We start from the raw sequence: 144,179 nt of genomic DNA on the forward strand, positions 1-144,179 counted from the left end.
AAGCTGTATGCTCTCAGGAAGCAGCAGTATCTTTGGCCTTTGGATACAGACCAAAATTTCCACCCCAATGAACACTTCAAGGAGCACCAATTCCAACGCTGGAAATTTCCCTGGAAAGGCTCCCTCGTCTCCTGTTTCGATGCTTCACCACTTTGTTTTTGTGGGTTTTAGAACAGATGAGGGCAAGGGCTGCAGGTCTAAGTCCAGCTAGCAGGGCACTGGGGCGAGGGGAGAGGAGATTCTAAAAGAAAAAGAAAATATTGGAAGCATCAAATACAAAAAGTGGACAGAAACTTAGGTTTTCTTTACAGAGAAGAAAACTGAGGCCATGCAAGGCTAAAGTGACTTTGTGACTTCTGTGGTTCCTGATTTCCACTCCGCTTTGTTTTTTAACCATGCTATACTAAATATGTGCTATTCTATCTTGTTTGTGAATTTGTATATTCATTGTTTATTTCTCAGTTATCAGCCTCCCATATATGGCTTTTTAAAATCATTTTTTATTGACATATATGTCACATAGCATAAAATCCAGCGTGTTACCATGTACACTTCACTGGGTTTCACTCTATTGTACAACTACCACCACTTTCTAATTCCAGAATGTTTCTATCACTCCCAAAAGAACCCTGCATGCCAAGTGAAATAAGCCAGTCACAAAACACAAAAACATACTGTATGATTCCCCTTATGTGAGATACTTAGAGTCGCCAAAGTCAGTGAGACAGAAAGTTGAATTGTTCTTGCCAAGAGCTGGTGGGCTGGGGGAGGGAAGAATGGGACATTACTGTTTAATAGGTACTGATTTTAAATTTTATAAGAAGAAAGAGATATGGAAATGGTTGCACAACATTATGAAGGTATTTAATACTACTGAAGTGTATACTTAAAAATGATAAAGATAGTAAATTTTATGTTATGTGTATTTTACCACAATAAAAATAAATGGTAAGTACTACAATAAAAATAATCATGGTAAATATCACAATAAAAATAACTGGGTAAAGAATCACTGGAGGTATCTTGTGAATAGCAATATATTATTGCATCGTTTGTGCTAGTAGTTTTCATTTGTTAAATGTAAAGATTTAAAATATGTCAAGTATTTTAAAAAAAAAACAAAAAACAAAGAAAGAAACCCATACCTATTAGCAATTACTCCCCATTCTCCCCTTCCCCCAACCCCTGGCAACCTCTAATCCATTTTCTGTCCATCCGGATTTGCTTATTCTGGACATTTCATATAAATGGAATAATACGATAACATGACCTTCTGTGTCTGGCTTCTTTCACTTAGCCTAATGTTTTCAAGGCTCAATTCTACTGTAGCGGGCGTCAGTACCTCATTCCTTTTTATGGCCATGTATGTAGGCTTTTAAAAGTGGATTCCAGGCTGAGAGATAAGAATGTCTCCCTCTGAAGGTTTCCTCCTGGAGATAGAACTGGGGCATATCCGAGCTGGGGAGCTCGCAGCCCTTGTCCAGGAGGCTTCATTGTGCACAGCTGGCCACGTGGATCTAATTTTTTGCCCCCGTGCACATTCCCTTTCCTCTGTTTAGCTTGAGAGGCCACATAACACGGGGCTCTGCTTTCGAACTCAGCCAGGATATTATGACCCCTTGTCAGGTGTTTAGTAGTAGGTGTTTAGTAACTCAGAGGCGTCATCATGCCGGTGGCCACTCTGTAATTAATTCATTTGCTTACACATAATAAGATATCACAGCGGAGAGATTCTGCTAGACATGCTGCTAATAGTAACTGAATACAGCCTGTGATTACCAAACCCACGCTTCTCAAGCACAGTTCACTTCGCAGCACACCCTGCTGCACATGCAGCTTGGAGTCAGAAGTAAACCAGACCCGTTTAAATACAATTTACCGCTCTGTTGCAGAGCTGGGGGCGGGCTGGGAAGGGTCACGTGTGGAGCATGCGGGCCACCATTGCTATCTTTCAGCAGGAAGTTGCTGTGCTTTCCTTGCACTATAAAATACCCCCAAATGTGGAGGTTCTATAACTGGGAAAGCAGGGGTCCGTTTGGACTCATTCTAGATTTGTTATTTTCACAGTGCAAAGGGGTAGGAAAGATAGCTTCATTTTTTAAAGCTCAAATCTCTTTTAACAGGTTATACTGGGAGTTCAGAATTTTTGGATTTTGTGTCATCTTCCTTTTCATATTTTTTACTTTCTATAAATTCCTTTGCTAGCTGAATTTCAAGGTTCATTCCTTGGAATCGATTAAATGTTCAGGAACCAGGAGGACTTTCCTCTTCCAAATTCATGGATAATTTGACGGATCTTCTTGGAGAGCCTAGGTGGATCTATTATAATTGTGAGTATTTGAATGTTTGAGACAGGAGATGAGCTGAAGGGTAGTCACTATTTGATGGCAAGACACAATTCAGGGGAAAGTTCAGCATTATTCTCCTCTAAAACATGCAGTTCTACTTGTGATTCTTATGCGAACATGGACTGAAAAAGCATATCATGTAGCATTATTTAGCTCCGAGAATTCATTGTGATGAGACCCACAAGGCATGAGTGCTGCCTGCCCTTCACTTTTTAGCATCCACTGTCCTCAGGCTGACACATCACCACACCCTTCCCATTTTCACATGCTTATAAGCCAATCCTTAAATGCACTTCCTCGGCCTCTCTTGCAACTAGGAAAGATGTGACACAGTTACATGTAGAAAGCTTTTGCTCTCTGATAAAAAGGGAAATGTGGCCACCGGGACCCCCTCTTCCTTCTGTGAAAGTGGTGTGATGCCTGGAGCAACAGCAGCTTTCTTGAGGCAGTTATTTTGTTATGATAAGGAACATCCAAGACAATTGCAGAGATGTTACCCCTAGCACATCATTGGGCTGATGAATCAACACCATTGTTGTACTTTTAGCCTTTGTGCTGTTTGAGAAATAGAAGCCCCTATTAGTTGCAGTCACTTTTAGTCAGATTTTTGCTACTTGAATGCACTGCTAACTGATAGAACTTATCAGTTGTATCAGAAAGAATTTTATCACATACCCATCCTCTGCTTTACTAACATTTGCTCTAATTCTCCTACTTAAATATCTACCATTCCCTCTTTGTCTTTCTCCTGTATATTTCAGTAGTGTCAAACATCTGTTTTTATTGTCCCCACAGGTTCTTTTCACAGAAACGTAGTAAAGGTTTAAGTTTTAAAGTTTGGGAGAAAAGATTTCTAAAATGCATTTTAAAAGAAATATATTTATGAGTAAGTTTCATTTTCAAAATCTAACGTGTATCACTCCATCTAGATTAAAACATTTCCTGGGGCAGTTGCAACCCACACATGGCAGCATCAGTTGGTGTGGGAGAAAGAAAGGGAAATTGCGAGGACAAGCTGTCAGATGATAGGCCTGTTTGTGCACAAAGATAATACTTTTAGAAACCCATAACCTTTAGCAACCTCAAATGCCAAAATCAGAGTGTGAAATAACGAAACTAGAAGAAAAAGGAGGCCTTATTATTGTTCTTGATTGCGCTGATATTTAAAATTTTAAATTTTAAAGAAATTTATAGTTTTTGAAGAAAAAAGAAATTTATGCTTTTAAAAATTTTAAAAGAATCCCTTAAGTATGTGTCTGTGGTCTCTTTAGGAGAATCTGAGTAGTTGCCATTGTTTGGTCTGTTAAGGATATGGTCTCTTGTATCATGTAGCTTCCTGTTTATTAGGATTCTTGGGGGAAATTTTCTGTCTGATCATAGAACTGTGAATATCTGTAACTGAGCAATAGGTTTATTTTTATCTCATGAATATTGTAAGTGATTTAATTGTCCATAGTCTGAGGATTTTTTTATTGGGTTATTTTTTAAGGTTATGCCAAAAGGTACAAAAGCCTCATGGCATTAGTTCCTATTAGAAAAGAATGAGTTAATTATTTCAGATTTTCATGTGACAGCCAAGAGTGACTCTGTCCAGTAATACACCCTCTGTCTTCACTTCATGATTTCTAGCATTGACTCAGGATATGCAGTGTTAACTAACATGAATTAATATAATCATATGCAATGTTAAGATGAATTTTCAAAATTTTATTGTTACTACCAACATTAAGGATTTTCATTATAAAGACAATAAAATAGAGGTTAATGAGGATTTCAATTAAGATAAACAACCCCCAAAGATATACAATTGCTTTAACCTCACAGTTGAAATCTGCTTTTCACTCAGGTCAAGGCCAAAATGGGTGTCCCTGATCAGCCTGTAGCTCTCCTCCAATCCAAATTCCTTCCAAATTGTGGCTCCAACATTTTCAATATGAAGTTCCCAAGATTGCTCTGCTGCTCTGCATCAAGCCTGCGGAAGAGGAATGATCATGGAGGATGGAGCCTGGGGAGGTTTTAGGGACCAGGCTACTCGTATTTCATTGATGTTTCATTGGCCCAGACTCAGTCACATGGCCATACTAACTGCAAGGGAAGCCGGGAAATTAAGTCTAGCTCTGTGCCCAAGAAGCAGAGGAAACAGGTTTAATGAAGACCTAGTCAATCTCTGCAACAATGATAATAACAGATAATAAAGTAAAAGAGTTTCACAACCTGAAAAGGGATGGAAAATTCAATTAGCAAAAAAGATAGGCTACCCCCCAAGGGAGACGGCAGAATTCTATCTAACCAAATAGTGTGTTAAAAAGTGAAAAGGGCTATGATAAAAATAGGATACGGGTAAAATTTGAAAGAAATACTGGGACACGTGACACACTCCTCCCCTGGTGACACAGTACGCAGAACAAACCCAACTATAAAAAGAAGCTCAGTGTGTTAACAACCTGTTGCTCAGATAGAACCTTCCTGGGAAAACTCCCGGTTTTACATACCTAAATGATCATCGGTGTTGCATTCCAAATAACTCCAGCCTGCTTGAATACCTTCCTGCTCCCCTTGACTTTGCTTCCATGAGAAGGTATAGAAAACAGACACTGAAGCCAAACAATCTCATACTATCATTTTTGTATTAAATTTTAGGCATAAGTTTTCTAATCCCTGTAATCAGTTAGCTTGTCATCTAAGAAGTTTAAAATGTTTAAGAGAATCTGACATATTAGCCTTATGATTTTATTTTGAAATGATAAATTCATAATCCATTCTGTGGCTTTCACTTGAATGTTGTAACATAAAAATATGTTCTTCAATGGTCTTTGAACGTTCAAGAGAACCTAATATAAACCTGTATAAACTAGTTTTGTTATAAGAGCTCATTGAGATATGGAAAGACTTGTCTTGCTATATTTGTAAATGTTGCCCCACCAGGCATTTGAAGTGTTTCATAAAATCAAATTTATTAAATTTGTAAAGGTGGTTGAAAATATGTTAGGAAATGTAATTACATGTGTAGAGGTGGTCAGTTGTTTGCAGAAATTTAATCTTTTTAAATTTATGAGTTAAACACTAATAAAAAAAGGAAAAGCAATTCTTCTTTTATATAAAAGTCACTATGTTTACAAATAAAATAACTAGATTAGGTTAAACTTGAAGATTTAAAACTAAATTTTAAAATGTTTAATGTTAATAAATTGAATATTAATTAAAGCAACTGTAAGTAGTGCATTTTGCTCACAAATCTCTCACACTACTTAACAGGAGTGAGGAAGGGGAAACAGAGTGCAACAGACATTTAATAAAAATCAGGAATAGCAACAGTATTTAAGCAAAATAGTTTCTTTCAAGGTGTCATATGAGGCTAGAAGGCCCAGGGTGTCTCCAGCAAAAAAACAACAACAACAACAAAAAAAAAAACCCACAATCTTTAGATATCACAATACCATAATTTGGAAATTCTAAAAAGTTACAGTAGGGCTGCTATATTATATACAAAGTCAACTATGTGAGCTTGGTTATGCCAAAAGAAGTTCATTTTGTGTCAGTCTCCCAAGGCCTCCTGAAGAGCCAGGGAATTTTGCCTCATGGATTGACTCCAGACTCTAACAGGAAGGTGTGACTGTGCGGGAAGGAACCTCTGACCTGAGGCCCTGTGCTGCCTGCCTTGTTTTGCCCACAGGAGGGAGGGGATCCTACTGAGCCTGCTGGGGAGCACTGAAGAAGGTGGGGGGCAGCAGCAGGAAGGAAGCTAAGAGGGGCTGGGAAACCAGAGCCCAAGCTGCAGTCCCAGGGGGAGGGCCTTCACTTGGAAGCACTTCCTCCCAGGGGTGGGGTGTCAAGGTGTAAGGGAGAGAGGCAGTGGGATTGACAGGCAGAATCGGGCTCATTCCTGGAACCTGTCCATCTGTCCATAGCAGGGCAGGGGGGAGCTGGGGTGGGGCCCAGCCACAGGAAAAGGTTTTGGCGGAGACTCACGGTGGGCACCAGGGCCCCGTGTGGACAGAGCAACTCTGCGAGCACATAAGAGGACAAGGGAGAGGCTCCACCAGTCAGGGACAGGTCTGGCCACTTGGTGCTGAGATATAGAGCAGAACAGACACTAAATATAGCCAGCACCCCCACCACCAAGGGACAAGAGAAGGCACACAGAGGCCTGTGGGGAGGTGGATGCTCTTGAAGAACAGATGGAATAGACACTTGGTGTCCCGATGCCTTGACGTCTGTTGTCATAATTATCGTCATCTTAGCTGTGAACCAGGTGAAGAAGGACAGGAGCAGCTTCTGCCAAGCTCAGAGGCGTGGGGGTGGGAACGCAGTGCTGTGCACGGCTGCGGGGGTGGCGTGGCTGCCGTGCGGGGTGTGGAAACGTGGGGCTGCAAACAGCATCCCGGGGCTCTACCCTGTAGGTGAAAGGAATGCCCCCCACCGCAACAAATGATGATCAAAAACGTCTCCAAACACTGCCAAATGCCCCCACCCCAGGGAACAAAAGTCATCTGTGGGTGGCAGAGCCACTGCTCTAGAATGCAAACTGCATGGAAACTGGAACTTTTTCCGTATGTATCTCCAGCACCCATGCGTGGTACTGCATGAGTATTAGTTGAGTGGATGAATGAATAAATGAATGAATGGCTAATGGATAGTAACAGCAGTGGAAACATAATGATGATGTGACAATAAAAATTCCAAAACCTTTCTTGATTTTAAAAGTCAAAATCAATTTATGTAAGAGAGGGCCAAGATAGATTTATCCCAATAAAGTTAAGGAAGAAAGAATGGCCTTAAATTATTTCTTTAGATTGGTACATTGTTTGGTTTATTTTCCCATGCTCATAATGAATATATGTTTATTCTTTTTTTTTTTTTTTTGAGACAGAGTCTCACTTTGTTGCCCAGGCTAGAGTGCTGTGGCGTCAGCCTAGTTCACAGCAACCTCAAACTCCTGGGCTCAAGCTATCTTACTGCCCCAGCCTCCCAAGTAGCTGGGACTACAGGCATGTGCTACCATGCCCAGCTAATTTTTTCTATATATATATTAGTTGGCCAATTAATTTCTTTCTATTTATAGTAGAGATGGGGTCTCGCTCTTACTCAGGCTGCTTTCGAACTCCTGACCTCGAGTAATCCGCCCCCCTCGGCCTCCCAGATAGCTAGGATTACAGGCTTGAGCCACCGCGCCTGGCCTGTTTATTCTTTTTTTTTTTTTTTTTTTTTTTTTTTGAGACAGAGTCTCGCTTTGTTGCCCAGGCTAGAGTGAGTGCCATGGCGTCAGCCTAGCTCACAGCAACCTCAAACTCCTGGGCTCAAGTGATCCTTCTGCCTCAGCCTCCCGGGTAGCTGGGACTACAGGCATGCGCCACCATGCCCGGCTAATTTTTTTATATATATATCAGTTGGCCAATTAATTTCTTTCTATTTATAGTAGAGACGGGGTCTCGCTCTTGCTCAGGCTGGTTTTGAACTCCTGACCTTGAGCAATCCGCCCGCCTCGGCCTCCCAAGAGCTAGGATTACAGGCGTGAGCCACAGCGCCCGGCCTGTTTATTCTTATAAACACATTTTAATGCATCTAAACAAAGGTGTGTTACTCCTCTGGGGTTCTTAACCTTCCAATTGGAAACTCCTCTCTGGTTTAAGCTGCAAAGCCCCATTGTATAACTTAAGTGAATGGACCCAATCAACTAGTGACAGCAACAAGAGGCAAAGGGCATGGAGTGAGGAGTAAAAAATACCTTCCCATTTCCCCCAAAATACCAGAATGCAATAGCCAAATCTCAGAGGAAAATATAGTTGAATTGGCAAGATTTCAGAGGATCTGGGAGAGGCCCGGCCAAGGAGTTGTTTTAAAGCAGTGAGCATCTGAGCGCCGTGCGTTACATGCAGAGTGAGCAGTTACATGTCGTCAGCAATGCCTTACGAAGATTCTTCAGAATTCTTTCCAAGAATAGAGGAGAGGGGAGAGACCACTGGGGTGGCTAAGCTGCTAAGGGCACAAAGGGGGCTGGCTTCCTGACCTCACAGCCACAGTGTGGGAGTGTGGAAATGACCGCAACACTGTGCTTCCGTCAAGCAGCACAGGGCGTTCATAATGCATGCACACTATTGTTTTGCAGTTCACTGAATTCAGCAATGGTAATGGAATTTATTTTCCTTTTAAAAACCACTCAGCGAGGATTACTAAGGCAGGGTCATGAAGACCTGGACAAACCAACCCTCCCAAAGCCTTGGGTAGCCTTGGACACTTGAGTCAAATCCAGTGTTATCTGAGGGTGAGGGGATTATTTTGTCTCAAGAGTCATCAGCTGTAAGGCAAGACTCCAGGACAGAATCTCCATTCTCATTTTTCTTTCCGTTAAGACCCAGAGAATAACTTTCAGCTATTAGGAAGTTACAATCTCTTCTCCTTGTTTTTTTTTTTTCTTTTTATAACATATGGCAGAAAAAGCCAGATATCCCCCATATCCATTTCTCCCTCAGTGACAGAATCCTGGGTTTTAGCTGGGAATATGGCTACCCAGCCAACACCCCTCATTTCCCAGCTTCCCCTGCTAGGTGTAGTCTAATGAGATGAGAGCAGAAGTAGTACATGGATGCTTCTGGGAACTTTCCTTAAGAGTCACGCTGTGTCTGCTCTTTGCTCTCCCCTGCCTTGCTGCCTAGTACCTAGTTGTGGCTTTCCCGGGCCTTGAGGAGGCAGGTCATCCTAGAGAGAGTGCCTTGAAAACTTTGCAAAGCTGCCACACCAGTCCTGGTCTGCCTAACTGGACCTTCACAGGAGACAGAGATAATCCCATGTTTCGTGTAAGCCTCTCTTTGGGGAGTATTCTGTGACTTCCAATCAAAACTAATCCCCAGTGATATAAAAAATAAAATTCTATTCAATTATCTTTCACTCACCCTATCAAAAATATTTTGTAACTTCTCATTCATTCTTTCTTCTCCACAATTTGTCTCATAAGTCCCGGTTGAATGAGATCACTTCCCACCTCCAGCCACCCGTGTTTGAGAATCTTCAGTGCCTTCCCATGTCCCTCAAACCAAGTGACACCTCCTTGGCCTACTATGGAAGGTCTACAATGTGCTTCCACTCTGCCTCTCCAGCTTCCTCACCCACCATTCGCTCTGCTTGGCTGGGAGGCACCTCTTCTCCTGGAATGCCAGTCCTCGCCTCTGCCTGTCAACGTCCTCCACATCCTTCATGACCCATCTCAGATGATGCCTTTCCCATGCAGATGTCCCTCCTTTCCCTCAACACGATGGGATCCCTCTGTCAATGCTACATCCTAATACTGTATGCCTCCCACCTGCAGGTCACACTCTGCAGAGCCTTTTGATTATTCTGTCCTTATTTGCTGTCCATCCTACATGGCCAGTTTCGTGAAAACAGAAACTATGCTTATTCATCTGTGTAATCTCTCCTACCCTTACTTCATTCTTGTTTAGAATAGTTGCTTAAAAGTTATTTGTGGAACTGAATGGCCAGCACTTCTTGGCACAGGAAGAAACCAAAAATGGCTCGTTGCTGGATTGTCAGACGCTGTCTTGCATATTCTTCATCTCTTATTAAATTATAGCCCCTTGGTATCAGGGACTATGTTTTGAACTTATGTTCTATTTATTCCCCACTGTATCTCCTACCCACTTTGAGTAGTTCCTAGCTCAGTGCCATACTCATTGAATTATTTAAAATACTTGTAGAAGTAATGAGTGAATGAAGTCGAGCTACTTCTTCCTTGACGTTGTTCACATTTTCTTTTCCAAAAATGTGTTTTGCTTTTCCATTGCAGGGCCTGCCACTTATTCTCATGAAAAAAGCTCTTGGCTTTTTCCTGCTCAGCTGCCCCAGTATCATTCATCAAGGATCATTCCCAACTGTTGGCAGAGTGCCCAGATGTCCACTAACCAAAGAGAAGAAATAATCTAGCCTTTCTTTAGTCTCCATATAATGAAAAGATGGTGCAGTACCAAAGGGCTTGAGGTCCCAGATTCTTAAAGATCATGATCACACCATAGAGTTTTTAGATATCTATGTGGATATGTTTAAACTAAAAACCGCCACGAGGCCAACAACTGTGATGCTATGCGGTCAATACTCCCAAGATAAAGTTTTCACAGCTAGTCAAGGTTGTTCTTGTTTGTTTTTTATGTGAATACATCCTATCTTTTTCTACATTGGAATTAAGATACATTAAGATCTGTTCATTTTCTGGCTCAGGCTTATAAATTATCCCCAGGGAACATGGAGTTGGGGATGATGTCTAGGACGACACCCCCAAAAAGAAGGTTCTATAGCCAGTAGACACTGTCTCCTAACATAGCTTTCTCCATCCACCTTCTCTGGTTTTCCTTTCTGATAGTGTCTTGTATGATTAAAACATACTCAACGAGCTAGCTTCCCTCCAAGTATATAGTCTCATTACTTACACTGCTTTGACAGGGCTTTTTACAATTCAAATTTTATAGCTGACACCAGATTTACTTCTTAATTTCATTCTTCCACACCATTCACCCAAGAGTCCTTTGCCTCATCTATTCTGTCACTGAGGAATAAGGCCTCACATGTCCCTTTAAGAACCAAAAAAAAAAGTAACAAGGTACTACTGTTGTCTAGCTCTGTGGGTCATGCCCACTCCATCGGGCCTAACTACACTCCTTGGGTATACTGCACGGCCTTGGGTATTCGAAGTGCTAATCCTCCTGCAGTTTCCAGCTCACACATATTTCCCAAAACTCACTTTCCCCTTTTTGTGACCCTCCAGGCAACATCCCTAATCCGTTCTTCCTCCTCTTCTGTGCAGACAGTCCCTAAAGGCCCCTCCCAGTAGTCATTCAGCCTGCATCTAGGCACACTGCTGCCTGCCAGCTCTCCTCATTTCCTAAGTTCTGTTCAGTTCAGCAGACCTTTACTGACAGACCATGCCATGCCAAGCCCAGAGCTAGGCTATCGGGGCAGGAAAAAGATGGAGGCAGGGTTCCTGCTCTCAAGAAACTTCCCCTTTTCTTTTTATACATCCAAAAGCATCACTCCCAGTCACTGATCCTCATGGATAGAACATTTTCTGGGAATCACCATGTTTTTCAGGGATGGGGCTAATGCCACATGGTCCTATTATTCAAGCAGACAAACAATGTTCAGGTGAATGTCTGTCCAGGGATAGAGCATACCTCTCCCACTCCCTGTTCCTTACCCTAACAATTTTGTGTCTGAAATGGCCTAATTTGGCTTTTTTTGCTACTGCAACAGAGATTTATCTTGCTGTTTTGAAACAAAATGAAACTTGGGTCTGGGCACTTGAACCACTTACAATTGGTTCCTCTTGTTTCACTCCAGCAGGATCATCCAGGTTTCCCACAGGAATATCTGGTACGTAAAAAACGTTCACTATCAGAAATAAAAAAAAGTACTGGAACAGGGTGTGCCAGCTGTCCCAAAGGAATGTAGGCAGAGAGGATGGGAATAAAGCTATGAAAACATGAATCTGTGAAAGGTTGTATTTGCTTTACTCCCTGTCCCCATGCTGCCTCTGGCTTTGCTCTTTGTCTTCGCCTGTATCTCTGCCCTGGGGAGAGGGAAGTCCACCAAGGAGTCAATGTTACTACCTCTCTAACTGGGCCATCTCTCCCTGAGGTTTCCTCTCTGCCGGTGGCTTTCACTGAAGGTATCATCTTTCTAGTCAATCTGCCATTGGTACCTACCAGGTCATATGTCCTTCCTGTCAACCTAACTTTCAGACTTCACTACACCATGAAAGTGTCTCTCTTCTCTCTGACTTTGAGTTACATTCCAACACCTCCTGTGAACTTAGCCTTGGGTGGCACCATGCCAGACTCCTTCTTCCTCACCTTCTCCCTTCAACTACAGAAGCATGTGGGTGGGGATGGGGGGGTGGGATCCAGGACAGTCTCCCCAAATGAGAACTGACAGGAAAATGTTAACATTTCTTGGGCCAGATGCCATGGCAATCACTCTACACGCAGCATCTCGTTTATCCCTCCCAGTAACCACGAGGTCACATAAGTAGTAAACGGTGGAGTCAGAACTCAAAGCCAGGCAGCCTGCCCCCAGCACTCACACTGCAATGTGTCGCATACTCTATAAGAACACTGCAAATGCAAAGGCAGCCTGCCAATGTCACATATGGACAATCTAGACCCAGAAGGAATCATTTCTCCCCCAATCTCTTTTAGATATTTCTATTTTTGTAGGAGATGTTTCCTAAGGCCACAGAGAATATGAAAAAAAAAAAAATCAACTTCTTTTTAAAGAAACTCACGAGGAACAAATGATTTCAGTCAGGCTGTTCCTCTCTCTGATCGACATCCTGCAGGAAACTTGTAACGGTGCCTGCAGTGAGCACAGGAGACTCGAGAAGGAAGGCGTGTCTGCCCTTGCCTGTAATTTGGTTTCCTGTTTTGCTTTCCAAAATTTGCATAGATTTTTTTTAGGTGCTTTTTGGGAAAGTTTTTTGTTTTGTTTTCGTTTTTGTTTTTTTTTTTCCCATGAGACAAGATTTATGCTGGTGAGTGATCAGCCACAAGAATTCCACAGGATCAGCTTGAATTACCTTGCTGTAAACTCTGTTCTGAAACCTATTCTCTGCACCTCACCCATCCACTTAGAAATGTCTATTTTTTTCCTTTGTGCTTTCACCCTGGCCCCCACATATTCCTGCGGCACTGTCGAGCTTATTTGTATATATGCCTGTCAGACTGTTAGACTGTCAGCTCTTTAGGGACAGGAACTATGTCTGACTCACCTATTTATCTCAGGGCCTGCATGGTGCCTGGCACATAGTAGCCACTCAATAGGTGCTAATAGAATAAATGAGAAAACAATGATTGTTTGAAGGGTATCAGCATTGATTGGGTGCCTACTTTGTGACAAGCACCATGCAGGTGGCTTGCACCCACATCTCATTTAATTCTTACAACCCAGTTGGGCAGTTACACTTATTCCCCATTTTTTAGTTGAGAAAACTGGGGTTCAGGAAGTACAGTCACCTTGGGTGACTCACTCTAGTCACACTTTCACTCACTCTAGTCACACAGGTAGTAAACACTGGAGCCAGGAGTCAAGCTCAAGTGCTTCTTCCCATTATCCCTCTCTGCCTTCTCCCTTAAAGTGACAGATGAAGGAAAGCAGCAGCTAGAAGGTTTGCTGGTGCTTACAGCTCCTGGCCAGTTTTTAAAAGCTGTCTCCTGTTTGGCTTGGCAAGGCTTACTTTTGGGTGACTGTGGCAGAATGAGACTATGGAGACAGTAATTACCTTGATTTTCTGCAATCTTTCCTAGAATAGGCAAGGGAAAAAAGGATGTGAGGGGTCAGCCAGGCCAGGATTCCAGTCCCAGTTGTGTCACTTACCAGCTGTGTGACCCTGGCAAGGTGTTCACCAGCTCTGAACGCATTACAGACGGGCAATCGCACCTGCTGTGATGGAGCGTGAAGAGGACATCAGAAATTTTGAGGAGATCGCCTGGCACACAGGGAGTGCTTCATAAAAGGCAGGTGTTTTTAATGTGAGGATGCCTGTCAGGTGCTAATGCTCCTGGTCAGCAGCCCCAGCTGGCCTCCTCTGGCCCTAGCAGGCACAAGGTGTCAGGCACAGCTCTGTCCCTTCATACTGGGGTTCCCTCTGCCTGGGAGAACAAACCCTTATCTACCTGGGTGACAAAATCCTCCACAGAACACCCTCCCTGAGCTCCTTTAACCCCGCTGCATGGTTTGCTTGTTGTTTATTTGGTGGTTGGTTGATTGGTTTTATGAGAAGGATCCTGAACTCTTGGCACAAGCCAGGGGTCCACAAACTAGAACGTGCAGGCCACATTCATCCTTCTCCCTGGTTTTATATGGCCTATGAAATAAGAATGGTTTTCACATTTTTGAATATTATTCAAAGAATAATATTTCAGGACACACGAAAGTTATGTGAAATTCAAACTTCAGTGTCCATAAATAAAGTTTTATTGGAACACAACCATGCTCATTCATTGACACATGCTTTCCTGTCACAATGGCTTAGCTGAGTAGTTGCAACAGAGACCGGATAACCCACAAAGTTGAAAATAGTTCCTATCTGGCCCTTTGCAGAAAAGGTTTGCCAACCCCTGGTTTAAGCAAATAAGAGCAGAAGCTTCCTCACTCAGAAATACCCAACCAAACCCTTACCCTCCCTCCTTCTTCGCCCTGTCCCCAAATGTTGTCTTAGGTCAGAACTCCTTTGGATTAACAAACTGCGAACATTCCCTGGGAAGTCTGCAAGTGCACACCATTATTCACACTTTCACTTTATTTGACCTCAGCCCAGCATGGAAGAGGGAGGAAGGGGAAGGTGGAAGTAAGCGAAGAGGGGGAAAGAAATGGTGAAAGACAGAGGGAGGCAGTTTAAAGGACAAGCAGTGTCATAAGTTTGTTGCAAACAAGCACATCCCTAAAAAGCCAGGAAAAGGAAACATTTAACCGAAATGTATAAATGCTCCTGTTTTCTCTGCAACTGACACAAGCATATCATCTCTTCCTAAAAAAAAAAAAAAAAAAAAACCAAAAAAAAAACCAAACTTTTGACAGTTTTGACAAGATGGAGCAGGAGGCAGTAACATCAGTTAGGGAAGATGATTAATCAAGAAACTATGATTGAAAAAGTTTAATATTTATTCAGCTTAGGAACTAACCATTTGCCAGAGATAAACTCAAAACTCTTGGGAAAATTTGACTCTCCTAGCAAACAAATCTAAGGAATTAGCATTATCTAAAAGGAGTTATTGAAACCCTTAAAAAAAGAAAGAAGCAGCAATTTTTTTTAATATTAAAATCTTAATGTTGAAAGATGGTAATGATCAACCAGGAAAGTCCTGGGTGAAAAAAGACAAAGACATTATTTTAAAATAAAAATGCCTGCACCTTTGCTTGATTAACATAAGTCTTGTTTTATTGATAGAAAGAGCAGCCCCAGTGATGGTAATACCAGAGACAATCTGGTAAAACCTTGGTGCCTCAGGATCTCACAGAGAGATTTTTAGGTTCAGGAATAAAGATTGTTAAAATACCAGAATAAGCCTAGCAAAGCATTTCTCCATTTTAAGACAAAGACCAGAGATGAAGACCACAGGAGCACAAGTGTCTGCCAAAGTTAAGTCCCATCGGGCTTTCATACAGAAGAGAGATTTAATCTAAACAGGACTCACAGAGGGATGTGAAAAGCTGAAAAAATCTCATTTCCCAAAAGAAAAATCAGAAAAGCAAATAGCAGAGCAGTACAAGCAAAAAGAGGAGTGAAACACTTGCAACGTTTTCTAAACTCTGGTTCATTTAGCATTTGCTGTGCTCTGGGCTCTCCCAATTCAGGGGTTCCACATTTCACGTTTGGGGGAGTCATTCATGAGTTTATGCACAATCTGTGAAGGACGCCCCAATGGTTCATTGCCAATGGCCAATTATTCATTGTCACAAATTAGATAGCAAAAAGGGTAAGGGGAAAAAATTAAAGGGAATCATTTTAACCAGTACAACTCAAAACTGTTGAGGTCACAAAAAACATAGCAAGTCTGAGAAACTGCCATAGCCAAGAGGAGCCTAGGAAACATGGTGACCAAATGTAATGCAGCGTCCCATATGGACTCCTGGAACAGAAAAAGGATATTAGCTCAAAACTAAAGAGAGCTGAATAAAGCATAAACCTTGGTAAATAATAATGTATCGATATTGATTCATTAATTGTGACAAATCTACCATACTAATATAAGATGCTAATAAAGAGGGATCCAGAAGGGAGTTGGTAATGTGAGAACTCTGTACTAGCTTCATAGCTTTTCCATAAATTTAAAACTATTCCAAAGGGGGGGCAGGCGGAAATGGGGAGATTTTGGTCAAAGTTGCAGTTATGTATAATGAATAAGTCTAGAGATCTAACGTACAGCATGAGGATGATAGCTAATAATATTGTATTGTATACTGGAAATTTGCTAAGAGAGTGGGTAGATTTCAGGTGTTCTGCACCACCACTACCAAAAAAACAAATGCAAAAAATGTGAGGAGATGGATATGTTAATTTGTTTGACTATGGGGATCATTTCACTCTGTGTATGTATATCAAAATATCATGTACACTTTAAATATACGCAATAAAAAATTAAGAATTTTTTTAATTAAAAATTTTTTGAAAGAATCATTCATTCAGTGAACATTTAGTGAGTGCCTACGTGTCTGTCAGGAGCGTGCCAGGAGTCTTACTTGAAACCTAGAGTTTCAGTGAGTTTGCATGCCAAGCCAGCCAATGGTCACTCTACAAAAAGGATTAAGGAAGCAAACTATCCCCTTGACCTTGCAATGGCCTAAGTCACTGTTTTCCAAAGTGAAACTCACTGTGAGATTTAATAGGAGTTAATTTTTTTAAAAGAAAGAAGAAAAAAAAGGAGGATGGTCTTTGGTTTAAAACATTTTATTAGGCCGAGTGCGGTGCCTCACGCTTGTAATCCTAGCACTCTGGGAGGCCAAGGCGGAAGGATTGCTCAAGGTCAGGAGTTTGAAACCAGCCTGAACAAGAGTGAGACCCCGTCTCTACTAAAAATAGAATTAAATTAATTGGCCAACTAAAAATATATGGAAAAAATCAGCCAGCCATGGTGGCACATGCCTGTAGACCCAGCTACTCGGGAGGCTGAGGCAGAAGGATTGTTTGAGCTCAGGAGTTTGAGGTTGCTGTGAGATAGGCTGACACTACAATACTCTAGCCTGGGCAACAGAGCAAGACTCTGTCTCAAAAAACAAATTAAACACACTTTTTTTTTTTTTTTTTTGAGACAGAGTCTCACTTTGTTGTTCAGGCTAGAGTGCTGTGGCAACAGCCTAGCTCACAGCAACCTCAAACTCAAACTCTTAGACTCAAGCAATCTTTCTGCCTCAGCCACTCTAGTAGCTGGGACTACAGGCATGCACACCATGCCCAGCTAATTTTTTCTATGTATTTTTAGCTGTCCAGTTGATTTCTTTCTATTTTTAGTTGAGATGGGATCTCATTCTTGCTCAAGCTGGTCTCGAACTTCTGATCTTGAGCGATCCGCCCACCTTGACCTCCCAGAGTGCTAGGATTACAGGTGTGAGCCACCACACCCAGCCTAAACACATGTCTTTACTACTGGACCTCTCAAAGGCTTTATTCTGCATTTGCATTAAATACATTGCAACTACCCAAAAGGGAACTGCGGAATGTGGTATTTCCCAAGCTTATCTGATTGTAAAACTTTCATTGCAGAACACCTCTTGGTACTAGCTTCTCCCAAAGATGCTTTGGAAACCACTAATTTATGCAATATAAAACCAAGACTAGGATAGCTGAAAATGCTAAAGGAAGGGCATGATACAGTGAAGTTAAAAGAAACACAATGAAAACAATCTAATTAATCATTACTGATTTTTAAGTGGTTGCTTCGGGGGTCAGAAAAGCAAGAAATATTGCCAAGCTGATTGCTGAAAAATTCTGATTTGATGCCCACGGCCTTAACCAAGAGCCTAATGAACTGTGTATCTGGTTAATGTAGCTGAATGAGGAAACTATTAACATTAGGCTCAGCTGAAGTCTTCCCTTGCTAAACAAAAGGCAATTATATCTCAGCCTTTTGAAAAGTTACACAAATTCGGGGGTGGACAATGAATATTTAGTTGAGATTAGTTAATGCAGACATGAATAAATCCTCCTTAGCCTGAGAAACAAAGGCAATTCAGCTTGCAAATAACTGCAGACACCCAAATGCATCCTGGACAGCTAGAATATTTAGAACTCATATGTGAGAAATTGTACATTTTATTCCTTTAGACAGGCAACTTTCTCAAATCTAAATTGCATTTTAATTTAATCAGTTTGGGCAGTTGTATCTCTTCAACTGAGATTAAAATAATAACAGGCTCAGACCAGGCGGGATTTTCCTGCAAATTTGTTTTAAAATACAACAGATGATAAGGGATAACACTTGAATCTTGACAACACAGCTATGGGATACATTAGTAACATTTCTATTATCCCCTGACTGATTTTAGCACAATCCTGGGAGAACTGGAAAAATCTTGCTTGGGATGTATTTAAAGCAACAGAAAAATAATTGTTGAGTAGAGAGAGATCTGAGACAGCAATACAGAATAAGGAATCAGAATTTAGCAGAAAGAGCACAAGCTTTTTGGAGAGTGGCAGATGTGAGTTTGAACCCTAGATCTATCCCTTCAAAGCTGAGTAACCTCAGGCAAGTCACTTTTGGAAACTCAGCTTTCTCATCAGTAAAATAGGGATAATATTGTCTGCTTTGCAAGATTGTTGTAAGTATTCATAATAGAGAAAATGTTTGCAAAATGTGTCTTGAACAGTACTAGGCGTATACTAACAAAGTACTAGTATTGACATAGGACTAATATGTCTTCATAAATGCTTATCACAATAAGAAAATCATCAATTTTAAATAGCAAAGAGTCTAGTAAGGAGACAAGCAAATACTAGGATATCAACACAAAACAACTGAAAGCCAAGTTTAGAGAAAACAGGAAGGAAAAGAATTTAGGCCCTCTAAAAGTGAATGCTATACAGAAAGGTCAACTTTATTTGCATTAGCAGAGTTTTTTGAAAGAATGGCAAGAGTGATAAACTTGTAACCTTTTGTCATAATTAAACTCAGTTACGGTGGTTCTGCTTAAGTCAGGCTTGTAAGATGGGTTACCCTGTAATCTTCAGATCAAAGCCTTATAAAACTAGTATATTTCTACACTCAAACAAGAAAACTATTGGATCTTCGAAAAATGATACAATGAAAGTGAACCAAGGAAATGTTTCCCAAAGCACATTCTGGATGTTATTCCGGAAAAAGATTATGGAATCATATAATTTAGAAGCTGTCGGGTTAAACAAAGTTAAATCAGTTTCTAGGCTTTTCTCTAAATAACATACATATTTGATAAAATTCAAAGCATAGAGAAGAACATAACATGAAAAGTAAGACTTCTCACTTCAGCTTCTATCCTCCAGTTCTTCAGACAATCAAAAATTGTTACTAGTTTCTCTCTATCCTTCCAGAGCCATTGCACACAAATGAGAGGACCTCTGACATAGGACTAATATCACTCCATAAATGCTTATTATAATAAGAAAGTACCATTTTGTGAAAAATGGAATTAAAAAATAAAAATAAAAAACATAAACTTTATTTCTCAACATAAGCTCCACTAAGATCAAGATACTTCTGTAAATGATGATACCAGTCATTTAGTCCATCCCTAAAGAACTGGTGGTCTTGGGAATTTAACCATGTCAACGTAGTATTTTTAACATTATTAACTGAAGAAAAATGGGTACCCTTTAAAGATTTTTTTTAAGATTAGGGAATAAAAAGAAGTCAGAAAGAGCTAAATTTGGACAGGAAGGTGGATGCCTAATGATTTCCCATCAAAACTCTCACAAAATTGCCCTTGTTTGATGAGAAACATAAGCAGGAACATTGTCATAGTGGGGAAGGACTCTCTGGTGAAGCTTTCCCAGGCACCTTTCTGCTAAAGCTTTGGCTGACTTTCTCAAAAACTCTCATAATAAGCAGATGTTATTGCTTTGTCCCTCCAGAAAGTCAACAAGCAAAGTGCTTTGAGCATTCCCAAAAAACTATTGCCATGTCCTTTGGTTATGACTGGTCTGTTTTTGTGTTGACTAGAAAATTTACACCACTTGGTAGCCATTGCTTTGATTGTGCTTTGTCTTCAGGATCATGCTGATAAAGCTGTGTTCCATCTCCTGTTACAATCTTTGAAGAAATGCTTCAGAATCTTGATCCTAGTTATTTAAAATTTACCTTGAAAGCTCCACCCTCATCTACAGCTGATCTGGACACAACGGCTTTGGCACCCATCAAGTGGAAATCTTGTTCGATTTTACTTTTCAAGTAAGAATTGTGTAAACTGAACCAATTGAGATGTCTGTGGTGCTGGCTTTTGTCTCTGCTATTAGTTGTCAGCCCTTTTCAATTAGGGAACTAACAAGATAAATTTTTCCTTCATACATTAATGTGGATGGTCTGACACTGCAGGCTTCATCTTCAACATCATCTCATCTCTTCTCAAAGTGAGTTATCCATTAGTAAACTGCTGATTTCTTTGGAGGCACTGTCCCCATAAACTTTTTGTATAACATCAATGATTTCACCATTCCTCACCCAAGCTCTACCATATATTTGATGTTTGTTCTTGCTTCAATGTTAGCAGAACTCATGTTGCAGTAACATGGGCCCTTTTCAAACTGATGTCTTATCCTTCCTAGTGCCTCAAACTGGGTCCTATTCAAATGTGTTATAACAAGTTACTAAAAGTTCATTTTGATAAAAAAAATTTAAATCCATGCATAGTTTTTTCATAATACACATTTTAATAAACTTTTTGAAGACCCCTCATATGACCATTTTGGTTAATCAAGATATAGATCAATATAGGTAAATATCTTACAAAATGGTAGCATACTATGCACACTTCTGTATCCTTCTTTGTTCACTTAATATTAATATATCTTGGGGAGGTACTGGTTCATTTAGATCAGTGGTTCTCAACCAGAAATGATTAGAGACATGTTTTTATCATCACAACTGAAAGTGTGGTGGCACAGGTGCTACTGGCAACTAGTGGGTGGAGTCCTACAGTACACAGGACAGCCTCCCACAGCAAAGAATTATCAAGCCTCAGGTGGCAATTGTGCTGCTGGTTGAGAAACCCTAATCTTGATTTAGTTCTTTTTTTTAATAGCCACATACTGCCCCACTATATTGATGAACCATAATTATATAACCAGTGTAATGTTGTTGGTTATTTCAAGGTTATTTCAAGTCTTTTACCAGAAAATAAAAAAGCTGAAATGAATATCCTCATGCAAAAGCAGAATCATATCAAAAAGATAACATTCTGAAAGTGGAATGGAGGGGGGTGTCAAATTGTGTGTGCATTTTCTTTCCTTTTTTTTGAGAAAGAGTCTAGCTCTGTTACCCCAAGTAGAGTGCAGTGGCATCATCATAGCTCACTGCAACTTCTAATTCCTGGGATCAAGAGATTCTCTTGCCTCAGCCTCCTGAGTGGCTGGCATGTGTTACTACATCCAGTTAATTTTTGTATTTTTAGTAGAGACAGGGTCTCACTCTTGCTCAGGCTGGTCGCAAACTCCTGAGCTCAAGTGATCTTCCCTCCTTGGCCTTCCAGAGTGCTAGGATTATAGACGTGAGCCATTGTGCCCAGCCCTGTGTGTGTATTTTTATCTATCTTTTATAAATATTCCCAGTTGTCCTCCAAAGACCATATAGCAATTTACACTGCCTTCAGCAATGCATGCAAATTTCTCTTTCCTCATATTCCCAAACAGTGTAGCAACATACCTTTTGATATTTGCCAATATAATTGGTTAAAATGGTGCTGATTAAATTTGTGTTTACTTAATTACAAGTGAAGTTGAACTTTTTTCATACATTTAAAAGCCATTCATTATTTTTATAAACTGTCTGATGTTTTATTGAATGGAGGACTTCTCAGAGCCTTAAATATGTTCATGTACATTATGACTCTCCAAGAGAGAGCATTCATCATTTCCCATTTTTTAAATCTTTATAAGCTTATTTTTTCATAGATTATTTTGAGTAAATATGGTTCTGTAAAACACTTGTTGAGAATCACTGCATGTATTTCATCAGAATGAAATTGACTTGTGGAAGTATTTTGTAAAATGTCCATGAATGTGTAACAGTGACTAACTGTGTTTCCCTGAAAATAAGACAGGGTCTTATATTTATTTTTCCTCAAGAAGACACCCTAGGGCTTATTTTCAAGGCATGTGTTATTTTTTTTTTAAGTTTGGTACAACAATCTGCATTTATTCAAATATAGTTAAGTCGTCTTCTTCTGGAACATCAGCATAACTCTCCAAACCCCAAATTCCATCCTGAATTTCTTGTGACTCTATTTCCTTTAGAACCATTGCCCCCAATCTCTCATGTCGAGCAATAGAGCTCTCATGGGGTAGATGAGAAGGGCTGCTCATCTTCTTTACCACTCCATCACGAAATGCATGGGTTGTGCAGACACACTGCGTAGCCACGCCCATCACTAGGTCTTATTTTCGGGGTAGGGCTTACATTGCGCAAATGCTAAAAAATCCTGCTAGGGCTTATTTTATGGGTAGGTCTTATTTTCGGGGAAACACAGTATCAATTATTTGGTGTCATTTATAGCACATAGAGAAACTGCTAACCCATGGTTGGAGGCAAGAGCAATCAAACTGGAATTTTATGGACCCCTATCACTCCTTTACCAAATGTGTTAATCAGGATTCTTTTCCTTACAGGTGAACGAAGTGAATGAAACAGAACCAACTCAAAGTAAGTTAGGTTTTAACAAAATGAAGAACTTATTTGCTCACACAAACTTTGGGAAGATCTGCAATACAGCTGTGCCTCAGGTATAACTGGCGCCAAGAACACAAACTGTGAGTTTTCTCTCTTGACTCTTCGGTTTTATTCTGCCAGTGGAGCCACCAGCTAGCTGCTCCTGTGTCTGGTGTTTCACTGTTCCACCACCAGAGAGAGACTAAACACTTGCTGTCATGCCCCAGGTTCGGAACTACCAGGGAAAAGCTGGAATTTTGCCTTCCCCTGAGCCAAACAGCGGTACCAAGACCAATAGCCATGAGGACACCAGGTACCCAACAGCATGGCATGACAGGAGTAGAGGAAGGAGCTTTGCCCTGAAAAAGGACAAAGGGAAGTCTCTTTCACCAACACATTATACGACATTCTTTGCCTCTGTGTTAACAAGAGACCAAGAAACACCCTGGAAAATGTAATCATCATGAACCAAATGTCACCTGGAAAATAAATTAAAAAGAATTTAGCATTCGGTGTCCTCATGCAGCTTCTGCAGACTTGTCAATGTTTAGACACTGGGGAAATCTCTTCACTGACTGGATTTGGACAGGTGAAGAAATAAATATCAAAAGGATTGCCAGCTGTGGTCTTGGGACAGAATGTAAATTCACAAACTTTGTAAGATGTTCACATTCAAATGGCTACAATGGTACCTAACAGGAAAATTAGACTGCTCAGTACCATAGTTTAAGCATTTACAAATTATATTGGTTTTCTATTTGCTGCTGTAACAAATTACCACAAGTTTAGCTGCTTAAATAATATAAATGTATAATCTTACAGTTCTGGAGGTTCAAAATGGGTCTCCCTGGGCTTAAATCAAGGTATTGGCAGGGCTGCATTCTCTTCTGGAGCCTTGAGAAAGGGATCAATTTCCTTGCCTTTTCCAGCCCCTAGAGGCTTCCCACATTCCTTGGCTCCTGGTCCCCTCCCCATCTTCAAAACCAGCAACAGTAGGTGGACTCCTTCATGGACTCCTTCTCACATCATGTCACTCTGATCTCACTGCCATTGTCATATCTCTTTCTCTGACTCTGACTTCTCTTCTGCCTTCTTCTTCCACTTTTTTTTTTTTGAGACAGAGTCTCACTCTGTTGCCCAGGCTAGCATGTCATGGCATCAGCCTAGCTCACAGCAACCTCAAACTCCTGGGCTCAAGCAATACTTTTGCCTCAGCCTCCTGAGTAGCTGGGACTACAGGCATACGCCGCCATGCCCGGCTAATTTTTTCTGTGTATTTTTAGCTGGCCAATTAATTTCTTTTTATTTATTGTAGAGACAGGGTCTTGCTCTTGCTCAGGCTGGCTTTGAACTCCTGACCTTGAGCGATCCACCCACCTCAGCCTCCCAGAGTACTAGAATTACAGATGTGAGCCACTGCACCCAGCCTCTTCTTCCACTTTTAAGGACCCTTGTCATTTCATTGGGCCCACATGGATAATCCAGGATAGTCTCCCTATTTTGAAGTTAGCTGATTAGGACCCTTAATTCCATCTCCAATATTAATCCTCCTTTACCATGTATGTACCGTGTTCACTAGTTCCAGGGCTCAAGACATGGACATATTCGGGGGAGGCATTATTCTACCTACCACACAAATTAATAAGTTAGAATCCAGGCACAATATCATGTACCCATAGTCACAGCTATTCAGGAGGTTGAGGTGGAAGGATCACTTGAGCCCAGAGGTTAGAGTCCAGCCTGGGCAACATAGCAAGAAACCATCACTAAAAAAATAAAAATAAATAAATAAATAAAGCCAGCATCACTATTTTCTCCTGAACCATAAAAAGTACAACTGGCATTTGAAACACTGATGATCAATGCTATTAAATACTCCAAATGTATAAGGTAAATGTCTATAAATATTCAAAATGTTCAGGGGACACAGTTTACATGAACACAGAGAGGTAAGTCTTTCTGTAAACTAACTCTTAAGAGGCAAGAAGTTTAATTTTTTTTAAAAAAAAGCAGTTTAACTTTTCAAACTAGTTATTTATTTTTTAATAACTCAGGAAAATTTTCACACTACTTAATTTCTATTATATCCTTCCATCAACCTCACCAATCATGTACAATATAACCATAGCATCCCACAGGGACCAGACCTTACATTTTGAAATATAAAATACTCATAAAACCCAAGGGCAGAAATTTTTATAAATCATATTAAAATTAGCAAAGCATTATCATTTTCTTAGTTGACCTGGGAAACTTCTTCATAATACTGCTGAGATTATTCCATCCTTCCCTGAATGCAAAGCTTATGCTTAAAGCTGTCCAAATTTGTAAAGATAATGTGGATAGATTTTCCTGCAGAGACATCATGAAATGAGAAAAATAAATTAGTTCATCCATGACCCCTTTGAAAACCTAAACTGTATGGGGAGAGGTGTACCCTCATACACTGTTAGTGGGAGTATAAATTGGTACAATATTTTTGGAAAGCAACTTGGCACATCTATAAAAATATTTTAGGTACACATCTTGCAACTGTACAATTATACTGCTAGAAATATGTTTTATAGAAAAACACAAACATGAGAATATATGTACTATAATATTTATTGCAGCATTATTGATAATAACATAATAAGAAAAAAGAGAATCATTCATAAATAAATTGTTAATTATGTGTATGAATTTCTTGAAATATTATTTTCAATTAGGTAGAGTTATGATGAACAAATTATAATGTAATGTATAAAGAATTACAGTGGAAATGCAGTAGATTAAAAGAGTGTAGAGCCAATTTCATTTTTTATTTATTTATTTTTATTTCAAACTATTAAGGGGGTACAAATGTTTTTGGTTACATGCATCGCTTTTGTAATGCTTGAGTCAGAGCTATAAGTGTGTTTGTGACCCAGAAGGTGTTCCTTGTACCTGTTAGGTAAGTTTTTGCCCCTCCCTAGACCCAATGTTAAAATGCACAAAGGATTTAATAGAACTTTCTCCAAAGAAGATATACAAACAGCCAATAAACACATGAAAAAATACTCAAAATCATTAGTCATTAGAGAAATTCATTTCAAAACCCCAACGAGCTGTGAAATGATTTTCACAGCTACTAGGGTGGCTAAAATAAGAAAGACAGATAATAACAAGTGTTCATCAGCATGTGGAGAAATTGGAGGCCTCATTCATTGATGGTGGGAATATAAAATGGTGCAGCCATTCCTAACGGGTCTGGGATTTCAAGTTTCTCTTGTGGGCAACAAAAATGTTTTAAAATTAGGTAGTAATGATGGTTGCAGAACTCTGAATACACTAAAACCCACTGAATTGTACACTTTAAAATGGAGAACTTTATGGTTTATGAATTATATCTTAATAAAGGCACAAAAAATGTTCAGAGAATCACACATTGTGGATCTACTAAAAGGTCATTAAGTGAAACCAAGCCCTTCAGTAATAGCCCACAATGTAGACTCTACATATACTGAGTGCTTATTAGGGACCATACTTTTCCTAAGTATTTTATATGTATTAACTCATTTGATCCTATGATAACCCTACAAAGTAAATACTCTTATCCCCACGTATAAAGAAACTATGACTTGCCCATGTTCATATAATAGTAAATGGCAGAATTGGGATCTGTACTCAGGCCTTCTAACTCCAGAGATCCTATCTCTTTACTACTTGCTTTTCATTCTCTTAACCACTACACTATACCATACCGTTTCTTTGAATATATGGAGTCCATTACTAAAACACAACTATCTGGAAATCCTATTAAAATACTACTAGGTATTTTAAGCAAAAAACTATGGTGCAAAAGGAACTTGATATTTCACTCTAAATAGCTGTATATTTTGGCAGAACTAAACAGTATTACCAAGAAGAGTCAGCCTACAGTTAAAGCCTGTCAGAACATGAAAGATTATAAAACAGAGCAAGTCATCATAAACGAAAAACCTTTCCTACCCAAGTCCAATAGACATTTGTTAGTCTGTTGTATGACCTTTAACATTTTTATCAATAAGAAAAACAATGCAATCAGAAAAGACCAGTTACTACACATCCCATAAACATTTCCTTGTGCAGGATAAACAAAGTGATTTGACATCAAGATGAAATATAAATATCTCCAATATCCACTCTATTTGTAATTGCCATTAAAATTCCTATGTCATTAAAAAATTACCGTTTTCTTTTCTTACAATTCCATTAAGCTAATCTGGTGGGAGAAATTGAAGTATGTATGAGAGGTTGAAAAGTATTTCAAAAGCATTTTTTTTGTCTTCACAAAATAGAAGGCAACAAATATCTGTAAAACAGGATGCAAAAGGATAAGGTGGTAACAATTTCCTCTTTATAATAAATGTTACATTTCTTTGCTCTTTTCTTTTATAATTAAATTATAGGGTCCTGCTTGACTGACATTAAAAAACCCAGTGTTTTGTGCCTTATTGGCTGCACAAAGTACCATCTTTTCAGAAAATGATGGTGATATTCACTCTAAAATTTTCCTATACACAAGGACATGTTGCCATCTCTCTCCCCCTGTGGCAAGCATAATAAGGCAGAGCAATGAGTAAAAACTGCATCAGAGGAGCTAGGCTAATTGGCTTGGAGGTGTGCCTGAATTAGAACTCCAATTGCAAACAACAGTCATCACAATCTTAGTCCTGAATGAGGAGTGCATCTGTGAGCTTCTTTCAAAGATGCAGAAAATAAGAAAAGGTAGCAACTAACTAGTCATTGATCTCCTTTCATATGTCCCAAGTCTCCCTTGTCCCAGCCATAGGCCTCATTTCTACCACACTGCCTTTCTAATGCCTTCCTATGTCCATTCTACACTCTACCAACCTCTGAGTCTTGGAGACACTGCCCATTTTCCTGGAGACACCTTCCTCTTTCTACTGTCCCTCACCTCCCTCCCCATCACCACCCCCAACATACACATTGTAGGCTTTTTCCTCTTTAATTCTCCACTGGATCCACTCAATTCCAAGATATTTCTATCAAGTGTCTTCCATTCATTCATTTGATCATTTTATTCAACTAACATCCACTCATTTCAACAAAAATATCTGCCAAACACTGCCAAAACAATCTTCAAATGGCTATTTATTTCCTCCAAGCAATTTTGCAATTATGATAGTGATTATATATATTTATTATATATATGATAATTCTCTTCTTCATTCTCTGTCCTGTTAAAAAGATGGGGACTTGCCTGATCTTTGTACCCTTAGGCACTCAGAATTCAGGCATACAATTAGTACTTACTAAATTAAATTCTTATCAATCTACTGAGAGACTAAGGCTACCAAGAACAACTATTCTAGCTGCAATCTATGGTCAGAGAAAGTGAATGTACTTTGTCTCACATTTCTAAGACACACTAATCCAGCTGACCTTTGACCCATCCACCTCACCAAAACAGACATGGAATATTTATCTTTAAGAAGTAACCACATATCTCATTCAACTTGGGCCAAAAGTAGAAACCCTCAAGCTCCAAATCCTAAGACATTGCCTAAGAGACTGTTCATTAACTGAGTTGAAATTAAATCTCAGAATCCAGCAGACAAGGAGACAGGATTTGAGTTCCAATTCTGCTACAAATCAGCTGTGACAAGCCACAGTTCTTGGAGGTTTAATGTCCTCTTTTGTAAGATGGAAATGCTGGGACCTGCCTTTAGAAATTTCTTGTGAGGATGAAAAAAGACAGTAAAGGAAAGTGGTTTGAAAGCTACAAAGGCTTGCAACAAATATTGAGGAGACTTTCCTCCCCTTCTCTGATTCACTTATTGCCTTTCAAAACCCCAACAGAGCCTTCCTAAACCTAATTCCACATTGGTGACTCAGACCTTTAATCTTTGCCTTTTGGCATTAGAATTTTAAATCAAACTTCACAAAAGAAAATCATCACCGATGTTCTCTGCAATCAGTCATACTCAACCCCCTGCAATCTGTCTTCTGTTTTCAGAAATCTAATGAAGCTATATCCTGAAAGGTCATGTACGAACTCAATTTGCCAAGGCCAAGGACTTTTTTTCCTTTCCAATCTATTGGTTGTGTGATGCTACTGATCATTTTTCTTTCTCCATTTCCATGATATAACAAGGGTGTGATTTTTCTCCCATCCCAGACCCACCTCCTCAATACTCTGCCTATACGCTTTTTCTCCTTCCACTTCCTAATCGTGGTGTTCGCTCTCTAACTGTGCTACTCTGACTTCCATTTTCCTCTTTCACTTCTCACTCCCCACCAACATGGTCTCACCAACTCTCATGACTTCGGTGACCAATTTCCAAGAAGATGATACTTGTTTGTAGCTTTAGTCCCAATCTGTCCCCAGTCCTGCTGGACGCTGTCACATGCACAGCCTACCATCAGCTTGACCATGTCATGTCTAGCATGAAACTTATTTCTCCACCTAACTGGCTCTTCTTTCTCATTTCTCTCTCCCTTGTCTCCCATATATGTAATAGTTACTCAATTCTGGCAGTTCTCTTTTGCAATATCTTGTGCAAGTCCTAGTTATTTCATGGAGAACAATGACAATAGTTGTGCACCTATCTTGCATCCCTCATGGGCTTTCCTTATTGACAAAGAGGAGATTGCAAGTTCTGATTTGTTGTTTAATTATGCAATAGAATTTAGCTTTATGGAAAATTTTTCTAAGCAACAAATTTCTGCTAAGCATTTTTTATACATTGTCTTAAGAGGAATGTTTGAGTTTATTATTCTCATTTGGTAATAAAAAGATATTGTAGAAGATTATACATATATATGTGTGTGTGTATGTGTGTTTCTCAGATCAACTCACTGGGGATGATATGGTTTCCTACAAAAAATATTAATGGTGTGGTTTTTCCAACTTTGCAAACTTCTGCCCAGTACAAATTGGCCCCTCCTCAAAGTGAGGCTCCAGATGGCCAGGTCTTGAAGATGGAGTCGACTTTACATCTAAGTGTCTAGAGATCTGGTACCTTCCTTGACAATTGATGCCCTAATGCCTACCCTACCCTGCCCACCCCAGTACCCCTTCCAAGTGAACACACCAACCCAAGTGAAACCTTTCTTCCTTTTTTGCCATGTACATGCTGCTCATTTTCTCTGCTGCACTGCTGGAACACCTGTCAGTTGTCACCATTGCCACCAATTCCCTGCCTTCTGCACTAGTGAGAAGGTATATGCCTGTAGCTCCAGTCAGGGGCTAGAACCTAGGGTACCCCCCAAAAGTACCTAATGTTTTGATATGGTTATTTTGAATCTGTCTTTTGATTCTATTCATATTTTAACATTTGCCTCTCTTTTATAACCTTAGAGTATAAATCATATGACTTTCAGCCTCTTTTTATTACTAAATAATGCATCCAACAGATGGTATAACCCTATGACTGTGCCTCTCTCATCCCTGAAAACCCACATTGGCCTCAGAATGCCACACCATTCTTTATGGGAAGTCCAAGCCAAATCCTACAACCTTCCCTCAAGTGGGGTGAGGCTTGTCACAGCCATGTTATTTGGTCCTGTACACCTCATTTCACTCCCCTTAAAGGGAGAAGCTCAGTCCCCCAAATCAACTCCAAGACTGCTCCCTTCTCTCCTTCCAGCTGCTTCCTCGCTTCCCCTAGAGGATCTTCCCAAGTGCAAGGAACAAATTCAGCCCTGCTACATTTACCCTCTCCCCTTTTAGAGTCTCTCATTATAGTTGCACTTTGCCTAAACTCACATAACAAAATCTTGGCCAAAAATGTCATCACACTCGATTCATCTGTTCTCAGGAGTTCTCTCCAGCAAACTGACTCTTGAATTAACTGAAGATGGCTATCTCTCTATAATGTATGATCTTAGATTATTGGTCCATCGCAGTCAACACCCCTGTGCTAGCTTTTCATTTAAAATTGCAGGCACAACTGCTAAAGACCAACAACAGCATTGAGACATAATTGATCACCCAGCAACAAAGGGGGTTCATAGGAAGAGGACATGAACAATCAGGAAGAAGAAAAGCCTATGGATAGACTTGCTCCCCACTTCAAGAACCATCTAAATCAGAACATAACAGACAATCACAAGACTGCAAAATAGAGCACTGACAGGACAGGTCTTTTTTCCATACTATAATAATTCACAAAGATGTTTATGTCCAGTTGCCATTTGAAACATTTTCTTATTTTGGGGAGCTTTGGAAGCTATGGCCTAGTTTTTAGTTTACCTTTTCTACCTGACCTGTAGCCTCCACAACTTAAAAGGCAAAGCAATTGTATTTTATCCCAGGCAGAAGTGGTTTTTCAGGGCCACTCCTGAGTAAGAATCAGGAGCAAGGGAAAGACACCTCATCCCCTCAATTCTCTTCCTCATCCCTCCCGACACAGCTTCCTAGACCCTACTCACTGGCCTGGCATCCTCCTACCAGCTCTTCATCCTCACACATATGCAAATGGGTTTTGCACTAAGCTAAAACTAAAATGTCTTGGAAAGAGAGACACATAAAGTCTTATCAGTCATTTACATGTTGATAAAAGTTAATTGATTGTATCTCTTCTCCACTTTCCACAAAGAAAGTTTTGAGAAAGGAGAGAAATGGGTCATAGACATTGAGGAGGACGTAAAGGTCATGGAAAAGTCTAGAGTTCAGCTGCCTACATCGCAATTTAGCCCATGGAATAGACATTGATATATAACAGCTGGATCTTCTATCTTGAATTCTAGACTAGTATTTGTTTGCTGGTAATTTTACTTGATAAGTCTAGAGTAAGTGAATTATATCAATTCATCACTAGATGCAATTCCTGTGAGGCTTTCTTATTCCTGAGAACAAGTGAGGAAGCACTTTTTGTTTATTGAACAGAATGATGGAATCACATTTTGGCAAAATTATGGGAGTAAACAGATGGGAAATGGGAGAAAAGCCACATGGGTAAGAAAAATCATGAGTTTTCACAACATTAACTAAAATATAAAGGAAAATTCTCCTGGGAACCCCATGGGTCACTTGATTCAAGAGCAGTGATTTATTTTCCATTCAGCAAGGGCTCTAAACTTTGAGGGTAGAGGGAGTCTTATGACATATGGCTCTCAGCACCAGCTGTGGCAGGGGGAAAGGGCTGTTGATAGAATAATCCTGACTCAGATAATGAGATCCTTAGCTGGCTGCATCTAATAGCTTCACAGGACATTTTAGGATGGAAGTCAGCCAACAAACACATCTTCATTTGCCCTTTCGAGTTGCAAGAAACAGTAGACAGTTATTTATTTCTCTAAAAAAAAAGTTGTTTTTAAAAAATTTAACAGAGCCATTTCACTTGATAGTCCAGCCTATATCTCAAAACTAGGTATAAGGCTTTAAAATAACTACCTGTCTCGCTGGCTTATTCCATTCTATCCTTGTCCATGTTGTGTCACGCTGGGCATTACGTCATGACCAGTGAGGGTGGAGGGAACAGTTGATAACTGAGCAGTTTGGCAGGTGAGTACAGGAGGGAAATGGCCAAAAAGGAGCTCTAGATCCATGTGGAGAAGGGTTTGGTTTGCCAGACTGGGCACAGGCAGGAGCAAGCCACCAATGTTTTCTGTTAATAATTAGGAGTAAGTCATGATCAGACCTGTGTTTCAAAATATCACTGGTGACAATATGGAGGATAGATCAGAAGAGAAAGACAATGGACTTTGCCCTATCACTTGGAAGCTTCTAGAAATATGCTGAAGGGAGAAATGCTGTGAGCCTAAACTAAGACAGAGGCTCTGGGGATAGAGAGAAGAAAACAGATTCAACACTTTAGTCCTCAGGTCCTGTTCATTCTCCCTCTGGAGTTTCTTTACCAATTTAGTCAAATGTCTCAATAGTGTTCTTCATGGCATTTCATTTTCCTCCAGTCCAGGATCACATATTGCATTTGTTTGTTCTGTCTCCCTAGTCTCCTTTAATCTGGAACAGGTCATCAGCCTTTTCACTATCTTTCATGACACTGACATTTTTGAGAAGTACAGGTCAGTTGTTTTATTGACTGTGCCTTCATTTTGGTTTATTTGATGTTTTCTCATGATTAGATTCAGGTTATGCATTTCCAGTGGGAACACCACACATGCACGGCTATGTCCTTCTTAGGGTCACATCTGGAGGCCACATGATGTCTGCCTGCTCCTCATTAGTTACATTAATTCTGATTATCCGGTCAGAATGTTGTCTGGTTTCTGTATAGTAACTATTTTCTCCCTTGTTACCGATAAGCAATCTGTGGGGAAATACTTTAAGACCATATAAATATTCTGCTCTTCAACACTTTCCTCCCTAGACTTGGCATTCTGTGACGACTCTTGTCTGCATCAATCTTACCATGATGGCTGCAAAATCGCAATTTTCCAAATCTACCATAACACCCACCAGAACCTCTATTTTTAACTAGACACTTTACTACCTGAAATAAGGGACTACCTATCCCAGTCAAGTTGTGGTTTTATGACTAAATTCTAACTAAAGTGTTCTGTGGGATTTGCAAGAACTCTCCTTAAATGTGCAGGGGTGGGGGCAGGGTGAAGGGCAGGTGCTCATCTCTCTCCCTCCTGGGAAGAAAGTAGCATAAGGAGAGAAAAGAGCTAAGGATTAGGGCCTTGAGGGACACTGGAAGTTGCTAGCTAACCAAAAAGTGTAGCCTGTATAGAAGTCTGTGAAAAAGCAAACATCAGAATTGACTGGTGCCTCCAGAATCAAGGAAAGGAAGAAGATTAAGGGGAATGGAATGAACAGTCCAAATATAAGAAGGATGTCAAATTAAATAAAGACTGAAAAGCCTCCATAGAATTCGGCCATAGGAGGTCTTTGGTAGCCTACCAAGAGCAATTTTATTAAAATGGAGGGGAAACCTGGACTGCAGCAATTTAAGGACCAAACAGAAGGTAAAATATAAGCTTGGACGACTCTTCCACAAAGTCTGCTAGAAAAGAAAAGGAATAGAATCAGGCTATAACTAATACTCAGACTGTATATTGAAAACAGAGACAAATTGTCTTGTACCATCTTAAATCTCCAACAATTAATGCATGCTTGACATAGTAAGCAATGAATAGGTCAGGTGTGGTGGCTTACACCTATAATCCTAGCACTTTGGGAGGCTGAGGCTGGAGGATCACTTGACGTCAGGAGTTCAAGACCAGCCTGAACAACATAGTGAGACCTACCTCTACCTCCTTCCTTAGAGACTTCACATTCTTAAGTAACTAAATAAATGAATAGAGTAGAATACATGGCTAAGGGCCTTTTTTTTCAGATAAAAGATACAGTTTTTCAAGTTTATTATTAATATATTACAGCATACAGCTCTATGAGTTTTGACAAACAAATGCAGTCAGGTAGCAACCACAAAAAATTATAGAATATTGCCATCATCCCCCAAGATACCCTCAGGTTCCCTTCTCCTACTGCTAGTCCCTGGTAGCCACTGATCTGATTTCTGTTCCCATAGCTTTGACTTTTTCAGAATGTCATGTGAATAACATTCAAACAGGAGGCTATTTGTTTGACAGTCAGACCAGGGCCTTTTGTGTCTAGTTAATTTCATTTAGCATAATGCTTCTGATTCATCCAAGTTGTTGCATGTAGTAGCTTATTCCTTTTGATTGGTAAGTGGTATTCCATTGTATGGCTCTATCACAATTTGTTTATCTGTTTCTCAGTTGATGAACATTTGGGTTGCTTCCAGTTTGAGGCAATGATAAATAAAGTGCTGTGAACATTTGTGCACATGTCTTGGGGGTGGGCATGTATCATCTTCTCTTTTGGTAAGTCCTTGGGAGAAGGATTACTGGGTATAAGTTTAACTCCATAAGAAAACTGCCAAACTTTTCCCATGTGGTTATATCATTTTGCATGCCAACAATGTATGAGAGTTCCTGTTGCGTTGCATTTTCCACAGAGTTTGATATTATCAGTTTTTAAAGTTTAGCTATTCTAATATGTGTACAGTGATATCTCACTGCAGTTTTCATTTCCATTCCCCACTGCATTTGCATTCTGCTAATTGTGCTGAGCATCTCTTCATGGGTTTATTTATCATTTATACCACTTCACTGGTGAAGTGTTTATTCAAACCTCTTGCTCATTTTAAATATTGTGTTGTTTATTTTCTTATTATTGAGTTGTCAAAGTCTTTACATATTCTGGGTTCAAATCCTTTATTGGATATGTGTTTTTCAAATATTTTCTCCAAGTCTTTGGCTTGTCCTTCCATTTTCTTAGCAATGTCTTTTGAAGAACAGAAGCTTAACTTTTTGATGAAGTCCAATTTATCAATTTTTTCTTTTATGTTTCATACTTTTGTGTCCCATCGCAGAAATCTAAGATTTGCCTAATTCAAGGTCCTATGTTTTCTTCTAAAAGGTTTATTATAGTTTTAGATTTTATGTTTAGGTCTGTGATCCAGTTTGAGTTAGGTTTTGTATATGGAGAGGACAAGAAAATTTGAACATATTTATCATTAGAGAGAAAGAACTATTGAAGATATGTGATATAACAAGGTTGTGAAAGAGTCAAAAGGAGATTGGAATGGGAGTTCATGATGATACAAATGAATCCCTTCCCCACTAAAACAAAAAGGAAAGAAAGGTAAGTAGAGGAATGGGAAGTTAAATGGTGTCATACATCTTGGCTTCCACATTCTTTGGAACAGGGAGACAAGATCATCTGATAAAAGAGGGGAGACAAGGCTGGGAAATAGGCTGGAGAAGTAACTTAGATCTGATAGCTACTATGGAGAAAGGGGAGAAGAGGTAACCAGTAACAAATAAAAGGGAAGATAAATGAAGTTAAAAGCCAGGTGAGTCTGGAAACCTTGAAATTGCAATTGCTCTAGTTGCATAGTTAGACAATTTCCCTTAGTTGCATTGCTGAGCATCATCAGTATAGGAGTGATGAAGGGCAACACAAAGGACTTGGCAGAAGACAAGGGAGTGAATTCACTGAGAGATTGATGAGATGTTATAGTCCTGGTTAGACAGAAAAGGAAATGAGTCCAAGAGGGACTGATAGGATGAGATAAGAAAAAGTGGTAGAAACTGGAGGTGTAGGTGAGGTTGAAGAGCAAACTCCAAATCCAATGATTATTCTGTGCTTTTTACTCATGGGATCAAATTACACATTCTGTACATCAGTTAGGATGCATTTGGTTTACAAGTCTAAAAATGTGGTCTACCCAAATAGAGGTTTGTTTTGGTTTTGGTTTTTCTCCATTTTGGTTTTCTTCTAAAACAAGAAGCTTGGAATTAGGAAGCTCTGGGAATGTTTAAATAAGTGGCACAACCGTAACAGGATTCCAGGGCAATGTGTCTACTATTGTCTTTGCCCTCAAAATTACAAAATGGCCACCAGAACTGTAAGCATCACATCTTTTTCATGACCATATTCAAAGGTAAGAAGGAACAAAGGGTTTATTCTCATGTGTCTCTCTGAACATGGAGAAAAATCTTCCCAGAAGTCCTTTCCCTACTAGATTTCTCTCCATTTCCATTGGCCAGGACTAAGTCACATATCCATACCACACTGCATGGAATGCTAAAAAAGCAAGGATTGGGTTTACCATTTCTATAACAGGTGATGGCTTTCCCAGTAAGGACAAAGAGCTGTTAAGTAGGCAACTAGCAGTCTGTCATATCGTGCTCCTGGAAAAGTACCTTAGTATGTGAAAAAAACCCACAGCCACAAAAGGAATCCCAGACGCAGCTCCTAGCCTTCAGGAGAGGCTACACCTTAGTCACCTCACATGGATATGACTTCGATCATCTTTCAATGGTTTCCAGGAAAAAACTTTCATAAAGATAAATGAGAAAATTCACTTCTCTCAAGGAGCTTACAGTCTAGAAAAGAAACAGAAATTCATAATTATCATATACAGCATATTATAGGAGCTAAAGCAGTGAAGAAAGCTACTAATTTCAGATGGATATAGTAATTGGAGAATATAGGGTTTGAGTTGAATCTTCAAAGACAATTGGAATTTCACTCAGGTAAAGGACATTCTAGACTAAGAAAACAAAAAACCAGAACAAGCTTAGATTTAGAGGTTATAAAGTACAGGTTGAGTCTTGAAAAATTTCATTTTTAATGTGGTGGAAGGATAGGGTTTTAGAGGCAAGAGTGTGAGGCAATAGAGCTGCAGAGGAGGGCTGGAGCCTCATCACAGAGGGCCGAATAAAATGGTAGTAGGAGGGATGCTTTTTTGTAGGCAATGAGGAGTTCTTGTGGGCTCTTAAGAGTCAACCGACTAATATAAATCAATTTTAAAAGGATCTGACTAGAGGTCATACGTAGAGGGAAGAGATTAGAGATAAAGATTAGTTAGATTTTGCCATGGTCATGGCTAAAGAGGATGAGTGTAATTATGGTCAATGACAATAGGAAGTACTCAGGAACTATTTCAGAAGGTGACGAAGGAAAAGTATCCTGCAAATACTAAAAAAGGAGTCCTGTCTTTGCAAAATACTACCCCTACACTAGCTGTTGAGGCCTAAGTTATGGAATGATCACTGCTGCTGGTGGTGTGAATTTTTTCCCTTAATGTCAATCAGAGCAGACTTCTGCCAACCACAGTAGCAGCGAGAGCAATCCAGGAAGATCAGAAAGCATTATTCTTTAGAATACTCATGTAATAAAAAAATTGCTACCATTTAAAAATATCTACTATGTTTTTTTCCTGGTTAGGAATAATTTTCCCATTTGTCATGTCAGGTGTGGAAAACAAAGCCCATTGACATGAAGTAACTTGCCCAGGGTCACTCAGGCCTTCCTGAGTGCATGGCCTTCAGGCTGATGGAAAGTGCAATGAAAATGCACAAAACCCTCCTTTGGACCCTTACTACAACAGTTGCCTCTTCAGGATAACTACATTTTTACAAACTTTTCCCTTGACTTTAGAAGTATCTTCTTTTCATCTAATCTCATGTTTTCCTTATTAAATATAGATCCAAATACATTGTGAATATTCCTGAACAAAAATAATTTCAGCACTAGACCTCCCATGTACTTGACCTCCTTGATGGTAGTTCACAGTCACGTATTAAACGATGCCCTTGAATGGTCTTCATGCGCTGAACTTGGATCCTCTGTGTTTTAGCTAACAAATGAATATTTGAGGTCAGTCAGGAAAGCTACCTGGTAAGCAATACATTGGTTTAAAATATATTGCCATTATTCTCTGCCTAGCAGTGTTTGGACAATTATTTGAATAGTTTATTGCATTTTTTCCTTATTTAATTAAAAGAATAAAACATAAAATAGGTCTTATAATGGGAATTAGAATCCCGGTTATAAGCTTAATGCAACTGTGATAATCAGAAAGAAGGGACTCTTCCTAAGATGCGTTTTAGACATAAAACTGGTTAATTTTTTGTTCAGTTGTGATAGAAAATCTAAAATTGAGAATATGAGTTAAATGCTAGAACCATATTGTCAAAGATTATACCTAAGAATTTTTATATGTATATATAATTATTAATATTTATATTCTGGAATAAAATACTCCCTTATAACATAATTGTATTGCTCAATTTTCACACATTTGATTTAAATTCACATTTTCACAAACTTGTATAGGAAAAGGGGACCGTTCACCTCTCTTTATATTCAAAATTCTCCAATCCTGGGATCTTGCTGAAATAACTTCTGTTATTCCCTCCTAACACCCCCTTGAACATTATACTGTTAGCAGACATCTAATGCTGCCATTCCTCTTCTGTTTACCCCTGACTTTTCCTCTCTGTGCTGAACTACAGCTTTCCCCTTCAATGCTTTTCATTGTAGTTGTACTCTCTTTCCTTTCCCCTAAAATGTTGGCCAAACATCTAGATTATTTTTCTTCCTAAAGTGATCCTAATTGCCTTTAAGCAAAAGGGACTATAATCAACATAAGGAACTAAGAATTAGAAATAAAAGTACCTCCTTTGTTGGCAAGTGCCCTTTGTTTCTTAGTAATTTTATTACATATGGGTTATTTCTTGTTCATACTCCCTAGACCATAATAACTATTCCTCTGCTTGGCACAGCCATGAGTATCCTGTTATAAGCACCAAATGTAACTTTAACAAACAAAATGTAGTGAATAGTGCACATAGAAGACCTAAATTCCAATCTAATGTCTGCCTTTTGTGTAATAATAAACATAGTGAAATCTTGCTCATTTTAGACATAGTAGGGGGGAAAAATTAAATTTGTGAAACATCTGAATTAGAAACTTTTAAAAGCAGTATCGTTGCATTATTTTTGGATACATATAGTAACTTGAACTGCTAAGGAGAGGTTTCTAAGTAGAAACCCTGGTTGCCTACTTTAATAATTGACTAACAGTTTGGGTAGTCAGTAGGATCTATTTACATATAAAAGCAAATCCACTTATCTCCTTAAAAAACCATTTCTTCTTTTAAGTAGGCTAACATCCTAACCCCCACAACCACACAATCACAGTCTCACTTAGGGTACTAATTTGCTCTCTTTAGAGAGCAATGAAAGTTATTCCTTCCAAGAATGGTTTCCTTAGGGATTTACATTTTAAATCATTTTAATCTCGATAATTAGAGTTACATGCTTGGAAAATTTAGAAAGGGTTCGAAAGGGATACACTGAATTAAAATAGTGTGTGATTTCAACCATGAGGGACAGGGTCAAGTGTTGTCTTAGGCTGTGGTAACCCTCAATCTATCACTCTTAATTTATCATAAATAATTAGTCATTTTGTTATATCATAATGTGTACAGCCAGTGGAGTTAAAAAAACAAATTGGGATTAAACTGAAAGTTTATAGTGAAAATTTGCAGGTTTTGAAACACTAGGAATACAGCACTTAACTGATACTTTATATCCATCTCCTAAATGTTAAGGATAAAATAAAGGGAGAGCAAGTGTCACACAAATCCACAAAATTTACAGTAAGACAACTTTAATTTTTACCCAGTGCACATAACACTGTGACCCTGGACAAGTCTGATAACCTCTCTGAGCCTGTTTTCTAAGTACAAAATGATATTACCAACCTCAGGATATTATTTTGATTATTAAGTCCAATCATGCACGAGAAAATGTTTTATAAACTGTTTAGTACCAGTCAAATGCTAGAATGAAAACCAGAGAAACATTTAGTTTGCTTTTGTTATTTTAAAAATAGAACTGTTCTTGTCTTGACTTAGAAGAAATATTTTCTATAACACTTGGCATCTTTTGAAAAACTACTAATGAACTTTCTACCTGTGGCTGACTTGTAATTATCTCATACTTCTATAGCATGAAAACCTTTTAGGCAAATTCTCAAATCACCCCTACATTCATGAAGACTTTTTGGTCAAGAAAGCATCCCTGCATCAATGAAATGTAGAATTTAAAGTGACTTTTCACTGAAACATCAAAAATAAATCTTAGCTGTGTTGTTAAAAATAAAATCTGCATTATGTTTTGGTTTAACAAGAACTAGTTTTACAAAGATAATTGAGTAATAGAGTCCTGAGAAATGACAGGAAAGAACTGAAAGGAAGAATTGCCTTTAATATTTTTTGCATTTCTACATGAATGAAAACAAAGATAGCAACTATCAACTAAACTATTAATAGATAATCTAACTCCAGATGGTGATAGGTAATATCATCGAAAAACAATTTGCTTGTTGTTAGCAGGACTTTAAGCGCTGAATGAAGAATAACAAAGAAGAGGAAAAGTAAATATGTAATAACACATCACCTATCCCAGCTCAGATATTTAAAAATTTCACTCTGGTCAAAATGCCAATCACTGCATTCCTGCTTTAAAATCTTCTCAAAGAGCCTGCCTGCTTACAGACTGGAAGGGCATTCCTTAAATAGTAAGGGCCCTGCCCTGCTCTCTGGCCAGCTAATTTGACCAGGGACAGACACTTGGCTCAAACTGAGTCAATCATATCATCAGAGACACAGAGGCTGAAGTGGATGGGGTTGGCATTGAAGATGCAAGGTCATGAGAAGTTGTTGCCAAAATCAGCAGCATGGCAGCCCAAAGCCATGTGCAAGCGAGTGTTATGAGGGAAAAGAAACTTCAAAAACTTGCAGAGATGCAGAATAACTAGTCTGCAGAAAGGAAAATAGAACAGATGTGAAACAAGGACAAAGAAAGATTGGGAAACCAAGCAAAGAGGGAGAAAAAAGAGAGAGAAGCTGTGTGATCATACATAGTTTCTTCAGTTGGGTTCTGTACGATACCTTAAATCCCCTTTCCTTGTGCTGGCTCCAGTATGTTTTGATTCTTCAGAACCAAAGGATACTTAAGTAAGACATTCACAGATCAGACGAAAGCCACAAGTGAAAAAGGAAACAAGAAAGTCTTCTGAACAATCCAATTGCATTACCAAAATACTATACACTAAATAAAGCTCACGTGGCACTAAAAATCTTTCATTAATTTTTATAAAAGCTGTATTGAGATATAATTTACATACTATAAAATTCACCCTTCTTTCATTGCCTGTTTACTTTTAATTTTTTAATTCCATCAAGCTTCTAGATCTAGTGTCCAAGCCTATGAGTAGCTTTATTAAAAAAGAGACAATGGCCAGTAGAAGCAAGCACACTACAGCAATAAAAAGTGACAGTTGACAGCCTAGCAGCAAAGGAGGAAACAGAAAAACTATAAATAGGAGCACAATAATTCCAAAGGGTTGGGGGAAGCAATCTGGGGCCATTTAGAGTGTTTTCATTAGGCTCTTTTGGTTCCGAGGAACGGCTCAAGTTACATCTAATATTAGGGGAAGGAGTTATAAGGAATGAAGAAAACAGGGATCTCAGCCCCACAGGGCCTCGTGGGAACTCAGGAAAGGCCAAATCACCAAGCCTCTGGAAGAACAGGAGATTCGTGAGCCAAACCTCATGAAAACTGGAACCAGGACGTCATCAGGAATCCAAGGTTACCCCAGGACTTCAGCGTCAAGAGTTCACCTCAGTGATGAGTTATTTTTGTGATTCAGCCTCCCCTCCCTCTGTGCTTGTCAGTGTCTTTCCGTTTTTCTGTCTGCCCCTAACTGGCTTCCTGGTCTTTTCTTTGGAATTTGCAAACTGGCAGCTCATGACCTATTTCAGCCTGCAAACTCATTTTGTTTGGCCAGCATGGCGCCCTCACATTGTTTAGAATTCCACAGTCTGTGGGCGTGGCATGAACTTGGCAGCCCGGGGAAACGTTACCAGGCCCTGTTACTTTGGCCACGCCCTCTTCTCGTATTTGCATTGCCTGCCTGACTGCAGAAGGCATCTGAGTGTGACCCCTGCCCTCTCTTCTCTACCGCACAGCTTGTGCTTATGATGATATCTGGTTTCTTGTAAGTTTTGCTCTTTCTACCCCATTGGCTCTCTCTGTACTGTATATTCTTTTAGCTCCCACTGCTAACCAGCAATTCCCAAAACAAATTCTCCAAAGGGAGAATCTGGACCATGTCACCCATTCCTGGCTGAACCATACCCACTTGTTCATGCCATAGAAAGCAGCCAGCCTATAGTATAACTGCTTTCGGTCACGTGTTCACGCTTTGTCCAATCAGCTGTAGCTGAGCACCAGTAAAGGCTCACGTGGTACAGAGCGCCGCTGTCTAGGGCTGGGAGTGTGAGGGCTGGGGGAGAAAGTGGCCTCTGTCATTGCCCAGTGAAGTGGGTTAGAATGACCCAACTCTACAACCCTTAAAAAGTCTGAGCAAATCAGACTCCATCTAGGCTCCCTAAACAATTAACCTCTATGATGCTAACTTTGACTCTTTAAGGAAAAAATTGTGTTAAGTTTCCTCTGTATAAGGAAGAAGTGATGTGTATGGTATACTTTGAAATAATTTCCATTGAAAATTGTAGAAGTAAAAACAATAAAAAGTATTCAGTATGAATTCAGATATTTGGGAAGCCTTGGGTTTTTTTTTTTTTTTAATCTCATTTTTTTAAAAACTAGGTATTAGTTCTAGAAAGTTAAGAACATACATAAGCCCTGAACATGTTCTACTCTTGACTCTGCCATTTATCAGTTAGGGAATGCTTTAGTAATACGGTGCCTCAATTTCCTCATCTTATAAAATGAGGATAATAACAGTACTTATCTCACAGGGTTGTCAGGTTAAATGAGAAAATCCAAATAAAACATTTAGAATGGGTACTTGGTTCACAGTAAATGTTAAAAATTGTTAACTGTTAGTATTAATATTATTGCTGCTGTTTATTATTATTATTCTATAAATAAGGGAGCTATGCACTAATACATGAGTAGAATTTTTATAATCATTGATAATGATTTGAGGTTTTCCTATTTGTACTTACATAATCTCTTTACTTTGACACTGTGTTCTGACTCTGTCATACCGATTTTTGTGTGTTGCATTTCCAAATAAAACAAATCACTTCAATTGGATTGTTTTACTGTATAACAACAGTGTTTTGCTTGGGGGGATCTGCGTTTATTTTAACCCTAGTGCTGATCTGTCTAGCCAATGGCTTATCTTGGTGCCTAGACTGAAAGGCAACCTTCAGAGCAGGCTCCAATGCAGACCGTTGTCAACATGAAGGTAAACACCTTTGAAAAACAACAAAGGCTATAGCCAATGCCAAAGGACTTATCTAAAGACAGTCTCTTTGGAGTCTCTGGCCAGTTCTAGGATGACTTCCTGCTTGAAAACAAGACAGGAAAGTGCTGAATGAGTGCATGCCAAAAGGGCTGGGGCCTGAAAAGAGTAGGACTCAGAGAAACCATTAGAATCAACTAGGGAGCTTTAGAAAACATACCGAGCTGGTCCCACCTTAGATCAATTAAATTCTAAAGCACAAGGGTGGGGCATGGGAAGGGAGAAGGCAGGCTGTCTATATTTTTAGAAGCTTTCCGAATGCTTATAATTTGCAGCCAGGGTTGAGAACCCCACTGTTCTAGGGCTTTATCTAACTTGCTTCTGCAACTGAGAAAGAAGGATACCAGGCAAGAACTGAGAAAAGGAGAGAAGAGATTACCCGAGAACCTGCTCATCATAGCAGCCTCATCGAGAGTTTACCAAGCCTTGCCCTCTGTTCAGAACTCTGCAGAAACCAAGCAGGAGGTGAAAATATTCTGATTATGATTAACATTGCCTGCCTTTACAGAGCTTTCAAGACAGTTGAGTCAAAATTAGCACACAAGAAATGGTGGCAGAATCATGAAGCATTATGTTGTGGCTATGATTAAAAGAACATGCTCTGAGAGTTTAGCCAAGGGAAAGGTAAAGGCCAACATGGAGTGGTGGAAATTCCTGAAGATGAGACTGATATGGACACAAAGGGAGCATGAGGAACGGCATTACAAACACAGTGAACAGAAAGGGGAAGAAAGTCAAAGAAAAGGCAAGGTATGGGCACAGTGGCACGACTTCTCCAACTAGGTTGGGAGATGTTTGTTGGACAATAGTAGGAAATACACTTGGATAATCTCAATACAGTGGGAGCAAATTATAGAAAGCATGTATAATAGGCTGAGTAATTTATCATGTTTAATGGAATCATTAAGCATCATGTTTAATGGAATAGGAAGCCATTGTGGGGTCATAAGTAGATACAACCAGTGTTTTTGAGTAATCTAACAGAATATTAGAAGAAACTAGACTGGGTAATAGATTTTTGCAATAATCCCAATGTGAACAATAAATGAAGTCCTATGTGGTCACAGTAGAAATATAAGGAAAAAGGGTAAATTTTAGAAATATGTTTAAATAACTTTAGAAAGTTAAGAACATAAGCCCTGAACATGTTCTACTCTTGACTCTGCCATTTATCAGTTAGGGAATTTAAATTCTTTTTTAAATTAAATTCTTTTTAAAGGTTTTAATTCTTTTTATGTGTTATTATTTTAATTTTGAGTTTTTTTCAGGTTATACAATATATGCACATTGTAAAATTTGAGAAATCACAAGTAAGTAAAAGGAAGTAAAAAAAATCATTCATAATCTCCCTAAACACAAATAACTACTACTTTGACATATTTCTTTCCAGTTTTTATTTAGTTGTGATCTCACTGTATAAGCAATTTTGTATCCTGCCATTAATATAATGGTGTGAGCATTTTCCCATGTCATTAATAGCTTTAAACTTTGTTTTTGTAGCTGTGTGAACTTCTTTGGTATGGATGTACTGTAATTTACTTATAGGACAGCAGCTGTCTTAGTCTGTGTTGAGCTGATATCACAGAATACCACAAACTGGGTAGTTTATATACAATAGAAGTCGATTCGACTCATGGTTCTGGGGGCTGGAAGTCCAAAGTTGAAGGGGTCACATCTGATGAGGGCCTTCTTGCTATATCATTACATGGTAGAAGGCATCATATGGGCAAGACACAGAGAGAGAGAGTAAAAGAGAGGGCTGAACTCATTTTTATAACAAATCCTTTCCCAAGATAATATTAATCCATTCATGAAGGCAGAGTTCTTATGCCCTAATCACCTCTTAAAGGTCCCACTTCTCAACACTGTTGGGTTGGTAATTAAATTTCCAAAACATGAACTTTGGGGGACACATTCAAACCATAGCAACAGCTTTCAAATTGCTTTGGATATTTCTCTTGCTAAAAACAGTACTGTGTAGAAGAATATCTCAGTGCATTAATCTTTGTCCATTCTGATGGTTATATCTACAGGGTAGATTCCTAGATATGCCATTACTGTATAAAGATTTTTTAATGTAATATTTACTAAATTTTTATTTTATTTATTTATTTCATTTTGTTTATTCAACATACTTTTATTTCTAAAAACAAGCAATTTTTTAGAAAATTGTGTTTTTATTGCATACCACATGCTATGATTTATATTTTTTCTTTTTTTCTTTCAGATATTAAGGGGGTACAAATGGTTTTAGTTACATGTATAACTTTTGTAATGCTTGAATCATGGCTATATGTGTGCCCATCACACAAATAGTGTTCATTGTACCTGTTAGGTAAATTTTTGCCCTTCCCTTCCTTCCCCCCACTTGATTTCCACTGAGTTTTACTTTCCTCTGTGCACATTCATGCTCATCAGTTAGTTCTAATATAATAGCAAGGACATATGATGTTTGTTGTTCTATTCTTGAGACATTTCACTTAGGACAATGGTCTCCAGTTCCATCCAAATTGTTGCAAAGGCATTAAGTCATTCTTTTTATGGCTGTGTATTACTCCATGGTATACACATACAACATTTTGTTACTCCACTAACAAATTGATGGGCACTTGTGTTGATTCCACATCTTTGCAGTTGTGAACTGTGCTGAAATAAACATTTGAGTACAGGTCTTTTTTGATAAAAATGACTTCTCTTCCATCAAGTAAATACTCAGTAGTGGGACTGTTGAAATCAAATGATAGGTCAACTTTTAGTTCTTTGAGGAATCTTCATACTGGTTTCCATAGAGGTTGTACTAATTTACAGTCCCACCAACAGTGTACAAGCATTCCTTTCTCTCTGCATCCATGCCAGTATGTATTGTTTTTAGATTTTTTTAATAAAAGCCATTTGAACAGGGGTAAGGTGATATTTAATTGTGCTTTTAATTTGCATTTCCCTGATGAATAATGATGGTTGAGCATTTTTTCATATGTTTATTGCCCATTAGTCTATCTTCTTTTGAAAAGTTTTTGTTCATGTTTTTTGCCCACTTTTTAACAGGGTTGTTTGGGTTTTTTTCTTTTTTTCTATTATCCCTTATACTTTATTTTTTTATTTTAATTTTAATTTTTTTTTTATTTCAGCATATTACGGGGGTACAAATGTTAAGGTTATATATATTGCCCATGCCCCCCTATCCCCTCAAGTCAGAGCTTCAAGCATGTTTACTAAATTTTTTAATAAATTAAATTGCTATTGAACCAATCTGCACTCCTGCCAACAGACTATAACAATGTTGGTTTCACTCTATTTATCTTTGTGAATTTCCTGAAGTAAAAAATGAAATTTAATTTGTATTTTTAAATTATTTGTGAGGTTAAACTTTTTATGTGTTTATTAGCTGCTTGTATTTCCTCATTTATGAATGGTCTGTTTATTTTCTTTTCCAATCATAGTAAGAAGAAGCAAATTTTAAGACTTAGTAATATACTGAGGATGAAAAAGAGAGAAGATTGAAATTGTCACATTCTTGGCAAACATAAATAAGGAAAAGCAGAAAAAGAACCCATAAGTAAAATGAAAAATTAAATAGCAATCTAGAAAAAAACTGCAACACATATGGCAGAAAAGAGGCTAATTTCCATAAAACATAAACAGCTTGTACCAATCAATAAGGGTCAACAACTTAATAGAAAAATGGGCAAAGGACATGAACAAATAGTTCTAGAAATGAAAATATAAGTGAATTTTAAAAACAAAAGATACTCAACTTCACCCACAATAAAATGTGCAAATTCAAATGAAAATGAGATAACATTTCCACCTAACAGATTTGCAAAGAACAAAATGTTTAATAATACACTTTCCTAAATAAAATATTGGAAAATAGGCACTCATACTTTTTTTTCCTTTTTGAGACAGATTGTTGCACCATCATCCCGGTGAAAGCTCCCTGCAACCTCAAACTCCTGGACTAGGTAATCCTCCTCTTGCCTCAGCCTCCTGAGTAGCTGGGTACTACAGGTGACCCACCACACTCAGATAATTTTTTGTATTTTTAGTAGAGACAGGGTTTCACTCTTGCTCAGGCTGGTCTCACACTCGTAAGCTCAAGTGATCGTCCCACCTCAGCCTCCCAGATTGCTAGAATTCAGGTGTGAGCCACCATGCCTGGCCAACTCATACACTGTTATTCAGACTGTTTGTCTTATCAATGGGATTTATGTCATCACTCTGGAAGATAACTAGACAATAAGGCATCAACATGGTAAATGGACATATCCTTTGACCTAGCTATTCCAACTCTAGAAATTTATGCCACAGATAATTCACAGTGTGTGTGAAATAATATATAACCTAGATAATCCTTGCAAATGTGTTTGTAGGAACATAATATTGGCAACAACCTAAGGCATACTAATAGGAAATTATTTAGGTATATATATGGTGTATCTGTACAGTTGAGTATTACACAGCCATCAAAAAGAACAGGGTGCCTTTGTAGGTACTGATAAAGTATTTCTCCAAGATATATTCTTGAGTGAAAAAGCAAGGTGCAAAGGCTAGCACTGTGTAAGAGGGGTAGGTAGGGCTGGGGAAGACAGATATAAATTTGATTGTATGTGTACAAATTTGCTTTCCATTGATATATATAAAACTGATAATAATAGTTGCCTGGGGGAGGGGAGCTAAAGGGTAGAAATTGAATAATAGGGTAAAAAAGAGTCTTTTCATTCTACCCTTTTGTTTTTTTCAAATTTTGCACCATATATCTTTTTTTCTATTTTAAATAAGGTGTCTTAAAAGAAATCATAATGGGAAAATGTTAAGAGAATGATGATGGCTTTTCTACGTTATGTGAAATCAAGGTTTGAAAGGACAGCCACTTGCATTCTCTCCAAATTATGATTCAGATACAGCTGTGTCAGTCAGTGTTCTCCCCTGATGGTAGGGGCTGTGAATATTGTCTTGCTCATTGAAGCACCAGCACCTAGCCCATATGGGAGCTACTTACTCGATATGTCTTAAATATTGCATTTGGATTCTAATCTAAAGAATAGAAAAATGGAGAAGCCATAGATAGAGACAGACAGATCAACTTGAAAGGAGGACTCAGAGACAAGAACATTTAGGAGTGAAAAGAGGGTTCCCTGTAAAAATGTTAAAAGAGAGTCAGATTTCACAAGGACCAGTGCAGAGCCTTGGAACCAGTCTGCCCTTTTCACATTATCACTGTACACACAACAAAAGACTTAAGAGGATTGTGGAGAGAGATGAAACTGGGAGATGGGGGAAGGGGCCAAGTTTTGATGGGCCTTAGAAGCCATGGAAGGGAGAGAGAAGAATGAGAGAAGCTAGAAACTGAAAGGACAAACATATTGTTCAGACTCCTTTGGCTTCAAGAGACAGAGATCTAAATCAAAGAAGAAATTTATTGGCCTGTGTAACTGGAAAGTCCAGAGACTCAACAATATCATCAGGATATTCTTTCTCTTTCTCCACACCCCTCCACACCCATTTTTCTGTGTTAGCTTCATCCTCTTGCAGACTTTTTCCACATGCTGGCTTCTGGCAACTCCAGCTTTGCAATGAACAAATAAGTGGCCCCAGCAATTCCTAATATAGTAGTTCCAGTAAAAATCTTAGCACTAACTCATATTGAACAACTTGGGTCACATGTTCATCCCTGAAGTCATCACTGTGTGAAGGCCTAGTAGGCCTGGCAAGGGTCCTGTGATTACCCGTCCAGGTCATCACTTTAATATTATGAACCAAAAGTGAGGAAGGGATGGGTCCCCAAAGAAATCAGGATGTTGTTTCCAAACACAAAGATGCTGAACAGATAAAAACAGTAATAACAGTCCACTATTGGCAAAAACAAAAAGATAAAATGACAATTGTTTCCTTCTTTAAGAATAAAAATTGGAAAGAACATTTGGAGGGAGAAAAAGTTAAGATGCCAGAGAAGATTGAGGAGACTGTGGGAGCAAACTCTGGAAGAAATGGGAATGGGTGGTGTTCACATGGAAGTGCCTGTAGTAGAGAATAATTATGGTCCCTTAGAGCTAAGAATGATTGTGGAGGTCCTCAACCCACCTTTCCTATTTGAGCATCCCCCCTCAAAAAAAATTAGGATTCCCTACAGGACCATTCAGATTCTACCATTCTATCCATTCAGGAATGGATAGTTCATGATTTGGGAGAGTATTTAATTTTACTGTCATACAGAGCTGATTCTTTAAAACATCTGCTTTTCATTGAACTGAAATCTAGTTCTCAGTTTACCCTCTGGATTAACAAACCATAAGGGTATTCTTTCTTTCATAAGACAGTCCTTAAAATGTTGGAAGTCACTTCATTTCAATACTAATCTTTTCTGTCTTAATCAAGCACAAGCAGTTCTTTTGACCGCTTATCAGGTGACATGATTTCCAGATTTTTCTACAGCTTAGTTGCCTTTCTCTGGATTCATGCTGGTTTGCACGCATCTTTCTTTAAAATTTACTTAAACATAAACCTCCAAATGAGGCCTGAACACTGCTGAGTTTGGTGGGACCATTGACTCCCTTTATCTGAACACTATACTTATGTTGCTAATGCAACCTACGATTTCACTGGCTTTTTTTTTTTTTTTTTTTTTTTTTTTGCAACACTGTATCACAACTCACTCATTTTGAGCTTGTGACCAGCAAAATCCCCAGGTCTTTTTCTCCTGAATGGCTGCCAAGTCAGGCCTTTTGTAATTATGCAAGTGATATTTTTTGAGCCAAAAAAAATGGAACTTCCTAATTTGTGTGTGTGTAAGAGAGAGAGACAGAAATAGAGGGAAAGAGAGAGAGATGGGCCTTAACCTGTGGTTTCAGGTCAGTCACTGCCAACCTTTGCACTCTCTTTTGCTTTGTGCCAGCAGTTTTGGATGAACAAACACTTTCGTGCCTATAAGCCGTTCCACCCCTCTTCCATGGCCAATTAAAGGGTAGCAGCCAACAGCTCTGGAGGGTTGGACAGCTCTGGAATTAGTCACATCTGGCCTGTGCTTTTGAGAAGAGTTCGTTACCATGTGGTGAAACTGATAAGCCTTTTACACAGATCCTTAGATTCCCCAGGTCCTTATAGGAACGGAAGCCCTCTACATTCTAGCTTTGTCATCTGGGGGTGCTGATTTCCTTATGACGCCCACCCCGCCCCACCACCACTTGGTTTATAGAAAACCCTTTTCATGAGGCTATAACTTGCTTCCAGTATTTGGAAGGATCTCCCTAATGTAAGATTTGCACGACTACTTGCTGTCTTAAAATGCTAAAACCTAGAGGCCTTCTCCTACTGTATGTCCTAGGCCTCTTAGACTAGATCCTTTGCATGTAGACACACTCCAAAATGAACTAAAATTTACCTTGTCTCTTGGACTTGATGATTTCCACTGTTGATCTCTCCCTAACAGAGGCCAGCTCCTTTGCTTCCATGAGTCTCCATTGCTTTCTCAGCCCCAACACTGCTGGGAGGTCCTAAGTCCCTCAAGGCTCTGGGAAAGTGCCAATTGTGATAATTAAAGAGAATGTGCGTGCAACTGGGACAGTGAGGGTGTGGCAGAAAGTGGGTCTTCCCTGACCCAAAGAAAGGGAGGTGCACTGTGCAAGGAAGGGGGTTGTAGGTACCACTAACCCTTTCGTCCCTCCTCCCATAACACATGCATTCAATGGCAAAGGCAGCTGCTCTTTAAAACGAACTGAGTTCTTGGACTCTCACTGTGGTGTGGGACGCTTACCTCAAACACTTGAAGTGCCTACCTATTTGCTAGGATTTATCTCTCAGTTTTCTCACAAATCTCCACAATAGCTCACTGTCAGACTCTGTCAATAGCAATAAAGAAATGATATATTTGCGCTCCTGGCTCTCATATTCTGAGCCCCTGGAGAAGAGGTACTGCCTTGAAGAGCAATGGTGAAGCAGAGCCACCAATGACGCTCTCGTCACCTTTCTAAACTTGTTTTGTGTAATGCCCTTATGGTATTATTTTCAAGAGCAGAACCATGTGTTTTTCCAAGAGGAAATTTCTAACACCCTCTTTCTGAAAAATAAGACACTGGAATTGAGGAACCATCCACTCAGGATTTCCAAGGTGATGACCACAATGAAGTCACGGGTGACATCACCAATAGGAAGGAGCTTGTCAGAAACCAATGCAGTACGGAGCATATAAGACACTATTCCTAAATCTAATAGGACATTTTTATAAGAATTCCTAGATACTCAAACCCTCTTCATTATCAATTCAAAATAGTAGGCCAGATCATGAAAATAATTTTTCTTTATATTTATTAGCTAAGCTAAGATTAAAAACTGAAAAACCAAACCTAGATGTGTGGGACTTTTTAAAATAGCAAAATAGAAAGTACCTGGAAGACAATCCAGATAAAATAATTTAAAAGAAGTAACGCTGTTGCATCTGCAGAGGGACCGTTCATCAGAATGTTTAGACCAGGTCCGGGGATGTCAATCCATTGGCTCCTATGCTGATTGTTTTGGGACAAAACCAAATTTCAGAAGGAAAAAATATATAGCACTCAAAGAAACCCTGCCAATTCTGAATTTGAAAATAATGGGAAATGTGTTCAGAAGTTCTTTCATCAAAGGAAGTCAAAATACAGTTTTGTATTTAATGCAGACTGTTCAAAGGGTTTAAGATAAGTATCACTGATTTCAGAATAAAAAATATTGGGACCAATAAGGTGTAAGGTTTTGGAAGAGAGGAGAACGGAATGAATTCCAGGACTCATGGGAAGGAAATAAGACTGACTCTTCCTCTTAAATACAAGGAAACATGGAGAGACTTGGAGAGGAGGCAGAGAGAGATGGCATGGGGCTAGAGCAGGTGACTACCTTTCCCTTTACTAGATGTCCTCAGGAAAGCAGGACGTGGAGAGGGACACTAAACTGTAAGCTCTGTTAGGTCTGGGACTAGATCCATTTTGTTCCCTACTGTAATACCCACTGCCCAGAACAGTGTATGACATATTGTTGATTTTCAGTTAGCATTTGTTAAATAAAATGAATGAGACAGTGTGGACATTAGGGACTTATAAAGTAGAAAACGCTAGGAATAGTTATTTCAGGAACTGTGCTCTGGAATCAACAAAAAACGAATAATGGAGTTGCTAATCTGAGGTTGCTGGTATGTGTTTAAAGAGAATTGAATCAGAATTTTTACAAAGTTCAGAAGCAAGGGCAGAAAAAGCAGACAGATGGGAATTGGCATGACCAGCAGAGTAGGATGGAGTAAGAGAGTCTCATGTGCATGTGAGGGCGGTGAAGGCCAGGCTGGAAATGGGGTCAAGGGTGGAGACAGACTGAGAGCAGTGATCGACTGGCAAGGTCATGAGATGACAGGCAGTTCTGCAGGCTTTAGGCAAAGAGCCTGAAACACCAGTATAGCATATAGCTTTGTAGTATACAGGTTTGTAACAGGCTAAGTATTCAACTTATTCATTTTTACTCTAAATTCTGTAAGCGTTCAGACATGGACTATGTCTGATTTGTTTTTCTCTTATAACCCGGATTGTTAATTAAATAAATAAAGAGAAGAGAGAAGGAAGGAAATGAGTTAAAGACACCCTTGACATGTGTTATATCCATTAAAATTATGAGCTGTTCAGATTTTTTTTGTGTATAAATGTATATAAATATGCGGATGTATAAAACATACACACAAATACCTATCTCATCCATAAAGGCATTTTCTGCACTGTTTGGGTTGATAACAGTGATTAGAAAATCTGTCAGCTGAGTTGTTCAATCTTCCGGGCTTGAGGACTCAGGGGGCATGCCTGAGGTGTGGAGCTGCTGAGAACCAAATTCCAGCGTACAAAGTTAAAACATCTTGTCCAGAGGTTACTGAATGGAAAGGGCCTAGAGATGATGCAGTCTGACCAGAATCAGAGACCACAGGGCTGGCCAGATCAAACAGAGGGTCAAATAGCAAACACCATAGAGGTAGGCCCAGAGTTACTGCGAGTTTCCCTTTTTGGAAGACCTGAAAGTTAAACCCTCTGCCAAGACCCTTCAAGCTTTTAAGTTCTGTCTTCTGTATCAAACATGTTTCCCCTTCCAGGATTTTCTGTTTAAAAAAGGATTCTTGGAATTAGTTTTCCTCTGGCCTCTTGTGGAAATGTCTTTTTTTTTAAGACTAGTCAAGTGCAGTGGTGAGAAGGGGGGAAAATAGTAGAACAAGGAGTTCAATCTGAAACTGACTGTGAATAAATAATCAAGTGAGATAACTCACTACCTTTGACCAACCTGGAAATGTCTTGTTATGAAGTTTCTGTTTGTTTGTTTTAAATTTCCTTGATGCAAACACATAGACTCATATTTCGATTTCTTAGATTGGAAATTCTTCACTTGTGAAAAATTAATGCAAAGTTACGTTAAAAGCCTAATTAAGAGAAAACAGTAACTCATTGTTAGATGGGGGTGAAGTGGGAGTAAGGTTTGGAGGAAGAAGAGAATGAAAAGAACTTCCACTCCCTTCCAGATGTCCTAAGTGTCCAAAATGTAATATTTCAAGGGAATTCATTGTTCATTTTAAAGGAAAACAAAAATTCCACATTTGTTTTCCTGTTGGGTCTGTAAATCAGTAAAATATTAAGGTGGAAACAAAAGAAATATTTCTCTGAGATTAATCATCTACTTTAGTCATCCAAATCCTTGAATATGATTGTTTTGCAGATTTATACTTCTGAAAATAGATTGTCTCAAGTATTGTTTCTACAGCCCAAAAGGCTTGCTATGAAATTATTCCTCTTCTATCTTCATGAAACACAGAGAAGATAATTTAAAAGAGCTCATATGATATACAGAACTAGCATTATACAAAATCTAGATTGGGTATCCTCTTCTTCGTGGTAAAAAGGAAATTATAGTAGCAACTTTAGTGTGTGAGAATATTTATTTGAACAAAGCCATCTCAAAATCACAGCTCTGTAGTAATTACTCAGTTTTCCCCTTATGTCCTTGGGATATAGTGTACAAAGTTTTGCTTTTATCACAGGATATTAAACCCCTAGAAACAATTTGAAATTGAATACAGATCTCTGGCCATGAGATTTCAGATATTTTTCTCCCTTGCTGAGTTATCCAATCATTTAAAAATCTTATTCTCTTTGATCATTGACAGGAATGTTGGTTTGGCACAGTCATTTTAGCTCAACTTGTGATGTTTTTGAAAACTTCCAAGTATGAATTTCAACAAGTTAACAAATGGTTCGAAATTCTCCCCTCTATTTCTAAATATCAGTTGATGCAGTCAGAGTATTACATGTCATCTCTTGCCTATCTTCTTATATCACATGAACTTTTAATTAACCATTTTGGGTTCCAACCACATCTGCTAGGAAATAACTATTTAAATATGTCTTCCCCTAATATATTTCTGATGGGATTCCCCTGGCAAAGGTAGGTAGGATTTTTAAAATTGGAAGCATACTAAAAACAAAATTGTTTGGGGTAATTGCTGGTGAGTTTCTCGACTAAAATATATGCAGCTACAGTGACAATTCCATCAAATAGAATGGATGGCAGAAAAGAAGGGTGAAAGATGGTCCTCCTACAAAAACAGGCTGTCCAGCACTAGCAGGGGTTATTTTATACTTCATTGCCTTTCCCTGCTGTTTTCTTCTTGCTTAAATGCCTTGTATCTTCTTCCCATTTTCGTGCTGAGATTCCACCAAAAATATTAAACACAATTTGAAAGGAAAAGGAAAACATAAATATGAAACTTCCAAAAATGATATTATAGTGAGGAATAAAGTTTTATTTCTTCTTTAAAAACTTTCTATGACACACTATCTTCAAATAAAAGCCACAGAATCCTATATCCACTCATCTTAAAATAACACTATTGGTAATGGTTAATATTTATAGGCATACCTTGTTTGATTGCACTTCACTTTATTGTGCTTCACAGATACTGCTCTCTCTCTCTCTCTCTCTCTCTCTCTCTCTCTTTTTGCAAGTTGAAGATTTGTGGCAACCTTGCATCTAGCAAGTCTATTGGTAACATTTTTCCAACAGCTTGTGTTCACTTTGTGCCTCTATGTCACATTTTGGCAATTCTCACAATGTTTCAAACCTTTTCATTATTATTATATCTGTTATGCTGATCTGTGATTAGTGGTCTTTGATGTTACTATTGTAATTGTAGACAGTGAACTTAATCAATAAATGTTATATTTATTGACTGGCCATTGCCTCCGTTCTCTCTCTCTCTCTCTCTCTGTCTCTCCCTCTCTCTCTCCAGTCCTCCCTAGTCCCTGAGACACAACAATAGTGAAATTAGGTCAGTTAATAACCCTACAGTGGCCTCTAAATGTTCAAGTGAAAGGAAGGGTTGTGTGTTTATCACTTTAAATCAAAAGCTAGAAATGATTAAGCTTAGTGAGGAAGGCATGTAGAAAGCTGAGATAGGCTGAAAATTAGGCCTCTTGTACCAAACAGTCAGCTAAATTGTGAATGGAAAAGAAAAGTGCTTGAAGGAAATTAAAAGTGCTACTCCAAGTGAACACATGAATGATAAGAAAACAAACCAGCTTTATTGCTGATATGGAGAAAGTTTTAGAGATCTGGATAGAACATCAAACTAGCCAGAACATTCCCTTAAGCCAAAGCCTAATCCAGAACAAGATCCTAATTTTGTTTAATTCTATGAAAGCTGAGAGAGGTGAGAAAGCTGTAGAAGAAAACTTTGAAGCTAGCAGAAGTTAGTTAATGAAGTTTAAGGAAGAAGCCATCTCCATAACATAAAAGCACAAGATGAAGCAGCAAGTGTTGATGGAGAGGCTGCAGCAAGTTGCCAGAAGATCTAAAGCTAAAATCATTAATGAAGGTGGCTACACTGAACAACGGATTTCCGGTGTAGACAAAACAGTCTTCTACTGGAAGAACATGCCAGTTAGGACTCTCCTAGCTAGAGAAGTCAGACCCTTGTTAGGGGCTAATGTAACTTTAAGTTGAAGCCAATGCTCATTTACCATTCTGAAAATCCTAGGGCCCTTAAAAATTACAATGAATTTACTCTGTCTGTGCTCTAGAAATGGAGCAACAAAATCTGGATGACTGCACATTTGTTTACAGCATGGTTTACTAAATATTTTAAGCCCACTGTTGAGACCTACTGCTTAGGAAAAATTATTTCTTCCAAAATATTGCTGCTCATTCACAATGCACCTGGGCACCCAAAAGCTCTGATGGTGATGTACAGGGAAATGAATGCTGGTTTCATGCCTGCGAACACACATCCATTCTGCAGCCCATAGATCAGGGAGTAATTTTGACTTTCAAGTCTTATTATTTGAGAAATACATTTCATAAAGCCATAGCTGCCATACAGTAATTCCTCTGATGGATCTGGGCAAAGTACATTGAAAATCTTCTGGAAAGGATTCTCCATGCCATTAAGAACATTTGTGATTCATGGGAGGAGGTCAAAATACCAACATTAACAGGAGTTTGGAAGAAGTTGATTCCAAAACTCATGGATGACTTTGAGGGGTTCAGCACATCAGTGGAGGAAGTAACTGTAGATGTTGTAGAAATAACAAGAGAACATTTTAAGAGAATAAGAAGTGGAGCCTGGCCAGGCGCAGTGGCTCACGCCTGTAATCCTAGCACTCTGGGAGGCTGAGGCGGGCAGATTGCGAGAGGTCAGGAGTTCAAAACCAGCCTGAGCAAGAGTGAGACCCCATCTCTACTATAAAAACAGAAAGAAATTAATTGGCCAACTAATATATATAGAAAAAATTAGCCGGACATGGTGGTGCATGCCTGTAGTCCCAGCTACTCGGGAGGTTGAGGCAGGAGGATTGCTTGAGCCCAGGAGTTTGAGGTTGCTGTGAGCTAGGCTGATGCCACGGCACTCACTCTAATCTGGGCAACAAAGCGAGACTCTGTCTCAAAAAAAGAAAAAAAAAAAAGAAGTGGAGCCTGAAGATATGACTGAACTGCTGTGATCTCATGATAAAAACTGACCAGATGAGAAGTTCCTTCTTATGGATGAGCATAGAAAGTGATTTCTTGAGATGGAAACTACTCCCAGTGAAGATGCTGTGAACATTGTTGAAATGACAACAAAGGACTTCAAACATTCCATAATAAAGCAGTAGCTTAGTTAATAAAGCAGCAGCAGAGTTTGAGAGGATTGACTCCAATTTTACTGTTGATATCAAACAGCATTGCACGCTACAGAGAAATCTTTTGAAAAAGGTGATCAATGTGGTAAACTTTTTTGTATCTTAATTTAAGAAATTGCCTTAGGTGCCCTAACCTTCAGCAACCACCACCCTGATCAGTCACACCCATCAACATCAAAGCAAGAGCCTCCATCAGCAAAAAGATTACAACTTGCTGAAGGCTCATATGATCATTAGCCTTTTTTAGCAATAAAATATTTTTAAATTAAGATACATACATTGTTTTTAGACACAATGCTATTGTACACTTAATATACTACAGTATAGTGTAAATATAACTTTTACGTGCAGTGGGAAACCAAAAAATTCATGCCATTCACTTTACTGCCATACACATTTTATTGTAGTGGTCTGGAACTGAGCCCACAACATCTCCCAGGTGTGCCTGTACTGAGCTATTACTAAGTGCCAGGAACTGTGCTAAATTCTTTGTGTTTATTATTTCACCTAATCTTCACTGAAACTCTATGAAGAAAGTCTTTTTTATTACTGTCATTATAAGGATGAGGAAACAGGCCTAAAGGACCTTGATGTATGGGCATTCATCTCCCTGAATTAATAATTTTGAAACTTTTACTGGAAGGGCTCTGAGAATCCAAATGCACCTGTTATTTTTTTTTTTACCCACGTGTCCCCTTCTTGACCTCTCACCCTGTCCTTGTGTGAATAAATATACTGATTTCCAAGTTGGTTCAATTCCCTTCCCAGCAGGGTCCTAGAAATTTCTCCTCATACAGTTCTCTCATTTTTCTCATCTATGAGGTTTCAGAGCTTCAGTTCTAGCTGTGTGACCCTGGGAACATTACTCAACTTCTGTGACCTGCAATTCCAGGACCAGTGTGTACCACTGTCAAGGTTGTGTCCTGCATACTGAGGGAGTACCACGGACCTAGACCACACTGTGCCCAGTACCCTATAGATGTACATCACAGTGGTCCTGCTCAATGTGCACAACTATAAAATGGGGATAAGAATACCTACCCCATTGGGTTGTTCTCAGGACTAAATGAGTAAATGTAGATACAGCATTTAGACTTGGAACATAGTAAATCATCAATAAATGTTACCTACTGCTCCTAGATGAAAGGAAGCTCGTTAGAGTGGGGTAATTCCAAGTAGGAGTTTTAAAATGGAATCATTTGTGTCCCTGCTTGAGAAGTTCTCTTAATTGTTAGGACCATATAAGGAGCCTATGGGGGAGAGGACTTTCCCAAATCGAGAACCTAGGTCCTGTGATGGAAAAGTCCTTCAGGTGGCTGAGGGTTGATCTCTGACCATCCACCTATCCCTCCTATCCCTACCCTTTATACCACCCCCACCTTGCACAGGGGGGAACCAGCACTGTACTACTCACTAAGGCAGCCAAGGTGCTCCTCCTTGTGGGAAGGTTAGACTCCCTGAGGACTATCTAAACAATCTTTGTGGTAGTATTTCCCAAAGTGCAGGCTAGAGCCAGCATTACCAGAATCATTTGGAGTACTTGTTTAAAAAGATTCCTGGGTTTCATCTCAGACTAACAGAATCATTATCTGTGGGATTATTGTCTTGGAATCTAGTTTTTAACAAGCTCTCCAGGTAATTCATATCATAGGTTGAGGACCACAGTTTAAGAGTTTCAGCCATTATGATAATATCCTAACTTCAAGGAGTTTTCTTCCACTAGATCTCCCACTGGGCCCTGCCCGGAGTGCTGGGGAGAAAGGAAAATATTTCTTTCCTCTACAGGGGACCCATGCAATTACCTGCAACCTGATTTATTTCTCCTCCCCACCCATTCTCTGAACATCCCCTCCTAAACTTTTCTTGATGGATCCTCAGGCCACTGTTCCCAATTGCTTACTTCAGTCTTCCTCGATTACCTTCCCTATTTGGCTGACTGGCAGGCAAGCCCATTCTGTGCTGGTAACCTGCACCAGAAACCCCCAGAGTCTCCTATCACTAGAGCTGCTTAGAATCACTCCCTGTTGGACAGGATGAGTTTGGCCCACTAGGTCCCCAGTGACAGGTTGCACTGGGAGCAGAATGTCAGTGGGTGATGAGCAATGACTTAGAGTGACCATATGTTTGTCCTGGACAGTCACAGCTTATGCCTGTTGTGGGGATTAATTATTAATAGTACCCCCTTTCACTCTCAAACAGTCCTGGGTAGGACACGGTCATACTGGTAAGGTGCCTCCTGTCAAGGCCAATTGTTGTGATGTTTCAGTTCCTGGATTGTGCCTAGAACACCCCTTTCCTTCCCTCCAGCCCCCAATCCCCTGCCATGGCTCCTTCTTACCTTCAGAATCCCTTAATAAATTCACTTTTATGTAATACTTTGGGTCTACAGTAAAGGATTTATAAGAAAGAACCATCAAACTCATTGCTATATTTACTCTCTCTCTCTGACAATATCTGGAAAAATATTTTTTCTTTGGTGTTAGCACCTGGTATAGTTGAGTTTCCCTTGTTTATTATCCACATTTGTTCTTGTCTTCTGGATACCTAATTGTGGAACTGACAGTATTTCCCTTGGCTGTGAGAATGCTTACAGCCATATATGTGGTCTGCTTCCGGCTTGTGTGTAAGATTTGACAGGATGTACTTTGTATACTTACTCACTCCTGGCTTAAATCCTCTGTTCCCATTTCTTCACTAACTTCAGATTAAATTTTTCTGGTGCAGTATTATATATATTTGTAACCTATCTTTTATCATTTTTGAAATGAGGCAGGCATGGGGAAAAATGTGCATGAACAAACAAACTGGTACTGTTTGCTAGTTATATAATTGAAAGGGATTGTATTTAAATGTATTCAAAGAATAATTTTCTCACTTATAAAATATAATGTTAACCAAAGAATAGCACTTTAAGTAATGCTGGCTTTAGCATTCTTCAACTACATTATTATCTAGAGAGTGAAAAGATTCCAAACAAAAACAAACAAGAGATTAGATTCATTTTCAAGCTGAAACATTTTTAGCTATTACCCAGAACCTTGATACCAAACAATGTAATGAAGAACACTCACTACCAGAATTGCACAGCCTACTTTGATAGCATTCACAGGGGTTTACCCTCAGAGTGAAATCCTGTGCTGTTGGAGATGAAGAGAGGGCAAGGAAGGCTGGGAAATCAGATTTGGGAATGCACAGTCTAGATGACAATGATGACCCACGAGGAGGAGTGTTTGCCAGACACATGTGGCCTGTAACAGTCTCCAGGTGACTATTCTTTCTGCTGCCCTTCACAATGTTGTGAAGGGTCTGGGGCCACACCCTGTGGTTTGCAGCCAACAGAAAGCCGAATAAAGAAACTCACCCATAATCAAATTACTGAGGATACATTTTACAACTAGTTTATTTTGGAGGACACACTAAATTTACAGGACTCAAAGATAGGTATTCTGGCAAGGCACGGTGGCTCACACCTGTAAACCTAGCACTCTGGGAAGCCGAGGCTGGAGAATCGCTTGAGGCCAGGAGTTCAAGATCAGCCAGAGCAAGAGCAAGACTCCATCTCTACAAAAAATAGAAAAAATTAGCCAGGCCTGGTGGTGCCCACCTGTAGTCCCAGCTACCCAGAAGGCTGAGGCAGGAGGATCACTTGAGCCCAGGAGTTTTAGGTTACAGTGAGCTATGATGATGCCACTGCACTCTAGCCAAGTGAAATCCTATGTCATTAAAAAAAGAGAGAGAGAAATTCTATAGATGGTTCACTGAGTTATTTTATTGATAAATTGGTCATCTAGTTAAATCTGCTACAAAAAAATTCTAATCCCAAAATTAGTGAGCTCTTGCTCTGTGTGGTGATTCCTGTTCTTTTCCAGCATGAATGTATATATTATTTTATTTTTTCTAGCATGGAAGTATTTTTTAAAATCCAAAAACTTTCAGAGAATAAGGTAACAAATCTGTGTAGCCCCTGTAAGAATAAATGCCATTTTTTCTCATGTTTGCATTACTTTTTAAAACAAAAGAAATGAGACATTATAAACAGAATGGAAGTCCATGTTGTACCTTCCCATAACCCCATACCTATCCTCCCCTAGGGTAACTGTTATTCTGAAAATTTCACCTATTTGGTTCACATTTTCATACTTTTAGTATGTAAGTATAAATGCATAAATAGTATATTCTATTGTTTTTTTGTTTTCAAACATAGTTTTTACTAAACAAAATATTTACATAAATGATTTTGTACTTAATGTATGATTTTACAGCCTTGAAAAAAAACCTCAACTTTGTTTTCAAGATCTACCGATGTTGATGCATGGAAATTTAGTTCATTCATTTATTTTTATTTTACCATACACAGCCATCAGAAAAAAATTCATTCATTCATTTTAACTACGAGATAAATGAGTATTTTTATACATATCTCTTTTGATATATGTAGAGAGTTTCCCTAAGGTATATACCGGGGTGGGGATCCTGTGGCTTGAAGGCCACCTGTGGTTTTCGAGATCCTTAAGTGTGGCCTTTGATTGAATCCAAATTTTATAGAACAAATCCTTTTTATTTTTATTAATATGTTTTTGTTTATATTTTATCTTTTTATTTTATTTAAGTGAACATATTTAAAATACCAAAGAATAAAATGAAGTTTCAACAAAATAATCCTCCCAGACTGACTGGCACAATTAAAACATTAGTAAGCCATAAGGACTAAATTAATGATTGCTACACTCATGATTTAGTTCTAACTTCCCCCACCTGACTGGCGCCACTACCACAGAAGGCTGGTTAGCTAGAATTTATGGGGGTAGAATAGGCCAGACTGTTATCACCTTTTGAAAACAGTGTACTGTGTTTCTGTTTGAAGTGGAATTTGTGAATAGCAGCACAGCTCAAATGTGCTGATTTAATTGTCTGATTAACAGCTCATCATGTCAAAGAAGACCAAGATAATGCTGAAGGAAGAAAACAGATTTTTTAAAATGAGGATTGGGAATTGCAATATTATCTTGTTTCTGCTAAAGGTAAGATGATTTTCTTGCTTTGTGATACTGCAATAGGAATATTAAAGAAATTCAGTGCTCATCAGCATTATAACACTCATAAGGATCACAAATATTTTAAATTAGAGGGAGAGGAACAAAGATGAAAAGCAAAAACAAAGGTAGTTCTTTCAAGCAGCAAGAAGACCTGGAAATAATGCCACTGAAGCAACTTATAAAGTGGCTTGTATACTTGGGGAAAAAGGGAAGCTGAATCATTCAGTGATGTAGAAAGAATTTATTGTGGAAGTTGTAAGATGCTTAGACCCCGATAACGTTTCAAAGCACAAACAACTGCTTCTTTCAAGGAGAACATAATGATCAGCAGCAAGATTTAGCCTTTAACTCAACAGAACAACTTCATGCAATACTTCAAGAGGAAAATATATATTATTCATTTGTATGAATCAACTGATACTACTGACTCAGTGAAGTATTAACAGATCCAGATGCTCTCATTTCTTTTTATCATATCCCGCATCAGCAAAATCTCTTTGCTAAAGCTACTATTTTAAGTGACACTTTGCATCAAGCTATAGGTATTGTTAACTACATGTGTGCAAATGCAACACGACATCAACAGTTTCATAACATGCTAAAGTTGAAGGATGAGGTATTCAGCGTGGATTTGCAGTATCATTCTAAAGTGCATTGGCTATTGCAGGGACAGGTGTTAGCCAAAATTTTTTCTCTGTGAGAACAGATGGTTCAATTTTATGAAAAACAGAATCAGCAATATGAATTATTGAAAGAAGCTTTCTACAGGAATGCAGCATTTCTGTGTGATATCATGTCAAATCAAAATGACTTGACTATTTCTTTGCAAGGTAAAACTAAATCTGTATATGATACGTGGCAAAAAAAATCCAAGCATTTCCAAAACAGCTATCTTTTTCAAAATACTTCTTCAAAAGGAAATTTCGGATGAACATTTTCCCCAGTTAGCAAAGATCATTGATGAGCAGGATCATGAATGTGAATCATTTGAATAATATGCAGCTGTTGTAGACCTAATAATTGGAGAATACAATGAAAGGTTCACTGACTTTGAGAATCATGACATCACACTCAAATGAGCATTTTAGTCTCACCTAGTTGATGTCACCAAAGCACCTAAAGAACTACAGATGGAATTGATTGAGTTCTCAGAAGATGACATTTTAAAGTCATGGTTTGATGCTAAGAAAGATCCAATTGAAATACGGACAAATGCAGTAGAATACCCAGGCCTTCAGCAACATGCCCAAAGAATGCTTTCTTGCTTTTCAACCACTTATTGCTGCAGATCTACATTCTCCTACCTAACCCAAATCAAGATGCTCTTAAGGTCACACACGATTGATACCTATCTAGAGGATCAACTGAAACTGTGGACCTCCATGCTATAACCAAATATTCCAACGCTTTACAACAGAGAGCAGACATAAAAAGTCATTAAAAGGTTAGTTTACTTTAAAATTAACAAATAGTTTTCATTTTATGAAATGATTAAGTACACAGTAGTTAGATTTTTACAAAATAATGTACATTTTTAAGTATATCTAATTGAAGTTTCTTGAATGTAGCCTCATTTGATTACAGCTAAATTAATACGGCCTTCAAACATGAAAAGGTTCCTCACCCTTGTATTAGAGTGATTTTCCCTCTGTTTCCCTGCCAAGTTTATAAGCTACTTGAGGGCAGGGATGATGCTTTACCACATTTGTGTTTCCCAGAACCTAGGTAAGGCATGTCCCATGCATTGCTAAGCTTCTTTGCTTGCTTTCTTCTTTTCTCCCTTATGTGTCAGGCATTACACTCCTTGTCTTCAGCGTTTAGTGGGAAACACCTACAAATAATGATAATGCGGAGTTTTATACAGAAAAGTATAGAGGTAAGCACAAGGTTGCTGTGGAGTCCGGTAAGGTGGGCTTGACTTAGCCTGTCAGCACTGGTGAAAGACGATAAATGAGCCATGCCACAGGAGAGGGGAGGAGGAGTTCTAGACAGAGTAGCACCCACAAAGTGAGGTAGCGCCTACAAAGAGAAAGAAAGGTGTGTGTGTGAAAGAAAGAGAGAGAAGAAAGGAAAGGAGGGAGGATTTATAGAACTGCAAGCTTAGTGTGCCTAAAGGAATTTTCACTAGGACTGTGACACCAATGGAGGGGCTGGGATAGGGGTGAGAGAAGAGTATGAGCTCTAGAGTCAGACTGCCTGGATGGTCCAAATCCCAGCCCTGCTGCTTTCTGGCTATGTAACACTGAGCAAATTACTTAACCTATTGAGCCTCAGATCCTAATTTACTAATGGGGTAATAACAGTCCCCCTACCTTTGGGGACTCTTATGATAATTAAATGGCTTAATACTTTTAAAGCACTCAGAATAGTAGCTATCATGCAGTGTGCATTCAGCAAAGAATAGCTATTATTGTAACCTCATTATTCTCTTTCACTTCCACTTTTACACAATTTCGCTTTATGGCATATTACCACTATAATACACAGGACTTGGTGGTTAATTATGAATTGGAAATGACAGAAATGAGATTGACTGGGAAGAATCCTAGATTTCTGGCTTAGGTCTGGGTAAATAAAAGAAACAAACTTTGAGAAAAAGATAACAAATTCCATCTTGGACACCTTGAATTTGAGGTGCCTGTGGGGATTTGAGTAGAGATGTTCGATAGGTATTTGCTTCTTAATAGATATATGTTGGCCCTGTGAAGAGTTGGCAATCCTTCTAATACTTAGGAAGAGAAGAAAACCAGAAAAGGGATCTCAGGAAAATATGACAACTGTACACAGTGTAAGACCGTTCTCATTCTACACAACTTCTTTATTCAAACCCCCTTCCAAGCCAATGCCCCATCTGTGCTGAAATATTGTTTAACATGTTGATATATTTTTAAGAAGAATTATATTATGTATGGATACTGTTCCATAAATCCATTTAACTTACTATTCTTGTACTATCTGTAGGCTTAAAGTATCCCATATTTAAAATTGGTGGCAGCTTTCAAGTAGCATTTAAAGGTATATATAACAGCTTTAAAACTTCCCATAAATGAAAATAAACATACCCACAATTACTTCCTTTAAGATTCCTGGTCAAAGATACTTAGACCTGAACTGCCTGGCTTGTTCTAATTTTCTAATTTGTAAACATTTACTGGGTTACCAAAGATACCAAGCACAGTTTGAAATACCATGGCTCCGTGGTTTCTAATTTAAATTAGACAGACACACTAAAACAAGGATCGAGAGGGTGATATATTTAGTTAAGTAGCAGATGGCGAATGGACATTCTGTCCAGCATCTATCATATGCGTTTCTCAGTATTCTGCAGAAAAGTGATCTAAATTTTGAAGACAAAAACTAGGAGGAAATGAACCAGGCCCGGACTGAATTTGTTTATTCAACTAAGAATCTGTACCAACTCTTGTGTAGGTTAAAAAATTCAAAGGGTGTATGATTGGCTTAAAAGATATGAGTGGATGGGGGAAAAAAAGAAGCTGTATTAAAGTAATCCAGAATGTATAGAGATCAATAAGGACTGAACTAGAAATTCTGAATATGTAAATGACTTGATTAAACATAAAAAATAAAACGAAATAAAAGAGGTGAGTGGAAGATACTCTCTAAACTCTCACGCAGGGTGTTATTATGGTAAGCGCTGCTCCTAGCAGCCTGTGCGAAGACTGAGGACTATTAAAACGAAAAGAGGGCAGCAGCGGACGTACAGGGTGTTCCACTCTGCGGGACAGAACATTTCCTCGCCAGGGCGGGCGAGCGCCGCAACATCCCGGCAGTTCTCTCGCTAGGATCGCCGATCACGCAGGTGAACGGTAAGAACTCAAAGGAAAGAACGCCGTGCAAACGCCAAGGGCCAGGGTCCTCAGGTCGGCATCTCCCTCCACCTCGGGCGCAGCTCCGCCCACCCCCACCTGTGCTCGGAGGAGACGCTCTGGGGGCCCCGGAGAGGCGGGCAGAGGCACCTGCCCCACAGCCCAGCCCGCTGGGGGCGAAGTCCTGCGGCCCGGAGGGGCAGCAGACTGCCCTGCGCTTGGGACAGACGTCTGGGCCGCGCTCGGGGCCACCCGGGGGCGGCGCGGGGCGAACGTGCGCAGGAGAACGACCGCGTCCCAGAGCCGCCCGCGGCGGGCCGGTGGGCGTGACGCCATGACGCAGGGCGCGCGGGCGGGGCGGGGCGGCCGGGGCGGGAGGAAGGGGTGGGAGGAGGAGGCGGAGAAAGCGGGGGCTGAGGGAGGGGGAGCATGGCAAATGCGGCGCTGGTTCCTGGAGCCGCCGTCGGGCCACAACTGCGGAGGAGGAGTTCGGGAAAGCGGCCGTCGGGACCCCTCCCCTCCGCTCCCCCCGCCCCAGCTGAGAGGCGCTTGGGCGGGTCTGGCGGACCCTCCCCGTACTTCTCCGGCTTCTGCCGCCGCTGGGAGATGGGCCTGCTCGCCCGCCGCCCTGCGCCGCCGCAGCTCTGAGGAGTTAAAGGTACGAGCGGGCACCCGAGGAGGCTGCGCCCGGGAGTGGAGGGCAGGGCGGCTCCCGTTTATGACCCGAGGAGCTCTGGCCCGGCCGCTGCCCTCGCGCCCCTCGCCGGGACGGAAATGGATTCGGAAGTCTCTCAGGAAAGACGCCCCCTCCCGTGCCTAGCTCGGGGCCAGGGCTGGGTCGACTCTGGGGGTCGGGCCTCGGGCCTCGGGCTGGTTCCGGGTCCCCCAGCCGGCCCAGGCGCGGGCGCCTCCTGGGCCGCGCAGGCCGAGGCGGAGCGTGGGATCCGCCCCGAGCCCTGTCCTGGCGCGGGTGTCGGCGGACCCGGCGGCCGGCCCAGCAGTGTTGTGACGGGCCGAGGCGGCACTCCCCTCGAGCTCTCCCTGGCCCCTGAAGCGGGGGAGTCCTGAAGGCGGCTGCCGCGGGGAGGCGGTGGGGGCGGAGCGCATTCCTGATGGGTGAAATCGGCCCTAACGGGACCGATTTCCGGGCCTCAGGGCAATTCGGGGCTGGGGACGTTGCCCCCCAACCCCTGCTGCCTGGGGCGCTGGGGAAGGCTTCATCCAGGACAACCACCACCCTCTTCAAAAGCAGAAATTACACACACATAAAATGATGTAGAGTTGGAGTAAAGTGTGTTAATGGGGGTCTTCCGGGATTGTCTTCCCTATACTAAACCTCTGGGTGTTCACAGCCTCCACCAGCAAGTAATGCCACTATTTTTCATTTCCAGTTTTTCCAATCATCTCGGTTCCACTCTGCCGTTACTGTTTTTTCCCATTTCCATTAATGGGAAGAAGAAAAAGAAGTTTAGGGTTCATTAACCCCGAGACAAGGGCAGTAAATAAAAGAGGGAAGAGAGTGGTTAAGGCTATATATGGGAGAGAGAAAGGTTTAATTTTTTCCCATTGGCCCTTAGAGGTAGAAATAAAGGAACGATGCTTTACTTAATATTTACTATTCAAAATGTTGCAGAATGTTCTGTTAGGTTGACGTTGGAAAGGACAGCGTTTAAGTGCCGCTACAATTTTGAAACGTACGTGTTGGCTGGAAATGCTAGTTTTAAATGTTAGTAAACAGTGGAGGCATAAAACAATCCATTCCCTTGATCGGTGTCTTAGAATGTTTGTGATTTTTGTTTTTTTTGTAAGAACATGGATGTCTTTTTTATTTTTTGTTTTGTTTCTTTTCTTAGTTTAACCTAGATTTCATTGACGCTTTTGGTCTTGTATGAAGTCTGGCGGTAATGCCTAAGTTTTATTTTCAGTTTTGCCATTAACCATTTTAATGCGCATCTTCCCACTTCAGTTTATAATTCAAGCCATTACCATATTTGCATGTTTCTGTTTCTTTAACACTGAACTGTCTGAATTGAGTAGAAATGTAAATACTTCTCTATTTTAAAAATGGTGATCTTATTTTCAAATGTTCTTTCCTTGCTACATGCGTTCCATGGTAAGGATTTAGAATTAAGTTTTGGGACTTAAACCAAATTGTGCCAAAAAAAAAACCAAACCCACTTTTAAAATATGTTAATGTTCTGCTTCTTAATGTTCTCTTTTTTTATTCTATACAATTTAACTGAAGTAAATTTCATGTGTCCGTGGGAAATGTTTTAATGTCATTGCAAGGTGTCTTTCTGAGGAAAAAATTACATTTGGTAGCTAAGTTAGTGTACTTTTTTTTTAATATGTCAGACTTCCAAGAGGATTCCAGTATATTAATTTTTAAAACGGCAACATTATTTTAGGAGTGGAAACACAACCTAGTTCTTACTATCCAAATAGTAGCTACTTGAAATATTGTTGTCTTATTTGGGGATGCCTCAATTAATCATTAGAGTTAATATAAAGAACTGTCTATTTAACGTCATGTAGGGTGTTGGAATTTATTTTTTAAATACTGGTGGTAATTTGTTGAATTTTTGATGTCTTTTTATTTGACTAAATAAAACCATATTATGTTTTACCTAACATATGAGAAGCACTAAGATTAGTATCAGCTTTTTTTTTTTTTTTTTGAGACACAGTCTCACTCTGTTTCCCAGGCTAAAGGCCATGGCATCAGCCTGGTTCACAGCAACCGCAGTCTCCTGGGCTCAAGTGATCCTCCTGCCTCAGCCTCCCAAGTCGCTGGGACTACAGGCATGTGCCACCATGCCCGGCTAATTTTTTGTATATATATTTTTAGTTGGTCAATTAATTTATTTCTATTTTTAGTAGAGACGGGGTCTCGCTCAGGCTGGTTTCGAACTGGAGCAATCCGCCCACCTCGGCCTCCCAGAATTCTAGGATTACAGGGGTGAGTCACCACTCCCGGCCAGTATCTGCTTTTAAGATACTTCACCATCTTGGTGGAAAGTAAATACACTTCCCAAATTTGAACATAAGTGAAGTCATAAAGCAGTATTTTTGAAGTTATGAATGTAAGACACTTGGGGTCACCACTCCTTTAATGGGATTGTATTAAGCATATTATTTAGTATTGAGACTGTTAGATGGAATTAAATATGGGTAAAGGCAAGCTTTTTTTTTAACCATTTGAAAGAACCTGTTGTATATTATGGCAGGTCCTGATTTTATCTTAAACATCTATTTAGATTTATCACAGTAATTCTTCAGTTTCTAATTTCTCCCCCGCCCCACTTTTTTTTTTTTTTTTTTTTTAATCTGGAGGGCACTGAGGATTGAGAAATGTAGTTTTTTGAAATTTCCAAGAATGGAAAAAGAGCAAAATATTTGTGATAACACGTAAAAGCCCCTAGTCAAGTGCTGGACACAGAGTAAGCTGGAGATAAGTTTTGTTACATTTGCATCTGAGTTGCTCACTTATATCTTCTCTTTTCAGGTTATAGGAAATCTTAGAGAATTGTTTCTTGTTTTTCTAATGCTACTAACAAGTGATGATAGTATAAAACATAGTAGTTTTATACTAAGCATATGTTCTTTTATATTTTTGTATTGTTTAGGCCAAGATTAGGCCACCTTGGGCTGAAGGCCAAAGTCAAGTCGAATTTCTAAATTTATATTTGGTTGCATATTGCACTGTATTTGGCAACCTAACATATCATAGGAAAGTAGTAGTTTAGTGATTGTCTGAAAGGACCCGTGATCATAGATGGAGTACTTTGGCTTCAAGGCTCAGGTTTGACTCTTATTTAGCAACGTGTTAATCTGATTACTTATAGAGAATAGTTAAGTTTCTTTACTTAGGACATTATTTTCGCCAAATAGGAGTAATTATTATTTTTCTTTGGTCTTTTTTTCTTTTTTAAAGTCATAATATGTCAGTTCTTTGTTAACTGACAGAAAATATATAACATTGAAACAACACATGTGCATAATCATACCTGTATAGCTAAAGACTGAAGGAAAATATTTCTTTGCTAAACACATCTGTATTTCAGATGGTGGTAGATGTCAACCAGAAAAAGCTATGAAGTCATTTTGGGTGTTTCAAACTTGGGTACTTCATTTGCTTCTCAAAGCTATCGTCTGTCAGTGATACTTTCTGTATTAAAGTAGAAGGAATTACCACCTTTTGATAAAGTAGGTTTTGCTTGTATTGCTCTGTCTTTCGCTGTCAAGAACACCTAAAGAATTATTTTGACTGGTAACATTGTTTTGAAAGCTATGTCATTAGTTTTAAAACCATTATATAGTCTAGTCCTATCAATGTTATCTAGTATTTTATTTTAAGAATCATTTACTAGAGAATTGCTACTTGTTAATTTGTACTAGAAGTCCTGTTTGGGAAGGTTTTGTTATGTGAAAGTCTCAATAAGACAGAACTGATAAGGAGTTGTTTTAGTCCTCAAATAAGTTGGTGCATTGAATTATTGATATGAAACAAAACCCAGCTCAAAAATCACCCTAGTTTAAGCCCAGAAGAAACTTCAAAACTCACTCTTTGGTCCAAAAAACAGAGTTGGCCCCATAAATTTATGTACACTTAACATTTTTAACCTCTGTTCTACTCCAGAGACCCCTGAGCATAAAAATAGCCTTGTTATAATGTGAATAGCAGGCAAGTTGCCATTTGTAGAGACTCTGGTGTAAATGAGCCATGAGGAGGGAGCCAAACTAGTTAAAAGGGAGGAGCATGAAACCAGAAGAAGCTATTGGAAATGCGATAGTATTAGGCTTCCAGATAAATACTATATAGCATATTAACATAAATATTGTATCACAAAAATACTGTCATTAGTATGAATCTATTAATTTATATTTTGCAAATTGTAAGTATTGACATTTGCCCCTCAAAATGGTAACATTTTCTACATTAAATCATTCTTGTGCATGATCACAAATGAGATAATATATGTGAGATGTACAGTAGAAATGTAGGAGATAATGCAAACTCAGTGATGGCAGGGACCGTTTTCTTTGTTCATTCTTAAGGTCTCAGCACTTAGCATAAAGCCTGACAATTATAGGTGTTGAATAAGTATTTGCTAACTGACTAAAAATATCTACAATGTAAGGTATTTATTTTATAACTTTTTCTCCAGCAGTGCTGCCTAGTAGAAATATAATGTGAGCCACAAACATGATTTGAGATTTTCTAATGCCAAATTTAAAAAGTAAAAGGAAACAGATGAAATTAATTTTCATAATATATTTTATTTAACCCAACATATCATTTATATAACCCCAAATGTTATCATTTCAGTATGTATTAATAGTGATTTTACATTGTCTTTTATTCATACTGAACAGTGTAGCTCTAGGGGCATTTTGTGTGACTTATTCCTTTCCATAGAAATTCTTTGTCTTTTGATCTTTTTGGTAGTCTTTTTCTGACTGATTGACATGTCTTTTGAGGCCAAATACAGAACTGCATATGCCATTGAATTGGAATTATTGAGTTAAATTGAAAGTCAGGGCACCTGTCTTGTCTGCTCTCAGTTTTACATCTCCCCCAAGATGACTTTGTGCGCCACTCTCTTCCCAGTCTATAAAATGAGAGAGAATGTGCTATCATCTGTTTCATTTGATTAATATAAATTAATTGTGCCTTTGAAATACTCTGAACTACTCAGACAATACTTACAAGAGAGAGCTTTTGATTATTAGTAACTTGTCATAGCAAGGCTCGGTATAAAAACAAAAGGAAGAAGTTCCCATGAGACTTACTTATTGAGTGTGCTGTTACCTACCACTTTGGAATCAGTTACAATAAATAAATCAATACAAGATGCTCTTGTAGCATATATAATCAGGAAAGGTGACTAGGTTGGTTCGAGCACATTTTAAACCTCTAATCTAATTATTGCCTGAACTAATTGTCCTTCAGTTTTTGTTTATATGAAATAAGTGGGACTTGAATAAATGGACATCCTCAAATCAAAATCATGAAGTGGGTCCTTTGGAAAGAGGGGATGGGGACTGGTAAGTAGTGTGATTGGGAAGTGGGAAAATAAAATAACCATTTAGAAAAGCCTGTCTTCTCAGGGTTATGTGATATATATATAGCACAATGATTGTAATTCTTTTATCCAAACCGAGGGTGGCAGTGGTTACCTCATAAGCAGTTGAGAGACTTCTAGTTATATACATAGCCATATCAAGAAGATGTCTCCTTACAGCTATACCCTTTAATTTTAAAACAATTTTTTAAACCATGGACAAACATTAAATATCCTTTGGCTTTTTGCATAAACATAGCACACTTTACTGATGTCCTTAGCAAAAATTTCTGGAACCATGGTTTAGTAGGTTGAATGGTAGCTCCCAAAAAGGTAAGTTCACATCCTAATCCCCAGGAACCTGTGAATGTTACCTTATTTGGAGAAAGGGTCTTTGCACATGTAATTAAATTGAGGACCTTGAGATGTGATCATCCTGGATTAAACAAGTAGCCTCAAAATCCAGTGACAAGTGTTCTTATATGGGAAAAGCAGAGAGAAATTACAGAGGAGACTCAGACACACAGAAAAGGAGGAAGCAGTGTGGCCACGAAGGCAGAGATTGGAGTGATGTAGCCACAAGCCAAGGAATGCTTATAGCCACCAGAAGCTGGAGGAGGCAAAGAAGAGATTTTCCCCTAGAGCCCCAGAAGGGAACATGGCCCTGCTGGATTTTGGACTTCTAGCCTCTAGAACTGTGAGAGAATAAATTTCTGTTGTCTTAAGCCACCCAGTTTGTGATGATTCTTTATAACAGCCACAGGAAATTAATATACAGTCAATAGTCTTCAGTAAACCAAAGATCTGTGCTTATCTTTGTTTTATACCATGTGTTGTAACCATCAGAGATTAAACAATCCTTTCTTTAGAATTCATATGCTTTCTTAAAAATATCAGAGGAAGTATATTAATAGTTTCTAGTCTCAGTAGGCTTAAGAAATAGATTATATCTTGTAAGAGACATTTTGTTATTTTTATTTGTGTCATTCCTTTCCTCTCTCTCCTAACTTGCATGTTCTTTGTTCTTTACATGGTTTTTAAGATATAGTTGACATTTGGGATGGGGGGTGAATAACACACTAATAGGGATAAACTAACAGGTTTTGCCTTCTTAAGGTATAAATTCCTAAGTGGTCCTCCTTCCATCTTTTCTATCTCCTTTACTGGATTCTTCTCTTCTCTCCTACATCTTAACATTGGAATGTCACAGGGCTCAATCCCTACTTTTCTGTATTTACTTCCTTGGTGATTTCATCTATGCTCATGATTTTACACATCATCCATACAACAAGTCAACAACCCAAATTTACATCTGTAGGCCAAACGTTTTTTCCTGAACTCCAGGCTTGTAAAACCAGGTGTTTGGATATATATTTCCACCTTGAGAAGGTATCTCAAATTTAAAGTCTGAAAATGATCTCCTGGTCTTGGCTCCTTCCTAAAACTTGTTCTTTTCAAGGCTTTCTGCATTTCAGTTGATAGCAGTTTCAGCCTTCTGGTTAAACAGGCCAAAATCCTCTTGTAATCCATCAGGAAATCTTAATAGTTTTACCTTCAAACCATGTGTCAAAACATATCCTCATCACCATCACTGGTGAGTCATCGTCCGTCTTTCTCTTAGATTACTGCCAGTCTTTAAACTGTTCTCCCTACTAACATCCTTGACCCCTACTTTTCTATTCTTAACACCAGAATGATCCTTTTAAACTATTCAGATTCTAAACTTTCTTTCACATCCTAAGCCCCCAAAGTTTCCCTCTCACTTAGAATAAAAGCGAAAGTCCTTACAGAGGCCTGTATCCCCATACAACTTGGCCTCATTACATTCTGACCTATCACATATTCTTTGCCTTACTCGTTTCCTTTTGGCCACATTCTGGCCACCTGGCTATTCCTTGTACATATCAGGCACATTTCCTCCCTTAGGGCCTTTGCAATGACTGTTCTCTGTGCTGTGGATGCTCTCTCCCCTGATTTCCACATGGCTAACTCCTCCTCCAACTCCTTCGAGTCTCTGCTTACATGTTAACCTTTTCGATGAGACACTGATCACCCTGTTTGAAATTGTCCACCACACATACACAGATCTCTTTTACTCTGCTTAACTTTCCCCCCACCTTCTAGCAAATAGTCACATCAAAATATTTAGGTAAAGTATTTAGAAAATTGTAAACTTCTATATAAAAGCAAGCAGCAATTTTTAGTGGTGCTTATTTTGTAATTACTGACCTAAAATGCTATGTGGAGATAAGATAGGAGTTTGGCCTTGAAAGAGGAATAGGACTTTAGCAGAGAAATGGAAAAGAGTGTGGTAGGCAAAGACAAAGGCATAAGAAAAGTCAGGGAGATGAAACTATGTATGTTTTGTTAAGATAGTTAACAAATAGGTCAAATGGCTAGAGTGTCAGGTTTTTATGTAGAGCAGTAAGAGCCTAAGGTTAGACTGTGGAGGGCTTTGAATGCCATGTGAAGCTTGAGTTTTATTTTTTATCTGTGGAAAACCAAGGGATATCTGTAAGTAGACTTTAACAAAGAGGCTAATGTCATAATTTAGACAGCAAGTGATTAACGAAGGCCTACTCTAGAAGGTAAGAAAGTAAAAAGAGCACTGAGATTTTGGCTCTGCCATATTAGCTATGTAGATATATCTAAACTGGTGCTATGCAATAGAACTTTCTGTAGTGAAGGAAATGTTCTAGACCTGTGCTGTCCAATATGGTAGCCAATAGCCACATATGGCTGTAGAGCAGTTGAAATGTGACTAGTGCAACTGAGGAACTGAAATTTAAATTTAATTTTAATTAATTTAAATTTAAATAGCCTCATGTGGCTAGTGGTGATATATTAGATCTAGTAGCCATAGAGTTTAGTTTTCTCACTTATAATATGTAGAAGTTAGAATATTTGTATCGCCAGAAGGATAGGTTCCACAGCCACATGAAGTTGGTGAAGCCTTCTGAGAAGAGCACATAGGTACTTGAGCAGATGTACCTGTGCCTGACTCGTATTTGTGAAATAGGTCCAGAGTTTGTGGCCTTTTCACTCTTTGTATCTCCATGACTTATTTAAAAGACCCACTCTGTCTCCTGATGGCTGCTTTTTCAAATTAGTCTTTGGATTGATGCCTCCCAGGAGTCAATTGTTAAATATCTCATTTAATAATATGTTTTAGAATTATAGTTAAACTGATTTCATTACTTTTGAATTCGTGATGAGAAAATCATAGCAATGATAAATTTTATGATTATTACCTGCTATGTAATTCCTACCTGGATTCTTCTGTTTTCTTTAGAAAGTATTCCCCTACTTGTTTTCTTTCTTTATAAAGTTAATAATATTTCCTTCGTGTTTGAGTTTTTATCTCATTTTGGGCCTACGTGTTTAGAGAGAGGCTAATATGAATGCTGTATATCCAAAGGAAAACAGACATATTTTGTATATTGTGCCTCGTTTCCCAAGAGATATTGTTCCTTTAGAATTACTTTATAATTTGAAGAAAATTTTAAAATAGGTGCTAGGACCTCTACCATATACCTCTTTTAGTTTGTATTCCACCTCCTTATGTACATATATGTCATAAAATTACATACCTACAATGATTTAGGTCACCAGAGGTCTTCTCTCCCTCTTGCCCATTGTTTTCTTTAGGGTACAGGTCCCCAGTCTTTTTGGCACCAGGGACTGGTTTCATGGAAGATAATTTTTCCACAGACAAACTCACCATAATGCAAAATCTAATGCTGCCACTGATCTGACAGGAGGCAGAGCTCAGGCAGTGATGCAAGCAATGGGGAGCACTTGTAAAACAGATAAAGCTTTGCTCGCCAGTGCTCACCTCTTTCCTAACAGGCCACGGCCTGGTACCAGTCCGTGGTCTGGAGGTTGGGGACCACAGCTTTAGGAGAAAGAGGCAAATGAGCTTCCAGAATTGGAGAAACTTCCAGAAAAAGTGTTTAGGGTAAAATTAGCCCAAACGCTTAATACTTCTCATTGTCCAAATAGTAGAATTATATTAATCCTGAAACTTGGTAAAATTTATTTTGCCACACTAATATTCATTCCACTGAATTTACTAAAACAGAAGAGTATACTAATACTTGAGAGAATTTGGAGACATTGTAAAAAGAACAAAAATAAAAATTATTTGTCCCAGAAAATCTTAATTATCTAATTTTAATTCTGGAGTGTTCTGTGTACTAAAACTGTCTATATATTTGTCTATTATTATCATAGTCTTTTAGAACTAAGGGACTTTAGAAATTATCTGGTCTTAATCACCTTAGTTTTCAAATATGGAAATTGAAATTCAAAAAAAGTAGACAAATTTGGTTAAGCTGTCATACTAGGTTAGTATTGCTAGGTTAGCATTTACCTTTTGTTCATCGGCACCAATGTGTATTTTAACCAGTTGAAGAAGAATTTTGACAGCTAAATACCTTTTTAAAAACCTATTTAGGCCGGGCGCGGTGGCTCACGCCTGTAATCCTAGCACTTTGGGAGGCCGAGACAGGCAGATTGCTCAAGGTCAGGAGTTCGAAACCAGCCTGAGCGAGACCCCGTCTCTACCAAAAATAGAAAGAAATTAATTGGTCAACTAAAAATATATATATACAAAAAATTAGCCGGGCATGGTGGCGCATGCCTGTAGTCCCAGCTACTTGGGAGGCTGAGGCAGTAGGATTGCTGAGCCCAGGAGTGTGAGGTTGCTGTGAGCTAGGCTGACGCCACGGCACTCACTCTAGCCTGGGCAACAAAGTGAGACTCTGTCTCAAAAAAAAAAAACCTATTTAAAAACTTACATGTCTCTGGGCATTTGATCATACCTGGCATTTTGCATTCTGCTTTCCCTACCATTTCCCTATTGGTATATTGTTTGTCTTTCTTATCAAAGAGGTCCTGGAATGAGCTAGCCAAAATGTTTTTAATCTTTTTATTGGGAAAATGGAATGAATAATGCTTTTTCCTTTCTGCAGCAGCTTACTTTTTGTAATGGACTGAGTAATGAGTATTATTTGTAATGAATCTTATTAAAACTACAAAGCACCATTCTGTTTTACCTTCTAATTGAGAATAGGCTTAAATAGGTAAATGTGGCAGGTGCATGTTTGTGAAGCTGTTTAAGAAATAGCTCTTTGGGGAGACTTTGTGGCATATGGGAATAGTTTATTCTGAACTTTTAGTTTTGTTTCTAGGAGATCATAGAAACTATCTTAGGATAGAACCTGAGGTAATATATTTGGGTCTTGGTAAGCATTTATTTTCCAAAGAACTTGCTGAAAACTAATATTTGCCTACACTAATTGATCTGTGAATTATCCCCACCTCCCTTATTTATAAGTAGTTGAGTTGAAAATATTTATTCCATTTTTAATATTAGAAAGACCACTTGAGTTAGGTTTGTACTAGCTATATAAACATGAGAACGTTATTTATATTTACCTTTGAGAAATTCATATACTTTAAAATGTATTCCAAACTCCCAGTGGCTAACCTGATTATATTAGAAAAGTCATTTCAGAGCCAAACATTTATTTCCAATCTAATGTGTAATAATCCTTCTGGCAGTTTTATTCAGTAAATGCTTTATATACATTTGTGCTGCCTTCTCAGATATTTATAGTACTTATAGCTAATGTTGTTAAGTGATTAATATGTGTGCCACACTTTATGCTGAATTCTTTATATGTTATTTAATCTTTAATCTGTGGGCTATAGTACTGTAGCACTATTATTCCCATTTTATCATTGAAGAAAATGAGTCTCAAAGGCTGAACATGAACTCGAGATATGGTGATTCCAAAGTGCATGCTTTACTTGCTCAATAACATATATCCTATCATTACCCTATATTTGTATAGCATTTTAAAAACTTTTTAAGATATTCTAAATTATATTACCTCATCTTATCTCCCAATCTGTCTTGCCCACTTTATTTTTAATAATTGTGTCTATAACAGTCCCAAAATCTCACAATAAAAATTTGTTTCTCACACAACAATGTAGAGGACTCAGGTATCCAGATTCCTTCTGTTTTTTGACTCTTCTGTCCTCTTAAGTTCTGCTTGGAGTCAACCACAGGAATTAGTACATTTGGCTATCCATTGAGTGAAGAGAGAGAGCTTGATGGATGTTTGAAGGGATGATTTAGGGGCCAGTCCTTGAAAGGACGTGCATTATTATACTCAAATTTCATTGGTTGGCCAAGACTAATCATATAACCACACCTAGCTACAAGTAGAATGGAAAATTTAGTCCTCCTTTGTGCTCAGGAGGAAAATAGGCAAGCATGTAACATTATCTCTACCACAATAGTGTGTTCTCTGTTTTATAGATAATACAGAGAGGTCATTATTGAACTAAAGCCATAAAACCACTTGGCAGAGATCATAGAACCCAAGTTTCCTTAGGTATGCATATAATATGCTCGTGTTTCTGAGGAGACATTGAATAATTGAAAGGCATTTAGATTGTATTTCTAGCACCATTGCTGTTTTTCACATTGGATGTTAAATGTTTTACCTTTTTGTATCTGTTACATTTTAAATAGAGATTAATTGACTTTCCTTTTAAGAAATAATCAACTTAAAAACGTTTTCCAGTGGTAATTGCCATTTTAAGTGAAGGTGACATAAATGGCATTATAATATATATGCATATTTATAATTAGCTGCCCTTTGAATATACAATATTGATTAACCTTTGTTTGATTTTTGTTTTCAATACGTGTGATGGATTACTCTAGGAAGGCCATCTATCTATGTAATATTTATTCTTACATCATGAATCAGAGATATTTGTTTAGGGATGAAAGTTGTTTGTTTAACCTTTCCCAAAATTTAACTCTTGTGGAAAGAGTTGCAGCCTCAAATCTTAATGGAATAAAAGTATTTTCTAACTGAGCTCATAATTGGTACACATGAATATTGCACTAATAATGTATAATAATTAGTGAAAGCAGAAAAGATTTACAGAAACTGATGTTAACTTTTACTGGCAAGTTAAATCTGACATATCAGCAAATAACAGTTAACCTTTTGTTATACTTTAGACTCCTTGGAGAATCTGTTGAAAACTATGGATGTATCTTACTACTAGAATATACACATATTCACAATCTAGTATATAATTTGAGATTTCATGAATTTCTTTGAAGCTGGTGTATGCACTAGTGGTTATTTTTAAGCATTTTAAATTTTTTTCTAAAAACATGATGTGCCTATTATATTTTTAACAGGCTGTATGTTAAAGAGATGTTTAATAAGTTAGAGTTTTTATAGATAGTCTGTCTTCTTTAATATTATTTGGGCAGCAAGAATTATGCCTAGAGAATACATTGCTGGCTGGTATCTGAATTTGGCAGCTATATTAGGGGAACATATTTATTAGAGGAAAATATGGCATTTGCAAATTTGAGGTTGGCAAGTTAAACAAGTCTTGTAAGTAAGCATATAGATTATGACTGACATAACTTAAAAATAACTTTAAACATTTAAATGACCTTTTTGAGTAATAGCAAACCTCATTATAATGAACTTTAGTGATTTATCTCTGTTAAGAAAAAACCATATGAAAATCCAAACAGTTTAATGCCTCAAACTTCTTAATGATATGGTTCAGATTTACAAAAACTCTACTTACTTTGGGTCAAAATTAACTTGTACAGAAATATATCATTTCTAATACATTACTTCTAGTTGTAGGATAATCAAAGCATGGCTTATGATAATTATTTTATTTTTTGGTAATTAGCTGCTACATTAAATGGTACATAGCCATATTTAAATTTGATGAGGTGTTGATTGCAACACTACATATAGGAGACACTAAGGAAAGACAGATACTTCCTTTCCTCAGTATCTTAGAAACCTTTATTTAACATGAGAGGCAGAGCAAAGCCAAAATAGTGAGTCAAGTTTTGAGGATTTCTCCCACTGTTTAGCTACAAATACTGGTTCCTGAAGTTATGCACAGCGAACTAAATGAGTATTCTGTATATTGGATTCTTTGGTTAGATAACTAGTGATTCTTTTTGTGCAACTTAAATTGTCTACCAGAGTGCTAGGGTGTTAAGAAAACCATTGTCACTGTGAAAAATAGAGGTGCTGTCAAAAGTATGTATTGTCTATTGGGAAGAAACCTTTAAAATGAATTTTGATAAATATTTTGTTAGATTATGGGACTACCATATATGCCCAAATATAAGTCAAGTTTTTTTCTTTAAAAATTTAGATCCTTGCAAAGTTGTTCATGTTACTGTTTGGGAAAGTGAAGATCTGAAATATCTCTTGAGTTCTTAGTTTAGAGGCACTAACATGAAAGTTCCACTGAACAGGGACCTTGTCTATTTTGTTCATTGTTGTATATCTAGCACTTAGAAGAGTATCTGGCACATGATAGTCACGCATGTGTTAAAGGAATAAATGAATTAATACTTACACAGGTTACTTGGAGCAAAAAGGCAAAAAGTTTAACAAATATAATTATTCCTAGAAGACCTTACAGTTGCAGGTGTTGGATAATTTAATAAAACCTTTTAAAGATCATTTTTAAAAAGCAGTCAAGTAAACGGTTATATGGGATCATAGATGCATACTTAAACTTAGGCTAAGATTTCTTGTGACAACATCCTATGCAAATTTAAGAATACTGTATCTCAGAGCCTAGATGAAGACACCCTTTGGAAAACTGCCAAATGTTTACAAAAAGAATTTTTTTATACATATTTCCCTACGAGGCAAAGCCCTTGTAGCACAGGGCTACTAGAACTCAAGCAGAGAGACAGTCTTATTGGCTTGAGGTGTCAGGATGGAGTTTGGGATGATTAGAGTGGCTGGAAATTGAGTGGATAAATTCCAGAGAAGAGGGAGTTTTAGCAGGATAGCCTGAAAATCTGTGGATAAACTCCCATCACATACCTAGTTGTCCCCTGAAATGTGCATGGGAGATTCTGATGCATTCAATGGAAAGTAATAGCTGGAAGACAGAAAAAGATGAATAGAGATTTTAGTTGCTGCCCTCTGCAAGGAAGACAGAATTTGGTATATATTCCCACTAAGGTAGAGGGACTTGGTAAACATTTATAATTTCCACAGAAATACTCTAAAAGAGCATAAAACCAAGCCTTCACCACTTCCAGCTGATTAGACAGTGATTTAACTGCCAGGTACAATAAAAATCATCACTCTTCAGGAAAAGATAAGAGATTCTAGAGCCTCCACAACATATCTTCTGCAGTCTCCAGTTTATATAAGAAATTACTAGACATGTGAAAATGCAGGAAAATGTGGCTCGATGTCAAGACCTTCCCCCCAAATAGGTAGCAGATTCTAAAATTAGCAGAGTTAGCAGCCAGACTTAATATTTTTAAGGACTTAAGGAGGAAAATATGATCATAATGATTGAACAGATGGATAATCTCAGCAGAGAAATGGGAACTGTAAAAAAGAGCAATTATTCCTGGGATTTCAGTGCTGGAAAAAAAAAATAAAAAAATAAAAAAAAAAAAAAGAGCAATTAGATATTCTCAAACTGAAAAGTATAATATCTAAAATGAAAATTTCACTAGATTTAACAGTAGATTGGAGATGACAGAAGAAAAAGTTGGTGAATTGAATATGGATCAATAAAAATTTGCCAGTCTAAAAATGGAAAAAAAAGATTATGAAAAATGGACAGAACCTTGGTGGCCACTGAGACAAAATTAAACTGTCATACAAATAATTAGAATTTCAGAAGCAGAGATGAGAGAAATACAGTAGGGTAAAAAAAATTTTAAGGAAATAATTTTCCCCAAATTCCTTTATTCAGTTTAAATCAACTTCAAACCTAAGAAGTTCAGTGAACTCTTAGCAGCAGAATAAATAACAAGGAAAACCATATCTAGGCACATCATAGTCAAACTGCTGAACATAAAAGATAGGAAAAAATGAGGTTGTGTGGGGTGGCTACACCTCTGGGTGTAGCTGTCTGAGTACTCTGGGAGGCTGAGTCAGGAGGATCACTTGAACTGAGGAGTTGTGACCAGCCTGAGCAAGAGCAAGACCCCATCTCTACTAAAAATAGAATAGTGGCCTGCACCTGTAGTCCCAGCTACTCGGGAGGCTGAAGCAGGAGGATTGCTTGAGCCTAGGAGTTCAAGGCTGCAGTGAGCTATGATTGCACCACTGCACTCCAGCCTGAGCAACACAGCAAGACCCTGTCTCTAAAAAGAAAAAAAAATGAAGGTGAAATAAGGACATTTTTTTCAGATAAACATTAAGAGAATTCATTGCTAGGAGACCTGCATACCAAGAAATGTTAAAGGGAGTTCTTGAGGCTGAAGGGAAATGACACCAAATGAAACTCGGATCCACAAGAAGGAATGAAGAGTACTAGAAAGTAAATAGATCGACAAATAGATTTCATCCTCCATAAACACTTTGTAATGGAAAACTTTAAAGTCCTGAAAGGATAAAGCTATCCTTTGGTAGTTGTGATTAAATTAAAATTTTATTCCTCTGTGCTTCAAAACATCACAAAATAAAAGGGCAAGTGTTTGGACAAGGTGAACAGTTTTTAAAATTAAAGGGAACATTACTATTCCAGTATAATAATGTGCAAAACCTATGAACAAATAACTAATGTTTAAATTGTTTAGTAATCAAAGAAATGGAAATTGAAGTACATAGCTATTAAAATAAAGGATACTGGTGAAAATTCAGGGAATGAAGCACCTTTCTGGCTTGTGGAAGTACAAATTGGAACAAAACAGTTTGGTAGTCCTTTTCAAGAGAAGTCCATACCACCTAGATATAGGAGATTCTTATACCAAGAGGTGGCTTATCATATTACTGGGGAATCTTGGGAAAAGATCATTATTCAGTGATTGGTGTTGAGATAACTAGCTAGCTATTTAGAAAATACATTTTGATCTCTACTTATTCCTAACATTAAACTGAATTGGTTCAAAGATTTAAGCAAAAATAAATAAATAAACTATAGAATTATCAGGAAAAAACATGAGAGACTTTAAAAAATATAATCTTGGAGTGGGCAAGTATTTTCTAAGGCAGGTGTAGAAACCAAAAGTCAAAAGAGAAAGATATGTGAATTTGAGCACATAAACACGTTTTGAAATTTTCTACATTGGAAATTGCCATATAATCAAATGCAATTTTTTAAAACATGTGTTTGACACATGATAGCAAGGTTCCTTCATATAGAACTAGGTCTTATACATCAATAAGGAAAAGTCCTGTAGCAGGATAAGGAACATGGGGTTAGCTCACAAAAAGTGAAATGTAAATGAATTGTAATGAAAAAATACTATTAATATTAATAAAAATATATTAATAAGAATTAATATTAATAAAAATGTCTTTCCCATCAAAACAAATATTATTCTTGGTTTCCTAATCTCACAGATACATAACCATTAAAATTAAAAAATTTTCTTTTTTTTAATTTTAATTTTTTTTTTTTTTTTGAGACAGTCTCTCTTTGTCGCCCTGGCTAGAGTGCAGTGGCCTCATCACAGCTCACTGCAACCTCAGACTCCTGTGCTCAGGCGGTCTCCTTCCTCAGCCTCGCAGTGTGCTAGGATTATAGACTTTAGCCACCGTGCCCTAAAATTTTTTCTCTATTCCTCATCTTCCATCCTCTCAACATAAGCATGTGCTGAAGAACTTAATAGGATATTACGCTTTTGTAATGTAGAACACATCATTTAGAGAATCTTTTCTTTGCCTTCTTTCATGACTCTTTGACTTGAGTATAGGATAGCTTCAGGCTTCAGTAGTGACCAAATTTGTGATTAGTAGAAATTGCTGAGAATTCTCGGCACCTATTCCCTCTTCACTTACATAAAAAAAGACTTAGTAGTCCTCTTTCTGTTCTTTTCAACAGTGCTAGTAAATATTGTTGCATGCTACTTTTATTACATGTGTATTTTAGAGGTGCTAAATACATCTGGATGTCAAACATTTAAAAAAAGTGAAAATTAGAAACTGTAGGTACTCTTATATTTAGTATTTAGACCATCAGCACAAAATTATTGGATTTTCTCCATATCTTAACCTTTTTGAGAAGTGACAGAAGAAACTTAATTTTAGCTGAATAACAGACACAAAAACAGATATTTGACCATATAATGAGATTTCCTCTCAGGAAGTAAATTTTTTTTGTCTGCAAACTTTTTGCTCAGCCTTCTCTATTTCCAGAGTACCCTCTAAGAGTCATAAGTCATTTAGGCACATAGGTGGCTTGTTAGGTGCTACTAAAGTATTTATGGTTATGAAATGTTTACTGGTGCAGTATTTCAAATGTATAATTCTTGATGTTGTAGAGTATCGAGATAGTTAACATATTTTATGAATCCTGTAGCACTTGTGGGGTAAAAGTTTCTTTTCACAGTTTAAAAATCTGGATGTAGTAAGTCTGTATGGCTTAATAAGGATCATAGAGCAGCAGCAACCCGAAAGCATCATTTATTTGGCCAGTATTTATTAGGCAGTTTTTACAAAGTATAAAAAATAGCATGGTGCTAAATTAAATGTATTTTATAATGAATCAGTACAAGGTTACCAGTATTTTTACTCAATCTTTGATCCACAAAGTTTTGACATCTTTGTTTTGGGCCACTCCTGTTTCTTAATAACCCACACATAAAATAGTAGGAGTCAAGAAATTTTGACTTTAAAGAGGTATAAACACAATGGACTGGAAAAGGTTAGGTAAGCAGGTTCAGGTCTTTGTCCTTCTCAATACCAATTTTAGGTGCTCCTCTTCAATTGAAGTACATAAAAAGGTCAGGAGTGGGGCTTCTTTTTGTGTGTGTGTGTGTGTGTCCACATAATATCTTTTTTTTATTTCAGCATATTATGGGGGTACAGATTTTAAGGTTTCAATAAGTGCCCATTTCCCCCCCCTCCCCCCACAAGTCTGAGTCTCCATCATGACCATCCAGGAGTGGGGCTTCTTTGCCAGTAATAAAACTAATACTCCAGCTAGATTCTTTAGGGGAGTGAAAGTATATAGCAGCAATTGGCATGGAGTTTTGGGTTACTTGCTGGAATGGTGCTAGACTGAGAAAGAGAGGGAAAATGAAGGACATTTCTCATGGCTTAAGTAATAGGTTAACTGGAGTTTCTTATGACATTGCTGTTAGAGAAGTGTCTCTTTTATGATTTTTAGATAGCTAGTTGAAAATTCTACTTGTATTTTACTATTCTCTTCTATTTTAGTAACCAGACTTTTCTAGCATCTTTGGTTTTGAATCCATACTTTTATTTTAGGGGGAAGGGATTCCACTAAATAAATAGTGATAACATCATGGAGGCTATATTAGTCAAGGTTCTCCAGAGAAACAAACCAATGGAATATATATAGATAGAAAGAGATTTATTATGATTGATTCAGGTGATTGCAGAGGCAGAGAAGTCCCATGATCTGCCATATGCAAGCTAGAGACCCAAGAAAGTTGGTGCAGTTTTAGTCCAAACCTAAAGGCCTGAGACCCAGAGGAGCCATTGGTATAAGTCCCAGTCTGAGTTCAAAGGCCTGAGAATCAGGAGCTCTGGGGCAGGAGTAGATGGATGTCCCAGCTCAAGCATGGAACAAGTTTACCCTTCCTGTGTCTTTTTATTCTATTCAGGCCCTCAGCAGATCAGACAATGCCCACCTGCATTGGTGAGGGTGATCTTCTTTACTCAGTCTACCTATTTAGGTGCTGATGATCTCCTTTAGAAACACTCACACACACACCCAGAAATATTTTACTGGCTGACCTGGGTATCCTTTCGTCCAGTCAAGTTGACACATAGACCTAACCATCACAGAGGCCAACCTAAGTTGCTTTTTTCTCTTCACTGCTTTTCTTCATGCATTCTTATCAATGACTTATTGCTTGACAAATCCTTGTGATAGTAAATTTATATATAGCTGGGACTATGGGCATGTACCACCATGCCCAGGTAATTTAAAAAAATTTTTTTTGTAGAGACAGGGTCTTGCTATGTTGCCCAGGCTGGTCTCAAACTCATGGCCTCAAGTGATCCTCCCACCTCGGCCTCTAAAAGTGCTGGGATTATATGCATCAACCACTGTGCCTGGCCCGATTTTTTTGTGTCTCTTACGTCCATACCATGGGTTGTGTTAAGGGGTACCTTGCCGGTACCTACAGTAATGAAAAACAAGGAGCCTTGTTTTGGGGCCAAGCCTATATAGGATTTTATTTTTAAGTGAATGTTTTAACAAACTCTCTTTAGTATTAAAATATCAGTGGTTCTTAGCCAGAGTGTACAACCAAATTACTAAGGGAAATTTTCAAAATATACAAGTTCTGGACCCCTTCTCCAGAAATTTTGAATTGGGTAGCTCCAGGGTAGTATACAGTATTTTGTTTGTGGGATTCAATTACTTATTTTTTTTAACTATAATAGATATTCATGATATAGTTTTAAACTTTGCAGAGGCAGAAAGTGAATGCTAAATACTGTACCCCTCAAGATAACCATTGTTAATGGTTTCTTAACATATTTTCCCAGAAATTATGTATGTATTATATAAACCTGTGTGATTGTGGTTTTTCCTCCCCTATAAATGGGCTTATACCATATGTACTATTAATATTTTGCAGTGATCATTGTTCATTCAGCATTCTATTGGAGGATCTTTCTGTATCATTAAACTTAGAGATTGGTTCATTTGAGTGAACTGTTGGAGACTTAAATTATTTCCAGGCTTTGTGTTGGGGTTTTGTGTTGTTTTTGTTTTGTTTTCTTGCTTCTATCAAGTAGGCTGCAGTGAATTTTCTTGCACAATACATCTTGTACATATGTATCTTTATATCTTCTGCAGAAGGATCTTTTACATGTAGGATTGCTGATCAAAGAATATTTCCATTTTAAAGTTTAATAGATAATGCCAAATTAGTTCCCCCAAATTATGTTGATTAGCACTTGTCCCAACAATATGTGTGATGCTTCTTTCACTCACCAACGCTTTACAACCTTTGTTGATCTAATATGCACAAAGATGGTATCTAATGTTTGAATATTTGTAGTATTTTTTTACCATATAGTAAAATTTATCATATTCAAATTTTTTCTTCTTCTTTGAGGCCTATTTATTTGCAATGTTTTGGGAAGGATTCCTAGGTAGGATGACTATGTATTCCAGTTTGCTTCTGTTATCTCAGTTTAAGTATTAGTACTTCCTTCAGTCACTCTTATGTAGTGTTTGTCTGGGTAATAAATTACATAGTTATTGAATTTCTAAAACTGTGTATTTGGAAAAACTCCCCAGGTGATACTGATCAAGTACCACTGGTTTAATATTTTAAATGATAAATTCTTAATACAAGATCCAAGATGGATTCCTAATTCTTTTCTGTGATACATATATTGAACCTTGGAGTACAGAAAGTATTTTGACATGCAAGACAAAGTAAAAATACATAAAGAAGAAAATATGCAGGTAGACCTAATGTTATACTCTATATTTTCCTCAGACTTCAAGAGGAATGCTGCAAATAATAGGAAAATATAAACTGATAGGCATGAATAAAGTTTGTCTGAGTGAAATGTTTTTCTAGAAAACATTTGTTAATTGTGTCAGTCATCCAAAAATGCACATTAATCATTAGGCTGTGGGTCAGTGATTTATTGCAAAGTGAACATACCTTTGTAACTACTACACATACTACACATTAAGAAAGTTTTCTTTGTGGCTTCCCACAAAAGGTAGCCACAATCCTTCCTTCTAACATTATAGATTAGTTCTGCATGTTTTGAACTTATATATAAATTAAATTATAGCACATATTCTTCTGTATGAGATTCTTTCTTGTTTTGTATTTAGCAGTATTTTTTCATTTTCATTGCTTTATAATATACCAGATTGTGAATATGCCACAAGGTTTTATCCCTTCTACTGTTGATGAAAATGTGTGTTGTTTCCAGTATTTTGATTATTATAACTAATGCTGCTGTGAACATTGTTATGTATGTCTTTTGCTATATGTGTACATTCATTTCTCTTGTACACTTATTTCTAGGAGTAAAATTGCTGGATAAGAGGATATCTGTTTGGTCCAATTTGGTAGATATTGTTAAAATAGTTTTCCAAAGGAGTTGTGCTATTTTATCCTCCCACCAGTACTATGAGAGTTTCTATTCCTCAGTGTTCTTGCTAATACTTAGAAATGTCAGTCTTAATTTTAGGCATTCTACTGGATGTGTAGTGGTCTCTCAATGTGGCTTTAATATGTTTTTTTCCTGATAACTGATGATGTTGAAAACTTTTTCATATCCTTTTGTGAAATGCCTGTTAAGTCCCCTGCCTGTGTTTTTATTTTGTCTACTTATTGATTTGTAAGTGTTCTTTACATATTCTGGATAGTGTTCCTTTATTAGTTATATATGGCAAATGTCTTCTCCCATGCCCTCAATACTGTCTTTTGATTTTATTATAGTCCAATTTATCAGTCCTTTTAGTACTTTTCTGTGTTCTGTTTAAGAACTCTTTTCATTGCAATATTCTCTTGTGTTGTCTCCTAGAAGAAGCTTTATGGTTTTACTTTTTGTATTTAGATCAATGAACCATCTGTGATTGATTTTTTTAATTCTTTTTTTGAGACAGGGTTTCACTTTGTTGCCCAAAACTAGAGTGCAGTGGCATCATCATAGCTCACTGCAACCTTAAACTCCTGGGTTCAAACAATCCCTCTGCCTCAGCCTCCTGAGTAGCTGGGAGCATGTACCACCATGCCTGGTTAATTTCTTTATTTCTTGTGTAGAGATGCGATCTTGCTGTGTTGTTCTCGTCTTGAACTCCTTGGCCTCAAGTGATGCTTCTGCATTAACCTCCCAAAGTGCTAGGATTATAGGCATGAGCTACTACATCTACCCTGGAGTCAGTTTTTATGCATGGATGAGCCATAGGTTAAGTTCCTTTTCTTTTCTCAGATGGGTAACCAGTAGATATAGTACTGCTTTTTTTAAGGCCATTCTTAGCACTCAGCAATGTTACCTTTGTTATAAATAAAATATCTCATGTATATGGGACTTTTTTCTGGACTATGTTCTATTCTATTGGTCTTTGTATCCATCCTTGTAACATACCACACTGTCTTAATTACTCCAACTTTATAGTAAGTCCGTATATCTGGCAGTCTAAGAACTCTCTCCTTCTTTCTTCTGCAAGATTGTGTAAGCTAGTCTTAGCCCTTTGTATTTAAATGTGTATTTTATTGTCAGTTAAAAACAAGAACATCAATGCTGTATGTGAAAACCAAAAAAAAAAAATTAAATTAAAAACAGGAACAAAATCTCCTAAAGGCAGTGAGGAGTCATTGAAGTCAGAGCAATAATGATCAGAAGGTTTATCTAAGATTTTAAAAATGATTAGGTCAGCTCAAATCTAGAGAATGTTACTAAGATTAAAGAATGTCCTCATTGCTATTTCAACATTAGTTTTATATTCTCTTGTAGAATATAAAATTGGCCTTATTTTTTAAGAAAATACTAATGGTTAAAGAACATAATTATTTGAAATTTCATAGTAAGTTTGTAAGTTTATAAAAATATGCAAACTAAAAATACAATTAAATTAATTTGTTTTTTTTTTTTTTTCAGAACATCTATGATAGCAGTCTTTAAGTTGAACTTTTCAAGAATTCAACTGAAAGAACCATGTAGGATTTCCTTACATCATGACTTAATCTGAATGCAAGAACAAGAAATAAGTTTTATCTCTAAATATAATGAAGGGCTGTGTATAAACACTGACCCTGACCTAATTTTCATGAACATTTTAGACATGAGTTTACATCGGCAAATGGGTTCAGATCGAGATCTTCAGTCTTCTGCTTCATCTGTGAGCTTGCCTTCAGTCAAAAAGGCACCCAAAAAAAGAAGAATTTCAATAGGCTCTCTGTTTCGGAGGAAAAAGGATAACAAACGTAAATCAAGAGAGCTAAATGGTGGGGTGGATGGAATTGCAAGTATTGAAAGTATACATTCTGAAATGTGTACTGATAAGAACTCTATTTTCTCTACAAATACCTCTTCTGACAATGGATTAACTTCTATCAGCAAGCAAATTGGAGACTTCATAGAGTGCCCTTTGTGCCTTTTGCGGCATTCTAAAGACAGATTTCCTGATATAATGACTTGTCATCACAGATCTTGTGTGGATTGCTTACGACAATATCTAAGGATAGAAATCTCTGAAAGTAGAGTTAATATCAGTTGCCCAGAATGTACTGAACGATTTAATCCTCATGATATTCGCTTGATATTAAGTGATGATGTCTTGATGGAAAAATACGAAGAATTTATGCTTAGACGGTGGCTTGTTGCAGATCCTGATTGTAGGTGGTGCCCAGCTCCAGATTGTGGGTAAGAAAATATTGTTTGATTTCTTGGGGTAATTTTTTTTCTCTGTGGGTAAAATAAGAATGTGCTGTTAGTCAAAAGAAAAATCTTAACATGCCAGAGAATGTATTCAATAGACAAACATGTTGAGTGCATATCCTGTGTCAGGCATTACATTGTCTCTGTATTACATATTCACTTAAGAGCATTTTTGGAAGAAAAGGGTAAGGTGCTAGAATACAGGATCTAGTTGTCATACAAAATTAGCTTTCCCCACCCATATGGAGAATTTTTATTTTGGAATAAAAGGTGAAATGATCTGGGTTGTTTGTGGTGAGGGAGTTATTTGTGGTCATAAACTTAAATGACCCTTTTAAAAGGTACCTTAACATGTATGTAATGTGCTCATATTGATATACATAAATATTTGCTAGTCTCAAGATCTAGGGACTATGTAATATTTCATTTGCCTCAAATTTTTGAATTATAAATACCATTTTCTCAACATTTAAAATAAAATAATTTTGTTTACATATTTGATTATTATTAATAGCAGCCCCATTTGTAGAACATTTATTATGTACAGTTGTCAGAACTAAGGAAAAAACAGTCATAACCTCTTTAAGATTAGGAAAAGCCACAAACAATGTGATTTAGTAAACCAGATATTATAAATAAGAGTGGAAAAACCCAGAATTTCCAAGATTCTCTTGGTATAATCTCAGAAGCAAGGCTGAGATGTGAGATTAATCTGTGAAATTACAATTTCAGGACTCAGATTACCTGAATTCAATCTACTATTAAAAGCTTGTTGGGTAGTGAATTATCAGATTACATCTAACCTGTATTCCATAATTTAAATGAGAAAAGTAATGTTTCCAGACTGTGCAAATCCCACTTTTCCCAGTTACCACTAGCACTTAATCATCCACCAAAGATTTCTGCATAGTATATAGCATTAAAAAGTTACCTAATTAGTATTTTATGGATTCATTAGTTGTCTTTGGACTCAGTGATACTATTCAGTATCAGATTTGAATTATACTGCAGGTAATTTGTACTATAGCATAAATAAACAACAAAATGATATGTAAAGTTACTATCTAAACTGAACCCAAGGTTAGCTGTGCTTCCAGGTGTAATGGCAGAAGCAAACTTTGGGACTCAGATGCATGAAAGGCTAAATTCTCAAGAAAAATATGGGAAGAAAATAAGGTTAACAAATAATAATTTTAAATAACTTGAGCAGGAAACAGTATTCTGCCAGAAAAACAGCTTAGATATGATTGTATCACTTGATCCCATGGACCCCTGCATAGCATTTTCACTGGTGTAAGTCATACTCTTGAAATTAGAGTAGATTTCAAGTTGGATAGCAAATTTAAGGTTTAAAATTTTGTAAGTAATTATAGCAAATACTCTAATAGGAAGAGTTCAAATACTGAAGAATATGCCTATGTTATGGTTTATCTGGAGAAAGAGTATGGTTTTCTACCTGTCTTGCATAAACCCCAGGGTGCAAAAGGTGCTTTATGAATTCCTCTAAATGTTTAATAGCTTTTTAAACAAATCTGAAATGATGGAACAAAGAAAAAGGAGGATTAAGTTTCAGAATTTGCAGCCGAGAGAGATTAACACAATAAATCCAGGGGCGCATAAACTTTCTGGCTGCTAAAGAGCTGTATATTGTCTTGTGCTGGGTTTATTAATCACATCAGCATAATGGATAGTCACCACTATCCACCTAATAGAAAACCAGACTTCTCTTCTGGCTGAAACAGATTATAATTTGTAAAGATTGATTTTAGGGGAAGTATCTCAAACCAACTGGAAAAGGATTGATTGTTCAACATAAATTGTGAAAATTAATTATTTGAGGGGGAAAATTAGATTGTCACCACACATAATAAATTAAAATCATAACAGATTACAGAGGTAAGTTATGTAAATAAAAGGGGAAAAGTTAGACTGAAAGAATGAATGATGAGCTCTGTGGTCCCCAACCACCAGGCCACAGAGCTCTGTTACACCCCCCAATCCCCCAACCGTGGAAAAATTGTCTTCCGTAAAACCATTCAGTTGGGGACCAGTCGGTTGGGGACCACTGGCATTAGCTCACTTGCTGCCACTTTATCTATTAAAATTGTGGGCAACATAGCAAGACCCACCCCATCGCTGCAAAAAATTTTTTAAAAATTAATTAGGTATGGTAGCGTGAACCTGTCATCCTAGCTACTCAGGAGGCTGAAATGGGAGGATCACTTGAGCCAAGGAGTTTGAGGCTACAGTGAGCCATGATCGTGATACTGCACTCCAGCCTGGATTATAGAGCAAGACCCTGTCTGTAACACACACACACACATACACACACACACATTTACTCTACAACTGAGAAATTCAATTCTTAGTTGTAGAGAAGCTCTTGTGTGCCAGGAGGAGATATGTTTAGGAATGTTCATAATAACAAATAAGTAAACACAAATGTTCCTTAACAATAGAATAGATAAATACATTTAGTTTATTAGTTACCTCTTGAGAGCTAGAGGAGAGAATGTGAACTTCAAGCAAGAGGCAACCAAGGAACTGCTAACGCCACTAATAAATAAGATAACAATAGGTTCTGATTTCCAGTTCATGCTTATTGTACTTGTGTGATTTTTAATAGCATTACCTTTCTCATGTTCCAGTTTAGGTTGTGGATTAATATGATCACCCTACTGATAATATTCTTGTGTGGTAGATAAAGGAGTATTCATTTTATTATTCTGTATAAACACTTACATGCGATAGTTCTTAGTAAAATTAAAAATTTTTAGAAACTCACACTTTGGGATATTCTGGCATATTTTCTTCTCATTAAGACTTCATTATTAAAAAGTAAAATGACTCAGTATTCTAAATATTTTGAGAAGATAAACATTAACTCAAGTATAAAATATAAAATAATAGCAACACCTACTTTAACAGAGTTGTTAGGAAAATAACCACTTGACTATTACATAAATTGGATGAGGAATCATTCTTGATTAATTTGGCTCTACATTAATTTTTGGTGGTGTTGGTTGTCATTAGTCTTACCCACAAAGGACAGAAAACATGTTACAGGGATTGATTATGTTTATGTATTTTCATTTATATTTTGTTTATGCTGGCTTTCTAGGTTGTTAAGAGCATATTTAATATACTTAGTGATGTTACAGGTTTTATGGTTGTGTTACATAGAAAACATCACCCAATAACATAAAATTTGTATATTTGCTTTGAAAATATAGAATACTATATGAGACTTCACTAAGTTAGTTTTACTTATCAAGAACATGTACAGACATGATTTTGAATCCCTTGAGTTAGATCTTTAATGTTATTACTTGTAAAATTCCTAATACACAGTAAGCTTCTCATAGCTGTTATTTATTATTCCTTATCTTTAGAAATAAGTCATTCAGATATTTAATGCACCTATGTGCCAGGTACTAGAGATTATTAAATGAACAAAAGACGAAAATCTCTGCCTTCTTGGAGCTTATTAAAACCTTTGGAACCCACAGAGGGATATTTTTTTATTAAAACTTTATGTATTATTTAAATCTGGCACAAGCAATATTAGTAAATATCTGAATATTTGGCAGTCATTCTTAGAAATGTTTAGCCATAGTACTAGGGCCACAGGGATATATTTAATAACCCCTTTCATTGTACAATACACTGGAAAGATTTTTTTCCCATAAATGTTAGGTGTGTAATTAAGAATTCTTCCTCTTGCATTTGATATTTATCAATATGGCCATTTTCTGTATCTGACATTAATTTTACTTAAACATGTAGTATAACACACCTTGAGAAATACTGTCCTTACCTCAGAGTAGAAAAGAGAATTACCTGACCTGGTTTCTATTTGAGATCTCTTGGGGTTTCTGACCTAATATTCTTTCTACTCTTCTGAGGGCTAGGGTAGATTAAGCCTGTTTAAAGCAAAATGTTTCTAAAAACCTCTCTTGAGAAGTGGCCCAAAGGACCAAATCTGACTGCTGTGATTTATCCAGAGTGAGGCTACCTAGCCTGCTTTTAAGACATGCCAGTCATCATAGGTTGAGAGAAAAATCTGGCCATGGCTTGGGAGAAAAATTTGGGTGAGAGACCCCAGTGTAAAAGGAGGAGAAGCATAGACGCTATCTTGGGTAAAAAATATCTGATTACCTTCTGCCTTTGAAGCCTAGTTTGTGCATTGTCTAGGCAAATAGTAAAATGTTGGCGTTTTAGTTTCTATCATCATGTGTTTCACTTGGCTGAGGCCACCCTATTACCAGCATGCATTATTCCTGTTATCTTGTGAGTGCTTCTGACTTGGCTGGGGAGCTTTGAATATACAGGAGCACTTATTATACTAGAATGTAATTAATGACTTAATGTCTGTGACCCCTTGAAGAGCAAAAAAAAAAAAAAAAAAAAAAAAAAAAAGGTGGTTTTTTGTGTGTGTGTCTGTGTGTGGTAACCACTGGTTAACCACCATGCTCAATTAAAAATTGTTGAATGAACCAATCTGACTATATGCCAGTAACTTAAGTCGTATACCTTGGGGTAATGTGATCAGCTGTAATCAAGTTCATGTAGCTTCACGCTGGTTTACTATGACATTTAAATGGCTGTCAATAATAACTTATTCTGGTGGAGAATACTATTCTTAATGGATAAAAAATAAATGGGGCCATAGTCTTGGGGACTAAAGAACATATATTTTTAGAATTCTAATTTCTATAGGACTCTCATTCCTATTTGACAAAGAAGGGTTTTAGCTATACTCTGACCATCTTTATTCTTCTCATTTTTTAATCAAAATCTTTATTGGGACTGTCTTATTTTTCTTAGAATCATATTTCATTTTAGGTGTGTTTTTCCCCACCTTATTTGTTAATTCATTACGAATTTGTTCTAGGTGGAATATACCACCCTGGTTGGTATCCCTTACTTCCTCAGATGTTTTTGATAGTGTGATTTGTAAAACACTGGTACTTTGAAACTCTCCCAGGAAATAAATGTCATGGTCAAATAAATATAGGAAATACTGCTGACTGTATATACTGAACATGTTAAAAATTCTTTTGGCAACCCTATAGTAAAAAATGAGCAATAAGCCACTTTAATTTTGCTTAGCATTTTTCTAACTTGACCACTGAGTCCGTTCTTAGTATGGATCACTTCTTATTAATAGCAATCCAGTGAACAGAAGATACTTTTAGAAAGCCTGCCCTATTTCAATTCCTATTCCCCCTTTCATCCTGTCCTTCCACTCGTGCTAAATAGAAAGGTTTAAGCATTTCAAGTATAGTACCTAGAGACTTTCTGCTGAAGTATAGAGAAGGAAGGTAGGGCTTGAATTAAATATTGGACAGTTGAAGGAAATGGAGCTATTTGCTATACCAAGACTTGAGTGTCTTTAAACCAGAGATATTTAGTTAGTTAACCACTATTATTCAGTTATTTCTGAGTTATTTCTGTGATCTTCTGCTGAGCCCGTTCTTTGTCTAAATAACACCTATTGCACTAAAGCAGAGAGATTCCTGAAATTTTCTGTAAAGCAAGTGTTTTAATTTAGTTTTACCATTTACTTCAATTATAATTTCAGACCTGTTTTCCAGTAGAAAATAAATTTGGCTCCCACATAATAAAAATCTTTTTTAAGAGACCTAACATTCTGTTTTCAATTCCTTGATATGTTACAGATTGTATCTAATACACTTGTTCTTAAAATTAAATACCTATTGAACATGAAAGGCTTTACATAGTAAGCACTCAAGAATTGTTGGCAGAAGAAAATACTAGATTAACTTCTAGTTAATCAAGTTAATCAAAATGTACCTGAAAATATTTGTCAGTATTATTAAAGATAATCCTGTTTTTCTTTAGAATTTGCAGATTCAGTAGACTTGAATGTTTAGTCCTGAGGGTAGGATATCTTAGTTTTTTCATTAAAAAAATAGTGAGAAGTAGCATAAAATAAGTTTGATATACTTTATCTCTAACATTTGAGTGCATATAATGTGCCATGAACTAAACTCTCTTTCTCCACCTCTTTAACCTTACCTCTCCTTTCTCCTCTTCCTCTCTCCCTCTCTTTCTCCTACCCCAGACACTACAAACATTGTCTTATTTAAATCTCACAACTCTTTTTATTATTATATCCTAATTTGGGGAATGCATTTTGACCAAATGCCAAGTGGTCAAATGTTAAATCAATATTCCTCCAAGACCAGAGTCACATATCACCATCATGTTATGATAAACTTTTGGGATAGAAGAATAGATGGAAATTTTTACTTTAAAAAATAATTTAAAAAAATTAGCAATCAAATAGTAAATGTTTGACATGATAGTAATTTCCCTATAATATCCCTACTCTTGTTCATAGCAGAATATATAATTCAGGGTAAAGTTTTGTAGTAATATAGTTTATAGGAGGAACAGTATTTACCATACAGTATTTGGATAAATCTCAAAAATCTTGTTCTCTATAAGCATTTTCAATAAGCTTAAGTCTCTAGACTCAATATCATAAGGAATTATTATCTTAAAGCAATTTACAAAGTTGTTTTGAACTTTCATTATTGAGAAGAAAATGTGTTTTAGGGCTCCAGTTTTCTCTCAGTTTTCTTGCCGTATACCTTTCTGTTTTTATGGATATTGTGCCAGATTTGGGAACTTGTCGTGAAATTTTTAAAGGGCATGTTTAAAGCACATTCTGCTTTTATGCTTTTAATTCTTATTCTCAAGATTTAAGGAGTTCCCCAATAGGACTTTTGTTTTGTTTTAAGACTCATAGTCTAAATCATTAATTAAAAATTAGGTCAATTCTTAGAAGTTTTATTTAGTGATAATACTGGTATACTGAACAATCTCTACAAAGGTTAGAATTATCTAATTTCTATTACTCTACCTCATATTTTTAGAAATATTTATTTGCTCATTAAGGATATGTTCTTCCTAAATTTATCTAGTTAAGGCACTCTCAGTGTTCATATTAACTCTAAATCTGTTTCCCTAGGTAATTATTTGAAAGTTAAACTTGTACTTGAATTTTGCTTTTACAGTCATCACTGAAGATTATAGCATTTTATTCTTGCAACATAATGTACATTAATACTTCAGCTATCTGGTATAATTTCACTATATAAAAAATATCTACTCTAAGTTATGTCTGGAATGCCAGTGTTTATCCTAAAATGAGTATTTAAATGTTAATATTCAATCCAAATGACAAACATCATTTATATTATTGATGTAGAAATGATAGTAACTTGTGTGATCACATGGTCATTAGTAGTGAACAAGTGCAGGGGTACTAGAAATGTCATCGAAGCAGTCATTTGCTAATTTGGCCTTCTAAAACACCAAGGCCAAAACTGATGATGATTTTGACTGAATACTGAGGCTAAGCCAAACTTCAGTGAATTCGTATTTTATGTATGGAAAACTTGGTTTGTAGGGAGATTGTGTAACTTACATAAAATTACACAAATAAATAAATAATTTGGACCAGCTAGCCTGAAATGAACCTCTTCTGCCTTAGTAAATTATGATCAACTTCAGAAAATAGTTGGTTTTGCATTGTCCCCTGCATACACAAATTTCCCCATTCTGCTCCCCTTCTCTTCCCCTCCTCCCTCCCTTCAGTAAAAGGTAGGTTAAAGAAGAGGTTTAGAAGAGAATGCCATTTTCTTTTCACTGAAATTACTGTTTTAAATGACTTTATTTTAGATCATAGATACTTTAGATAATAACTTTGATAGAAAATAAAAGTATAGGATCTTTTTTTCTGGGACTGCAGTGAGTAAGCTCTCTTGGAAATCTTAATGCTCAGGAAAATGAAGCTATACCAAATTACCCAATGTTGATATAAATTGCCTTTAATTCAGTCCTGTTTGAATGTATCTATGATAGAGAATGGTAATTTGATTCAATCCTGTTTGAACATATCTATGATAGAGAATGGTAATTTGATTCAATCCTGTTTGAACATATCTATGATAGAGAATGGTAATTTGATTCAATCCTGTTTGAACATATCTATGATAGAGAATGGTACTTAGAGACTTGGTCTGTCAGAAATAAAATGGAATTTGAGATGTAAAGTTTAAGTTTGAAGGGTGAGGTACTAAGGGAGCAACAGGTAATGAAGGAACTCCCTGACTCTTAAAATCTTGCATAATTTTATAGATTATCTTGAAATTTAATACAATCTCAGTTACAGTTATTTAACTTTTATTGCCAGTAACCAGAAAAGCCCTGAAAACTCGCCTAAATTTCTAGGCAAAAGGAAATGTTTGGTATTTACAAAAGCTTCTTATACACAGGTAAGATTTGTGTGTTGCTGTTTTCAAAGAGAACTAGCGGCCCAGCGCAGTGGCTCACGTCTGTAATCCTAGCACTCTGAGAGGCCAAGGCAGGCTGCTCATTTGAGCTCACGAGTTCCAGATCAGCCTGAGCAAGAGCGAGACCCCCCCTCTACTAAAAAAAAAAAATAGAAAGAAATTAGCTGGACAACTAAAAATATATATATAAAAAATTAGCCGAGCATGGTGGCGCATGCCTGTAGTCCCAGCTACTCGGGAGGCTGAGGCAGTAGGATCACTTGAGCCCAGGAGTTTGAGGTTGCTGTGAGCTAGGCTGATGCCACAGCACTCCAGCCTGGGCAACAGAGTAAGATTCTAAAAAAAGAGAATTAGAACCTCCTAGAAACTTTTTAATTGAAAGTTTTATTGAGATAATTATAGATTTACATCCAGATATGTGAAATAATTCAGAGAGGTCCTGTGTACCCCTCACACTGTTTGCCTCGGTGGTACCATTTTATAAAGCTATAGAACAGTATCACAACCAGGATATTGACAGAGATACGATCTACCAATCTTAATTAAATTTTACCAGTCTTACTCGTACTTATTTGTGTGTATGTGGTGTGTGTGTGTATTTAGTTGTATAGCATTGTATCATGTGTAGGTTTGTTTATCCACTGCCACAGTCAAGGTACTGAACAGTTCCATCACAACAAAAATCCCTCATGTTACTCTTTTATTACTTCATCTACTTCCCTCTTACTCTCTTACCATCCTAATCCCAGTTCCTAACCCCTGGCAACTACTAATCTGTTTTTCCTTTCTAAAATGTCATTTCAAAATGCTATATAAGTGGAATCATATAGTATGTAACTTTTTGAGATTGATTTCTTTTTTCACTTAGTGTAATTCCTCAGAGCTTATTATGTGTATCAATAATTTTTTCTTTTGTTGATTTTGTATATGCATCATCGTTTGTTGAACCATTTACCTTTGGAAGGACATCTGGGCTTGTTCCAGTTTTTAGCTATTGTGAATAAAGCTGCTGTGAACATTCATGTACAGGTTTTTGTGTGAACATAAACTTTCATTTCTCTAGGATAAATGCCAAAGAGTGTCTATAAGTCAAAAATTGTTAAAGTGTCAGAAATATTAGCTCAGAGAATAGATAATAATAGGTTATTAGGGATAGTCACAAGTCTTCTATTCTCAGTCTTTCTTTTATCTGAAGAAAAACAAAAACAAAACACCTAACTTCTTGATTGAGAAATTCCACTTGGTGTACTTTGGTAGGAGATTGGTACCCAAGGCCACTTTTGCCATGCGTCTTAGAAATAAAAATGTGAGAATTTATTCATGAACACAAGATTATCACATAATTTATAAATTGGTATAGTGTGCCATTAACTGATAGGTGTAGCTTATCCATAATCATTACATTTGTAAATAAGTAATCTTGTTCTTTTAACCTTTCTTTTTTAAAAAATGACAAGTAATTGTAGAAAATCAGAAATGTATAAATACATAAGAAGAAAATTAAAACCCCAATACCACGAAAACCACTGGTAAGGTTTTTGGTGTATTCTAGTCTTTTCTGTGTGTATATAATACTGTACTAATTTAATATAGTTTTTATAAAATTGGGATTAGCCTAAATACAATTTGTTATCCTGCTTGAAAGTTGAAAGGCAAAAGGTAAAAATTGAACTTTTCAAATATTTTAAAGCCATTTATGTCTTCATTTGTAAACTATTAATTTTCCCCCCATTTTTATATTGGTGAGATAAGGCTTATGACTATTAATGCATAAATAGAAAATGTTTTTCAGGAATAAGATTTTAGTTGGACCATTTTTTTACCAAATGAACATCTCTTGCTTTATGTCACATTTTAAATTGTTTTTCTTGTTTTCAAGATATGCTGTGATAGCATTTGGATGTGCCAGCTGTCCAAAATTAACTTGCGGGCGAGAAGGCTGTGGAACAGAGTTTTGCTACCACTGTAAACAGATCTGGCACCCCAACCAGACCTGTGATGCTGCTCGACAAGAGAGAGCCCAGAGTTTACGTTTGAGAACTATACGTTCTTCATCCATTAGTTACAGTCAAGAGTCTGGAGCAGCAGGTATTTATGTCTGATTTTTTTCTAATAAAATAATTAGACGCATATAGAACTCGTTACTTTAATATAAAAAAGTATTCAATTCCTATTTTACTTTCATCTTTCAAAATGATTTATTTTTTAAGTGCATTTCTGTCCCAGAAGCACTCATTCTGTCTTGTGAAGGGAAGTGGTTCTGAGATTGGAAAGATTTTTTTGTCCAACAAAAAGAAAATAAGGAATATCGTGATGATTTGTATAACGATAGCCAAAGATAGTCCAAACTGTTAACTCTATAGTATCTTATGCAAAACTTGGCAAATATTTCTAATAAAATATTAGTTTTAAGTATATTATCTTTAGATTATTTCTAATTGTATAAATATCACAAAATTACAGATTTAAAACAGTATTTATTCTTGGAATCCTCTTCATTTAAATATTTTGTGAAATACATTTTTTACTTAAATTATCTAATCTCAGGAACCAAGGACATAAAAATTATACCTTAGTGGGGAAGACACTAAGAACTTTAAGGTCTTTGGCCAGGAATTTAAAAATTTCCTAGAGATCTCTACATGTACAATGTATGTACCTCATAAATCTCAAAACTGTTTGAAAAATCTGAACATCTTAATGTTCTTTGAATAAAAATTCAAAAAATTAATATTTCTTGTTGACAGGATTTTCATTGTTCATTGGAATTTCAGTCTTTTTTTGAAAAAATGTTTTTCTTGCTGATTGTGACAGAGAAAAACTTGAAAAATACAGAAATTTATTAAGAAAACAGTTTACATTCCTACCAGCAGTGTACTGAGATAGTCATCATGTACTTTATGCTACTAGGAAAAAAGTCTTATTAAACTTTAACACAGAATACTCAACATTTAATACTTTATGTAATATACATGGACTTTCATACTGGTTTACTGACTGACTTGTTTCTGTTTCCTTTCGTGAAGATTGGAGTAGAACTCAATGGTATTAGTAGTAATTTGTAGGTATGGGTCCAGAAGCAATTTAGAGAGGACCTACACTGTCCCCTGAAGAGTCAGCAGTAGCCATTGGGTAGGAAATTATTTCCCTCTCCTATAACTGGAGGGGTGGGTATTTGTTGGTTGCAGAACACACAGTCATACAGAGTAAGAGAAAATGGACTCTCAAATCAGACTCCCGGATTCAAATCCCATATTCTTCACTTATTCTTTGTGTAAGCCTGAGCAAGTTAGTTGCCTCCTCATTAAAATGAAGATACTAACAATTTTTTTGTCTATATGGTTGAAACATTTTCTGGCTCTTAGTAAGTGCTCTGGCTACATGAGGTAGAGAAACTTAGAGAAACCACCATCACCATATATCTGGACCACCAGTAAATAAAAAATGACTGAGAGATGGCTTTTGTTATTTTTTAAAATAAACATAATGATTTAGTTATCAAAATGAATATTGGTATTCCTTAAAGTAGTCATCATGGGATATTTTATGTTTATTTCAGCCCTGTTATGCTGGAATGCCTTATTGGCATAACTTTTAGATTATGTCAATTTAATGTCAGTTTGATTTGACAATTGGAATTCTGAGAATGACCAAGAATTCTTTTAGAGCTAAGTCTAACAGCTAGAGTATTATAACAGGTGAAATCATTGCTTTGGGGTGGATCCAAAGTAAGAGGTCACTCACTATATGATCATGGGAGTGATTTTTTTATATAGAATAGCTTTGAAGATAACTCTGAACAAAACATTGCCAAGTGATTTGAGCCAAACAGTAGCTTTGTCGGAATAAATAATCCCAAGGTGATTATTTTTAAAATAAACTTCAGTTGGAATTTGTTGCATGTTTGTTTAAAAATCTTATCTCATAGTTCTAAAAATTTAAAGTCCATGCACCTACAATGATTCAAAAATCAAAGCTCTCAGAACAAATGTCTCTGTGATAGTTTCTTTTGATGTAATCTATAAAGAATTAAAAATTTGAATTTGGCTTCTCACAGACCTGTGAGAAGAGAAAAAGGAGAGGGAGCTACCATCCAAAATAGTTTTATTAATCAATGTTATTCCAGATATCTTGGTATTCTTCATTTCCCATTATTATGATACATTGAAAAATTGGTTGCACTTTTAATAATAATTGGTTGGTAAAATAATAATATTGATTGGTTGGTTATTTCTTTCTAATCAGTCACTGAAGATAAATGTATGCTTAATTATAAAGGTACATTAAATAATTTATGTCATAATGTTTATGTTTGTCTTAAAGTGGTAACTGTTGCATCCATGTGAGACTCTTATAGCTGCTAGGGGGGTATATGTTCTTGAAGTTGCATTTTAAATGAACCACATTTTTTTATTACTATATTTTTTCCCTTTTATAAAAATATAATATTTAATTGGCTCCCTACCTCCACCCCTATGTCCTCCTACTACCACCCTAAGACATAACCATTGTTAACATTTGAGAACATAGTGTTTTGTAACTTGTTGTTTTTTCTTAGTATGGCAGTGATCCATATTTTAACAGTAAACAGAAATATAGTAATCAAAAAAGACAGAAACTTTGGCAAACTCTTTAAATAGAAGTCTTTTTACTATCAAGGAACTGTGGCTTAACCCTTTGCACTCGCTTGCTTTTTTCTCGATTCCTTTATTCTACTTGGGATTTAATTTTTTAAATACCTCACATTTTACAAAACATCGCAGTAGAATAAAAAACTGGAGTTTCTTTTCATACAAACTTATTTATTTGGATTTTTTTATATTTCAAATTATTGATACATTCAAAAAGTAATTTTAATCTCTATAATTTTTCATGGTGTGATATTTTTTGAAACATTCACCCACACGAAGACCTGGTTTACATTCACATTTCACAAATATAAATCGTCTCTCTTCTTCCTCCTTTGATTTTTCTGTTAGAACAAACAACACAATTTGTGTTTTTTGTTAGGGTGAGGTGTGATTATATGGAGCTTTCCATCTAAACATTGTTCTAAGTTAATGGATAATAATCTATCCCTGGAAGTTAGTGTACCATCTCTGCATTTACATTTTACTTGTCCTTTCATGCTAATGAAAACAAGAAAAGATACTGGAAAAATAGACAACCCCCCCCCCCCCGCGGTGAAACTACGTGACGAGCGTGGCTCGACATACGAGCTGCTACCGATGCTAAGCGTGTCGAGTCACACTTGACATCTGAGTGCAAAGGGTTAATTGACACCTGGGGAATGGGGGATTAGTTGACCATATAATTGGCAAAACAATTTCATTTAGGATTTTTGCATTATGAGAATATTTAGCAAGAAATTATCATCATATAATGTGCACAGTAAATTTTTTTTCTAATTTGTTGGTTTGAGGAAAGAGATAAAGCAAACAAAACAGCCTTTCATTAGCTAATAAGTATACAGAGAATGGGTAATGTGGGTACCGATACATAAAGAGACCTATCAAAAATATATCCCTCATGGTGTTCTCTGACGTGATAGTAGCATATTAAAAGGCTGTTTTTTTGTTTTTAGAACCCTAACAGTAAATGGGGATGTTACCTTTCAGTTTGTTCCATATATTGCATGGATCAGAGCCAAAGTTTGCATGTATTGTATTTACTCCCACCTCTAATTGAGATATCTACTACTTGAAAACACTCTAGAATGAGGAAGTTTATCAATTAACATGCTACTTAAGCAGATAGGATTAGCATTTCTTTAATTTGATGTACTAGATATTGTATCAGGTATAAAAGCCAGCTTTTTTTCATTCATACCCCGGTGTTTAAAATTTTTAATGCAGACTTTTAAGGTTTTGGATCATTTAAATCATGATTTATGGGTATTTTTAATTTTTATATTCTAGTAACTGTCATTTGTCTTGATCTGGTTGCATAGAGTTATCTGTTTACTCAAAATTCCTCAAATTGTTAAAATACTAATTGTGAGCATTGACCAGTTCTTAAGTTAAAAAAACAGCTTTGGCTCTAGAAGAAGTGCTAAGGAAACCTGATAAAACTGGTAAAACACAGGTAAAATTTGACTATAAAACTTGTAGAATGGAGAATAGAATATAGCTGAATGCTTATAATGTAATAAATTGAAACAAATACTTAAATTCAGTCTTTAGCACTATAAATATCAAACTGTCTATGTGTAATTAGAAATATAGCTGGCTAATAGTAACAGTTCAAAATAATTGTAGAGTGAATAAATAAATTAAAAGGACAAAGACAACTAATTAAAAACAGTCATGAGCATAACTAACAGTGGTTGCTTTTATTCTGAAACTGTTTTCCATGTTTTATAGTGTTTATAACTATGTGACTCTTCCTTAATCTCTTACCTCCTCCCTTTTATTCCGGGTACAGATTCTTTGCAAGCTCCATATATCTATTGTATGAAGTAAAATATTGGGAAAATGTTGCTTTTCTAAAGATATCTGTATTGTTATTTTTACAATGCATATAGTTGATACTATTAGTTTATAGTGCTTTGGATATAGTGCTTCAGATTAATATCACATTGTCACTCTCTGTTAGTATTTATTTAATAAAGGGATAGTATATAGAATATCCACACTTCAGTAAAGTGGAGATGGTTAGAAAAGTTCTAGAACAGAAAGTGCCACTCAAAGAAGACGACTTTATGGGATCAGAACAAAGACAAACGTCATGTAGTTCACAATTTGTCTAGAGCTATCCTTAATTTTTCTTTCTCTTTTTATTCTTTTGTTATTTTTTTGTTATTGTTTAACTGCTATGTTTGAAAAATGTTTATATCTTGAAATTTTAATGTCAAATATATTCCCCTTTTTTTATTTTTTTATTTTTATTTATTTATTTTGAGACAGAGTGTCACTTTGTTGCCCAGGTTAGAGTGAGTGCCCTGGCTTCAGCCTAGCTCACAGCAACCTCAAACTCCTGGGCTCAAGCATTCCTACTGCCTCAGCCTCCCAAGTAGCTGGGACTACAGGCATGCGCCACCATGCCTGGCTATTCTCTTTCTCAGAAGGGAAAAAATGCTTTATATACTAAAAACAGAAAGTTAAAGATAACAGTTAGCGAACTGTATACATTGTAAGATTTTTTGGCAGTACTGCAATTGATAATCTACTAGAAATTATTTTTAGACTAGGTTTATATACTTATGAGGTCTCTCTATGTTCCTAATAGCTGATGATATAAAGCCATGTCCACGATGCGCTGCTTATATAATAAAGATGAATGATGGAAGCTGCAATCACATGACATGTGCTGTTTGTGGCTGTGAGTTTTGTTGGTTATGTATGAAAGAAATTTCTGATTTACATTATCTAAGGTAAGTTTATAGAAGGAATTATTTATATGTAAATAAAATTTTATAAGACAAAATAACTCTTTTTGGAGAAAGTGTTATCCTAAGCATTTTCAAACTTGAGATTTATAAAATACTAAAAGTGATTGCTTTTATTCTTGTTGCATATTTTTTTTCTTTTTTCTTGAGACAGGGTCTCACTATGTCACCCAGGCTAGAGTGCAGTGGCATCGTCGTAGCTCACAGTACCTCAAACTCCTGGGCTGATGTGGTCCTGCCTCAGCCTCCTGAGTAGCTGGGACTACAGGCATGTGCCACCACACCTGGCTAATTTTTAAGTTTTTTGTAGAGATAGTCTTGCTGTGTTGCTCAGACTGATCTCAAGCTGCTGGCCTCAAGTGATCCTCCTACCTTGGCCTCCCAAAGTACTAGGATTATAGGCATGAGCCACTGTGCCCAGCCTTGGTACATAAATGTAAAAGGAATCAGATTACTATGCTAGTCATTTGGAATTAATATCTTGTCAAAAATATGAAATGGAGATTTCCTTTTTTGTTTGTTTGTTTGTTTCTGGTTAAACTAGAATGCTAGCATTTAATAATTATGCTAGGTCATAAATATTTCCATTTAATTTTCTCATATATAAATTTCTTCATTCAGGCCACAAAATGAGTTTATGATATAATCAGATAATGCCTAACATAGGGATAAAATAAGCATGTTTTGCATTAATTTTTCTCTTCAGAAACTAACTTAAGGTCTTGATGGTATTGGAGGACTAGGGATAAATTTTTAATGTGAATCACAATTATCAGTATCTTAATATAATTTAATAGTGGACCTTAATTTTTCAGCTTTTAATGAACTCAGAATTCAAAGAAGGGAGGAAAAAACCTAAGTACGGGAGGGTTTTTTAAATAGTAATTGCTTTAGTGTATTGTAGCAATTCGTTGTGGTGATGCTTTACAGCTGTTACTTTATATTATAATTTTTCGTATTAGTCCATCAGGATGTACTTTTTGGGGGAAGAAACCCTGGAGCAGAAAGAAGAAAATATTGTGGCAGCTGGGAACACTTGTTGGTGCTCCTGTAGGAATTGCTTTGATAGCTGGCATTGCTATTCCTGCAATGATTATTGGCATTCCTGTGTATGTGGGCCGTAAGGTAAAATGCATAATTCCTTGTTAGTTCATTATCTTATTCTAAATCTTTAAGTATATTTCTTTAGTATTAATTTTTTGCTTTTTTCTATTTGTTTATTTGTTTTTAGACAAAGGGTATTTTTAGTTTCTTCAATATAAAAGTTACTGTTTTTTCACAAGATAATAAATTTTCAGTGTTTAGTGAGCTTATATATATATATGCATAAAAAGCAAACTTGCTTTAAAATTATCTGATTCTGAAAACTTTAGTACATTTGCAATATAAAACCAAGTTTGAGGGTATATGCATGATATTTTTCTTGCAGATACATCCTTGTGAAGTCAGGTCTGTGAGATCTTTTCAGTAAACGTAGCTAAATAACACATGCCCTCAGGCAAAGAATAATTATGTAATTCTTGAATTAATTCCACTTCAGTTTAAGGGTTTTTTTTCTCTTGGACTACTGCTACTAATAAATATGCTGTTTTGTAGATTATAACAATCTTGTGAAAGTCCAATCACCAGTATTTATTAACGACCACCACTGGTCTGTGATTTATGAATTATAAGCGAGTAATTCTCTTTTAAAGGGTTAATGGGATAATTTATGAAATCCTAAGAAGTTTGCTGCTGTCTAAATTAATAAAATCTCAGAATTCATAAGTAACTTTAGAATTTATCTTATCCCAACCTTATACCCAAAGCAGAACAAAAATTGGAATTTTTAAAAAGGAAACTAATGGTCATCAACCCATGCTGTGTGATAGGTGTTTTATATACTTTGATTCATTTTAACCTTGCAGCCTGGGTATTTTTGACTCTAATTTACGTGTTAGAATATTGAGGTTTAGGTAAGCATGTATGTAATTTATCTTCAGTTACACTGGAAGAAGTAGAGTTGAAATTTGAACCCAGATGCATGAATTCTTTATATAAGTTTCCTGTTAAGTTCATTGGCCATTTGGGAACCTCAGTGATGGGGAATGGACCAGCTGAGGAGGCAGCTTATTCTGTTGTCAAATGGCCATTAATTGTTAGAAAAGTTTTATGCTCAGTCAGAATCTGTTTCCTTTTAAATTGTTTCCTTTAATTCTATTTCTCTGACTTTTGGGACCAAACTCAGGATAAGGTTTATCTTCTTCTATATCACAACCAAATTTTTTTATTCAACATATAATCATAAAAATGCTATATACTATTTTTTAAAAATTAGTTTTGGTACTAATGACATACATAGATATTTATAAACCAAATATTTATTTCAGAAGATATTGAGTGAGTACATCTAAACTTTAAAACATCTGAAATAGATTCATCAGCAGTGAGCTTGAATAAAGAAAAAAAAATCTCAAATAGAATAGCTGATTATAATAATTTTCATGTAGTTATCCAAAGCAAAGCTTTGCTGAACACAAAACTTGTTTATTCACATACTTAGAAAGGAAAGAGAGTGTGTTGTACTGCCCATACCTACAAATAATTTAGAGAGGAGAGATTATTTACCTCATTGTTCAAGTCGTAGGTGCAGTTACAAGTTTCTTTTTTTGAAACGTACGCAAAGGGTTGCAAGCTGATGAATTAGTTTTCCATTGAAACAATGTTCCGTGGTATCTTCCAGCCAGCCCAGGAAAACCTACTAATAGTTAATAGAGTGCCCAAACACTGAGCCTTCATTTACAATAAAAAATAGAAAATGTGGCAAAAAACAGTAAACAGGAAAAATTAAATTGAACTAGAAATAGTGGGTGGGATGATGTGATCGCTGTAATTGAACATTGGTGCTTAAGGTTAAAACATTTTCTGGATGACACCTTTCTCTTGGCAGCATGCCTTTGTCAGTCTGCTCCATTAGTTTGTAGCTTTGGCTTTTCTCTGCTTCAGTGCTGAGTTTCCTAGGAATGGGAGTGGGGAGGAGCAGGGAGGAGCTGCAGTACTGAAGGGAAACAAAAGGTACCTTGGGTAAGGTCTGCTGCTATCTCTGCTTGTACGGACTGTGTAGGGAAGTGAGGAGGCTTATTCTTTGGGAACACAGTCAATGCTGGGAAACAGGATTCTGACTGTGAAGTAGACATGTTCCTGTCCCATGCATGCTTCGCCCATCTCTGACCCCAGCTTCTCCACTGCTTTATATGTCCCATAAGACTCATTGTACTTTACAACCTTCAAAATAACCACATAATAATAGGTTATTTTATTGTCTCATCTGTAATATTGTTTATATGTCAAATATTTTAGAGACTGCTTATACACATTTGAGGGTGTTTTGAATCTGTCTTAAAACAGAGGGGGGGAATATGTTTTATTAGCATGTGCAAACCATGAGAATAAAGATACAAGTTATTTCCCACAAGCCACTTTTTGTGGTGATATATTAAATTCTATTTATTAACACCTATACTGTACAAAGACTCTAAGTAGATCCATTTCCTGTCCTCTGGCAGTCATTATTTATTCTCTTTTTTTCTTTCTCTACCCGTTACTTTGAGATATAAATGGGAGTCCAGAATTTTTAGTCATTTGTTAATATTTGTCTTCATAGAAAGAGATCTGAGAAAAAATTATTCTATTTAATGATATTTGTTTATTAGAAGATGAATTTTTTTTAAAAAGTTTATGGAAACCTCCCCTAGGAGCCAATTTTTACCATTTAGGGAATCTTATTTAGAAATAAACCTGTGGAATGTTAAGCTTCTTAGAAGTATCCTGTTAGTGAAATAGCCAACTGATAACTGTGTTGAAAATAATAGTCCTAATTTCTCCTTTGCTCAATATATGATTATATTACTGTTGAATAAAATTATAAAGACTCCTTTTACTCAAAAATTTTAAAATTAAACACAAAGTAAAATCTGTTAAATCATTGTCTTTTTATGAAAGCAAAGTATTAATAAGGAGCTAATTATTTATAAAAATGTGGTTTAAGAACAATAGTAGGGTTACCTTGAATTAGGACACTCAACTATGAAACTGTATGAGAATCACTTTAAACTTCTAGCAAATGTATGTCTGTTTCATCTAAATATGTAATATATTTTCCCTTTAATCCCCCACCCCCATTTTTATTTTTAATTCAAGATTCATAATCGATATGAAGGCAAGGATGTTTCGAAGCACAAACGGAATTTGGCCATAGCAGGTGGTGTGACATTGTCTGTAATTGTATCTCCAGTAGTAGCTGCAGTGACTGTAGGTAAGAAAATCCTGAAAAATACTGATTACCTCGAATTTTATGGAGTTAAAGTTTTGTGGAAGGAACATTGTGGAAGTGTTATATTTTTGTTAACTATAAGAGAGTTACATTTTTATTTAAGGACAATTTAAGTTGAGCCTATAGAAAATCTCTCATTGGTTAAAAGTGTTATAGACTCAAGAGCCTAGCCTTAGAGTAGCTAATAAATTGTTAATGGTTGTTACCCTTTTGCCCCAAATACAGCACTTAAAAACAAAGTTTATATCTCTTTATCTCTTTTTTTTTTTCCTTCTGTGTGTCACCTAAAAGTCTGGGAGCATTGAATTTGCTTGTGTTCCTTGACAGCTGGATAAATCCACTTTTGGCAAGTGTTCCAGCCAAATTTTTAGAACCCTAGCACTTTTCTCCTATACACCTTCTCTTGAAAAGACTTTCTAAAACTCACATTTCTGTGATGTTTTTTGTTTGTTTTTATAATGACTAATTTAATTCCTCTTTAGGTATTGGTGTTCCTATTATGTTAGCTTATGTCTATGGCGTTGTTCCAATTTCTCTCTGTCGAAGTGGAGGTTGTGGAGTCTCAGCAGGCAATGGAAAAGGAGTCAGGATTGAATTTGATGATGAAAATGATATAAATGTTGGTGGAACTAACACAGCTGTAGGTAAGTCCATTAAGCAAAGGAAGAAAATGTGTTTGTTAATAGTTTAAGTCGGGGGAGACCATAGATAACATGCAAGTCAGAATTTCCATTGCCCTCCTTTTTACTAGGCCTCATAATATTCATCCAGAAGTACATCAGTAAAATGAACTGGCAAGGGAAGGTATATGGATGAAAGAAGGTTGAATAATTCTAGGTAACCTAACCTCTAATGGAAATATAATGTCCTAGAAATCCTAAACTTTTCATCTTAAATTTTGCCTAAAACATAAATCACTAAGAAAGAAAAGGACATAAAGAGAAATACAGCTCATAAAAGAACTACAAATGACCAGTAAATAACTTGAAAATATCTTCAACTTGGTGTTATTTAAAGAAATGTGAATTAGAACAATAGCTAGCAGAGATTAAGGAAAAGGCCTTTATAGACTTCCAGTAGGAGTATAAGTTAAACCTTTTTTAAAAAAAGTGCATGTTCGGCTGGGCGTGGTGGCTCACGCCTGTAATCCTAGCACTCTGGGAGGCTGAGGTGGGTGGGATCATTTGAGCTCAGGAGTTCGAGACCAGCCTGAGCAAGAGCGAGACCCCATCTCTACTATAAATAGAAAGAAATTAGCCAAACAACTAAAAATATATAGAAAAAATTAGCTGGGCATGGTGGCACATGCCTGTAGTCCCAGCTACTTGGGAGGCTGAGACAGGAGGATCGCCTGAGCCCAGGAGTTTGAGGTTGCTGTGAGCCAGGCTGATACCACGACACTCTAGCCCAGGCAACAGAGTTGAGACTCTGTCTCAAAAAGAAAAAAAAAAAGTGCATGTTCTATATTCTGGCAGTCTTGTTATAGAAATTTGCCTTAAGGAGGTAATCAGGCAGATGTATAAAGATAATGTCTACTTCTCTACCTTCTATTATTTCTTGAACTCACCTCAATCAAATTTTTGTCCCTACCATTCCAAAATTTTATCTCTACCATTCACTAGAGCAGTTATCAGTTATCTACCATTCACTAGAGCAGGTAACAGCTTCCATGTTACCAAAGATAGTGGTCAATTCTTGGTCCTCATCTTAATATAACAGTAACCTGACATGGTAGACCGTGCCCTCCTTCTTGCAACATTTCTTTACTTGTCTTCTGGGGATCCACATCTTACCATATCTCCTGGCCACTCCTTCTGTTTCTTTGCTGACTTATTTTCCTCTACTAACCTCTAAATATTTATCTCCTGGGCTCACTTCTCAGACAACTTTTCTTATTTATCTATACTTTCTCCTTTCTCATCTATTAATATTAAATAATATATAGATTGGCCTTTCTGTAAATTTATATCTAGGCTAGAACTGTCCCCTGAACTTCAAACTTGTATATGTAATTCTCCTCTTTAATCTGCACTTGAGTGTCTGACAAAGTTTTCAAGTCTAACTTGTCTATAACCAAACTCTGCTCTAAAACTTGTTCTTCCCTCAGTCATACTCACCTCAGTAGGTAGATTCTTTTCTGTTCTTCCTGTTGCTTGAGTGAAAAATCTTCACTTGCAGTGACTCCCTATGTTCCCATCATACCCTACATCTGATCTATCAGCAATTTCTGCTGCTTCCTTCAATATTTACCATAATCTAACCTCTTCTTATAATTAGTGTGAGCTACTGTCCTCTTTCCTGGATTGTTATAATAGCCTCTTAACTGATCTGTCAGCTTCTCAGCTTCCACTCACTATTCCACAGTGCAGCCATAGTCATACCTCTAAAACATGTCTAATCGTGTCCTTGTAATACTCACAACTTCCCCAGTGGCTTCTAACTGTATTGGGGGAAAAGAATCCAAAGTCCTTATCATGGCCCAAAAGGCCCCACATGATCTACTCCAACAATGTCTCTGAGTTTATCTCTTGTCACCCTCCTATTTTATGCTATCCTTCCTTGATTTTTGAGGATGCCAAACATGCTCCTACTTCTAAACTTACAATTCTCTCCACCTGGAGTACTCTTCCCCGGATCATTTCATATAGCACACTCCTTCACTTTCTTTGAGTCTCTACAAGTGTTACCTTGTCAAAGAGGCCTTCCCTGATCACATCATATAAAATGGTACACAGATATGCATATACATGCACTTTTTATCACTCTCATTGCCCTGTACTCTGCTTTATTTTTTTCCCTCATAGCATTTATCAACATATGATTAGGTATATAAGCAGGAACTCACATATTGGCACAAATAAATGAATCCTTCAATACAACATGTGTACAGAGTACTGTAAGATTTGAATATCAAATTGATGTTAGCAGATTTTGTAATAGCTACAGACAGAATTGTTATGTAGCAATCAACTTTTGGCCCATTCTTATTGACCTAGAGAATAATAAGCCCTTTAAATGACACGTTTGTTGAAAACTATTGCATAATTTTCCTCCAAAGTCAGCTAAAATTTTCAACAATCAAATTCTTTATAGAATTCCTAAATCTTCTGGATTTTAAAAAAATATTAATGACCATTTAAGATTGAAGGTTAGTCCCTGATCCAACTGTACTCTCTGAAATATTTCCCTTTACTCTTACCCCATAGTTATATGTCCTTGACTCCAGATATCTTTTCCATTCCTGTTTTATACTTTATGTAATAAAATGTCTTATCTGAAATCATAGAGGAATTTAAGAAGGGCAAATTGATAATCATACTTACTTTGAAATGTTTGCATTTAGATACAACATCAGTAGCAGAAGCAAGACATAACCCTAGCATAGGGGAGGGAAGTGTTGGTGGTCTGACTGGCAGTTTGAGTGCAAGTGGAAGCCACATGGATCGAATAGGAGCCATTCGAGACAACCTGAGTGAAACAGCTAGCACCATGGCACTAGCTGGAGCTAGTATAACAGGGAGTCTTTCGGGAAGTGCTATGGTAAATTGTTTTAACAGGTAAGAAATAGCAGCATGTTTGGGTTTGTATTTTTCTGCTTTCTGTTAACTATAAATTATTAATTAGAAAGTTATTAGGAAAATTATGAAAACAGCATGATGATTATATATAACCCTACTATATCAGAGTTGAAAATAGTAATGTTCAAAACAACTTCTACCAATTTGTTCAGTGCACTTGTCATATTTTATGTTATAAATCATGCTGGAGCTGCTTCAATGGACACTGAAGTTAAGGTAGTACTTAAGCCTAGACCTTACCTTTGGGAGTAACAAGAGCTAGATGTTAGGAGATGGGACTCTGGCTGAGGCATGGGGAATAAGTGGAGTCAGGACATCCAGGAATGCATGCACTGTGGGTCCTTTTATGTATTAATGGTTACTTCATTTTCACCAAGTCTTTTACCAATAGCCATACAAATAAGTAGGAAAAATTAATGTGTTTTTATCTTCTCTTGTTTCCTCTTTGATTCACTGTTCTTTACTTCTGTTTATTAGCTTTGATTTCTTTTAAATGTAGGAGACAACACATGAATTAAAAGACAATTTAGTAATATTTATCTTATTTTTAGGTAGTTTATAGAAACTCTTTAAGTTATAGTGGTATATATATTATTATCTCTTATTTAAAAAGTTAGATGTTATTTATACAGCCATCTTTAATATAGTTGCCCAGGATTTTTGGATTTACTGATCTGTCATATTTAATGGTCGATAATGTACTCTGACTTTGTGTTTTGCACTGAAACATTACAAAGTACCACATCCTGAGTGAGAATAATGGAGCATATTTAAGTTAAAATCCTTTTTATATTTTTTGTGTTATTCTGTTACTACCTTACTTGGCAGACAGTTGATTTTTCCCATTCCCTTTGGATGACTGGTACTGTTCATTGTGCTGTAACAGAATTTGAATAATCAAATAAGAAGAAATAAGCAAAAAAATAATGGTTTCTAAAATAGCTTTTTATTACTAGGGTTCTTAACTGAATTATTCAAAGATACATATTATGGCAGTGCTGATATTATGTATAATTTTTGTTTTTATCTGTACCTCCCTCTTTTAAGATTGGAAGTACAAGCAGATGTACAGAAAGAACGGTACAGTCTGAGTGGAGAATCTGGCACAGTCAGCTTGGGAACAGTTAGTGATAATGCCAGCACCAAAGCAATGGCAGGATCCATTCTGAATTCCTACATACCATTGGACAAGTAAGGAAAAAATTGTTATAAAATCAGAAGTATTTTTAAAATTAATTTTAAAGGAATTATCTCTATCATTAGGCAAAATTATCATGAAAAATGGTTACCAACTATTAAGTCCTTAAGGAAAAGAAAATGGGGAGATGTCCAGAATAGGCAAATCCATACAGACAGAAAGTAGATTAATGGTTGCCAGGAGGTGGGGTGGGGACTGGGTGGGAGGGAAGAATAGGAACTTAGGAACTGTCTGCTAATGGGTATAGGTTTCTTTTAGGGATGATGAAAATGTTCTGAAATTAAGTGGTGGTGGTTGCACATCTCTGAATATACTAAAAATCACTGAATTGTGCACTTTAAGTGAATTTTATGGTATATAAATTGTATCTAAATAAAGGCATTTTTGGTTTTTTTTAAAAAGAAGGTAGCATAATGCCTAGAATAGCATAAGCAATAAATGCATCTACTACTGTTAAAAAAATTGAAGCATTATAAAAGCAGTTCTATTTCAAGTGGTTTTTTTAAGTAGACTGTGTCCTGCATTAATGTGTTCTGACAGCTTTTATATAGTGTTTGAATTTTTTACATAGAAACCCTTCCTGCTTTGCTGTCATCTGAATAAAATTAAAAAGGAAATCAGAAATTATATTTGTTACTTTTATGTTTCAGAGAAGGCAACAGTATGGAGGTGCAAGTAGATATTGAATCAAAGCCATCCAAATTCAGGCACAACAGTGGAAGCAGTAGTGTGGACGATGGCAGTGCCACCCGAAGTCATGCTGGTGGTTCATCCGGTGGCTTGCCTGAAGGTAAATCCAGTGCCACCAAGTGGTCCAAAGAAGCAACAGCAGGAAAAAAATCCAAAAGTGGTAAATTGAGGAAAAAGGGTAACATGAAGATAAATGAGACCAGAGAGGACATGGATGCACAGTTGTTAGAACAACAAAGCACGAACTCAAGTGAATTTGAGGCTCCGTCCCTCAGTGACAGTATGCCATCTGTAGCAGATTCCCACTCTAGTCATTTTTCTGAATTTAGTTGTTCTGACCTAGAAAGCATGAAAACTTCTTGTAGCCATGGTTCCAGTGATTATCATGCCCGCTTTGCTACCGTTAACATTCTTCCTGAGGTAGAAAATGACCGTCTGGAAAATTCCCCACATCAGTGTAGCATATCTGTGCTTACCAAAACTGCTTCATGTTCAGAAGTTCCACAGTTGAATCATATTGCTGAAGAACATGGTAACAATGGAATAAAACCTAATGTTGATTTATATTTTGGTGATGCATTAAAAGAAACAAATAACAACCACTCACATCAGACAATGGAATTAAAAGTTGCAATTCAGACTGAAATTTAGGCCCATTAATGCTGCAAAATAATTACCACTGAACAACCTTGTTTGGAGTTGATTGAACTACATGCGACTACTTTGAGTTTCAAGTTACCAGCAAAGCCGGGTTTCATAATCATAATGCAGATACATTTTCTGTGTTCAGCAAAGCATTGTGTTCCATGTGGATCTTAATTACCAAACTATGAAATGAAGGCTTTAAAAGTGCATTATTGTAAAGATAATAAATCTTAAGAGCAAAGCATGTTTTGTGTATTTGCCACAAAACATTTCTTGAAGCACATACTTATGTGTATTTAGATAAAAATTTGGCTTAATTTATAATCAATATAAAGTACTAATGCAGTTCTATAGCATTCTTAAGAAGAAAACTTGAGGCTTAGGAATAAGTGGTTAGTGATATTTTATTGAGACCACTAAGGGTTAGTGTTTAAAAGAACTTTGCAGGTTACTCTCAGTATATGATACTCTTTGTAACATTTCTATTTATATCTGGGCATAAATTTCATTTTTTTTCTGCATATGCAATGTGGATATATAAAGCTTAATGCAGCCCATTTGCTACCATTTGGATACTTAGACACTTTGAGCAAGATTGTGGCAGTTTTTGCACAACTTTGAAATAGAAATACCTGGTACTCTATATATCTTGTATATTGTTGATACCATCTTAGAAGAAAAATGTAAAGGTAGGTAATTAAGTACATTGACAGCAGTAATATAATAAGATATATAAAACTGCAAAGTAAAATCCCATTAGGTTATAAGTATTACAAAAAAGTCACCTTTCCCAAAGAGGAAATTTGCACCCTGTTGATTCTTGGTGCCTTTGGGATAGACTGGGTTTTAAGGGCCTGGTTGTTTGAGGATTTTGCTGTATTGTTTTCCACAATGCTTCTCTGGTCACCTTGGATTATATAGAAAAATACAGCAAATAGATAAGCATGAATGTGATTAATAATAATGCTGAAAAAGTATTAGCCTACCAAAGACACACTCAGGCTTTAGTGAATAACTTTATGTAACCTCAATTTTTAACACATGCATATATTCTCCAACCATGAAATCGAAGCATGGTGCAGAGTTTGTACCAAGTATAAAAGATTCGCTTATGGTTGGCTATTTTTTCTTTTTCTTTTGTTTATGGAAGTTGTTCAGCTGACATAAGCAGAAGTTGGCCAACATCCTGCCTATACTGTTAACTTCCTGTATAATTCACTTAAATAAAGTAGGTTAACCTCAATGATAGCAGTTAAAATGTCCTATCTTATGTGTTTCCTTTAAGTATTACCAGTATGGTGCTACGGAGCATTTTCTTTTGATAAAAAGAAAAATGCCATGGGCTGCAGTCTTCTTCCATCACGTTTGCTCACCAGGTCCATTAATATGCTTAAAACACTAGTGCCAGTTATTTTATTTGATAATGCTTATTATGGTATTTGTATATTTGTTTGCATTCCAATTTTGTTCAATAATGAGTGTGTAAACTGCATACGTGAAATAAATGTAAATACTAATGTATTGCTACCTTTTGGTATTGTGCACAGGTGTTTTTTTAAGAGCAGGAATAGTCATTTGCCATGTGGTAGTCATAAATATTGCAGGCCATTGTGATGATTTTGTCTTCTGGTCTCAGCCCAAAGGGAAACATTTGCTGAACTTTTCAACAGTGTTAAACACTATCCTTTCTTCATATCTAATTCCTGCCTTTCTTTATTCATCAACATAATTTCATTTTTTAAAGTAAATTGGTTGAGTTTAATGAGTAAAAAGATCTATCATTAAATTGTGAAAAGAGATCATTATTATAAGTATTCACCTTAGAAAAGTAAGGAGATCTCAAAAGACTAAAAGATTCTACTCTGGCAACATTACATTATGAAACTTGAGCTATTTATATTCAACATAACAGGAATCAAATGTTTTCTATTCTTGTAGCTTCTATAAAATGCATAGATGGCTTTTGTTTTCCTGGTGCACAGATAATACTTCATGAAAATGATTTGTATGAATATGTTGACTGTCTTCTTGACATTTCTGTAAAAGGCTAAAGATGAAATGGAAAGCTAAATGATTTTAGGAATAATACAACAAAAGTGGTGTCATTTCGGAGGCCAGTGCATTCAGTTCACCCTGTCCTTTTCTGCTTGTACCCCACAACCAGTACCACTACTTTCATTTTCACCTAGACTTTTCAGCTGGCTTCAAATGTTCCTTGTCTCCCAGATCCTTCAAAGATGGATTAATTTAGGACTGAGCCAGATTCCCTTGGAGCTCAACTCTGGGCTAGCTTAGAACAAGAGAATACCAGGGTATTCAGGACAAACCTTAACTCACTGAAGTCTTTTTAAAATCCTTTGTACTTTGTTTCTTTAAGCCCTATAAGAAAAATCACCTGTTAGTGAGAAAAGAATACTATTATAATAGTATAACCTACTGTTGATTATGTAGACTACCAGTTTAACAGGTAGATTCTCTTAGATGTATAAATTCCCAGCTTCAGAGCACTGAATTAGTTAGCTTTTTATGCTAAATGCACATAATCCATCACTTGTAACTTATTTTTGCTAGAAATTGGGTTAATTTGTAAATAAGACAGACTTCCCATAGCATATTGTCTCTAGACTTGGATTACCAAAAGATATATGTTGAAAACCATCAGAGCTATTAATTCCCACATGATATGAGTGAGATAACTAAACTCCTGCTTCATAGATCATTTTGCCTTTCCATTTAGAGTCATCAAGATTCTCAAGGCTATATTTTATATGATTTCATTTTGTATAGATTTGTTGTTAAATTTATTTCTCTTATTAAATTGTAAGATATCATTACTAAAAGCCAGTGTTTATATACTGGTTGATTTTTGAATGCCCAAAATAGTATTCTAAATTTGGGGAGAGTTATGTTATTTAGGTAGTTATCATTTAATAGATAAATAGTGAAAAGGAGTTTGTAGTTTTTAAATTTAGATCAAATTGAATCACTATATTCATATGCTAGTCAGAATTTTTGTTATTTCTACCAATTTATTTATTCATTCAACAATGTAACGAAGGTAGATGCTGGAAAGATAGCATAGTACCAAATAAATATACTGGCTTCAAAGAAAGAGCTTATAGTTGGGAGAAAGACAAAAATATCACATAGCTTAAAATAATATAACCAGATGTAAAATAACAGATGATGGTTTTGTTATGAAAAATTAGAGGCAGGGGCAATAGAGTGACTGGGATTATTGGGAAGTAGTACTGTTTTATACAAGGCAAACAGGAAAGGTCTCTACTAAGGACATTTGCACAAGATCTAAAGGAAATGAAGAAGGAACCATGTAGGCATACCTGGTGAACGAGCAGTTCAGAAACACATCTTCTCCAAGGTGAGTTAATGGACAATTTTGACATCAATCTTGGAATTTGAGTTTGATATCTAGCAGGGCAAGTCTGCCACCTTGTTTTTCTTGGAGAATATCTTGATTGTTTTTGGCACTTTACATTTCCATAAACAGAATAACCTTTGAGTTCTACCAATTTTGATTGGTATTACATTGAATCTATAATTATCCTTATAGAAGCCTTTTATATCTTTTGTTGAATTTTATCCCAGGTACTTGATATTTTTTATACTATTATAGTAGTATCTTTTTAAAATGTCATTTTCTGTTTATTACTGATAGTATATAGAAATACCATTGATTTTGTATAATTTATATCTGGAGACTCTTACTCTTTTAATTCCAATAGTTTAGTTCTTTGTGATATCTGTGTACACATCATCATTTTTGAGTATTTTTATTTAATAAACACATTTAAAGTGCTTTGAAGTATCACTTTGTAAGCACTTTTTAAATATTAACTTATTTACTCAGAAAAAACCTACGAAGGGCGGGGTATACTTATTATCTGTGCTTTACAAATGAGGTGACTGAGGCCGGAAGCAGTGGCTCGTGTCTATAATCCTAGCACTATGGGAGGCTGAGGAGGGAGGATTGCTTGAGGTCAGGAGTTCAAGACCAGCCTGAGCAAGAGTGAGACCCTGTCTCTACAGAAAAATAGAAAAATTAGCCAGGCATGGTGACATACACCTGCTCTGGCTTACCCAGGAGGCCGAGGCAGGAGGATCACTTGAGCCCAGGAGTTTGAGGTTTGCATCTGTCATACAATTGTGATTTATTACTTTAATATGTTAATGTGGTAAATTAGATTTTTCTAATATTAACCTGGGATAAACTTCAGTATCAGGGTAAAATTGGAATCATGTCTTCCTTGAATGTTTGGTAGAAACTGCTGTTAAGGCTGTTTGAGCATGAATTGTTTATTTTTTAATATCATGGAGAGCTAGGTTTTCAGGATTAGGAAGCAGCTCATTTTCATCTGTATAATATGAGCAGTATGAAAAGGAAGTCTCTTTCCTCTGCAAGAGTTAACTAATTCTAAAGCCGGGTGTGGTGGCTCATGCCTATAATCCTAGCACTCTGGGAGACCAAGGTGGGCAGATTGCTAAAGGTCAGGAGTTTGAAACCAGCCTGAGCGAGACCCCGTCTCTACTGAAAAATAGAAATTAATTGACCAACTAAAAATATATATACAAAAAATTAGCTGGGCATGGTGGCACATGCCTGTAGTCCCAGCTACTCAGGAGGCTGAGGCAGTAGGATCGCTTGAGCCCAGGAGATTGAGGTTGCTGTGAACTAGGCTAATGCCATGGCACTCACTCTAGCCTAGGCAACAAAGTGAGACTCTTGTCTCAAAAAAAAAAAGTAACTAATTCTAGAATATGTGGGCTGGCTGGTGAAAATATAGTCCTACTTTTACTTTCTTTTTTTTCTTTCCAGCCTTTTGCCTGAAGACCATTGGAGCACCTGTTTCTGCTACCTATTGTCCTGTGTGAAGGGGGTAAAACTTAGATATTACACAACACCGTGTGTACCAGGTACCTCTAAATTCTTAATTCTGTATTTAAGATACTAGGAAAACAAACTTTTTTTTTTTTCCTTTGGAGACCAAGTGTTCCTCTGTTGCCCAGATTGGAGTGCAGTGGTGTTATCATAGCTCGCTGTAACTTCAAACTCCTGGGCTCAACCAATCCTCCTGCCTCAATCCCACGAGTAGCTGCAATTACAGGTGTGCATCATCATGCCTGGCTAATTTTTTAATTTTTTGTAGACATGGGGTCTTGCTGTGTTCAGGCTTGTCTCAAACTCCTGGCTTCAAATGATCCTCTCCCCACCTTGGCCTCCCAGAGTGCTGAGATTACAGGTGTGAGCCACGACACCTGGCCAGAAAACACATCTTAAAAAGAAACTCTAGGCTCTTGAGGGCAGGAACCTTGTCTTTCCTTTTATTTTTCTTATATTTACAGTATTTACTTTATATATGAAAAGAAAATTAAGGATAAGCTTGCTATGATGCATGGGACAGAAGAATAACAGCCAAAGGAATGAGGATGTTATGGACTTACCTGTGAGTTGACCGGTTACTTCATCATATTGTACAGTAAAATAAGTTACTTGAAGCAATACAGTGGGTGAAAGGCAGTCACTTTTAACAAGGTTTTATACCAAATATGTTTATAAGTATTCTAGAATGTGTGACAGCCACTTAAACATAATTGTTCAGGATTAACAAAAGGCATTTTAATTTTGCTTTTGGGGACTTTTTGTTTAAAGAAAATGTAATACCTTCAGCTAAAGAAATCATGGTTGCTTTAAAGGTAACATGAACAGATGTTTTAGAGACAATTACTATCGGAAGTTTAAGTAAAATGTGCACGAAAGGATTTGTTTCCCTATCCTTTTTTCCTTTCCTTCCCTTTTTGCTTTGTTTCCCCCTTCTCTGCCCCTTCCCACATTACCTTCTCCCATAATCAGCACAAATGACCAAATGTGTATGATGCCACAGTTTTCAGCATGTCCGTACAGTCATACACAATGCATATATGCATTGATTATTTTCTTGATTTTCTCAGTAATATCTTCAGAAAAATCTTTCCAAGTCATCTATATAGCTCCAACTCATTCTTTTTAATAAGTATATAAAAATTCTATGGCATAGATGTACTGCAGTTATTCAAACATTCTCATATTGATGAGCATTCACTTTGTTGTGTTTTTTCCTCACTATAGAACACTAAAAAGCAGCATGTGGTGGCATGCCTGTAGTCCCAGCTACTTGGGAGGCTGAGGCAGCAGTAGGATTGCTTGAGCCTAGGAGTTTGAAACTACCTTGGGTGATATAGTGAGACTTTGTCTCAAAAAAACAAAACAAAACAAAACAAAACACTGCAAGAAACATTCTAATACATGGAAAGATTGGTTACCAGATTACCTTCCAAAAAAGGCTGTCAAAATTTATAATCCACTAACAATACCTGAGTTCCCTTCTCCCTGCATTCCACCAATAATAGATATTAGAGCTTTATAATTTTGGCAACATTATTTTGTATAAAGAGTGTCACCTGATTTTGCATTTTCCTAACTAGTAAATTTGTACATTTTTTCATGTTTTGTCTTTGGTTGTTGTTGTTGTTGGTCTGGGGCAGGGTTGGGGGCCTTGAGGGTGGTATTTGAATTTACTGTTTTCTAGATTGGCTATTATATCTTTTGCCTGTTTTCTTTCGGGTTGTTTTCTTCTCATCAGTTTGAAAGAGATTTTTGTATACTGTAACTGTTAACAGTCTGACTCTTGTCATATTTTTCTCCAAATCTATCACTTGACTGTTGACTTTAATAGCTTTGTGTGTGTGCATGCATACATATTTTATTCTTAAACTTTTTATTTTGGAATATTTTTAGATTTATAGAAAAGTTGCAAAGATAGTTGAGAGTTCACATACACTCTTCACCCATACATTATTTTTTTGAATTATGAAAGCTATATTGTCAGTGTGTTAATTATATTTCAGACCTTCTGGTCATGATTAAGTTCTCCCTTCATCCTAAATTGTACTTGTCTCTTGTGAGACTTTTTGGTAGTTTCTTGTGAGATTTTTAATTTTTTACATTTGCTTTAATTTGTCTTGAATTTATCTTAGCATTTAGTGTAATATGGAGGTCCAGTTTTATTTTCTTCTAAATGGAAAGCCATTTGTGATGACAGTATTTGTTAAATAATCTGTCCTTTTCCCATTGATTTGCATACTACATTTATACTGGAATCCATTTGCAGATTTCTACGAAAAAACCTGCTTTTGATTTTGATTGAGATACCATTAAACCTTTATATCAATTTGGGAAAACTGGCTTCTTAATAGTATTGACTCTTCCATCCATGAACACAGCATATCCTTTTATTTAGTTTGTAAATTTCTTGCAACAATAATTTGTAGTTTTCAGTGTACAGATCTTCTAAAAATCTCAATTTGTGATTTTTCGTTTCTAGTATATAGAAATGATTTAAATTTTTTTTCTTTTCACATTAAACAGGTAGTATGTTAACAATGTAACAAGGTTTGAGGGAGGCACATCTCACACATGCATGTGAATACCCAACCATCATACTTATGAACTATAAAAGGATCTAGAATTGGTTTTTGTATATTTATCTTGAATCCTACAACCTTGTAAGTAACATTAATTCTAGCTGGTTCTTTTTTGTAGATTCTATAGGGTTTTTTCTATACAGATAATTATGTCTGCAAACAAAAAGACAGTTTTACTTCTTCTTTTCCAAACTGTATGTCTTTTATAACTTTTTTTCCTCCTTATTGCACTGGCTTCAACCTCCAGTACAATGTTAAAAAGGAATGGTAATAGTGGACATCTTTACCTCATTTCCAATCATGAGGTGGAAGTATTTAATCTTTCACTCTTCCTTAACTTTTATTCCTCTGGGCAAGTTCTTGACAAGCTCAAATGTGTAGTCTTTCAGGACTGATTGGAAGACCCCAGAGTTTGCATCTGAATTGTTCACCATCTTGGGTGGTTTATTCTTTTTCTTCTCTCATTCATTTTTTTAAAATTGGGATATAGTTCACATACCATAAAATTCACACTTTTAAAATAAACATACAATTCAGTGTTTTTAGTGTATTCACAAGGTTGCACAGCCTTCACTACTAATTCTAGAACATTTTCATCATTCCAAAAAGAAACCTTAAATCTATTCCCAGTCAGTTTCCATTCTCCCTCTCAGTCCCTGGCAACCACTAATTTACTTTCTATCTCTATGGATTTGTCCATTCTGGCCGTTTTATATAAATGGAATCATAAAATGTGGCATTCTGTGTCTAGCTTTTTTCACTTATCAGTGCTTTCGAGGTTCATCCATGGAGCAGCATGTATTGCTACCTCATTCTTTCTTATGGCTGAATAATATTCTGTTGTTGGGATGTACCACATTTTTGTTTATCCATTCATCAGTCAGTTGATGGACTTTTGGACCATTTCCACTTTTTGGCTATTATCAATAATCCTGATATGAACATTGATTCATGTACAAGTTTTTGCATGAACATTTTCAGTTTTCTTTGGTATAATACTAGGAGTTTTGGAATTGTTGAATCCAATGGAAACTCTGTATAACTTTTTGAGAAACTGCCAAAATGTTTTCCAGAGCAGTTGTATACCATTTTACATTCCAATTAACAACATATGTGGTTTCCAATTTCTCCACATCCTCACCAATACTTATTGCCCATCTGTTTTATTTATAGCCATCCTAATGAAATCTTTGCCCTTGTACAGATATGAATTGCAATCAAAATGGTGTTTATTGAAGTAGTCCTCCTCCCAACCCATTGCTTAATTATAGCAAATAATTGGTTGTATCTTATAGGTGGGAAACTGACATAAAAGAGGTCAGGTAGTAAGATAAAATTTTCAGCTAATTTTGGATTTGACTTGGGTCACTATTAAAACCCTAAGGAAAAATAGAAAATCAGTTAAAGGTGCTTTGTAAGTCTCCTGTCTGGTTTCTCTTTGCTCCACAGTGAAGCATACCTAGAATGGTAAAGTTTTAAAGTTTGAGTTTAAAGTTTCTAGTGCATGTGATATTGGAAATTCTGTAGTAAAGTAATTCAGCCATACTGAGCTCTTCCTTTTCATTGATCCAAGTCCATTTCAAAACTCAGCTTAGATTTACCTCTTCCTGAAAATGTTTTTGATTAACTTTAGTTGGCCCTTTTAATACCTTTGACACTTGAACATTTTGTTGATGCTATTTTTTCCTATTAGAGTCTCTTGCCAATTTTTTCCAAATGAAGTGTAAAGCAGGCTACCTTTTTTATTTACAGTCCACAATACTTTATTCAGAGGGTCATAAATAGTACAATTGAGATATTAATTAGTGCACACTCAGCTTCTATGCCAGTAGGTCATAAATTCCAACTTTCTAAGAATCACAGGAGATATTTTTATATTCCCAGCCCCCCGGACTGTAAGATTTTCGAGTGACCCTATACAAACATTCCAAGAATGACTGAGAAATATTTAGTGTCATTGAAAGCTTCTCAGTAATAGGAACTCTCTAATCTAAACTCTGGAAACAAGAGCACTAATAGGACAGTGTCCTCTAGATTCATTAATTCAACATTTACTAAGCACCAACCAGCCTATGCCAGACTCTGAATGTACAACTGTTTGTGTGTGTTGGCTCACCTTCAAAACAGTGACAGGTGGAAAAGAAAGATGCTTACTATTACAAATAGATTCTCTGTGCAGTTCAACTTGTGGAGTAAGTTCTTGGCTGCTGTAACATGACTAATTTCCAGAAGATGGCACCAGAGGTCCAAGGCCAGCTAATTCTCTGGCTATTTCTATTGGGAGGGAAAGGGTCATAATGTGCATTTATTATCCAGTAAATAGCTGTTAAAGTGTCCACAGTATTTGAAAGGAGCTTTCTTACCCTTTTCTGACAACATAGGTGAGATCATTACACTTACTGGAAGAAAGCAGTTATACACATGGAAAGAAAGATAAGATACTTACTAAGAACCACCAGGCATTTTTCACAAACCACAAATTACAACAACTCTGAATGCTAGAAAGATATCCCCATTTTGCAGATGAGGAAACTAAAGACTGTCATGTCAGGTCATAAAGCTCCTAAGTAGAGCTGAGATTTGATTCCAGGTTTATCTGATGCCAAAGTCTTTGCTCTTAAGCAGTTTCCCAGAGAAAAAGGCAAATACTCTTGTCTCTTGCTTGTTTTTCATTGATTGTTCTGCCATAAGTTCGCCTTCAACCACCTTTTGTTTGAATTTTGGCCTAAGGCATCAAAACCTATAAACTTGACCAAATTCACTGTATTCTGGAGACAGAGATTTCTCCTTATAGACATCCCTTGGTAGAGAAATCAGAGAGGCAGGATTCTGTGACTTGCACATCAGTCTTTAGGTGCCTTTTGGTCTGAGTGGTGCCTATAGGCCAATAGGAAAAAGTAGAACAAATTCTAAGTGAACTTTGCTCTATCCTGTTTCTAGATAGCAAAATCCATAATGTATCAGGAAAACAACCATAAGAAAATATATTTGAAATCACTTTAATGTCACGTTCTGCTATAACTCATGCTTAATCTCTGCACTCAACATATTAGGTTATTAAGTATGAAATGTCCAATTTCCTTAAGTACTAAGTTTAACAGTTGATAATCTCTGACATTTCATTTTATTTATTTTTATTATGAAGGTACATCCTCACTCAGTCTTTCGAATGCAGATTTTGGCATGTGATTATCTTTCACATTTTTTTAGAGCACTTTTGTGAAACTGTGGATAAGTCAAAAATTTGTGTTATTTTCAAATATGAAAATGACTAGATTCAAGTTCTGTACCCAGGGAACTTTCATAGTGTCTATGAGCCAAAAAAGGTAATGATAGGTTCTTATATTGTACACAGCTTAGAAAGTATTTTCATGTTCTTTTACAATAAACATGTTAGTCCAGATGATATTTACTAATCATTTAAAAATATGCAAATTTAAGCCCAAAGTGATTGTGATTTGATCAGGTGTTTTACACTTAGTAAAAAACTCACATAGTTTTCAGAGCCTTTAGTTTCTTTCTTTTCCTTTTCTGTTTTAATATTGTCTTTCACCATTTTGTCTAGAAACTTTGAGTTAACCTTGCCTGTGATAAACCACACTCTGTATAGAATTATGCTTGAGACTTTTCTACTTTCAGATGTATGATTTACAGCAGATCAACTAGCTATAAGTGGTAACAGTCCACTGAAATACTTTATGTAATATATGTACCCCAAAATGTAAAATTACTAAGATTTCTCTTTTATTCAACCAATATTTATAGCATTTGTTGGACTAAGCATTTTGCTGAGCAATATGGGAAACAGAATTGAACCAGACATTTTTTGTCAGACAAATAAACTCAAGAACACCAAAACTATGTGGTAAGATACCCTTTGCAAAAGCAGTTGATCTTGGGTGAGGGGTGCTATGTTTGTATAATAAATAGTTTGTCTGGATGAAATATTAGATGTGAGGTTTAGGACAAAGCCTAGGTTTCTTAGGCCAGTGTGTGAATGCTTGTACCTTTCACCGAGCTATGGGATAAGTGAAGCCTGAGTTTGAGAGAACAAAGAGTTCTATTTAGGGCATACTATATTTGAAATATCTGTGAGACATCCGTGTTGAGATGAACCATTTGAACTTGGTTTTACAGGTTGAAGTTCAGGAAAGATTTAAGGGCTGAAGATAGGACAGATGTGGAAACAGATTATGAGAGGTTAAGTCCTTGGACATAGTTATAAACAACCCAGAATCTCTGGAAGAAAGCATAAGCTTGTTCATGCTGTATATCCAATGCAGACTGGCAGGACTCTGCTTCAAAGCAATATTCAAAGCACCTGGCTGATGGAGGTGCCATTATCCTATAACTGCACCGTCTGGAACATGAGGTCTTCTCAGTCACTGTAGCAAGGGAAAAGACCATGGAGGGTTCTGTGCCAGGTCTTGCATACTCTGGCTCAGAAGTGACACATCATTCCTACCTAAACTCTATTGGCAGAATTGGGCATGTGGCCCCAATCACAAAGCTAACAAGTAAAAGTAAGAAGGGGAATAAAATCAGGTTATTAGTGAAGAACGGTAATGCCTGACTCACAGAAGAACTACTTGTATACTTAAAACTCTGCCATTTTATATGTGGCATGCAACTAGAACTTTCTGTTCTAGCTATCACACAAACCCCATGTTCCACTAATATTGAGATTAAATGTTGTTTCCTGAACATGCCAAGTTATCCACACCTTCATTCAACCTGTACCTTAAAAATATGCACCTTGATGCATTTGCATCGTTTCTCCTGCCTGGCATGTCCTTTTCTCTTGTCCATATGACAAACGCAAGCTGTGGCATTACTTCCCTCTTGAAACCTTTCCTAACCCTCTCACAGGCAGGCCTGGGCACTCTTGCTTTTGTGTTGTCACTGTAGATTCTTCTATTAGTGTACAATTTACATATCCATTCACTAATCTGTTTTTTTTTTTTTTTATAGACAGGGTCCTATCACCCAGGCTGGAGTGCAGTGATGTGATCATAGCTCGCTGCAGCCTCAAACTCCTGGGCTCCAGGGATCCTCCTGCCTTAGCCTCCCAAGTAGCTGGGAGAGTCACACCTGGCTAATTTTTTTTGTAGAGATGGGGTCTTACTGCATTGCCCAGGCTGGTCTTGAATTCCTGGCCTCAAGTGATCCCCCCCACCTCAGCCTCCCAAAACACTGGGATTACAGGTGTGAACCACTGTACCTGGCCAGTAATCTGTAACTCTTAAAGGCCAGGTACCTTCCATTCATATATTTAATATTTTCCATCACATAGCACAGAGTAGATGAGCTCAAAAGGCAGATTGCACAGATTTGGACCTTGGATGGACCACTTGCAACATCTGTAGTCAATGTTAATTTACACACCTTCTCTGTGCTGTTTTTTTCTGATCTATAACAGTTATTACTAGGATTAAGTTAGACAATGTGCAATGAATTATACAGAGTGTCTAGTACTAAGCTCAAAAAAGATCACCTACAGTTATTAAAGTCACTATATCAGGATTGTGCAAGGTGCTGAGTATGTAACTGTCAACAAAAGAAAAAGTTTCCTTTCTGTGTCTCTAAAGTTACTCTCAATCTCAAGTTGCTATGTATAGGAAAACAGTGGTCCTGTGTCTATAAATAAACTTTGTAGAATTCTAACACAAGCCATCATTTACTTTTATAAAAATTTAATAACATCAAAAAGGAGAAACCTGTTTATATGAAAACTAGAGTTAAGTACCCATTATAGATTTTCACTTATGAAGGAAGGAAAGAACAGTTTAGAAGAGAAATAGCAGTTTGAAAGGTACCCTTTACCCATGATGATTTTGAAAATATTCTGTAATTGTAAGATGAGATAAAATAATAAACATGAAAATAATAAAAGTGTTGTTAGTCTTTCATCCTCACTTCTTAAATGAACGAGAAAATGCTCCAGAAGAAGGGCACTGACAATAGACTGCACAAATAAATAACAGTATACTGACAGAGATTCAAATACCTTTACTTTGACTCAGTTAACAAAGGAGCTTTAAATATAAGAGTTATTCACTTTCCCTTTTACAGTGAAAGAATAAATATAGTCACGACAGCAGAAAACAGAGGAGGGAGACATTTAAATCTTTGGGGAAAATATAGGAATGACAATTCAAATATAAACGCAGGCTTACTTTGCTTTTATATAATGGTTGGTTGTTTTTACTTATATAAGCAACATATAAGGGAAAATGGCCTTTAGAAATCTAGTAAAAAGTGGTAGAAATTTTTGGCAATTTTTGTTCTTAATTAGGCATACTAGAAAAGTTCATCTTATAGCTCTAAATTAATAAACACAATTTAATCATTTCATGTCACAGACTTCAGTGTTATATTTCATTTTAATTGACTCACAGGTACTAGTATAAAATGGGATTTATGTATATCAGCAGGATATAAGGTGATATAATAATCACTGTTAATGACTCACTTTTAAAAAAGAACTACAAAGAAATTCAGTCAAATTTAAGAGGACACCTTCATAGCTCAAAGAAATGCAATTTAACTCAAATTTTCAACAGGTGAGTTATTAAAAGAAAATGTATACTATAAATTAAAATGTATTTTTAACACGTCCAAATATACTTATTAAATATAAAGATGTTGGCTCTGACACATAAGAAAATATTTACAACTAATAAAAAGCAGATTATAGAATATACATGTTCTGTGTATAAAAATAAGTAAAATGTTTTATAGTCCAGACTAAGGGATCTTTTCTCAGCCAGACTTTATCCATGCAACTCTAATACAATACCATTTCATTAGCATTACTGGAACACAGACATGCATGGAAGAAAAATCTTGATTTAAAGCTCATACTGCCTTTTTAGGGCTTGTATGTCTTCTAAAGTAAAATGGTTGTTGGATGTGTCTGAAAGGTCATCAAATAGCTGTTCAATTTTCTCCTTTTGGCCCTTGCTAATTAGTGTCAACATCATCTGAAAGAAGGGAAAACATATTAGTATAAATAACATTAAGTTACAGAAACCCTTAATAAAATCAGTCTCTATTAATAAAATACTTTTCCACTCACCTTAAACCTTTCTGCTTTACTCAGATATAAAAGATGCTGATATACCAATGAAGGATCTTTAGCAATAAGATCATTTTTCAGAGACTGAATGAGGAGGAGGAATATATCCCCTTCAAGTTTGTTACTCAACAACATTGGCAAATCTTCTGGTGCAGTGATGGCTAAAAGGTGTGCACAGGCTTCTTTATCTTTCCTAGTATTGATAGCATTTATAACCTGACCAAATTCATAGGCATTATTAGGCTTGGAGATCTGAAGTTTTTCAGAGTATTCTGGTGGCCCGTTGCTTTTGTCTCCCTTCTCAGAAGCAAGGCAGGCAGCAGAGACCTCCTCTGAGGGTCTTTCAGGCTCCTCTTCATTGCTTTCATTCACCTTCGTGAGGTAAAAAAAAAAATATATATATATATATATACTGAGACACTGAACAGCAGTCACCACACACATCCTAAGTTACATTTTTCAAAATGAGGGAATTAAAAACCTCAAATAGTTGTATTTTAGTCAAGTTCTAAGTGAAAAATCTGTAAGTTGTAATAAATTGTAAAACCTATAATTTTTTAGGAAGAGAAGTTTTAAAGTATAAGAATCCAATTCATGGCTGGGCGTGGTGGCTCACACCTGTAATCCTAGCACTCTGGGAGGCCGAAGTGGGAGGATCGCTCAAGGTCAGGAGTTCAGAACCAGCCTGAGCAAGAGTGAGACCCCATCTCTACTAAAAATAGAAAGAAATTAATTGGCCAGCTAAAAATATATAGAAAAAATTAGCCGGGCATGGTGGCGCATGCCTGTAGTCCCAGCTACTTGGGAGGCTGAGGCAGGATTGCTTGAGCCCAGGAGTTTGAGGTTGCTGTGAGCTAGGCTGACACCACAGCACTCTAGCGCAGGCAACAGAGTGAGAGACTGTCTTAAAAAAAAAAAAAAGAATCCAATTCATGAAAGTATCCTGTGAAGTTTTAAAAAACTATTTGACATTGAAACTATGACAATAAAATTTTGTTTTTAGAATTTTCCATGAATAAAACTTTTACATGAAATAAAAACCTACAAGAATTTCATCTTTCCTTAGCCAAGAAGTGAGCTTACACTTTTCAATTCTCTTAAAACAGCTTTTTCTTACTTTAAAGTAAAAAACTGCCTAGATTGACATATTAGCCTCTTACTCTTAGTGTAAATGTTAAGATTATAAATGGGATGATATTAGCATTCATAAATGTACAGGAATTATGACCTGACATTCTTCACTAAAGCAAAGCAAAACATCTGAGTTATCTGAAATTACAAAGGCAGGTTTGATCCTGAGGTAGACTGAGATCTCCGATGAGGCAGTCTTATTTCAGAGTGCTAAATAGGTCTGACTGAATTTGGAAAATCCCATGAGGTGTGGCTTGCAGGGCCCCTGAAACTCAATCAGTCCTGTCAGGACCCTCCAGGTCTACTCTGAAACGAAGCTCAATGGCCACAGGCTCCCAGTGCTCTCTGCAGTGGGAACCGTACAGTCACAGGCCAGAGGGAGGGTGGGCAAAGAAAGGAAGAGCTTCAGTAATGCAGGGACTCCGAGTACCATCCACAGACTCACATTGGGAAATACAATGACTAATTACCACTGCAAAGGAAAAATTTTGTCTTTATAACTGGATAAAATTTTTTCATTAACCTGAATACAAACAAAATTTTAAATTTTTTAAAAGTTTTTTAAAGCATAGTAAATATAAGCTTAGAATCCAGTCTAAGATCCCCAAAAGAATACTTTCAAAGATAATCAAATAAAAATACCTCTTGAATCTCAATTTTCTTTCTCTCCTTTTGTTTATTGAATGATGATGTATTATCCTTAATATTAAGGAATCTGGTTATCTCTTCCAGTTCCATCTTTGCTTCAGCAATATTTGGGTCTAGTAGGAGAACTTTATTGAGATCAGTTAAACTTTTCTGATAATTCTGTTAAGAAGACAGAGAAAATAATTTTCATAAATAAAAGAAGAGGCCTAGATTAGCCTGAGAGTGATGAAGCGAGTTGTGTAGAGTGTGTGCAGGGGGTCCCCATTAGTACCACTCTTATGAAATGTGCCTAAGGGGTGAGTATGCTAATATATTATAACCCAAAACACAGTGAACATCCACGATAGAAAAAAGAGCACAGAATCCAGAATTAGAAAACTCAAGTTCAATTCTGTATCACCAGAAATTCCCAGTCCTTAAAACATGGTAGGTAGGCACTTGGTTTGCTGAATGAATAAATGAACCTCTTTATATTTGCACCTACTAGCAGTGAAACAAACAAGCTTCTACTTAACCTTTCTGGGCTTCAGGCTTGTTATGTCTAAAATGAGGATTAAAACTCTATGCAAATTTTCACAAGGCTATTCCAAGGAATTAAAGGAATAAATAATATATGGTTTAAATGTATAAAAAAACTATGCAAATGGTAATTATATTACTTTTGTTCCATAAAATCCTTCAGAGTTGTTTACTCTTCAAAATAGGCTAGAGTCAATATAATCTTCTATAAGAGTCAGACAGTACACTGGAGGAATTGAGGGAGGAAAATGGAATCTAAGATTAACAAAACAAGGCCACTGAATATGGCAACAGAGGCAGATACTATACAAAATCAGTTTACTGTGACAAGCCATGTTCTAGAAACTACAGACTACACCTATATTTTTATTAAACCAAAGCGGCAAAGATGTGTAACCTCCTTAAGTATTTATGTCACCTCAATAACAGCATGTACTGGAGGCTGAGCCACAGATAAGCCTAGCTAGTGGTCAGGTGACATCTGAGGGACTAACTGTAACGCCATACACATCCCTTCCTCCTCCCCTTCCAGCATCACCAGAGCAAGATGGCATGTTTAAAGAGATAACCTTAAATCTGCTCTAATTTATAAAAAAGGTAAATTATTTACAAATTATGGTACATTATGTACTGTTAGTAACAAATCTCCACATACCACTGTCTCACAACAGCAGTTGGAAACTACTAGGGGGAAAGATGACACTGCATTTATATCCTAAGTGTTTTAAGCAGGGGACCTATGGGAAAGGCAAGGGAGTGGGGCAGGAGGGCAAGTTGAGGGAGCAATAATAGCTAACTCTTACATGCTAAGCATTTTACAGGTATTACTTTTACAACAGCCCTATAAATATTAACTTTTATTGTTCCCATTTTAAAAATGAAGAAACTGAGGCCTAAAGAAATTATCTCTGGGATGATCCCAGCAGCAATGATGGTAATACATACACCTCAAGGGGAAGGTCTGAAAATAGAAATCTGTGGGCTACGGCCTTGGAAGTGGAGTCTAACATAACAGGAGTCCATATGATCACTTTTATGTATTCAAGAAAGTCTGTTTAAAAAGCAACTTGCTTGGTTGGAGGAGTCATAAGAAAACAGGAAATACACTTTGATAAATAAGTGTTAACAAAGGCACACAAGGGTAAAGAGAGGACAGGACAGCAGGAAGGATGGGCACAGCAAGGAGGCGGTGAGAGAGAAGGGGCCAAGTTCATCACTTCACAAATGGTCACTGAGCACGTCCGTGTGCTGGCAGCTGGGAAGACCATGGCAGAAAAGACAGACTTGGGCCTTCCCCTTTATTGACGCAAATGTCCTGTGAGGGGAAGCAATAAAAAAAAAAAAGTATAAACAAATGAATAATTATGAATTGTCAGTGATGCAATTAAGAAAACCAAAGGCTGAGCTGGATACAAACAAGGGAGCCATCTCCTTTTGCTACAGTTGTCAGAGGAGTGACAAACCAGCCATGCAGAGTGGAGGGAAAAGCAGAGCTTATACAAAGATAAAGTGTGGCTTTGGCAAAAAGGAGGGCATTAGAAGTTTCTAACAACCTCATCAGGCTATATCAGAAATGATATACTATAAATACTATAATCACATGTATTTGCGATATTTCCTATTAACAGATGTGCTCAAACTATAAAAGCAATTATAGGATAGTCTTAAGATATTCTTTTTTATATTTTTATTGATATATAATGTACATAGTTCTTTTTGATATTTTTGGCCTTGTAACATCCTCTTTTGGTTGTAAATTCCTTAAACAAGCACCATGTCTTACTCGCCTCTATACTCTCAACACCTAGCATGTAACTGGCACCCAATAAGAGAAATAAGTTATAAATTAAACAAAATGTTTAGTGATCTTTTCTTGTGAAGAACAGCTGTACATTAAAGAATGCCTATAGTTTTCAAAACTGGCACAAAAAAAAACACAAAAAAAACCCACTATTAAAGTCAGTTAGAAAACAAAAGATCTGAGGAAAGCAAAGTGTTCAGCTGGGAGCTAAAGGCAGGGCACCTGCTCCAAACTGTGAGCCCCTGTGCCATGTCCTCATTACAGCCCTGCTGAGCAAATGCATCCAGGCATGAGTTCTAACACATTCTGTAAGGAGTTGTAGCCTTTTGAAGATCCTTAAATTAAATTCACTTGGCACATATCCTAAACTACTGGACATACAAATCAAGCTATAAAAAAAATTGAACCAGAAAAACAAGGTACCAGCCTCATAATCTAGTGGAATAGGATTACTCAAATTTGGGACTATTTTTCTGCATCATATAATTTCTAGAATTCATTCCAAGGAAGTATAAAATTCAAGTCATCTTTCATTAGGTACAGCTTCTGACTTTCAGTTAGCTAACCAGGTTCAAGGAGTCAGGCAGTCAGTATAAGGTAAACCTGTTCTAAGATTTTAGATGTATATAAACTCATGAGTCATGCAGATCTACCCTCATTTACCCAAATCCATCACACTCAAAGAGCTGAGTAAATTTTGAAGAAGGTTCTTAATTTGTGGTGCCACACACCATGTAGGAAATCTTTATATGAAGTCTACAAATGAGTGTGTTGCTAACAAAATAAAGATGGGGAGAGTGGGGGTGTTAGGGTCACACGGACACTGTAAATATGGTGCAGCTGCCTGGCTCCACTGGCGTGGGGGTCATATGGCAGTGTCTGTGTCCTGGCAAGAAGTGCAGGCATGGCTCCACTGCGGCCTGAGTGGGCCTGTGATCTACAAAAGCCTGATCACTCCATGCACACAGATTGTCCCTATCTGACATATACTATGCAACAACATGACCACTACCTCCCAAGAAAACTTAGATATTTTTCTGTCAGTGATAGGCAAGGAATAAAAGAACTATCTCAAACTCATTAGGGCAAAACTACCCCTTTTCCCAGCCCTAAACTTGTCCCTAACCCCTGTACACTCTCCATTATCACACTGCTCCACTCAGCCACCTCAGCCGGGAACCAGGGAGGCTTCTCCTTCCTTCCTTTCCACAGACATTTTACTGCTCACTGTGTCCTGTCAATTTTACTATCAGCCAGCCTTGAAATAACCCCTCACCTTCTGGTAGAGGCTAAACTGTGTCCCCCAGAAATTCACATGTTGAAATTCTAACCCTCAGTACCTCACAACGTAACCATATTTGGAGATAGGATCTTTAAAGAGGTAATCAAGTTAAAATTATTAGTAGTTCATTAGGGCTGGGCCCTAATCCAATGTGACTGGTACTGAGGGTATTTGGGCACAGACACACACAGAGGGAAGACCACATGAAGGCACAGGGAGAAAACATCCATCTATATGCAAGAAGAAACCAACCCTGTGAACACCTTGATCTCAGACTTCCAGCCTCCAGAATTGTGAGAAAATAAATTTCTGTTATATAGGCCACCAAGTCTGTGGCACTTTGTTATTAGCAAATTAATATATCTTCTCTCCTCCCTCAGCCATTACCTTCCTTCAGGCATCTGCTTCTCACCTTGGTGGACTCTCACTTATCTTCCTATTCCAAGCTGGGTCCCTCTGACACACCTTCCATGTTATCCCGAAATCTGACCCTCATGTCACCATTTACCCCCTTAGGGGCTCCCATCACCCTCAGGGTCAAGCACGGCCTCCTCAGCATGGCCTGCCAAGCTCCACCCCTCCCCCCACATCTGGCTGTACAGTTTGTGAACAAAGCCATAAAACATGTGTACAAGAATGTCACATCAACTCTATTCATAATAGCCCCAAACTGGAAACAACCTCAGTGGCATCAAGCGGTGAATATATAAATAAATTGTGGTAATCATACAACTCAGTGATAAAAAGGAACAATTCCTGATACACAAAATGGATGAATGTCAGCTTATGCTGAGTAAAATAAGCCAAAGAATAGAGCACCTTTTATATGATTATATTTATCATAATGTCAAAAAGAAGCCAAACCAATCTAATCTATAGTGATAGAAATTAGATGAATGGCTGCCTGGGGTTAGGAGTTGATTTCAAAGGGGCACAGGGAACTTTCTAGAGAGAGAGAAATGTTCTTGATCTTGATTGGGATGGTAGCTATAAGAAGATATCAAAAGTCAATGACCTTACACACTCACAATGTGTGAATTTCATTGTATTAGACCTTAATAATTTTTTTTTACAAAACCTAGAAGGCCAAGGCAGGAGGATTGCTTGAGCTCAGGAGTTCGAGACCAGCCTGAGCAAGAGTGAGACCCTGTCTCTATTAAAAATAGAAAAATTAGCTGGGTGTGATGGCAGACACCTGCATAGTCCCAGCTACTTGGGAGGCTGAGGCAGGAGCATCACTTGAGCCCAAGAGTTTGAGGTTGCAGTGAGCTACGATGAGGCCACTGCACTCTACTGAGGGTGACAGAGCAAGACTGTGTCTCAAAAAAAAACTACTTTAGTAAATGCTGTTTTCAAATATGTTCTGGTTTGTCCTTATGATGTTATTTTATACATATGTGAACATTCATTCAAGATTTTCATGCAGAAGAATCTACATAAAGAAAAGTACAGCCGGGCGCGGTGGCTCACGCCTGTAATCCTAGCACTCTGGGAGGCCGAGGCGGGCGGATTGCTCAAGGTCAGGAGTTCAAAACCAGCCTGAGCGAGACCCCGTCTCTACCATAAAAATAGAAAGAAATTAATTGGCCAACTAATATATATAATATAAAAAATCAGCCGGGCATGGTGGCTCGTGCCTGTAGTCCCAGCTACTCGGGAGGCTGAGGCAGCAGGATCGCTTGAGCCCAGGAGTTTGAGGTTGCTGTGAGCTAGGCTGACGCCACGGCACTCACTCTAGCCTAGGCAAGAAAGCGAGACTCTGTCTCAAAAAAAAAAAAAAAAAAAAAAAAAAAAAAAAAAGTACAATTATACAGTACCTTCTTTCTTCTAAACTAATGGTGTGGTTTTCTTGGAGAAGAATACCATTCTGTAGTCTCACACTGACCATCAGCCAGCAGAAGGCCTAGATCACGACAAGCTTTCAAATCTCTGATGTGTTGCTACCAACTTCTACTGAATGATCCATCTTCCAATGTGATGTCTTGCCCCCCCCCAACCCCAATCCTTGCTGGAGGAACCAGAAGCACTGCCGATGGCTTTCAGTAATTCAGTAACAAAACATCCTGTCCCTTAAAGTGAACCTATTATAACTAACAATACTCCTAATACTCCTTGGAAAATTAGAGAATAAATCATAATTTTGAGCTGGAAGGAATCTTAGAAATCATCCAATTCCATGTTATAATTAGGGGTGAAAGCTGAGGCCTATTCCAACATTTTAGAACTGCTTAGTATAGCACTAAGATTAAATCCCAGGATAATCTCACTCCCGTTCCATGATCATGGTTTATGTTCATGAAAACCACTTGATTTGTTCAGAACTAAAATTTCCACATTAAAATGTGGACTCACCTTGAGTCCTTTGTGAGCCAGAGCTCGTCTGTAGAATGCTTTCACGTTCCCGTTATCTATCTGAAGTGCCTGGTCACAGTCCTGCTTTGCCTCTTCAAACTGGCACAGCTTCAAGTAGCAGAGAGCTCTGGCATAATGTAATGGAACTCAGTATTAAGAAAGGTAAAGATATCTAGAAATGTAGACAACTAAGAAAAATCAGAAAATAACTCAGTAAATCTTTTTCCATACTACAGCTGTTTCAATTGAAACTTAACATTTGATTCCAATAATGGCACTCTCTTGCAACGCAAGAAATTACAGCACGGGGGATGTAACTGCAAATAATATACAGCCCTCCCCCTCCAAGGAGGATATAGTACAGTGGAGGAGACAGACCATTAAAACAAGCACACACAGTAAAATTTGTACAAGGTGCTCTGGAAGCACACAGCTCAGAACCACACCAGACCCAGTGGGACTGAGGCAAGAGGCAGAGCAGTCAGGGAAGACCTCCCAAAAGTAGTAACATTTAAGGTGAAACTCGAGTGTGGAGTGAGAAATCTCCAATGCAAAGGCACTGGGTTGAGAGAGTTAAGATGGAGATAGGGGAGAATGGAGGCCAAGCGCATAGACCTATGGTGGGAGAGAACATGGTGCTCTTGATGAATTAAGAAAAGTTCCATATGGGCTGAGCGAGGTGGCTCATGCCTGTAATCCTAGCACTCTGGGAGGCCGAGGCAGGAGGATCGCTTGAGCTCAGGAGTTCGAGACCAGCCTGAGCAAGAGCGAGATCCTGTCTCTACTAAAAATATAAAGAAATTAGCTGATTTAAAATTTTTAAAAAATAAATAATTTTAAAAAAAGAAAAGCTCCATATGACTGGAGCCCAGGGATGAAGCTGGAAGAGTAGGCAAGCCAGATCATGAAGGGCCTTGTGAATCATGACAAAGCTAAACTTTATCCTGAGCCTAACAGAAATCTGAGGACAGGTTTTGAATAGGGACTGACTTGTTTACCGTGTTCTAGACAGATCACTCTGCAACTGAGAAGAGACGAGAGGGAGCAAGGCTGTGCAGGGACAGCGTGGAGGGTGCTGCAGACATCTAGGAGATGCCAGTGGCCCAGAGCAGGGGCATAACAGTGGGGGTGCGCAGAAATGGTCACACTAAAGAGGGATTTCTAAGGTGTTGGAGGGATTTCTAAGGGCAGGAGGTCTTGGTCAGGGATGATAACCAGCCCTCAGTGCAGAAGAGAAGGGAGCATTTGGGAGTGGAACTCAGAAGACAGAGATTTGGGAGACATCACTGTAAGGTGGTAAATGGAGCTGGGGAAAGGATGGAATGGCCCTGAGAGGATGTGGAACAAAAAAGGGACCTACACCTTCAGAACTCCAAGAATACCAGGGAAAGAAAAGTCAACGGGGAGAAGAGAATAACCAGGCAATGAGTTCTCTGCCACTGCAGCCAAGGAGAGAAGGGGTTTTCGGGGAAAACTGACTGGCTAATAATGCCCCGTTCCACAGAGGCTGAACAGGAGAAGGACAGAAAAATATCTCCTGGATTTAGTGACATTTCTGGCAAAAGGTTGCCATTATTCTATCACCATATTCTATATAGCTATCCGTTACCCTGTGTGTTAAAGATGGCACCCGAGCAGCATTCTAGAACAATCTGCCCATTCCTACTGCACACTATAAAACATGCTGGTCCATTCCCTCAGCACTTCAGAAGCAGCAAGGCATTGCTCTGTAAGACACTATTTTGAAAGGGCATCAGCTCCTGCTCCTCCCATGTTGGACAGTGCCCAGGCCCAGCTAGCTGCAGCAAGGCCAGACAGGCCAGGAAATGCTGAATCAGAGCAGCAGCAGCCAAAGATGAGAAAACCTGGTGACATAGACTATATCAAACCACTCCTCTCTCCAGAACTCCCATAGCCCACCTCTTTCATAAACACTCACTTAAGACAACTTGGTATATAAATTTCTAGAACCATAACAAAAATCTTTGGCAATTAAACAATTTTATTAATTAAATAATTTATTATAAATGGTTATTTTTAATAATCAAAACTATCAACATAAGAAATATATAAAGTTATAAAGAACTTGCCTGTTTGTATATATAGCACATTCCTTGTTGTTAATCTTTAAGCATTCACTGTATTTACTAATGGCATCTTTATAGTTTTTGTCCTTTACACATTGATTTCCTTCTTCTTTAAGGGCTGTAAACATTTTTTCATCTATGGGACCCCCCCCAAAAAAAAGGGAGGAAATATTCATATAAGCACCTCTATAAAATCTTAAGTACAGCATAAGTAAATCTTCTATCGCAAATTAACTAGAGCTAATGTCTAAACAGAACAAAACTTTGTAGATAAATTAAAAAGATAAATTGGCTCTAAGTAAAAATAATTATATGACACTATTATTTTCAAATTAGAAAATAAAATGCAAGTAATTCTGTCATTTTTATCCATATTGGCATGCCTTCTTTCCTCTACTGGGATTCTGGACATATTAACAGAGGACAGAACCACCTTAGAGAGGGAGAAAATCAAGCCAAGCAAGGATACCAAGACACAGGCGACACTCTGTGATGAGAGGCAGGGTCTCAAATATGGCTGTTAAAGCAAGCCTAACAGTGTCTTCTGTCATCTCAATCCATGCTGCCTCAAGTAGCACTTATATAGCTGTACCAAGGGTACTTTAACCTCTAGTGAAGCTGCAGGTATGACAGAATCAGTCGATGAAATGGGGACACAAACATCTACAGTGTTTGACTCAATGACTATCTCATGAATCATGAATAAACAAACCTCTTAAAATCTGAAGTGGACATCTATCCAGCACCCCAAATTTCCTTGGGAAATCACACCTTTTCCACTCTTTGCTCCTGTGGTTGAGGTAACGTAAACCTCATCTGAACCTTACCCTTTGGGATAATTTTCATTTAATTAATTAGCACATTATAGTCCCATGGTCAATAATCTAAGGGATTGCTCAGAATTGGGCCTCTGAGAGCCAGTAAGATTTTTGTGCCAGATTCTTGTAAAGTAATTCTTGCTCTTTCCATGGAATTTGAGGTTAAATGGAGAAGCTATTTTGCCATCTTGTGATAAAAAGGGAAAATGGATCTTAAGAATGGGGCCAACAGGCTGGGCATGGTGGCTCATGCCTGTAATCCTAGCACTCTGGGAGGCCAAGGTGGGTGGATCACTCAAGGTCAGGAGTTCAAAACCAGCCTGAGCAAGAGCAAGACCCCGTCTCTACTAAAAAAAAAAAAAAATAGAAATTAATTGGCAAAATAAAAATATATAGAAAAAATTAGCTGGACATGGTGGCACATGCCTGTAGTCCCAGCTACTCGGAAGGTTGAGGCAGTAGGATCGCTTGAGCCCAGGAGTTTGAGGTTGCTGTGAGCTACATTGATACTACAGCACTCTAGCCCGGGCAACAGAGTGAGACTCTGTCTCAAAAAAAAAAAGAATGAGGCCAACAACAGAGCAAGGGAGAGGCCAAGTGGAAAGCCGAAGGGTCTCTAAATCCTGACTCAAGCCATCCCTGCAGCTACTCTACCCTGTGGACTTGTCCACAGTAAATGTCCATAAATGGCCTTTTGCCCAAGGCATTAAGAGTTGGGCATTCTGTTATGTAATCAAAGAGCACCAACTGTTCATCCAGAATTACATAACTATTCTTACTATCTTACAGTGAACATCGCTGACTCCCTGGAATGGGAATCTATTTCTCCCTTCCTAAGAGAACCTTGGTATTCATTCAGCTATCACCCCTCTCCCATTCAGCCCTTGTGTTCAAGGGAAGCTGACCCCACTGATCAGAAAGAAACCAGGGCTAAGCCAGTAGTACATGGCATTTCCTCATCAAAGAGATTGGCTTAGGAATGGGCACAGGGCCCACTTTAGGCCATTAGAATAACATAAAAAAGCTTGGGCTCTGAGGCAACATATTTCCTCATTCTTGAACTACTGCCACCAAAAGCAATGGTGTCTGTCTCCCTTTGGACGTTGATATGTGCAATGTGAAGCCTAAAACTGCCACAGTTCTACTGTTTTTGGCTACAGCTTGAGCCCTGATGAGCCGTGCCTGATCTCAGAGTCCATCTGGGCCCTTGCAGTTACATGAGCCAATGCTGCCCTGTAGGATTTAAGGGAACAGATTTTCTATTACTTGTAACCAAAGTTTTCAAACACACAAAATATTAACACTTAAAGTTTTAAATCTATGTAACACCTTTATAGAGTAGCTTGTTATGTTTTAAAAATCCATAAATTAAAATTTAACATATACCTTTAAATTCTGCAACCTAAAAGTCTTCTCATAGATATACTGAATTTATAATATTAGGTCGTTAAATATGAAATGTCTGATTTAGAATCAAAAGTGTAGTTTATTATATCTCAAACGACAAGCAGTACAATTAATCAAAGTGTGTGCCTAAACTGTCAACACAGTTTTGCCATCTTAATGGTAGCTTGTTTATGCCAGCATTGAAGAAGCCTGGAGAGTGAGTGGCGATGAAAATGTGAAAGGCATTTTCCACAGCTTGTTGAGAATTGAATATTTTTCCTTGCAAGAAGTGGTCCAAAGCCTGGCAGAAGTAGGATAGTCAATTGGTGCAAGGTCTGGTGAATATGGTGGATGACAGAGAGATTCCAAGTCCAGCTTCTATAGTTTGAGCAGTGTTGTTTGTGCAACATGTGGTCAAGTGTTGTCTTGCAAGAGGATTAGCCTGTCTCTGACTACCAATTTCGGCTGCTTAATCGCAAGCATCTTCATCATTTTGTCCAACTGGTTGCAGTAGACATCTGCAGTAATCTATTGGCCCGGTTTCATGAAGCCATAGTAGACAATACCAGTGCTAGACCATCAAACAGACACCATTAGCTTTTTTTGATAAACATTCGATTTTGGACTGTGTTTTGGTACTTTGTCTTTATCTGATCATT

The 144,179-nt window shown here is 37.3% G+C and overlaps 2 protein-coding genes and 1 non-coding gene across 4 annotated transcripts in view; 1 reads left to right on the plus strand and 2 right to left on the minus strand.

The window, feature by feature from the left end:
* The first annotated feature begins 66,739 nt into the window (after positions 1-66,739).
* RNF19A (ring finger protein 19A, RBR E3 ubiquitin protein ligase) lies at positions 66,740-118,460 on the plus strand. Of its 2 annotated transcripts, XM_076005125.1 has the most exons (11): positions 66,740-67,003; positions 69,223-69,304; positions 90,023-90,787; positions 101,009-101,217; positions 106,357-106,501; positions 107,479-107,641; positions 110,696-110,810; positions 111,311-111,472; positions 114,172-114,385; positions 115,454-115,597; positions 116,255-118,460. In XM_076005125.1, the coding sequence occupies exons 3-11, from the start codon at positions 90,114-90,116 to the stop codon at positions 116,943-116,945; spliced, it is 2,517 nt and encodes an 838-aa protein (XP_075861240.1). In that variant the 5' UTR covers positions 66,740-67,003; positions 69,223-69,304; positions 90,023-90,113; the 3' UTR covers positions 116,946-118,460. The 2 variants fall into 2 exon arrangements, with proteins under 2 accessions (XP_075861240.1, XP_012617478.1); XM_012762024.2 differs by lacking the exon at positions 69,223-69,304.
* A 5,892-nt stretch (positions 118,461-124,352) lies between these two features.
* LOC142872248 (small nucleolar RNA U13) lies at positions 124,353-124,456 on the minus strand. The gene has a single exon (XR_012920462.1). It is a non-coding gene; the product is annotated as a small nucleolar RNA U13 (small nucleolar RNA).
* SPAG1 (sperm associated antigen 1) overlaps positions 124,450-144,179 on the minus strand; it is a 73,831-nt gene continuing 54,101 nt past the window's right edge. The window contains exons 15-19 of the mRNA XM_076004680.1: positions 141,320-141,452; positions 139,230-139,356; positions 133,270-133,434; positions 131,497-131,868; positions 124,450-131,401 (exon numbers count right to left, since the gene is read on the minus strand). Coding sequence (XP_075860795.1) covers positions 131,270-131,401; positions 131,497-131,868; positions 133,270-133,434; positions 139,230-139,356; positions 141,320-141,452 — 929 coding nt within the window. The 3' untranslated portion in view covers positions 124,450-131,269. The remainder of the gene's footprint in view (positions 131,402-131,496; positions 131,869-133,269; positions 133,435-139,229; positions 139,357-141,319; positions 141,453-144,179) is intronic.

Source organism: Microcebus murinus, chromosome 7 (assembly GCF_040939455.1).
Source record: "Microcebus murinus isolate Inina chromosome 7, M.murinus_Inina_mat1.0, whole genome shotgun sequence".
NCBI lineage: Eukaryota > Metazoa > Chordata > Mammalia > Primates > Cheirogaleidae > Microcebus > Microcebus murinus.

Bases quoted from the DNA above. Each gene is read 5' to 3' on its own strand.
- RNF19A (XM_076005125.1), top strand. From the start codon at position 90,114: ATGCAAGAACAAGAAATAAGTTTTATCTCTAAATATAATGAAGGGCTG. The intron at 90,788-101,008 runs GTAAGAAAATAT...CTTGTTTTCAAG, and splicing joins TGCCCAGCTCCAGATTGTGG to ATATGCTGTGATAGCATTTG. The intron at 106,502-107,478 runs GTAAGTTTATAG...TTTTCGTATTAG, and splicing joins TCTGATTTACATTATCTAAG to TCCATCAGGATGTACTTTTT.